The 144,179-nt window shown below is 42.3% G+C and overlaps 2 protein-coding genes and 1 long non-coding RNA gene across 6 annotated transcripts; 2 read left to right on the top strand and 1 right to left on the bottom strand.

The window, feature by feature from the left end:
* The first annotated feature begins 5,675 nt into the window (after positions 1-5,675).
* SP5 (Sp5 transcription factor) lies at positions 5,676-13,553 on the top strand. Of its 2 annotated transcripts, none has more exons than XM_089690535.1 (2): positions 5,676-6,027; positions 10,432-13,553. In XM_089690535.1, exons 1-2 carry the CDS (start codon positions 5,977-5,979, stop codon positions 11,503-11,505), a joined length of 1,125 nt encoding a protein of 374 aa, XP_089546661.1. In that variant the 5' UTR covers positions 5,676-5,976; the 3' UTR covers positions 11,506-13,553. The 2 variants fall into 2 exon arrangements, with proteins under 2 accessions (XP_089546661.1, XP_089546662.1); XM_089690536.1 differs by lacking the exon at positions 5,676-6,027 and adding an exon at positions 9,065-9,274.
* Positions 13,554-63,467: 49,914 nt separating this feature from the next.
* LOC149451643 (uncharacterized) lies at positions 63,468-67,172 on the bottom strand. Its single transcript, XR_016315003.1, has 2 exons — positions 67,055-67,172; positions 63,468-63,645 (listed from the first exon to the last, which is right to left on the bottom strand). It is a non-coding gene; the product is annotated as an uncharacterized LOC149451643 (long non-coding RNA).
* A 3,050-nt stretch (positions 67,173-70,222) lies between these two features.
* Positions 70,223-127,974, top strand: ERICH2 (glutamate rich 2). Of its 3 annotated transcripts, XM_089690534.1 has the most exons (15): positions 70,254-70,348; positions 76,081-76,123; positions 77,183-77,216; positions 77,873-77,900; positions 78,100-78,139; positions 85,586-85,637; positions 91,458-91,494; positions 112,330-112,428; positions 113,197-113,283; positions 116,892-116,990; positions 118,256-118,350; positions 120,427-120,566; positions 122,667-122,724; positions 124,330-124,401; positions 126,195-127,974. In XM_089690534.1, the coding sequence occupies exons 1-15, from the start codon at positions 70,341-70,343 to the stop codon at positions 126,326-126,328; spliced, it is 1,026 nt and encodes a 341-aa protein (XP_089546660.1). In that variant the 5' UTR covers positions 70,254-70,340; the 3' UTR covers positions 126,329-127,974. The 3 variants fall into 3 exon arrangements, with proteins under 3 accessions (XP_089546659.1, XP_089546658.1, XP_089546660.1); XM_089690533.1 differs by lacking the exon at positions 76,081-76,123 and having other exon boundaries at positions 70,223-70,348; positions 85,589-85,637; XM_089690532.1 differs by lacking the exon at positions 76,081-76,123 and having other exon boundaries at positions 70,223-70,348.
* The last annotated feature ends 16,205 nt before the right edge of the window (positions 127,975-144,179 follow it).

Below are 144,179 nucleotides of genomic sequence, written 5' to 3'. Positions count from 1 at the left end.
ACACAGATATAGCCATAATTTTACAGAGTCAGTATAACCAACTTGCATACAGCTGATTTAAGCTTCTGAGCCCTCATCATTGCAAAAAAAATATGGCTTTATTAGCTCTAATCTAACGTAGCCATTCCCAACAAGGGCATTTTGGAACACTAAGGTTCTTCCAGAGGTTTCTAGGTTCCTGGAGCAATTGCTTAGTGCCCGCTCACCTGACAGTATCTGTATAATGCTGGGTTTAACTCCACTTGGCAGAGTCAACAGCGTGATACTTATAACCTTTTAACAATCTGTAAGGTTTGCCTTCTGATCAGCACTGAAAGGGGAGCTTTTATCCCACCAACCACCATTGTAAGGGACATTCTTCCCATTGACCCTGATAATTCATTTTATCCAGGTTGCCCTGAGTACTGAAAATTATTTCAAGAGATCCCATTGAGTAAAAAGGTTAAACAGATTGGTGTAGGTGTAGGGCTTGTGAGCTGAGGGGAATAGTACAGCCATTAAGGTCACAGTGTGACAGTGCAAAGGGAACTGAAAAGCCCAAAGAAGCTTTCTCCCCACTGACCTGGATTCATTAACTTTAGCCAGGGTACCCCTAGACCTGGACATTATTTCAAGGGTTCCTTTGGGGTAAAAAGGTTGAGAAAGGCTGGTGTAGGACTTGTGAATCCAGAGGAACAGTATGGTAAGGTGGTACAAAAGGGACCAAATGCCAACCTCTAAAGTACTAAGAGATACAGCATTTCCTTCCTATAACACAGTGGTTTCCAATCTCCAGCCCTTTGCCTTTGTCCAGCCCTTGGGACACCATTCCTCTCACTGACACTAGCAATGGGGCAATAATTTCTCCCACTGACACCAACAAAGGGGCACTATTCCTCCCACTGACACCTACAATGGGGCACTATTCCTCCCACTGACACTAATGATGGAGCACCATTCCTCCAACTGACACCAATGATGGCGCACTATTCCTCCCACTGACAACAACAATGGGGCACTATTCTTCCCACTGACACCAATGATGGGGCACTATTCCTCCCACTGAAACCTACGATGGGGCACTATTCCTCAAACTGATACCAAGAATAGGGCACTATTCCTCCCACTGATACATACAATGGGGCACTATTCCTCCCACTGATACATACAATGGGGCACTATTCCTCCCACTGAAAACAACAATGGGGCACTATTCTTCCCACTGACACCAATGATGGGGCACTATTCCTCCCACTGACACCTACGATGGGGCACTATTCCTCAAACTGATACCAAGAATAGGGCACTATTTCTCCCACTGACACATACAATGGGGAACTATTCCTCCCACTGAAAACAACAATGGGGCACTATTCTTCCCACTGACACCAATGATGAGGCACTAGTCCTCCCACTAACACCTACAATGGGGCACTATACCTCCCACTGACACCAGAAATAGGACACTATTCCTCCCACTGACACCAATGATGGGGCACTACTCTTTCCACTGATACCAATGATGTGGCACTAATAATTTCCCTCATACCAAAGATGGAACATTGTTTACTCCCACTGATGCCAGGACATTTTCTACTCCCACTGGCCATGATCCAGCCCCCTAAAAGTCTGAAGTATTGTAAACTGGCCCTTTGTTTAGAAAGTCCAGACCCCCTGCATTAACAGAAAGTATTTACACGTCCTCAAAAAAAAAAAAAAAACAGGAATCTCAGTTCTGTGCATAGGTAGGTGGCAGAGTCATGCAAATTACTAATTTTTTACCTTTTAGCCTTCGTTACATCCAGACCTTTTGTTGTATAGCATGGATATAGCCATACTTTTTACTGAGCCAGTATTGCAAACTCACATAAAACTTTTTCAGACTTCATAGCCCCCATCAGTGCAACATATAGCTTTATAGCTATAGCTTTACTGGCTTTTTTGTGTAGGGCAGCCTTTTTTCAAGGGGTTCCTTGAGCAATGAGCAATTTCTGCCTCTTAGATAAGTAACCACTGACACCAGTGATCGGTAAGGGGGGATTCTTCCAACTGAGCACAAATATAAGAAGCATACTTCCTATTGACCATCACAAATATACCGTGAGCTATAGATATGGTAAATGTTAGCTGGGGTTCCCAGAGACATGAAATTTGATGGGGTACTATTCCTTCTACTGACACCAACAATGGTGCACTATTTCTTCCACTGATACCAATGATGGGTTACTATTCCTTCCACTAATACCAGTGATGGGGCAATACTCTTCCTTTTACTGACCACCAACCCTGAGGCCGTGTTTATTCTCACTGATGTTGGGCCCGGAACATTTTCTACCCCTGCTGACAACAATCCGGCCCCCCTAAAGTCTGAGGTACAATAAACTGGCCCTTTGAATGAAAAGTTTGGAGACCCTTGCTCTAGAGGTTACTGGGGGTTCCTTGAGCAACCAGCAATTTTTGCCTCTCAGATAACTTTCCACTGACATGTGATCTGTAAGGGGGGATTCTTTCCATTAACCACATATCTAAGAAGCAATCTTCCTATTGATCATCATACTAATATACTGTGAGCTGTAGATATGAAAATTATCAGGGGTTCCCTGAGACCAGAAAATTATTTTAAGGGTTCCTCTGAGTTTAAAAGGTTAAAGCCCTGTACACACGATGAGAATATCGGACAAATGACTGGAAAAGAATAAAAATTCTGATGTGATGTACAGGCGTACCTCGGTTTACAAATTGAATGTGTTCTGCGGGACGTTTTGGATTGTGAAAAATTCATAATCCGAAATGTGGTTTCCCATAGGAATGCACTGAAAACCAATGAATCCGTTCCAGAGGTCAGAAAAAAGTTTAAATAAAAGTCTTTTATCTGTTCAAAACTCTTTATAAAGTGCACTTTAAAGGCATAAATACTGTACAGGGACATCATTAAAAATTTCCAGAATGGCTGCACAAACTGCTCCAGCATCTCCACACTCGAATCCACGTGCTACCCACAGACTCCAGCATGCACAGGGCCAGCTCTGTAAACCTCCCAGGTGCAAATCATCCTGGGGAAACTTGCTTCGTATTGCAAAAAAAATTTGTATATGCATTGAAAACCAATTAATCAGTTCCGGGGGTCAAAAAAAGTAAAAAAAAGTCTTATCTGTTCAAAACTCTTTATAGAGTGCACTTTAAAAGCATAAATACTGTACAGGGTCATGATTAAAAATTTATTACAGAATGGCTGCAAAAACCGCTCCAACACCTCCACACTCGAAGCCATGTGCTACCCACAGACTCCAGCATGCACAGGGCTGGCACTATAAACCTCCCAGGCGAAATTCATCCTGGGCAAACTTACTTCGTATTGCGAAAAATAATCGTAAATGCATTGAAAACCAATTAATCCATTCCGAAGGTCAGAAAAAAAGTAAAAAAGTCTTATCTGTTCAAAACTCTTTATCAAGTGCACTTTAAAGGCATAAATACTGTACAGGGACATGATTCAAAATTTCCAGAATGGCTGCAAAAACCACTCCAACACCTCCACGCTCAAAGCCACATGCTACCCACAGACTCCAGCATGCACGGGGCCGGCGCTATAAACCTCCCAAGTGCAATACATCTTGGGGAAACTTGCTTTGTATTGTGAAAAAAATTTGTAAACCGAGGCATTATTTTCAACGGATTTTCATTCGTAAACCAAAAATTACGTTAACCTAGGCATTTGTAAACTGAGGTACGCCTGTATATATATTTGTATTGTATTCTCGGATGAAAACTTTACTGATTAAACAAAAATGTTATGATCTGGTATCGTAGGAGAAAAAGTTTTATGCTTGTCCCTTCTAATAATTTCAAACGAAAGCTGTGTACTAACGAACAAATTATCGTACGGTTGGTTTGAAAGCGGTATTTTTCGGACGATTTTCTGATTGTGTGTACTAGGCTTAAGAAAGACTGGTGTAGGGCTTGTAGATGCAGAACAATACGACCATTAAAGTTTGATGGTACAACGCCCTCCTCTAAAGTATTGTGAGATAAAGCTTTGCCTACTTATCTCCACTTCCAACCAACAAGGCTTAAGAAAGACTGATGTAGGGCTTGTAGATGCAGAACAATACGACCATTAAGGTTTGATGGTACAGCGCCCTCCTCTAAAGTATTGTGAGATATAGCTTTCCCTACTTATCTCCACTTCCAACCAACTAGGCTTAAGAAAGACTGGTGTAGGGCTTGTAGATGCAGAACAATACGACCATTAAGGTTTGATGGTACAACGCCCTCCTCAAAAGTAATGTGAAATATGCTTTGCCTACTTAAAGTATTGAAAGATATAGCTTTGCCTACTTATCTCCACTTCCAACCAACTAGGCTTAAGAAAGACTAGTGTAGGGCTTGTAGATGCAGAACAATACGACCATTAAGGTTTGATGGTACAACACCCTCCTCTAAAGTATTGTGAGATATAGCTTTGCCTACTTAAAGTATTGAGAGATATAGCTTTGCCTACTTATCTCCACTTCCAACCAACTAGGCTTAAGAAAGACTGGTGTAGGGCTTGTAGATGCAGAACAATACGACCATTAAAGTATGATGGTACAACGCCCTCCTCTAAAGTATTGTGAGATAAAGCTTTGCCTACTTATCTCCACTTCCAACCAACAAGGCTTAAGAAAGACTGGTGTAGGGCTTGTAGATGCAGAACAATACGACCATTAAGGTTTGATGACACAACGCCATCATCTAAAGTATTGTGAGATATAGCTTTGCCTACTTATCTCCACTTCCAACCAACCAGGCTTAAGAAAGACTGGTGTAGGGCTTGTAGATGCAGAACAATACGACCATTAAGGTTTGATGGTACAGCGCCCTCCTCTAAAGTATTGTGAGATATAGCTTTGCCTACTTATCTCCACTTCCAACCAACTAGGCTTAAGAAAGACTGGTGTAGGGCTTGTAGATGCAGAACAATACGACCATTAAGGTTTGATGGTACAACGCCCTCCTCAAAAGTAATGTGAAATAGGCTTTGCCTACTTAAAGTATTGAAAGATATAGCTTTGCCTACTTATCTCCACTTCCAACCAACTAGGCTTAAGAAAGACTGGTGTGGGGCTTGTAGATGCAGAACAATACGACCATTAAGGTTTGATGGTACAACTCCCTCCTCTAAAGTATTGTGAGATATAGCTTTGCCTACTTGTCTCCACTTCCAACCCAAAACCCAAACACCAGGAGCTTTGTCTCTGCCTAAACTAGAATGTCTGCTGGATAGATGGGACTGGAGATGGCCAATATTCAGGTCAACTTTCCGCAGTTTTTCGGGAATACATGGCAGAACAGTCGGGGCATTCCATCATCCACAAATAAAACTTCATCTTACTTTATCATCCAGGAAGAGTGTGAAGCTGATAAAAGGGAACTGCCTATCCCAGTAACAAAAGGAGATTGTCCCTTCGCTCCAAATCCTTAATTACAATAAAAAGCACAGAGGAGGGGGATCCGATGTTCTGCCCGGCACAGTGAGGGTCTCCAGGAGCTGAAGGGTCCCTTTGATCAAGAAAATCCAATTATTTGTGTATATACATTTCCCACATAGTGATTACTTCATTAATTGTCCCGCCTTTATCACCTCCCTTTCCACCCCCTGTAATAATCACTTCTTTTATCCACACCAACAAACACTCCGTAGGAGCTTTTGTAGATTCAAAGGATTTGCTCCAGCTTGTGAAAGAGCTGCTGTGCTTTGATGATTGGGCAGCTGGGAACTTCAAAGGGACAGCGGCGGCCTGTGACTGGCTGGCGGCCCAGCAAAGTCCTTATCACATTCTTGGAGGTGCTCCCGCCGCCGTCAGTCAAGGAGGGGAGCCGGGAGGGGGCGCAACCTGCCCGCTGACAAACAGCCCTGGCACACGGGACCCTGTGGGTGGGAGGACACTGACAATACTCCATGTGTCTGCAGCCCGGCGCTGCCCACCCCGAGCACACCGACACAGGAGCCCCACCATGGCGGCCGTGGCTGTACTCAGGAACGACTCTCTGCAGGCATTCCTACAGGTCAGTGCCCAAAACTTCTGCCTGGGAGGAAGGAAACTTTACACTGGATGGGACAGGCGGACGGAGGATGGAGGGATGATAGATGGAGGATGGGGGGAGGATAGAGGGACGATGGAGGGATGATAGAGGATAGAGGGAGGATTGATGGAGGGATGATAGAGTGAGGATGATGATGGAGGATAGATGGAGGGATGGTGGAGGGAGGATAGATGATAGAGGGAGGATAGATGGAGGGATGATAGAGTGAGGATGGAGGGAGGGATGATAGAGTGAGGATAGATGGAGGGCTGATGGGAGGATGATGATAGAGGATGGAGGAATGGTGCAGGGAGGATGGAGGGATGATAGATGGAGGGATGGTGCAGGGAGGATGGAGGGAGAATGGAGAGATGATAGATGGAGGAATGGTGGAGGGATAACAGAGGGAGGATGGAGAGATGATAGAGGGAGGATGGAGGGAGAATGGAGAGATGGTAGAGAGATGATAGAGAAGGGATGGAGGGATGGTGGAAGGAGGCTAGAGAGAGGATGGAGGGATGAGCACCCTGCACAGCCCTAGGGAAGGAGGTCCATCACTTCTAGGATGACAGGTGTGATCACAGGTACTCAGCGAAAGGGAGCAACACAAGTACCGGGGATCAGGAGGAAGAGGAGCTTGAAGATCTACACCTACAATAAGTGCTCAGAGGAGGGAGCAATAAAAGTACTAGGGATCAGATAGAAGAGTAATTCCAGGGTCTACAATAATAGTCACAGGTATAGATAGGATGACAGGTGCGATCACAGGTACTAACAGATAGGGAGCAATAAAAGTACTATGGATCATTTTGAAGAGAAGCTAGATGATGTACACCTCTAGTAATAAGTACTCAGTGACAAGGAGCAATAAAAGTACTATGGATCATCTAGTAGAGAAGTTAGAGGATGTACACCTCAAATAATAAGTACTCAGTGACAAGGAGCAATAAAAGTACTAGGGATCAGGTAGAAGAGTAATTCCAGGATCTATAATAATAGTCACAGGTATGGATAGGACGATCACAGGTACTAACAGATAGAGAGTAATAAAAGTACTATGGATCAGGAAGAAGAGGAGCTATAAGATGTACACCTATAATATTAAGTACTCAGAGATAGGGAGCTATGAAAGTACTAGGGATCAGGTAGAAGAATAATTCCAGGGTGTATAATGATAGTCACAGGTATGGATAGGATGACAGGTGTGATCACAGGTACTAAGAGATACGGAGCAATAAAAGTACTATGGATCAGGAAGATGAGGAGCTATAAGATGTAAAACTATACTAATAATAATAAGTATTCAGAGCTAACAAGAAACAAAAGTGCTTTGGATCAAATAGAAGAGGAGTTCCAGGATGGTGCACCTGTAGTAATAAGTACTTGGCAGTTAAAAATATAAATATATAAAGCTTGGCAACAAAAGTACTATGGATCAGGAGAGAAGCTGTAGGATGTACACCTATAATAGTATGTACTCAGAGCTAGGGAGCAACAAAAGTATTATGGATCAGGTAGAAGAGTAATTCCAGGATGTACAATAATAGTCATAGATACTCAGAGGTGGGGAGTAATAAATGTACTATGGTTCAGGTAGTAGAGAAGCTATGGGATGTACACCTATAATAATACATGCTCAGAGCTATAAAAGTACTATGGTTCCAGTAGAATGAGTAATTTCAGGATGTGCACCAATAGCCAAGGTCTTCAGAGCCAGGAAGCAACAAAAGTACTATGGATCAGGTAGAAGAGAAGCTATATGATGTACACCTTGGATAATAACAATAAATATTCAGAACTAGGGAGGAACAAAAGTACTTTGATCAGGTTGAAGAGCAGTTCCAGGTTGGTGCAGCTGTAGTAATAGGTACTCAGATCTATGGAACAATAAAAGTCTAATGGTTCATGTAGTAAAGAAGCTATAGGATGTACACCTGTAAAAATAAATACTCAGGTTTTGGCAATAATCAAGCAGAGAAAAGCTATAGGGTGTGCAACCTTAATAATAAGTACTCAGATCTAGGGAGAAACAAAATTAATATGGACCAGGTAGAATAGAAGGTACAGGATGTGAACTCCTAATAATAAGTACTCAAACGGCAATAAAAGTATGGACCAGGCAGAAGAGTAGTTCCAGGATGTGCACCAATAGCCACAGTTACTTAGCGATAAGGAGCAATAAAACTACTGTGGATCAGGTAGAAGAAAAGCTCCAGGATTTGTACCTATAGCTCCAGGTACTCAGAGCTAAGGAGTGATAGTACCCTGGGACAGGTAGAGGAGAAGCTTAAGGAGGTGCACCAATAGTCACAGTTCATCAGAGTTAAAGAGTTCTAGTACTATAGGACAAGTAGAAGAGGAGCTTGGGTGTACCAATAGTCACAGTTATTCGGAGTTACTACGTAATAAGTATACTGTGGGACAAGAAGAACAGAAGCTCCAGGAGGTACAACAGTAGTCACAGGTACTCATAGCTGGTGATTAATACCAGTACTATGGGACAGGTAGAAGAATAGCTCCAGGATGTGCACAGTTAGTCACAGTAACTCATAGTTGGTGATTATTAAGGTTTATTGGGACAAGTAGAGAAGTAGCTTCAGGGTGTGAACTAATAGTCAAAGGTGCTCAGAGCTAGGAGGAAACAAGGGCTGTGGACCATGTAGACGTTTAGCTAGAGGGTGCAGCAATTGTCACAGGTACTTAGCACTAGGGAGTAACACAATACAATGTAACAAGTAGAATAAAGGATTCAGGCTGTGCACAAGATGTAAAATACCAGCGGAATAGGTAGTTTAGTAATTCCGGGATGTGCACTGAAAATCACAGTAAAAGCACTATGGGACAGTTAGATCAGTAAACCCAGGTGGAAGATCGTTAGCAATCAAAGTACTATGGGACTGTAGGATAGTGCATTCTGCATCTGCAACATAAATCACAGGTGGTTTTAGTAGGCGAGTAGTGCAAATATTTTGAAGCATTATTATTTATTATTAAAAATTGAGTATTGCAATGTCAGAATATTCCTAAACATTACGGAAGTCTGTTTTGCCATCCTAGCATGGACTAATATCACAGTAATGCTTCAGATGAAGTGTTGTTGAACAGGTAGCACAAAGATGTGCACATTACACCTTCAAGGTGACAGTTGCTAATGGGACTTCAAGAGAGGGAGAAGAAGGTAAAGGTACTACAGTGCATTACATGCAATGCTAGCTATTGAGAAATGGAGGTATGTTTTGTCATTTTCAGTATGGACCCAAACATTACAGATAAGATTTTATTGCTGCTTCACTGTCTGCAAGTATTGTAAGAAATGCTCTTAGCTGGATAGTGATGTGGTTCAATGACACAGGTTGTCTTTCATCTTCTGAATGCACAATAGACATACCAGGTGATGCGGAAGTTAGAACACAGTATTTCCACAAAATGCTCCTCATTCTAATCAACGTGCTATAAACAATTTTGTATTTCTTTATTTATTTGTTGAGATAACTTTATTTATTTGTAAGATACCTTTTAAAATAAATAAGCTGTGCTTATTTTAAATGGGAAAATGCCAATATTTTAATGTATTGTTTAGCTGTATGTATAAATTGCCCTATTTTGAGAGCCCGATTTTTTAATTCTTTTATAGGAAACAATTTCTGCAATATTAGCATAAAAAACAATACTTTTTGCTTTCATAACTTGAAATATATATTGAAGGGCTGGGCAAAGCTGAAGCTAAAAATATCTGTACTGTGAATTACTCACTACCACATTGATGATTTCAAATGGCGATTTAAAAAAAGACAATTGTTTTTAATTTACCTTTCTAATTATTATGAATTTGTTGAATCTGTTAATATGTCAGAAATATAGTAAAGAAAAAAGTATAAAAATATAGTGCTAGACAAAACGCTTTAAAATGTTTTTAAACAATTTCATTTTTCTTACTAAATTGTCTATTATGAACGGAAGCTTAGTGAACTTATTTTAACTTCAAACACTCCAGATAAAGATGAATAAAGATAATTCTTTTAAACTTTAGTTGAACACAGAGTGGCTGAACTGACTGTAAAATGAAAAATCACATTATCTATAGTGCTCCACTTTTAGCTTGTGTCCTTAAATGATGGTGTCATGCTGATCTGGGATGCAAAAATTAACTTTTTATATTTGTAGACCTTAAAGATGATTTTAAGTTCATTATATCTGTCAGTTTGAGAACCACAAATGGTTTCTGCAGTTTCAGTTGAGAATCCTAAATAACAAGTATTTACTTTGGTTCCAGTAAATTATCCTTTGTATAATTCAGAAGATAATAATACTTTGAATATGTATCTAATGATATAAAAAAATGTAATATATTCAGAGTAAACTGATTTCTATTGTGTTTAATTACAGGACAGAACGCCCAGTGCCTCCCCTGATGTGGGTAAACATTCCCCTTTGGCTCTTCTGGCAGCTACGTGTAGTCGCATTGGTCAGCCAGGTGGTGGTCATGAGTTTCTCCAGGTTCCTTATGATCCAGCCATTGCTTCTCCATCCAGGATTTTCCATCCATGGACTAATGACATCTCTACACACTCTCCAAGTGGAATTTCGGCACACAGCAGTATTGGACTCGGTAGCCCAAAAAATCAGCTCTCCTCTCACATCCAGACTTCATTCGTAACTCACGAACTGCCCTTGACTCCCCCAGCTGACCCCTCTTACCCTTATGAATTTTCTCCGGTGAAGATGTTATCGTCTCCCATGGCGGCTTTTCAGTCTTCTAACTGCCAGTCAGCCTATGTACCTACTGTTCCGTACTCTCCTGCTGCTCCCATTGCTTCTGCAATTCACGGCTTTGTTCCGAGTCACTCCAACTTGCTTCACCAGCAGCCAAGACAACTGTCCCCTAATCCAGCAGAAGACATCCCTTGGTGGAGCATTCAGCAGTCTGCCCCAGTCCCTCACCCATCCCCAATTCCTCATCCTCATCACCGCTTTCCTCTTCAGAGAAGTATAGTACTTGGACACACAGACTTTGCACAGTACCAGACTCAAATTGCAGCTCTTCTGCAGACCAAATCTCCTTTGGCCACAGCCAGGAGATGCAGAAGGTGCAGATGTCCGAACTGTCAATCTTCAAGTGGTCCAGATGAGCCTGGGAAGAAAAAACAACATATCTGCCACATCCCGGGTTGTGGGAAAGTTTATGGCAAAACCTCACACTTAAAGGCTCATTTAAGATGGCATTCTGGGGAAAGACCTTTTATCTGTAACTGGTTGTTCTGTGGCAAAAGTTTCACCAGATCCGATGAGTTACAAAGGCACTTACGGACCCACACTGGTGAGAAACGCTTTGTCTGCTCCGAATGTGGAAAAAGGTTCATGAGAAGTGATCACTTGGCCAAACACGTGAAAACACATCAGAACAAGAAGATAAAAGGGATTGAGAGGACAGTGAAACAAGAGCACAACCGAGATCACTAAGGGAAGACCTGATGGCTTTTACTATAGTGCAATGTATACTTGAATATGGACTCCTCTGGACACTGATCAAACTTTTATATATATAAATATTAAAGCACAATACTTGTCAGAAACAGAGACAAGGGATTCTTCAGTTTTGCTTTCTACATTTGGATCTTTACAGTGGTCCTGTGGATTTGTATGTTTCTGTTATTCTGTAATCAAACATAAATGTGTTAGGACTGATATGTGACTCGGAAGCATATTTTTCCCTCAAAGCTACGGTACTTCCAGCAGACTCTTTTATATGTTTATTAAACTTTTGCATATTCCCCTTCCATTCCAGCATGCATTATTGATTCTGTAAATGGGACATAAAACACTTTCAATAAACAATAACCTCTTTTTTTCTGTTGGATTTGAGCCAAATTGGCTTTGTCTGAACTCTTTAGTTTAACTGTGATGTGCCTAATTTTATGAAAGCAGTCTTTTTTACTGCTTTCTGAAACACACTTTTCATTCATCCACATTTTGAACTCCATTGTGTTTCAACGTTTTCAAATATCCCAGTTCTAGATATCTGACCTACTATATATCTTTGCAGATACTGTGCAAGTGTCAAAGTGTTTGGCTATGTTCTTAAAGGGTGATTAAGCAAAAAAAGTAATCTTTATGCAGCCCAATGTAAGTTTTCTTTAACTACTTAATCAGGTTAATGGAAATTTCTATTTTTGTGCAGCTTGATGACTTAAAGCGATCTTCAACCCTAAAAAGAAAATCTATAACATTGCAGTTTACCATTTTTTAGATGTGGCGGCTACATTCGTTTCTTTATTTTTTAGGTTTTTTTGCTTTTATTTTCACCTGGTGATGCAATCACTAAGTCTTTTATTTTTCAACTTCTTTTAACAGTGCAAACTGTCCAGCAAAAGTGGAAGTTAGAGGGTTGGGACAAATCATTTACCACTTACAGGGATGCTTACAATATTCAGTTTTTATTCATTTATGTAAAACCTTTATCCTAAAATCAGAAAACTGCTCTTGTAACTGCTTAAAAAGTGTTTTCAGGAGTTTGGTTTTAATTTGTTAGTTAAATCCATCTAAATCTACTATCCTAAGGAAATCCATAGATGATTTGAAATCATTCGATTCCCCCATCAACACAGTCACTGTTGGTGTGGGAATCCCTCCCGCTGAGGTTTTTTTTTTGTGGACAAGGAGCCTTCCCAGCTGGCAAAACACAATGATTACTGGTAGCCACTGGTAGTAATTGCATCTGATAAATCCAACAGGCCGGTTGTACTGAAGTCGACCGATGGATCGACTTCAGTACAACCAGCTTGCCTATAGATGGATTGAATTTCGACCGGTCCCTGCTGAACCGGCCGAGATTCAATCCATCTATGGCCAGCTTAAGACTACCCTCTCCCCAGATTGACAATGCTGCTGTCCAAAGGTGTTTCTGTTGCTCCTCCATCCAGAGTAGAGACACCCTAAGCTGGAACTATGTCACTGTCTTAATTAACAGGTGAAATTAAAGGGAAAAAAAGCCTAAAAAAAAATGTAGCCAGCATATTTAAGGACTGGCCAGCTGAAATACATAACATTTTTGCTTCTGGATATAATACTTTTTTAAAGGTTTGTAGTGTAACATTGCAGAGCTGGTGTCCATGGTTCAAAATCCACTTGGGATACTAGGGGTAGATTTACTAAAACTGGAGCATGCAAAATCTGATGCAGCTCTGCATAGAAACCAATCAGCTTCCAGTTTTGTTTTGTTTTTTGTCAAAGCTTAATTGAACAAGCTGAAACTAGAAGCTGATTGGCTGCCATGAACATCTTCACCAGATTTTGAGTGCTCCAGTTTTAATAAATCTACCCCATGGATACATGTGTGGCTTTATTCCAACAATTCAAAAACACACTAGAGAACTAACTGACATCCACCCTCAATTGGCCCAGTATGATGGCATTAGAGACATTAGATTTATGGTGTAGATACTGATGTGGTTCGATGTTCTCTGTAAATACTCCATTACTGTTTAAGTTAATAAAATTTGTTTTTGTAATTCTGTTAATCTGGTTAAGTGGTAGATATGAACTAAGGTTTACAGGGTCCGAGTAAAAATGGCAAAATCTGCCTAATTGTTTTGTGTTGTTTTTACAGCTGTGCATATACACATTTGCGGAAATTTGCCCCGTGTTTGTTTACTGAATATATCTAGATTTCTTGATACAGAACATGATTAGATGGCTTGCTTCATCTTGCCTTCACACCTTGACTAAAATAGAAAGGGAATGTTATTTTATTAATAGCTACTTTATGTTGGCCATCTTTTAAGCTCCGTTCATACCATCAAACGCACATGCGTGGTTCCCTGCCTTGCTTGTAGGGCAGCCCAGTAATTTCAATGGGTTGGCCAACGCATGTGAAATGGCATATCTGACCCTTTTGACAAATCGTGCCGTACCAAAACGCATTGTGCTGGGAAACCCCGCGCGTTTGCTGATGCGCAAGGTGCCGCTAAGTATTAATGGCATCGCTCTACATCTGCAAAAGAGCAGCGTGTTTCTGCAGATTGCGGAAAAGTGTGCAATTTTGCGCTCATTCCCACAATGCACATGTGAATGTAATCTTTAGAGTTGATCCTTTTTGGTTATGTAGTGACATCACAGGCTTTTGAAGTCCCCATTGTGTCTAATGAAAAATGTTTCACTTGTTGCCATTTTGGTCTGACTTTATAGCTGTATATAGCTGGACACATTTTATGACATACTTGCATGGGCACATCATTTCATGTGTCTATAATTCTAACAAGACAACAAGCACAATTAGAACATTTCCTGTTGGACGCAGTCTACATTTTATGAACTTGTACTTGCATAAGAGAACAAGATAAATGCCATTTCTAAAACATGTTGCCTTTCATTGGTCCTTACAATGCCTTTTCAGTAACAGAGGTGTGCTATTGGGAAGTAGGCATGTGGGACAGAGGCAAGGCAAAAAGATCAAGGCCCTGATGCTAGCCTACAACCAGGGCCACTCAATGACCTGCTATGGTCCTGTGAAACTGTTCAAAATTCATAAAAAGGGGTCTTTTTTGTTAAATAAAGTGAAACTAATCTCTAGTTTAAAAAGAAAAGAAAATAGTACTCAAGTATGTATTTCTAACTCAAAAAAAAATTCTACTGTTCTCAGCCTCTTCCAGATCTCCAAATTTCTTTTTTCCTTTTGTGATCTGACTTCCTGTTAGAGGATAGCTACTTTCATTCTCCATGGCCCTACTGTGTGAAGGAACATATCCACCCTCTCTTGCTCATTCCCGAGATGGACTAGGAACTATGGCATCTGCACTGTGCAAAGAACAGGGCAACTAACCGCAACTAACATGCACTGCTTGTTCCAAACAAACAGAAGTGAGGAGGAAAATGAGAGGTTCAGAAGCTTATACAGTAGAGGACATTACAAAGAGGCAGAAAAACACAGTAAAACAGCCCACAAATTATGCAGGTTTCTTTCCTTCCACCACGGGTAGAAGGAAAGAAATTTGCTCGATTCCCCCATCAACACAGTCAGTGTTCATGGGGGAATCTCCCCCAATGCTATTGTTCTCTGCCAGCAGGGAGCACTTTCCATATAGCTACCAACAGTGATTGTATGAAAAAAGCTACTTGCACTGGAGTCAATTAACAAATCATTTTCAATTCAATCAGCGGGGTTGATTTTCTAAAACTGGAGAGTGCAAGATCTGGTGCAGCTCTGCCCAGAAACCAATCAGCTTCCAGGTTTTATTGTCAAAGCTTAATTGAACAAACTGATGTTAGAAGTTCATTGGCTACCATGCACAGCTGCACCAGATTTTGCACTCTCAGGTTTTAGTAAATCAATCCCAACCTGATTAAGGATGGATCAAAAATCTTGGACAGTTCCTGCTGAAATGGCCGAGATTAGATCGATCTATGGCCAGCTTATAAAATAATGTATATAGATATAGAAGCTGTGGATGTGTATGGATGAGAATAAAGATATTGCTTAGTGTCATTTTAAAGGGCCTTTTTACACGGCATTGTAATGAATGCATTCTGACACACTAAAAGTCCTTATATAAATAAAGATGGATTTCGATATTTTTATATAAACATTGATGTAATGATTCCCCTAAGGTATCTCTATCACAATTGGAGATAAATCAAGCTATTAAGATTTTAGCAGGCTTGGTCAATGGTAGTTACCCCTCCACTCCAATTTAAAATTGTATGTCAACACACGCAGCTAACTACGTTGATGTTTGAAAAAGCACCTGTATAAAGTTGCAAAAAAAGTGCCTCTATGCACATGCATAGGTCTAAATGCTCGCAAAATGTATGCCCAGCTAAAACCCTTGGGCTTTGAGTTAGTGGTGAAGGTAGTTAATAGCAATAAGTCCAAACCTACGTCCCTAATAACAGAGTTTACCAATGAAAAACGTCTGTGACTTTAAAGGTGCATTTAACCAACACATACTAAATTTAAAAAAATGCAAAATGTATTGAATTCCATAACTAAAAAGTTGCATATTAAAAAAAAAGCTACAATTTCTGGGGAAATTGTGTGAAGTGTTCTTGCCTCCACCAGTAGTCTACAACTGGAGTGGGCGAAGTAACTGGGTGGAGTGGCTTGAGTAACTATTGTGTGGTTGGAGTGGCTGGAGTAACTGTGAAAAGTTTGGACTGGGCAGAGTAACTTTATGGAGTGGGCAGAGTAACTTTATGGAGTGGGCAGAGTAACTGTGTGGAGTGTTTGGAGTTAGTAAAGATAGTAAAAATGACACTAACCAACTGATTGATCAAATTTAAAAAGTGCACATGGCAAGCTTGACAGAGTGAGAAATGCATTTCAACTTTTAATTATTTATATAGCACATTTAATTGCAATGTTGTTGCCCAAAGTGCTTCCCAGTTACATTAAAACATACATGTATAAACACATTAGCAGCATTATCACCTCAAATACTCTCTACTGTAGAAAACTTATTTCTAAACCTTTAACCAGAAGCCGGCCAAACTGTCACGAATTCAAAATTAGATTTCAAATAGGGCAGAGAAGAGGAGTTAAAAACAAACTGCTCCAAATTGCTCACTTCACTGGCGTCTTCAAATGGCCTTAGTTTTAAGACACAAGACCCAGACCTACATTTTGATGCATAGTATGTCTCTGAAATATTAAAAATGAAGGCACAGTCGCAGTTTAGAAATTGCCCTTCAAATTTGAGGTGTCTAGAGTGGAGTTTCAATGAATGTCAATGGGCGGCGTGAGTTGCAAACAAATGGTCATATTGTGAAAACTTATCAGGACTATGGCTTAGTCATGGACATTTTTAGTGGCAGCAGGGATAGCTGAACGTTTATATATATTTATATATTATATATTAATATATATATAGGGTCTGGGATTAAAAGTACAATTTCAGTCTTTGCAGATGTCTCCAACTTATGAATTGACCTCATTGCTCTGTTTAATTGGGCAACTATGTGGAAAATGAGGTTTAATGTTGATAAATGTAAAGTTATGCACTTGGGTTTAAGAACATGCATGCATCATACATACTAGGGGGAGTACAACTGGGGAAATCAATTGTGGGGTGTTCTGGTTGCTCATTAGCTTAATAATGGAAAATGTTATCAAATACTTACTGTACTTTTCCTTTCCTGATGCATACATGTGATAAATAATGAGCTAAACATGGAGGGCTAAACGCTATAATCAGACTTTATTACAATGGACATGAACCACCATTCTGTTGAAGTCCGTTACTGTACAAGCCCTTGGATCTTCGCTGTACCGCCCGAGGCAGGTGCACTGTGGCAACCAGCCTGTTGATTTGCAAAAGTCTCCATAGACACCTTGTATGTGCTTCGCCAAACATAGAGATGGACCTGACCAAATGATCCTCTTCTGGAGGCTTCTGCCTAGCCGCATTGTTCACGATGACCTTGCCACTCCAAGATGACAAGGTTTGATGTAGCTTTCTCCTCCAAGTTTTCCTATTGAAAAACCCGAACAGCCTCCTGGAGGAGAGGGGATGTTGCTCTCAGTCAAACATTTATAGATTTAGACAGGTCCTGTTGGTGGATATAGGGGTGAAGCTATATCATATCCATGCTGCTATGTTGGTGTCATGAAAATAGCATGCAATGCCAAGCTGTGGTTTCCAAAGTGAGCAAAACCCTTCCTTCTATTAAAAGAGGTATGGAGTACAGAGAGAGAGACATTATTTTGCCCCTGTACAAATTATTAGTATTAGTGGGCGGAGCTAATTGTGTCACTTCCTGTTTGTCTGAGTCTGGATGTGGAGCACATCGGTGTTCCGTAACACATTGATTTTTAAAATGCCCATATATGGTATACTTGTAAGTGCAATTTGATGTGTTTTTAACTGCCTCCCGCCCACCATATAAGGAAATGACGGACACAAAGTGGTTCTTTCGTTCTGGGAGGTCATCATATGATGTCCTCCCACTCTAACCGCGTGTGCGCGACCCCAGGGGCGCACAGCGAGGCGATCGGTGGTGCTCTGTGTTCCTGGGACGCAGCGGATCACCGATCAGCAGAAAGAGCCGAAGTCTTCAGCTCTGTTATGTGATCAGCTGTGTCCAATCACAGCTGATCGCATGTAAATAAGGAAATGCTGGTTATCGGCATTTCTCTCCTCACCAGATGTCACGCTGACAGCTCATCAGCAGAGGAGAGCCGGTAATTGGCATTACTCAGAGGGAACATCTACAGTGATCATCAGTGCCCTGATGATCAGTGTAGCCCCATCAGTGCCACCTGTCAGTGTCCATCAATGTCACCTCTCATTGCCCATCTATGCAGCCTGTCAGTGCACATCAATGCCACATATCAGTGCCTACCAGTGCACATCAATGCCACATATCAGTGCCCATCTGAGCTGCCTTTCAGTGCCAACTGTCAGTGTAAGTCAGTGCCACCTATAAGTGCCAGTCAGTGGCACCTATGAGTGCTGCCAATCAATGCCACCTATCATTGCCAGTCAGTGCCACCTATCAGTGCCAGTCAGTGACACATATCAGTGTCCATCAGTGCCGCCTATCAGTGCCTGTCAGTGCCACCTAACAGTTCCAGTTAGTGCCACCTAACAGTGCCAGACAGTGCCGCCTATCAGTGCCAGTCAGTGCTGCCTATCAGTGCCATATATGAGTACTGCCTTTCAGTGCCCATCAGTGATGTCTGTGAATGCTCACCAGTGATGCCTGTCAATGCCCATCAGTGCCACCTACCAGTGCCTCCTCATCAGTGCCCATCAGTGCCACCTGTCAGTGCTCATCAGTGCAGCCTATCAGTGCCCATCACTGCAGCCTTGTTAGTGCACATCAGAGAAGGAGAAAAATTACTCATGTACAAAATTTTATAACAGAAACTAAGAAAAAAACTTTTGTTTTTCAAAATTTTCAGTTTTTGGTTTATTAATCAAAAAATAAAAAACCCAGTGGTGATTAAATACCACCAAAAGAAAGCTCTGTCTCAAAAAAGTGATAAAAATTTCATATGGGTACAGTGTTACATGACCGCACAATTGTTATTTAAAGTGTGACAGAGCTGAGAGCTGACAATTGGCCTGGGCAGGAAGGGGGTGAAAGTTCCCTGTAGGCAAGGGGTTCATTACAAATAAACAGTGTAATGCTATGGAAGCCTCCCTTTGATTATTCCCATTGCATATCTGAGGTGGAGGTGGAGAAGTGGACCTTTTTTCATTGGGAGGAATCCATCATATTGGGAGGAACAGGAGGATCTTACCTAACTGAGCGCTTCCGACCTACCTATTCTTAGGGGGTCAACATATTGCGGTGAGTGCGGTTCTGGAGGGGAAGCATGAGTGTTAGCACGGATCACCAGTCATATACAGTGTATTGGCACCATTTTTATCACTAAATCACTAATTGTTTTTGTAGGATGTGGAAGGTGTCTCATAGTACAAGGACATTGTTTACCCCATAAGGAATGAACTGGTTTAAACATTGGACATTGTTTTTATACATGGACATTTGTGCACGTTGTGATAAGGGGAGGTGCATTGTAGTACCTATCACAAATATTAATTAATTCAACTTCATATTCAAGCTTATTCATTTTATAGTTGACGTGTTATTTGGTATATTGATTGGTTTACCTAACACATACATTAACAGGTGGGAGGTGTATTATAGCACACCCACTATGATTTATGGTTCATTTATCACAGTTGCATATAGGTAGAGTTGTTCACCTAAACACTTCCTCAGCAATAGGGAGGCATTTATAACACATTCACAATATTACTTCACTGTGGTTTTTATAAAGGAGCGGGATTGGCAGCGCAGCATTTATTTAATTTCATTATCACACTCATTCGTGTCAGGTGCTAGCAGCAGCCTTCAGATCCTTATACACCATCCGCTGCGCAGGTCTTCTTAATCTAAATCATTAGGAAGACCTCATCTGGAATATGCAATTCAGTTTTGGCCACCAATTCACAAAAAGAACATTGGGGAACTGGAGAAAGTACAGAGAAGGGCAACCAAACTGATACGAGGCATGGAGGAGCTCAACTATGAGGAAAGATTAGAGGAACTGAATTTATTCTCTCTTGAGAAGAGGAGATTACGAGGGGGGATATGATCAATATGTATAAATACATCAGTGGTTCATATAGTGAACTTGGTGTAGAGTTATTCATCCTGAGGTCATCACAGTACAGAGAAGGGCAACCAAACTGATAAGAGGCATGGAGGAGATCAGCTATGAGGAAAACTTAGAGGAACTGAATTTATTCTCTCTTGAAAAAAGGTGATGAAGGTGGAATATGATCAAAATGTAGAGTTATTCACTTTCAGGTCATCACAGAGGACAATGGGGCACTCTATGTCTGGAGGAAAAGAGATTTAACCTCCAAAAAAGAAAAAGCTTCTTCACAGAAAGAGCTGTGAAAATGTGGAATAGACTCCCTCAAAAACTAGCTCTGGCTATCTCAGTAGATTGTTTAAAAAAAGGTAAAGCTGATCCAGGTAATGTCTAATTGCTTCTTGGGGGATCATGAAGGAATCAACCGCTTGAGCAAATTGGATCATGCTTCACTGGGTTTTTGTTTGCCTTCCTCTGGATCAACTGTGGGCACAGGATTGTGTATATGGGGTGTTCTATTTGTGTGTGTGTTTTTTTCTCTGTGGGTTGAACTGGATGGACTAGAAATGCTAGGAGGCTGTTTTTCATAGTGAATAAAGCATTGAGCCATGGATGGATGAGTGAGTTTGTATATTATAAATGAATTAAATAGCATTTTCGGTTTGTGGTGCTCAGATACAGTTAAGTCTGCTTTAAGGATACTCAAGACCTCCCACTATAAAGTTTCACTGTCTTTGACCCTAGGTTCACATCTGTGCGGGTGGTGCCGCTGCGGATCCACACGAAAATCCACACCCGCATAGAGAAATGGATAGAGAAATGCGGAATCGTGGGCGGGTGCCATTAGTTCTAATGGTATGCCGCCCGCACTGGAAAATGCAACCGTACTAGGAACCGAGGTTCACGTGCGGGCTGTGATTTCAGAAGAAGTGCAGGGACTTCTTCCCTGCGTGTTATGGGCACGGGAGTCAATTCAAATGAATGGGTTCTCGTGACCGTGCACAACGCGGCCACATATATGTAAACGGGGGGTAAATTACACAGCACTGGCCTTAATAAACTATGTATACAGCATACTAAGGCACTACAATAGTCAGAAATCATCTTTCTTCAAGTTTAAGTGGACATTCTGAGTTCTGATTGGTTGCTGTGAGTTATAACCCACCAGTTATCTTTGCGGTAAAGGTACCAAAGGAATCTGGGAGGAGGAGAAGAGCACCTGGACAAGAGTAGGCTCACATAATGGATTACACTGTTCAACAAGTAAAAAGTTTTGGGCATAAAATTAGCTAATCTTACATAATTTTGGGGTGCTGAAAACGAAAATGACCCTAAAAAATGTTGATTGGCTCTAGTTTCCATGATATATTCACCCATCTAATGACGTAAGCCATTCAAAATTATGATGCAACTTCAGCTGCATATTGCGCAATTGATACTGGTGACCAATAGAAAATTGCATGTATACTGAGATGATGCAATATTAGCCTTTAATTGCATCACTTCACTGCATAAAAGCTGCAGTATCTGTAGCTGATTGTAGTTCCACAGCGTCTTTACATTTCGTTTTATGCTTATATAGGCTACTCAGTAATGCCTCGAACTTGTGTGAATAAAGCAGATAATTTCTGCTATATCTGCGGTGAAATAACTTTTATCTCACAAAAAAGGAGGATAACAGGAATGATTAAGAAAGCCTACAACTTGTATTTTGGCTGCAATATAGGAGACCAGGACAAGAGCTGGGCACCACATATATGCTGCAATTCTTGTGGGACAGCACTGGAGCAATGGTTGAATGGAAAAAAGGCATCTATGCCTTTCGCTGTGCCAATGATTTGGAGAGAGCCAACAGATCATGTTAGTAATTGTTACTTTTGTATGGTGCCTCCAACAAAAGGGCTAAATAAGAAGAAAAAGTTATCTGTGCACTATCCAAATATTCCATCGGCAATACGTCCAGTTCCTCATGGAGAGGGGCTACCAATTCCTAAAGCACCAGAATCCTTCGTGGTTGAGTCAAGTGAGGAAGAACCTGAAGCGTGTAGTCATGTGCAGTTGTAAGAGATAGCCCTTTCCTCGAATACAAGAGAAAAGCCAAGAGAAGCAAAACCGACACAAACTGAAGACAAAACTAGTGAGAATCCTAAGTATTAAAATGATTCAACTTAGCTTATGGCTATAATTTTTCTTGGTAATCCTATGCAATATATTATGCCATTTAGGCTTTGTTATGTAGTCAATATCACTTGCTTTATATTTGTGGAAAGACATCTATCTATATAATTATTGTGCATTATTTAGTCATTACGCCTATAGTAGAAAACTTTCCGTTTACAGAAAAACTAGAGCCAATTGACAAATTTCATTGTTATATTTGAACTCAGAATGTGAAATTCATTAAGAAATGGATCCTTTTGTTTCCAAAACTGGCAAAAAATAAAAATTTGTTGAACAGTGATTATACAGGATTTATATACAGGATTTATACAGCGCCAACAGTTTGCGCAGCGCTTTACAATATGGATACAGAAATACTTCACCAAATGTGTCATAGTTTGGATGTCTGTTTCAATGCAATACTACATTGATTAATAGACTGAGATGCTGGCTAAGGGACCACATAATCTTGAAAATGATGGTGCCTAGTAAGTAATGAGCTTGGGTTCGGCTCCAAGATTTGTCACAACCCAACTAAGCCCTCATGCACACTGGACATTTTAATAACACTGGTCATGTTAGCTGTGTAAATTCACATTAAAAACACTTTTTTTCAGCTGTTTTTAGTGTTTTTGTATTAGCGTTTAGCAGCGTTTTGCTGCGATTAGCGGCGTTTTCCCGCTTTTGCGGTTTTTAGCATTTTTCAGCATTAGAGTGTTTTTACAGCTAAAAAACTCTTCTAGAAACCCACTAGTCCTGGGATTTTTTTTCCAGCCAAAAAACGTTGATTACACTCTATGTGTGCATGGACACAAAGGATAACATGCTGGGGGGTTTACTGGCTGTAGAAAAAAACATCAAAAGACAAAAACAACAGTTGTAAAAAGGACTAATGCCCCATACACACTATAACAAAATCGTATGAAAATTTTCGCATGAGGACCGATCCTCTGATAATCGGGTTGTTAGTACAAAGCTTTCGAGAGCCGATCACGACAATTTGTACGAAAATATCCGAAGGGACAATCGCAAAAATGTTTCTCATACAATACCAGATCGTACGATTTTCGTTTAATCAGTACAGTAGTCGTCTAAAAATACAATACAATACATGACATCACTTTCAAAATTCTTTTCTTTCTTAGGAGAATTTTTGTATCTTTAGTAACCTTTTCACTTTCAACGTGAGACTAGCAGGCGAAAAAAAACGGGCGATCGTTCGTCCGATATTCTCATCGTGTGCACGGGGCTTTAGAAGGTAGCTATCAGTGCTGGGCTAATGAGCTACAGGTGGGGGATTTTCTGCCCTTCAGCTGCACATTGAGCTAATATAGGCATTTACCATACCAAGTGAATTTTTTAGTTAACTTGTTGGGGACATTGGACATGCTACACATACCCCCAAAAAAGTAATCAAAGTGTATAGGGCACATGTAGCACGTCCAGTCCCTCTGCCATGTCCCAGGAGCTCTAAAATGAAACCAGGAGTTGCTGCGTACATGAACACAGCTCTAGCAGCTGCTGTCAAGAAAGAACTATTTGTTTATCAACTACGCAGACAGGAAATGGAGAGATACAAAGTAACATTGTTACTTTTGTATGTGCTCTGTGTCAATCATCTATAGACCCAAGGGAAAAGCTTCCATCTGCAGATGCTGTCAGCTAAAGTATATGCAAACCCTCTCCTTGTAAAACAACCCATTCAGTATAAAATAGAATAGAAGGGCAAAACATTTGCGTATACATATAGAAAAAAATGATATTTATAATATATTTATTTATGACCTTATATTATAGTTATACTAATATATATATATATATATATATATATATATTCATGGGTGTATTTGCCACGAAGCAAACAAGGCACTTGCCTAGGGCGGCACTCTTCGGGGGGGGGGCGCCGCGCCTCGGAAAAAGGGACATCCGTGATATCACTACAACAGAGGAATCCAGTGAGGAGTGGGAGTATCGGGCCTCCCCTGGACACTGCCGTCCTCCAGGATCATCTCTCAGTCCTGGCTCCCCACCACCATACACTGCGGGGAGCTCCAACTCTCAGACCAGCCTACAGCCTGGCCAGGTGCACTGCATGTTGGGAGTTGTAGTTCTTCCCCGCCTCCGACCTGCCGCCTCCACAGGAGCGAACTACAATCCTGGCAGGGTGTGCGGGGGAAGGACTACAACTCCCAGCATTCAGTGCACCCTGCCAGGATGTAGGCTGCTCTGAGGGGCGGAGCTTTCCGCAGTGGATGGTGGTGGGGAGCCAGGGCTGAGTGATGATCCCGGAGGACGGCAGTGTCCAGCGGAGGCAGAGAGGGGAGGGAAATGCAGCTGTGAGGAGGATACATACCGGCAGTACATGGCTCCCCCCCTTGGTGTCCGCCCCTTTGCCAAGCCTGGTGAGTGATCTCCATCCTACTACTCTTTATACCATGTATACTATTGTTGGGGGGGCGAAGAGCTGACCAGAGAGAGACTGCCAAGTGACTGACTCATACCATTAAATGACACCACCTCGCCGCTCATACCACTAACTGACACCACCTCGCCGCTCATACCACTAACTGACACCTTATCGCCGCTCATACCACTAACTGACACCTTCTTGCTGCTCATACCACTAACGACACCTTATCGCCGCTCATACCACTAACTGACACCTTATCGCCGCTCACACCACTAACTGACACCTTATCGCCGCTCATACCACTAACTGACACCACCTCGCCGCTCATACCACTAACTGACACCTTCTCACTGCTCATACCACTAACGACGCCTTCAGAGAAAGATGTGGCCGACAATTAAGTTGCCTAGGGCAGCACAAAACATAAATACACCACGGTATATAGATGTATAGATGTCAGTGTATAGATGTCAGTGTTATATATAGGGAATAGCAGTCAGTGTGCAGATGTCAGTGTTATATGTAGGGAATAGCAGTCTGTGTACAGATTTCAGTGTTATATATAGGGAATAGCAGTCAGTATATAGATGTCAGTGTTATATATAGGGAATAGCAGTCAGTGTACAGATGTCAGTGTTATATATAGGGAATAGCAGTCAGTGTACAGATGTCAGTGTTATATATAGGGAATAGCAGTCAATGTGTAGATGTCAGTGTTATATATAGGGAATAGCAGTCAGTGTACAGGTGTCAGTGTTATATATAGGGAATAGCAGTCAGTATATAGATGTCAGTGTTATATATAGGGAATAGAAGTCAGTGTACAGATGTCAGTGTTATATATAGGGAATAGCAGTCAGTGTACAGATGTCAGTGTTATACATAGGGAATAGCAGTCAATGTGTAGATGTCAGTGTTATATATAGGGAATAGCAGTCAGTGCATAGATGTCAGTGTTATATATAGGGAATAGCAGTCAGTGTACAGATGTCAGTGTTATATATAGGGAATAGCAGTCAGTATATAGATGTCAATGTTATATGTAGGGAACAGCAGTCATTATATAGATGTCAGTGTTATATGTAGGGAATAGCAGTCAGTGCATAGATGTCAGTGTTATATATAGGGAAAAGCAGTCAGTGCATAGATGTCAGTGTTATATATAGGGAATAGCAGTCAGTGTATAGATGTCAGTGTTATATTTAGGTTATAGCAGTCAGTGCATAGATGTCAGTGTTATATATAGGGAATAGAAGGCAGTGTACAGATATTAGAGGTAAATACTGGGCATTTTCTCCTGTCCATAAATGTCTGTGACAGGAGAAGAGTGCCATTTAAAATATTCCTGTACCACCAGCTCAATACTGCGCATGCGCAGTTCCGGAGCTGGCCGAATGCTACTGCTGGGCCTGAAGTCTGGGGTGTACAGCAGCCTACAGCCCTGTGACTGTCTTCTACTGCTGTTTGTCTTGCCCAGTGGTGTGGTGCTCACTGTCAAGAAGAGGTCCAGACTCTACCAGATCCACGGTTAGCTCTGTGTGTGGTGGCAATTACAGCAGTCTCTCCTCCTCGTCTTACTGTCGTCCCTTCGGTCTGTCTGCTGGGCGTGGGGCACTCCGTCTAGCTTTGCAGCCTCTCTGGGAGAAATTATGTGGCACAAACTCTAAGGCTAGGTTCACACCTATGCAGTTTGCGTTTGATTTGTTTCTGCAGTGCTTCTTGCGGTGCATTTTATGTTTTTGCACATGCGTTTTTGACATGTTTTTGATGCGTTTTGTGTTTTTTTTCTTGTTGCAAGGCAGATTAAAATGCAAAATGCATCAAGAACATGTCAAAAGCACAGCAATAACAAACTACATGCATTTCTGCAGCATCTCCATTGAAGTCTATAGAACCAAAAATGCAATGTTTTGCCTTTAAAAAAGTCCCTTTCCAGAAAATGCACCGGGTGTAAACACGGAGATGTGAACGTGTCCCATAGGAAATCATGTTAAATGGACTGCTGTGCGTTTCCACAAAACGCTGTGGAAAATGCATAGGTGTGAACCTAGACTAAGAGAATGCTGCTGCCACAAAGAGACGGCAAATTGCCCTCACGGAGAGAGACTGTCTCTCTCAGTTGGGGCAATTAGCAATCTCTCTGTGGGGGCACTCATAGTTACATAGTTAGTCTGGCTAAAAAAAGACAAAAGTCCATCCAGTTCAACCATAAAAAAAAAATATAATCCTACACCCACAATTGATCCAGAGGAAGGCAAAAAAAACCCAGCAAAGCATGATCTAATTTGCTCCTGCAGGAAGAAAATCCTTCCTGATCCCCCGAGAGACAATCAGATATTCCCTGGACCAGCTTTACCAATAAATGTTAGTATCCAGTTATGTTACGTGTATCTAGGAAATAATCCAGGACTTTTTAAAGCAATCCACTGAGCTGACCAGAACCAACTTTTGAGGGAGTCTATTCCACATTTTCACAGCTCTTACTGTGAAGAAACCTTTCTGTGTTTGGAAATGTAATCTTTTTTCCTCCAGATGTAAAGAGTGCCCCCTTGTCCACTGTTGATCATATTGCCCCTATTCTCCTCTTCTCACTCACGTGGAGCCCTCTCTCTCTCTCTCTGGGGGCACTCATACGGCGCAGTCTCTCTCTCTGTGGGGGCACTCATACGGCACAGTCTCTCTCTCTCTCTCTCTGGGGGCACTCATACGGCGCAGTCTCTCTCTCTCTCTCTCTCTTTGTGGGGGCATTCATATGGAGCAATCTCTCTCTGTGGGGGCATTCATATGGAGCAATCTCTCTCTCCCTGTGGGGGAACTCATATGGAGCAGTCTCTCTCTTTCTTTCTCTCTCTCTCTCTCTCTTTGTAGGGGCATTCATATGGAGCAGTCTTCCTCTCTGTGGAGGCACTCATATGGCGTAGTCTCTCTCTCTCTCTCTCTCTGTGGGGGCACTCATATGGAGCAGTCTCTCTCTTTCTCTCTCTCTCTCTCTTTGTAGGGGCATTCATATGGAGCAGTCTTCCTCTCTGTGGAGGCACTCATATGGCGTAGTCTCTCTCTTTCTCTCTGTGGGGGCACTCATATGGAGCAGACTCTCTCTCTGTGGGGGCATTTATATGGAGCAGTCTTCCTCTCTCTGTGGAGGCACTCATACAGCGTAGTCTCTCTCTCTCTCGGCATTCATATGGAGCAGTCTTTCTCTCTCTGTGGGGGCATTTATATGGAGCAGTCTCTCTCTTTCTCTCTCTCTCTCTCTCTTTGTAGGGGCATTCATATGGAGCAGTCTTCCTCTCTGTGGAGGCACTCATATGGCATAGTCTCTCTCTCTCTCTCTCTCTGTGGGGGCACTCACATGGAGCAGTCTCTCTCTTTCTCTCTCTCTCTCTCTCTTTGTAGGAGCATTCATATGGAGCAGTCTTCCTCTCTGTGGAGGCACTCATATGGCGTAGTCTCTCTCTCTCTCTCTCTCTCTCTCTCTCTCTCTCTCTCTGTGGGGGCACTCATATGGAGCAGACTCTCTCTCTGTGGGGGCATTTATATGGAACAGTCTTCCTCTCTCTGTGGAGGCACTCATACAGCGTAGTCTCTCTCTCTCTCGGCATTCATATGGAGCAGTCTTTCTCTCTCTGTGGGGGCATTTATATGGAGCAGAGTCTCTCTCTCTCTCTCTCTCTCTCTCTCGGGCATTCATATGGAGCAGCCCCCCCTCTCTCTCTGGACATTTATTTGGAGCAGTCTCTCTCTCTCTTTCTCTCTGTGGGGGCATTCATATGGAGCAGTCTCTCTCTGTGGGGGCATTCATATGGAGCAGTCTCTCTCTGTGGGGGCATTTATATGGAGCAGTCTCTCTCTCTCCCTCTCCCTCTCTCTCTCTCTGCGGGGGCATTTATATGGAGCAGGCTCTCTCTCTCTCTCTGGGGGAACTCATATGGAGCAGTCTCTCTCTTTCTCTCTCTCTCTCTCTCTCTTTGTGGGGGCATTCATATGGAGCAATCTTCCTCTCTGTGGAGACACTCATACAGCGTAGTCTCTCTCTCTCTGTGGGGGCACTCATATGGAGCAGACTCTCTCTCTGTGGGGGCATTCATATGGAGCAGTCTTCCTCTCCTCTCTCTGTGGAGGCACTCATACAGCATAGTCTCTCTCTCTCTCTCTCTCTCTCTCTCTCTCTCTGGGCATTCATATGGAGCAGTCTTTCTCTCTCTGTGGGGGCATTTATATGGAGCAGTCTCTCTCTCTCTCTCTGGGGGGCATTCATGTGGAGCAGTCTCTCTCTCTCTCTCTGCATTCATTTGGAGCAGTCTCTCTCTCTCTCTCTCTGTGGGGGCATTCATATGGAGCAGTCTCTCTCTGTGGGGGCATTTATATGGAGCAGTCTCTCTCTCTCTGTGGGGGCATTCATATGGAGCAGAGTCTCCCTCTGTGGGGGCATTCATATGGAGCAGTCTCTCTCTTTCTCTCTCTCTTTGTGGGGGCATTCATATGGAGCTGCCTTCCTCTCTCTGTGGAGGCACTCATACGGCGTAGTCTCTCTCTCTCTCACTGTGGGGGCACTCATATGGCGTAGTCTCTCTCTCTCTCACTGTGGGGGCACTCATATGGCGCAGACTCTCTCTCTGTGGGGGCATTTATAAGGAGCAGTCTCTCTCTCTCTCTCTCTCTCTCTGTGGAGGCCCTCATACGACGTAGTCTCTCTCTCTTTCTCTCTCTCTCTCTCTCTCTCTCTCTCTCTCTCTCTCTGTGGGGACATTCATATGGAGCAGTCTCACTCTCTCTCTGTGGAGGCACTCATAGGGAGCTAGCTGCCCTCTGCCCTCTGCCCTCACCCTGCCAACCAGCATCTATGTGTTTGCACCTTCTATGGAATGTGTCCCCGCATCTGTGTCCTGCATTGATACTTATGGTAGCCCTAGCCGCCCTTCAGAAAAGCTATCCACAGTGGATTGCTTGTCAAAGATGTTTCATGGGTGGTGATATGTTGCCTCCTCACAGCCTGTTTTAACTCTCTAAATGCTGCACCACTGCGCTGCAACAACATGCATTTTGTGGGGCCGTTGCGGTGTGGCTTAGAAGATATATTTTTTTGGTACATTTTGGAAATATACCGTTGTTGCACTTTCTTTAATGTAAGTTTATTTTTTTTTTATTTCTTTAACCAGTTGCCCTCCAGAGGATTTACCCCCCTTCCTGACCAGGCCATTTTTTGCTGTTTGGCACTGCGCTATTTCAAGTGGTAATTGCACAGTCGTGCAATGCTGTAACCAAACAAAATGTCTGTCCTTTTTTCACACAAATAGAGCTTTCTTTTGTGGTATTTGATCACCTCTGCAGTTTTTATTTTTTGCGCTATAAACAAAAAAAAGACCGAACATTTTGAAAAAAAAGGATATTGTTCACTTTTGGTTATAAAACATATCCAATAAACTCAAAGTTAGTCATAACTTTAGGCTAAAATGTATTCTGCTACATGTCTTTGGTAAAAAAAATCTCAATACATGTATGTTAATTGGTTTGTGTAAAAGTTATAGCATCTACAAACTCCGGTATATATTTTGGAATTTACGTAGCTTTTACTTTCTGACTGGCTATCACATTTCTTAAGGTGCTAAAATGCCAGGGTAGTACAAACCCCCCCCCAAAAAGAAATTACCTCTTTTTGGAAAGTAGACACCCCAAGGATTTCACAGAGAGGTATATTGAGTCCATGGAACATTTTATTTTTTGCCACAAATTTTTGGAATATGACAATTTTTTTTTTATCTTTTTTTTTCTTACACAAAGTTGTCACTTTAATGGTATATTGCTCATGCATGCCAGCAAAGCCATACAAAGCAGTGTGCTTACAGTGTAAAGCACAAACACAGCCCGCATAATAAAATAGCACACAGTTAACCCTTTGATCGCCCTACATGTTAACCCCTTCCTGCCCAGTACCAGCGCAGTCCCGCTATAAGTCGCTACACTGCCTTTGGGGACACGAGGCCCACACTGCACTGCCTTGGGGGACACAAGGCCTGCTCTCCACCACCATGGGGGACACGAGGCCCACTCTGCACCGCCTTGGGGGACACGAGGCCCGCTCTACACTGCCTTGGGGAACACGAGGCCCGCTCTACACCGCCTTGGGGGACATGAGTAACTATTATTCCATGTTTTTTGGCATCAAAATAAGTACTTTTTCTTATGCTATACTTCTGTAAACTAAACTTACATCTTTTAAAAGAGACTTTAGTTACTAAAGTCTCTTTTTAAAGATGCAGGAGATAAACGCAAAAAAATACAAAATGTTTACTACAGGTTTAAAGCTGTAAAACGTGATACTTTGATTGCACCCTATTGCTATTAAGCTATTGCTGTTATGTTTAAATTGACATAATAAAGCTATGTTATAATTGCAGTTTTTTATATTTTGGACTCTTTATTCTAAAGAAAAATGTAATTTCATAAGCTTTAAGGAGGCGTGGTTGGGGGCAGGGCTGGGGGCGGGTTTGGGGGATGGGCCGGGGGTGGGGTTGGAGGCAGACCTGGGCAAGGTTAAGTGGGGCAACTGGTGTTTGTGCCTGGCTAGTAGGTCTAGACTTGAAATTTTAAGCCCCGTCCCAGGCGAATTGAAGCAGAAGTTGTCCCCCCCCTCCCTCCCCGTAGTCTTCTGGGACACGTGACAGGTCCCAGAAGGCTACAGGGCCATTCACAAAGTGCAGCGCTTCCCGCGCATGCGCAGTGGGCACCCGGATGTGAAGCTGCAAGCTGTCACAACCAGGTGCCCACACTGAAGATGCCGGCACCAGGGAGAGAAGACAGCCGGTGAAACCAGCGGTGGTGAGGACACCGCTGGACTGAGGGACAGGTAAGTGGCTGTAAGTCAGCAGCTACAGTTTTTGTAGCTGCTGACGTCCTTTTTATTTCAGCTGGAACTCCCCTTTAAAACTACCTCACAAACAAACAAAAAAAAAATATTTAATAAAATGTGTCTATTTAACCCCTTAATAACCGTAATCAGCCCTAATTTTCCTACTGATTTTTTCATTTACTTCTGTATTATTAACTGTTAAGGGAACAAATGCCAGAACCGCTGGCAGAAAAAGTATCATAAAAAAATGCTCAAAGTGGCTCATATTGCACAAGCGTTTATGCGCGTTTGCGGGATTTTGATTTTATAAGCTTTTTTTTTTCTAAAATATTCCCCTCTGCTAATTTTTCAATGGATACTTGGAAATGATGAATGCTAAGTGCTTTCACAACAAAATAAAACATGGAGACATGGATGGATGGGTGAGTTTGCTTTGAATACTAAAAATGAATAAAGTCGTGTTTGGGGGGTGTTGTGGTGCTCAGATGCAGTGTAGTTCTGCTTCGAACACTGCTCTCTACATCTAGTAGTCATGATAGACTAGACCTACCTCTATGATTAACTTTTTTCAGGAACTAACCAATAACTGCAGAGTTGGTCTACTTATTCATCCACAATCACACTTTTAAAAACACTTAACACTTGGGGTCAATAAACCATGGTGTCACTCCAGGTCAGTACTCACACAGATCCTTACTGGCAATTACCGACTAAACAGCTGTGTGCATGAAACATGTTAGAAGTCTCTGCTCATCTCCTGTGCTATTGATTTCATGGATCAATAAAGAAGCCACTTTGTAATATGTTGGCGGTGTTGACACACACACACACTCACTCCTTAACCACTTGCCCTCCGGAAGATTTACCCCCCTTCCTGAACAGGCCATTTTTTGCTGTTTGGCACTGTGCTATTTCAACTAATAATTGCGCGGTCATGCAACACTGCACCCAAACAAAATGTATGCCCTTTTTTCCACACAAATAGAGCTTTCTTTTGGTGGTATTTGATCGCCTCTGCGGTTTTTAACAGCTCAAGATAGTGATCTGTGATTGGCTGCAGCTGGTCACAGGGTAAAGGGTGCTGTGATTGGCCCCATGTATCATGTGACACCTGTGAGTCAATAACAGCTCACTAGGAAGAGAAGCAGAGTTGTTATGAATCAGATTGATTCATAGCAGCTTTGCTAACATTGTGATCACCAGAATCTTCTGGACAGAGCAGTTGCGGGTGGGGAGCGCTGCGTGCTCGCTTGGGCGCCCAGTGCCCCTCCTGTGTTAGTACAGCCAGAGTGATATACCCATAAGTCACTTTCCCTATAGCTGCAGCGCAGCCGCAATACATTGCAGGTGGGCGGGAAGTGGTTAAAGTGACAATAATTGATATCCTTATGCTCAAAAAACAATCCATACATATGCACTACTTAACCACTTGTCTCCCGGGCACTTATAACCCCTTCCTGCTCAGGCCAATTTTTAGCTTTCAGCGCTGTCACACTTTGGATGACAATTGCATGGTCATGCTACATTGCACCCATATGAAATTTGTATAATGTTTTTCACACAAATAGAGCTTTCTTTTGGTGGTACTTACTCGCCACTGAGTGTTTTATTTTTTGCGCTATAAACAAAAAAAAAGAAAAAAAGTTTAAAAAATAAATTGTTTTTTCTTTGTATCTATTATAAAATTTTGCAAAGAGGTAATTTTTCTCCTTCACTGATGTGCATTGATGAGGCTGCACTGATATGCAGCACTGATGGGCACGGATAGACAGCACTGATGGGCACGGATAGGCAGCACTGATGGGCACTGATGAGGTGGCATGGATAGGCAGCACTGATGCGCACTGATGGGAGGCATTGGTAGGCAGCACTGGTGAGGTGGCACTGATGATGCTGCACTGATAGGCGGCACTGCTGGGCAGCACTGATAGGTGGCACTGCTGGGAACAGGTGGGTGGCACTGCAGGAAACAGGTGGGTAGCACTGCTGAGTGGAACAGGTGGGTGTCACAGGTAGGTGGCACTGATGGGCACAGGTGGGTGGCACAGATGAGTACAGGAGGGCACCACTGCTGGGCACAGGTGGGTGGCAGAGGTGGGCGGAACTGCTGGGCACTGATCATCACGGCACTGATGCTGATATGTTTCCCCCTGTTGCCCACGCCTCCTGCGTGCCCCTTTCCCCAAAGTGCTGCTGGCTTCCCTCCTCTCCTTCCCTCTGGCAACTGAAAGCACACAATAGGGTCCTTCAGGATGGAGAGGGGGGGGGGAAGGGTCAAGTAAATATGTCACATTTACCAGCCCCTTCTTTTCCTGAATGAACACAATGCGTGATCTCCGGTACCGATCACTCACTATGTTCAGTCATAACTGAAGCATGGTAAACTGTGCTTATTTGGTGGGGGGTGAGGGCCCTGTCAGGTTGGCTGTATTGGGCCCTGTGGTTTCTAACAGCAGCCCTGGCCACAGTTCTGTGTAATGTGGTGTATTGTGTCACACCACACTGTGCTGCAAAAAAAGTACTGCATGCCATACATTTTTTTTTCAGCACATGCCAATGCAATGAGGCAGTGGGAAGTACCAGGATAGGGAGCAAGGCTTTTTTGCCTTGTCTGTGTGTTGGGACTGTCTTGGGCAAAGCTGCCCAGAGCAGCCCAAAGCATCTTGTGTGAAGGGGCACTTAGGATTATGCAATTGTTTTTCCTTCAACCAATGGTTGAAAAAATTGCTTGATTCCCTTATCAACACAATTGGGGTTATTTACTGACCGGCAAATGTCAGATTGAGATGATTGCTCGGCGGGTGGGGACGGGTCAGCAAGCATTGGGTTTTTTTTTATTTTGGCAAGTTGACATCATCATGAAAACGTTGGACGCCATAACTGACGATGGATTACAATGATGGAACCATTTATTTATGTTTTTAATAAAGGACTTGTCAAAATTGTTGTTTTGTTTTTTGTTCAATAAAGGAATTTTTCAAAAGCCTGGCGTCTTTATTTTTTACTGAATTTAACCCTTTAGTGACTGGGTAGGGGTACAAGTACCCCTTACTCATTCACAAGGGGGGGAGCATGAGGGTGCCCCCTTATTTAAAGGGATAACCAAGATGCTAATGAGCCCCTCTTACTGCAGACCCCCACAACCACTGAGTCAGGCTTGAGGGGAAGAGGCCCTTGTCCCCATTGGTATGGGGGCACCGTCTCATGCTGAGGGCACGTGGCCTGGTACACTGCAGGGAGGGGGGGAAACTTGTTCATCCCCTCCCCTTTCCTGCCCTGCCAAGCCTGTGCTTGGATCAAGGGTTTGATAGGAATTTAGGGGGGACCCTATGCTTTTTTGCTCCCATTTTTTTGGGATAGGGTTCCCCTTAAAAGTCCTACAAGGCCTAAAGGGCCTGGAATGGCTTTTAGGGGGAACCCCACACACCTTTTAAAAAGTTTTTTTTACTGTGGGGTCCCTCTTAACCTTCCTACCAGATCTGAAGGGGGGGAGTCCCACTCTGTTTTTCTTTTCTTTTTTTTTTTTTAAAATCAGTACTGCTGAAGCTGGGTCTATACATTGTACAGATGTGCAATTTTGCAGGTAGTTTAAGGGAACCCCACAGGCATGTCATTTAATGGAATTTTTCCTTTTCTTTTTTTTACTTTGAAATGAAAAATTACTGCTCCTTTAAAAATGGTACTTTTCCACTTTTTTTTTCACTGATTCATCTCCCTCAGGGCAGTACCTGAGTCCCCATACCACTTTTATGGCCAATAACTTGCATATAAGCCTTCAAAATGGGCACTTTTGAATTTACAAGTTTGAGTCCCATAGACTTGCATTGAGTTCAAAGTTGGCGGTCGAACATTCATTATGTTGAAATGTTCAACCGCTAACTGAACATGGGGGTGTTCGGCCCATCACTCTTTACTAAAACTGGAGAGTGAAAAATCCGGTGCACCTCTGCAGAGAAATCAATCATCTTCCAGATTTTATTGCTACAGCTGCACCAAATTCTGAGTGCACCAGTTTTAGTAAATCTACCCCAGTGTTGATGGGGGAACCCTCCTACTGTGCTACTGCATTGTGAGATTTCTCTGCCTTTGCTGGAGGCTATACCCACTAGCAGCGATCACACAAAAAAAACCAACAGGCTAGCTGTACAACCATCAAGCTCATAGTTTGATCAAAATTCCGCAGTTCATGCTGGATTGGCTGAATTTTGATCCATATATGGCCAAATTACGTTTAATAACCAATGCTATAATATTCAATATTCTAATGGGCAGTAATTTAAACCAATCTTGCATTAAAGCTTTTCATGAATGGGGAAAAATAACTGTTGATGGGTAACGTTTACTTTATGTATGTTTTGTTTATTTCTTTTATTTAATTTTTTTTACTTCCACAGTGGTATATGTTTTATATTACCCCCTGCCATTATACTGACACATTTTCATTTTTGTATTTGGGATATGTTATTTCCTTATCTGACCAATGTAATCTTCTGAGCTGTACTGCACATGAAACAGGAGTGGTAGATAATGATGTGAGATATTAATTACTTCTTTATTAATTATGAATTCATGTTCATTAGAGGCCAACCCAGACAGGTCTAAATTATTTACTGAATTATGTTAAGAAGCAGTGCTTGAACAGACATAAACAAAACTTGGTACTTTAAAAGATTAAACATGTTCATGATTAATGTTACCATGCTTGATTAATGTTTCTACACATGATTTCTGAAATTCTGGGGTGTTCTGTACTTGTGTTTTTCCCATTTTTTAATAGGAGTAAAAATGTATACAGTAAATACACATGACTGAGTCACCATCTGATCAGACAGTTTTGGAATCCCACACATCTCCTTATAGAGAAAGTTATTTAATTATAAAGATATGCATTAATATTGTTGACAATAATTATTGTTATAGAGTGGTATCCTTTCCCTGAGGAAGAATCTATACTAACGGATTCAAAAATAATTTTTAGATTATATAGCTCATATATTTAGCATACTTCACTGCTGTTATTGACAATATAATATCAATTATGGGGAAAAATGGAATTTATCTTGGTATCCCCTTTAATCTATGTTTCTATTAAAAGGATACATATTACTATGATCTTCATAATTTTTCACTTTACAAAGTCACATACACTTGATGCCTTGATATATATATATATATATACAGTTGCAAGAAAAAGTATGTGAACCCCTTGGGATTACGTGGAGTTTTGCATGAATTGGGCATAAAATGTGCTCTGAACATCATCTAAGTCACAACAATAGAAGAACACAGTCTGCTGAACATAATACTACACAAACATTAGATGTTGACATGGTTTAATTGCACATAACATGTAAACATTCACAGTGCAGGGAGGAAAAAGTATGTGAGGTCCTAGCCTAATGACTTCTCCCAGAGCTAATTGGAGCCAGGAGTGAGCCAACCTTGACTCCAATCAGTGTGATGATATTGGATGTGTTGCTGACAGCTGTCCTGCCCTTGAAAAACACACACCTGTTTTGGGTTTTCTGGTTTCAAGAAGCACTGTCTGATGTGAACCATGCCTTGCAGAAAAGAGCTCTCAGAAGACCTATGATCAAGAATTGTTGACTTGCATGAAGCTGGAAAGGGTTACAAAAGTATCTCCTTGAGCCTTGATGTTCATGTGTCCACGGTAAGACAGACTGTCTACAAATGGAGAAAGTTTAGCACTGTTGCTACTCTCCCTAGGCGTGGTCGTCCTGTAAAAATGACTGCAAGAGCACAGCGCAGAATGCTGCATGAGGTAAAGAAGAATCCCAGAGTGTCAGCTAAAGACCTACAGAAATCTCTGGCACATGCTAACATTTTTGTTGACACATCTACAAGAAGGAAAACATTAAACAAGAATGGAGTACATGGGAGGACACCACGGAGGAAGCCATTGCTGTCCAAAAAGAATATTGCAGCACGTTTGAAGTTTGCAAAAGAGCACCTGGATGTTCCACAGCACTACTGGCAAAATATACTGTGGACAGATGAAACCAAGATTGAGTTGTTTGGGAAGAACACACAACACTGTGTGGAGGAAAAAAGGCACAGCAAACCAACATCAAAACCTCATCCCCACTGTGAAACATGGCGGAGGGAGCATCATGGTTTGGGGCTGCTTTGCTGCCTCAGGGCCTGGACGGATTGTTGTCATTGATGGGAAAATGAATTCCAGAGTTTATCAAGACATTTTTCAGGAAAACGTACGACCATCTGTCCGCCAACTGAAGCTCCGCAGAGGATGGGTGATGCAACAGGACAATGACCCAAAGCATACAAGTCATTCAACAAAACAATGGCTGCAACAGCACAGAATACGCCTTCTGGAGTGGCCCAGTCAGAGTCCTGACCTCAACCCGATTGAAATGCTGTGGCATGACCTTAAGAGAGCGATTCACACCGGACATCCCAAGAATATTGCTACACTGAAACAGTATTGTGAGGAGGAGTGGTCCAAAATGACTCCAGATCGTTGTGCAGGTCTGATCTGCAACTACAGGAAACGTTTGGTTGAGGTTATTGCTGCCAAAGGAGGGTCAACCAGTTATTAAGTCCAAAGGTTCACATACTTTTTCCTCCCTGCACTGTGAATGTTTACATGTTATGTGAAATTAAACCATGGTAACATCTAATGTTTGTGTAGTATTATGTTCAGCAGACTGTGTTCTTCTATTGTTGTGACTTAGATGACGTTCAGAGCACATTTTATGCCCAATTCATGCAAAACTCCACGTAATCCCAAGGGGTTCACATACTTTTTCTTGCAACTGTATATATATATATATATATATATATATATATATATTCTGTTATGACAGTGTTTGTGATGTGGCACCCATGGTCCTTGCATGTCAAATGATGGCCTCAGTTATGGGAGAAACTCGTCTTCTAAACACAGCCATGGAAATGAATTAATGTTCAAGCGCTAAACGTACCTAGCATTAATGAGCAGACCCAGACTGGGACAAAAAAATAGGGCCTGGCATTTTGGACTGAGCAGCCCCAAGGGAGAGAGGGGGTAGGGAGAGAAGGGGGGGAGAGAGAGGGGGAGAGAGAGAAAGAAAGAGAGAGAGAGGGGAGGGAAGGCACAAAACTGCTGTGGAGTGTGGGCGGGGCAGACACAGGAGGAGGGGCAGAACCTGCTTTCTCTCTCCTCTCCTGTCTGTGGTGGTGGGGGAACTGTCAGCACTGGGGACAGGGAGGGGGGAACCTGGTGGCAGTACTGCAGGAGATGAGGGGGGGGGGCAGCAGGGGAGCATACAGGAGCCCAGGGCAGCAGGAGATGGATAGGAGGGGTGGCCGGGCTGCATATAGAGGTAGCTGACTGTGCATTTATCTCCTGCTGCCACTGAATGCCTGCAGGAGGGAGAGGAGGAGAAGCAGGCATTCAATGGTGGGAGGAGAGAAATGCATGGTCTAGTTCCTCTATGTGCTGCTCACTCACCCCTCCTATCCAGGCAGATTTTGCAGCAGGCAGTTTTAGTAATTCAACCCCATAGGCTAGCATGCAGGGGCATTTAGAAGCAGAAAATAAATGTGCATGAGGCCCTAAAAGTGATCCAAGTAAGGAAGCAGTGTAAGGTTGACAACACAATTTACCCAGATACAGTGCAGTGAGTGAGCATGTCATCTTAGGACACAGACTACTTCTGACAGGATCACCAGGTAAAGATAAAGGTAAAAAAACTTTAAAGCCCAACTCCACATTTAATATCCCTTTAATTAGTTTGTTTGGGCCAAGCTGGCCAAAACAAACTATTACAACAGGTGCGATTGGTGGGCACACTTTATTAAAGTGTTACTAAATCCATGACCATGCATTCACTATACCTGGTCTCCCACAGTACACACAACATGGAAATGCAATTATTTTAGTAAATATAAACGGCTAAATACCTTTTCTCATCAGCAGTTAGAGCAGTCATGTGACTTCTATCAGTGTCCAGCAGAGCACTGGTTAAAGCTTGTAGGAGGAGTTTTCATTCTCCCCTGATTGTCCTTTGAGGCTGCGTAAGCCCTGGTTACATGCACTCTCTCAGGAAAAAAAAAACTCTCTAGCAATATACACCAAACTGAGCATGTCCAAGGCTCTGTTCTATCAGGAGATGGATTGGGGATATTAGAAGAAGGGGAGGATCGGAGAAGATCGGATCAAACGTCCACAATGAGGAGGATTAACCCCTTAGGTTCCACAGTGAGTATAACAAGCATGCTTTACTGCACATACAGACTGATTTTACTGTTGTGGGTTTAGTAACACTTTAACTTTATATAAACTCAGCAATCTACATTACAATATACAATGCAGTGTTCCAGCAGTGGAACAATGACTTCCCATCCCACTCCCAGAGCAAAATAGAGTTGGACTCAGCAGTGTTCAGCCATTCACAGGAAGCTTTGTATTCTATGAATGAATACATACCTTCATCTGATTGGGGATTATGACATCATCCATAAGTATAGTCATATAATTAATTCATACTAAGGGCAGGGGCGGACTGACCATATAGCCACTTGGGCACTGCCCGAGGGCCCGGGGTTAGTATGGGGCCCCATGAGATGCCCCTGGTACCTTTCATAGGCTTTTTTGGGTGTGGTTTAATTGTGGGTGAGGACAAAGGGGCCCCATAATTTCCTGTTGCCTGGGGGCCCCATGAGTTGTCAGTCCGCCCCTGACTAAGGGAATTAATAGCTCTTTAAATATTTGGTATATTTATATTGGGCATTCTAGAACTGGTCCCCAGGGATCTTGGGGCCCCATGTGGCCACTCTGAACATCATATCACACATCACCACTCAGGTGAGAATTGCCTCCAAGACCCTAGCACTGCAAGGGAAGAGTACAAACCACTCTGTACACATTTCTTTTGCTGTCTGCTACAGAGATGGTTGATTGCTTCTCTGATTTGAAATATCATAAAAGTTGCATGTTTAGGGGAATTCATTAAGGATGCTTCATTTGATTTATTTTACCCACATGGGCTACAGATCCCTCAGATGTAGACTGCCTAGATATTTGGATAAGGAAACTAACTAACTCAATTTTGAAGATTGCTTTGTAAATCAGGCTCTGATTAGAACATTGTGATGCTCTGCGACTTCTTCAAAGAACAGATACTGCCAGATAAAAATCTGCTTTTAATGAGTTCAGCTTTATAGTCTATATTTGTCTACTGCAGATGGTATATATGTCACTGCCCCAAAATATAAATCTAATTGTAATGCATAGAAATTGCACTGATGCATACAGTACCATAGAAAACTACCATAAATTGTGAATTCATTTGTGGCCTGAGAACTTTCTAAATGTTATTTGTGGTAGAGTGAGCAGGTTGGGTTGGCAAGATCCATCTAAATGCGCTTACAGCATGTCTCTTTTGGTGGTCGAAGTTAGAAAAAGGGCATATTTTATTCCAGAATGCACAGTATATACACATAGATAAAAACACCCTATATGTACAGTATATGTGGCTACGTATGGTGTTCTTCTTTATGTACAGTATATTATACAGGAAATAAATTAGCCCAGAAATCATTCTGCCCCCATCCTTCATGGACCAAAGCAAAAGTTTACATTTCTGCTATCCGAATATTGATCCACCAATAATTTTGTCGTTACTGAAGTTAATAAATGTAATACATATGAGGCTTTCCTCTCTGATATTGTTATGCAAAAATGATTAGATTGTTAATGTAACCCATAGACAAAAATAACAAAACAAGCAAACCAGTGATTTTTTTTTTTTGTCTTTTTTGATTATGTCAATTAAAAAGCAATAGTGTTAAAGAGGAACATCATTCCCCTTTGCTTTTTTTTCTCTTTCTGTTCAACTGAGGTTGTTCCAAAAAAAACATACAGAGCCAGCAAATTCTGAATTTTCTGCTGCAACCTTCCTGTCTACCACCACTCTCCAGGTCCCGCAACGCCATCATCTGTACTGACATCATAAGGAATCAGGCCTCTCTTCTAAGTTTTTTCATCTGGTCCCCTGATGAGCGCCACTGTGCATGTGCAGGAGATTACCTGGTGCAGTGTGCCCAAGATTTCCCTGAAGCCTCCCAGGATGGATGATGTAAGTATCCCAAGAGGCTTCAGAGAGGGAGGATATCTAATTTTCACCTAGGTGTGAAAAGGCAAAAGAGCTGGCTTGGCTCCCCCAAAAGAGGCATGGGGGGGGGGGAATTAAAAAAAGGTATTTACAATTTTTGCATTGGAAAGTTTTTTTACAAATGGTATACATTTTTTTCTTCCAAATTGAAAATTTTTTTAAAATGTGGCACAAAAAAATTAGTGAACAAAACAAATAAAAACAAAAAAATATATTGATGGTTATAAAACTAGAAAGAAACTTTACTAGAAATTATCCCCTTGGCACCGGCACCTCCTGGCCCTTTAAGGGGTTTGTGATGTCACAAGGCGAGGCGGGGTTCCTGTGACCATGGTGGCTATCATGGCGGTCACATGATTGGAAAGCTCCAGACTACTAGTAGCGAACTGGCCCTTTCCGTGAGGCACCCATAAATGTGTGCGCACAGGCACACGTTCTCAGCACATCTTTTGTTTACATTGGGTATGCAAATATGCAGCCCCTCAGCGCCAAGGCCCAGCTGCTGAGAGGCCACATATGTGCGTACACTTGGCATCAAGGAGTTAAAATAAATCTTCAAGAGACAGGGGAAAAGGGGAAGAGGGAGCTAATTAGGGACTGATATGAAAAACTAGGGCCTCTTACTAATGTACTAATTGTTGAGCATCAGCATTTCTGGACGTAATTTCAGGCATTTGTTTTGCCTGTATTCATGCATTTTGTATGCGCATACATGCATAAAATACACTCCTATATGGACCAGGAACAAAGATTTTTGGATTTTTTTCTTTTTATTCAAGAATACACAGTGCTTTTTTATGCGCCTGTGTGCACAGGCACATTGTAAACAACGGGCTGAATTTTATTAAAAAAACACAGTACTGAGCTTTTTCAAACTCCACTGTGCAAGAGGATGTAGAGTTGATACGGGATTACACTGAAACAAGTTTTATTTTAAAAAAAATCTTAAAGTAGTTGCAAAGGCTGAAGGTTATTTACCATTATATATTCTATGCAGGAAGGTAAAAAGCCTTCTGTGCTCTGCTCTCCTCCAGCCCCCCTAATACTCACCCGAGTACCCTCTCCATCCAGTGATGTGCACGAGAGCCTCTGCTGTCCCGGGACTCCCCCTCCTCCATGGCTGCTCTGTGCAAAACCATTGCACAGGGCAAGTAAGCATGACATTGTTGTTATTTTTTTTTTTTTAGAAAAACCCAAACCTTTAATACCACTTTAATTGTCAGGTTGCTTATGCTATCATCATATAGATGCAGATAGAAGCTGATCTCTTTAATCTGCATATGAATGAAACAGAGTAGATACAAAAGCAACAATGTTACTTTGTATATCCACATGCCCTCTAGAGGATTTACCCCCCTTAATGACCAGGTCCCTTTTTGCTACTTGGCACTGCACTAATTCAACTGATATTGCTCGGTCATGCACAGCTGCACCCAAACAAAATGTATGTCCTTTTTTTTCACACAAATAGAGCTTTCTTTCGGTGGTATTTGATCACCTGTGCGCAGGGGCGGACTGACCATTAGGAAGCTCGGGCACTGCCCGAGGGCCCGGGGTCAGTAGGGGGCCCCATGAGATGCCCCCGGTACCTTTATCATAGACTTTTTTGAGTTTGGGTAAGGACACAGGGGCCCCATGATCCCCTATTGCCCGGGGGCCCCATGAGTTGTCAGTCGACCCCTGCCTGTGCGCTTTTTATTATTCGCGCTATAAACAAAAAAAGACCAAACATTTTGAAGAAAAACGTTATTTTTTACTTCCGGCTATAAAAAATATATAGTAAACTCAAAGTTAGTTATAAATTTAGGCCAAAATGTATTCTGCTACATGTTTTTGGTAAAAAAAATCCCAATAAGTGTATATTGATTGCTTTGTGTGAAAGTTATAGCGTCTACAAACTATGGTATAGATACTGCAATTTACACCATTTTTTTTGCTATACAGAGCTGCACTAATTTAACTGACAATTGCGGTCATCAATACAGTACATAAATTAAATGTATGTCCTTTTTTTCACACAAATAGAGCTTTCTTTTGGTGGTATTTGATCACCTGTGCACTTTTTATTTTTGGCGCTATAAATAAATATTTTTGAGAAAAAAATATTTAAAAAAATATATATTTTCTCATTTATCATAAATATCCAAAAAAACTAAAATTTCGTCATAAATTTAGGTCAAAATGTATTCTGCTACATGTTTTTGGTTAAAAAATCCCAATAAGTGTATATTGATTGGCTTGTGTGAAAGTTATAGCGTCTACAAACTATGGTATAGATAATGGAATTTACACAGCTTTTACTTTCTGACTGCCCATCACATTTCTTGAGGTGCTAACATACCAAGATAGTACAAACACCCCCAAATGACCCCTTTTTGGAAAGTAGGCACCCTAAGCTATCTGCTGAAAGGTGTATTGAGTCCATGGAAGATTTATTTTTTTCCACATGTTTCTGGAGAATAACAAAAACTTTTTTTTTGTTGTCATTTAAATGATATATTTCTCGCACAAGCCATGGGTATATGTGGAATTACACCCCAAAATACATTCTGCTTCTTCTAACGAGTATGGGGATACCAAATTTGTAAGACTTTTTTGGGAACCTAGCCACATACAGGAGCCTGAAATCCAATGACCACTTTGAAAGCCTGAAGGTGCGTAACTTTCTCATTTCGCTTCCTCTCTACCTATCACAGTTTTGGAGGCCCTGAAATGCCAGGATAACTCCAAACCCCCCAACATGACCTCTTTTTGGAAAGTAGACACCCCAAAGAGTTTAAAAAGAGGCATGGTGAGTATTTTGCAGATCTCATTTTTTTCTCACAAGGTTTTTAAATATAAAAAAAGAAAAGAAAAAATATGTTTTTGTTTTTTTTCTTCATTTTCCAAAAACTTGTGGCAACAACCAAGATCTGCAAAATACTCACCATGCTTCTTTTCAAATTCTTTGGGATGCCTACTTTCCAAAAAGTGGTCATTTGGGGGGGAGGTTGGTGCTATGCTGGCATTTCAGGGCCTCCAAAACTGTGATAGGTAGTCAGGAAGTGTAATGAGGAAACAAAGCCCTTTAAAAGCCTGAAGGTGCTTATTGGATTTTGGGGTCCTGTACTTGGCTAGACTACCAAAACGTCTCTCACATGTGGTACCCCCATACTCGGGAGAAGTACCAGAATGTATTTTGAGGAGTAATTCCACATATACCCATGGCATGTGTGAGCAATAAATCATTTAAGTGACAATTTGTGTAAAAAAAAAAAAAAAATGTTGTCATGTTCCAAAAACTTGTGGTAAAAAAATAAATTCTTCTATTGATTCAACATGATTCTCAGCAGTTTGGGGTGTCTACTTTCCAAAAAGGGGTCATTTTGGGGGGTGGCTGCATTTTATGCCCAGCATTAGAAGTTTATGCCACACATCACTCACTCTTCAAACCACCTGAAGACCAAGCCTTTTCTGACACTTTTTGTTCACATGAAAAAAATAAATTTTTTTAAAGCAGACACCCTAGTGAATAAAATGGTGGGTGCTTCAATTTTTTTATGTCACATAGTACTCGTGGAGCGATTTTTCAAACACTTTTTTTTTTTTTTAATACATTTTTTTTACTTTTAATGCACAAAAACACAATGTATTGGCCAATTATTTGGTAAATTATAAAAGATGATGGTATGCCGAGTAAATATATACCAAACATGACATGCTTTAAAAATGCGCATGCCCCGTGCAATGGTGTCAAACTGCATACGTTTTTAATATCCATAGACAACGTTTTAAAAGCCTTTACAAGCTACCATTTTAAATTTACAGAGGAGGTCTAGTGTTAGAATTACTGCCCTTGATCTGACGTTCGAGTTAATACCTCACATGCATGGTGCAATTGCTGTTTCCATACTGGCACAGAATCAACGCTCACAAACGCAGGTGCATGCATGCGCAGGAGGGGTGAGGGTACTTTTTTTTTTTAAGGTATTTTGATTTTTTTTTTATTATTTTTACACTGTCCCTTTCATTTTTTTTTAATCACTTTTAATGCTATCACAGAGAATGCAAATATCCCCTATAACTTCATTGGGCATTGTCATATATTATTTTTTGAGAAATCTGGGTTCTGTCAGACTCTAGATATCTCCTCTGCCCTTACATTATCTAATCAAACTAAGATCGGTGTGATGCTTTCCCAATTTACAAATGGCACTGTTTATATCCTGCAAAATTGAAGTGATGAAATGCTCGTAGCTTCCGATTTCTTAGGCTATAGAGATGATTGGCACCATTCTGGTCTCCAATCAGCTCTATGGTCAGCTGGCAGAAACACCAACTGCATTCTCAGGTTCCCCCGATGGCACGGGACTGCCCGGGAAGGCCGTGGAAGGCAGCGGAGGAGGGGGGCATCATCTCCAGCTGCTTGTTAAAGAAATCCTGCAGCTAATTAGCCATTAGGATTGCTTTTACATGAAAGTTGATCACCAGCTGAAAAAAATGATACTAGGATGATGCCTGCAGCTGTAGGCATCATCCTGGTATAACCATTCAAAGTCCAGTGATGTACCAGTACGTCGCTGGTCCTTGTTGGGTATATATGCTATGTTCTTTTTTTTATCCAGCCTGTGGGCTGCATACAGCCTGTGAAAAAAAGAGAAGAAATCTCTGCCAGAAAAAGTGTGTGGTATGCTCACCATTACAATATACCGCCATGCATCCACCCACTTCTAATCGTGGGCATACATTAGGTAATGCGGTGCCATATGCGCCAGTTCCAAGATTGCACCATTTCCAAGAAATGTCTATATAGTGGCACGCTTGAATAAAAATTGTCCATGTATAAGTGGTACCCCATATGGAAAAACGATGACACCAAGTCCCAAACTATCTTGCCACTACTCCACATGTAGTCTGGGCATCCGGGGGGCTCCACATGACTATCTTTTCCCTTGTAAATCCGAAACGTATAAGTCTAGCCTGTTGTCCTCTCACAGGGATTCTACATCTTGGCCCCATATCTGGCACACTTGCTGGGGAGAAATTGTTTGAATGCAAGGCGGCAGGAAAAATTAATGAGGGACTCATCAATGCAGATGTTTTGCTGGGGAGTATAGACATCTGAAATTTTTTGGTTAAGGTGATTTATGAGGGGCCGAATTTTGTGGAGCCGGTCAAATTCAGGGTCACTTCGAGGACGACAGAGTGTATTGTCGTTGAAATGCATAAAACACATTATACTCTCATATCTATGCCTGGCCATGGCAGCAGAGAACACGGGCATATGATGAATCTGATCTGTGGACCAATACAACCGCAATTCATTTTTTCTAGTAATGTCCATGTTGAGGGTTAGGTCCCAAAAATTTTTTAATTTGGAAACCATAATGAGTTTCCATGCAAATGGTCTGGCAAGATTGGAATCTGGGTTGGTGGCGATAAATTGTTGTGCATATAAAATGCTTTGATCCACAATCAATGCATACAGATCTTCCGTGAAAAACAGCTCCAAAAAATCAAGGGGAGTAGTTACATTTGTTGTTTCCACTTGAATTCAGGTTGGGCAGTGAATGGGGGAAGTACAATTGCTGCAGAATTTGTGGGCTGCCAATCGGGATTTGCAAGCACATCCAGAAGGATACTAGGGGCTCTATGGGCCTGTGTGCAAATTCCTGGTGGCTGAGAGACATTACTTGTTCTCGCCACCGCACCAGCTTGTACTGTACTTATGGGACTCTCCACGTCACCAAGTCATACTGCAGTGCTGGTATGTGAAAGACCAAGATGTACTAGGCCGCTGGTGCTCGACAGGTCACCAAAAGGTAGAGTGGCACTAGTACTGGCATTTTGCTGCTTATGAGAGTCATCAAAATTTACCGGCAAGTGCTAACAGAGATCAGGCCTGATTCTGCGAACACTGCGGTTTTGTGTGCAATGTATCAAGTGACAGTGATCTACTGACACTGCACTTGCTGGGGGAGAAGGGGGGGTAAGCATAGGGGCTAAACGCGGGTGCTGGCAGGTGTCGGGGCTGATCCCGCTAATGCTGGGTTTTTGGGGACGCCATACTAATGTGAACACTGGTATAGTGCTGATCTGATCAAAGATATTGATCCGTTCAGACACTATACTAGCAATGGAGGTTTATTGTGTATGAGCGTGTTCCTGGCAATCAAGGGGTTAAATGTGATGACTGGTGTACTGACAGCAATCTGACGCTATCTGGGAGGGGTGTGAAAACCACGGGAGCGTAAATCATGTTTATAGGGTGGTCGGGAAACGGTTACATAAGCGGTTTGTGTTATGGCACTGCTTCACTTTAACTGACAATTGCGCAGTCATGCAACGCTGCACCAAAATTAAATTTACGTCCTTTTTTCCCCACGAATTGAGCTTTCTTTTGGTGGTATTTGATTGCCTGTGCGTTTTTTATTTTTTGTGCTATAAAAAAGAAAGTTCGACAATTTTGAGAAAAAAACAATTATTTGGCTTTTTGCTATAAATCATGTCCAGTAAAAAAAATAAAAAAATCAAATTTCGTCATAAATTTAGGCCAAAATGTATTCTGTGACATGTCTTTGCTAAATAAAATCCCAATACGTGTAAATTAATTGGTTTACGTGAAAGTTATAGTGTTTACAAATGGCAGTATACAGTAGATACTGGATTTTTTTTTTATAATAATAATCAGTGACTTTTGGCAGCAATCAGTGACTTATGGCAGTGATCAGTGACTTATGGCGAGACTTCAGCGGACATTCTGACACTGGGGGGAACTGACTTGGGGTCACTGACATCCCCAGTGACACCAATACAGTGATCAGTGCAAAAAAAAAAACACTGACACTGTACTAATGGCACTGGGGAGGAAGGGGTTAACATTTGGAGGCAAAGGGTTAACTGTCTGAGGGGAGTGTTTTACTAGGGGACGGGCGGGTGTGCTTCACTATTACACTCTTTTCCGGAATGCCCAGCAATCCGAAACAGTGTGCTGAAAACTGACAGGGAGGAGAGCTCCATTAAAAACAATACAGCCTTCCTCCCCATCAGTGTTTGCCGGCAATCGCCAGGCTCCGACGATTAATCACTGGCCGGGACCCAGTGATTGACACCCGTGGCCCCGATCGGTGCTGCGGTAGGGCGGTTGCACACCTCACGCGTGCTCCCTACCCTGAAATGCAGGATCACGTTTATATACGCAATCCTGCACACAGGGGCCACCTTGTAGCAGTATATGTACTGTGGGCGGTCCCCTAGTGGATATACTATATCTATCTGGTGTCAACCAGTGCCTAAAAACACTGTGTCAGGTGATCAGTTTTTTTACGACTGTATATTTACACAGCAACTATTGGCTATCACTTTGCCAGTCCAGTATTTATACAGCAACTATTGGCTATCACTTTGCCAGTCCAGTATTTATACAGCAACTAATGGCTATTACTTTGCCAGTCCAGTATTTATACAGCAACTAATGGCTATCACTTTGCCAGTCCAGTATTTATACAGCAACTATTGGCTATCACTTTGCCAGTCCAATGTTTACACAGCAACTATTGGCTATCATTATGCCAGTCCAGTTTTAACCCTTTCCCATTCCATTCAAAAAAAAAGCAGAAAGTACACTTTAAAGTTAAACTATGGGCTCTCACTACCTTTTTACTCTACCATCAAATTCCTCCATGCATTCTCACTTTATCTTCACAGTGCCTTGGTGCTCCATTATGCAAATATTGTCCAAATAGTTTTTATAGTTGATGTCTGGCCCACCTCTTTTGTTCCTGTGCCCTCTTATTGGCCAGAAGGAAACCTCATCTCCAGGGGCGGACTGACAACTCATGGACCCCCCGGGCAATAGGGGATCATGGAGCCCCTGTGTCCTTGCCCAAACTAAAAAAAGCCTATGAAAAAGGTACCAGGGGCATCTCATGGGGCCCCCTACTGACCCCGGTCCCTCGAGCAGTGCCCAAGTTTCCAAATGGTCAGTCCGCCCCTGCTCATCTCATTTGCTGGCAAACATGGAGGCCCAGAGAGCAGGAAAAGGAAAGCCAGAGCCTCACACAGTCACGTTAATGTAAAAAGTGACAGCTGCTGTGGGGGGAGAAGCCCACACACACTGTCCCTAAATATGAATGTAACATGTTGCTAAAGCTAGTGATAGCCTTTAACTGTAGATACTCTTAAACGTGTTCTCTAAGGTGTCATTAAAACCACCTGTTCACTCTGATCCTTATTTGTTAATAGACAGAAAATAAAATCTATCTAAATGCTTAAGCCTCTTTCACATGGGACAGGCTCTGTTTGGATCAGTAGAAGATCTGTCTGCTGATCCCCTGTTGATTACTGCAGAGCAGGTGGGTGACAGGTCCATGTCCACAGTTTCTGCAGAGCGGACACGGATTGAGCCTGTTCTGCTCTATGGCCAGCTGGGTGTAAACAAACTTTACTATCTGTTTACAGACAGAACCCTCTGATGTGACCCAGCTAGATGGAGGGGTCCAAATCCCATTCTGTTTTTAGCAAAGGGGATCGGATGGAATGTAAGTGCGTGTAAACAGACACAAGTCCTTTTACACCCCCTAGTCCATAGGGGTGAATGGAGGGTCCGATTGAGACCACCTGAAATACTGACAGGCGGACCTGATCAGACCCTTCAAGTGAAAGGGGCCTAACTGGGTGATATTTAGCATGCTAATAAACTATGGGGTTGATTTATTAAAACTAGAGAGTGCAAAATCTGGTGCAGCTGTGCATAGAAACCAATCAGCTTCCAGTTTTTTCATCTCAAAGCTTTATTGAACAAGCTGAAGTTAGAAGCTGATTGGCTACCAGATTTTGCACTCTCCAGTTTTAGTAAATCATCCCCTATGTATCATACAACTGTAAAGGTGGACCGCCAGTCAAAAGGAACGACTGTCAAAAATACCAAAATAAAAATAAATAACCCATTAAAAAGGTAAAACAACACAACCAGATTTGCTGCACTATTTACCTACAATCCAGAGATTTCCATAACAATTTTTAAATGCCAGTAGATGCCTTCAGTCTAATGGCAAGCATCATTCAACCCGCTTCCTCTGAGCCCAAGGTAGCCTGGTCCTGGCGCAGCCTGTGACTGGACAGTGAAAGGAGAAGCAGCACATTGATGCACTCATCTTTCTGTTACATTCCTTTCTCCTCCTGTCACCATGAACTGATTGGGTCCTTGTACTACTTCATCTTTTCGCAATTCAGCCATGCTGAACAGGGACTGCATGTGGCTGTTGCCAGTTCAAATTCAGATATTTAAAATGCTTGCACATTTAATGATATGATAATGATTACTGCATTAATTTGTGTGCATTATACTGTATATGTCTAGAGTTCAGCTTTAACATTTAGAAAATATTGTTTTTACCTTTTTCTTGCTGCTGATATCCTGCAGACATGTTGGCTACTTCATGTCTACATGTACTCACTTCACCTTCAGCTCCTTATTATTGCTCATGGTGGGCTCCTTGTTAGTGACAATGGTGGAACATCACCTTATAATAGGCAGGGGATATCCAAGAGCCTTCGTGGCAGAATTACCAATAATTATTTTAATGAAAGCAGAAGGTTTAAAAACATTGAAAATTAGTTTTGGAATAACATTAATATATTAAAGCAGACCTTCACACATCCGAGGAGGCTTCAGAACCAAACACACTGCGCTGCTTGATCTCGCACATACGCAGTGGGGAGCCAGCTATGAATCATCAGGGACTAACAGCAGGCTCCTAAATCCAAGATGGCGGCACCAAAGATCTGCAGCCCTGAGAAAAACTGGCAGCAGAGAAGATAGCGCTGGACTCCATGGGCTAGTAAGTACTTGTTTCTTAAAAGTCATCAGCTACAGTATTTGTAGCTGCAAATTTTTTTTTTTTTATAAATACTTTATTTATAAATTCAGGTACTTGCATACAAAATATAGAGGAAAAAAAAAACATATTGTCCTGTATAAAGAACCAACTGGAATCCATAATGAAAGGGTATGTAGCGGTACCCCCATAAGGGATGCTTATTGATGATGATAAAATGTAATAAAAGTACAGTCATACTGTACTGTATTGTAAATGTTGATGATGACCAGAGTCAGAAACTGCCAGCACACATGCGATAGCGATTCCATGCACGCTGACCCAGTAACCAGTCTAAGGAATGTCCTTATTTTTGTTTTAATGCTGATAAACTTGTTACTGGGGAGCAAAGCCAGGCCAAAGAGTGGACAAGAGGGGCATCTGGCCTGGGCGCAGTGGTGATAACTGATTGCCAACCAGTGGGTCAAGGCTCAATACTTCGCACTGTGCATGTGCAACTTCCTTTTAGCTGCTAGAAATCAAGCAATATCCCAGGCGTGTGCAAAGCACACTCCATGTTAACTATGGGCAGCTGGAGCAAGGGAGCAGAGAATGGGCACAAAGTGGTACACCCATTCAGTGTTATGTATTAGCAGTGGAGGGGGGGGGGGATAGTTTCACACCCTTGCCCTGGGCACTGAGCACATATGTCCCGGTACTGCTGGGGAGCAGTATAGAGCATGGGATTTTCCAATGATTTATACCCCTGCACATTCCAAAAAGGGAGGACACTAACTTCACTATCTTGAAAGTAGCGCTTCTTGGTCCCTGAGACTAGAAGGAATAGCCAAATAAAGGACTCTGTGCCCTGTAAAGCAACACAGGCCCTTATATCCTTGCAGCACCAACATCACCCGGATCAGCAAATAGCCTTACTCACGAGGCCACCGAGCAACTGCCCAGATTTGGCTTCCTACTACCTTCTAGTGAAGTGATAGCAGGCTGGATCCTCAAGGGTAAAATCTCAGGGGTGTCTTTGCAGTTGCAGGTATGGCCCCCCAAACTCTGCCACAGCCAAGACCCTGATGAGCATCAATATAGATGAACTGCAAGGCCTTTCAAAGATGGCAGCTTTCCCAGCTGGTGAATCTCCTAGGCCAGATGTGTAGGGCTGTACACTCCGCACATGCCAGGTCCTAAACAGGCTTCTGAGCCTAGCAGCATGGATAATCCAGCAACAACTCCTCAGGCTTCAGAATGCACATGACTGCCTGAAATATTTATACCCACTTCTATCATGCCCCAGTGTCTTGAACCTCCTACTTGGATGGCTGGGGAAAGTATGAATATTAAAGCGGAGTTCTGCTCATCCTGTAAAAAAATAAAAGTCAGCAGCTACAAAAACTGTAGCTGCTGACTTTTAAAAAAACAGTCACTTACCTGTCCTTCGGTCCTGCAGTGTGTCCCCTGCAACCTGTTTCACCGGCCATCCTGTGTTCCTGGAGGCCGGCATCTTCAGTGAGTGGGTACGCACTGTGCATGCGTGAGTAGCACTGTGCTTAATGAATGGTCCTGTAGTCTTCTGGGACCTGTCACGTGTCCCAAAAGACTACAGGGAGGGAGGGAGGACACCTTCCGTTTCTGATCGCCTAGGTGATTGGACTGGAAGTAGGAGCGGGTACCTGTCAAATTCAGCTACCCGCTCCCTCCCCCCCCCACCCCAAAGGTTCCAATCCTTAATGGGGAGCGGGGGAACAGTCCTTAAAGCAGAACTTCCCCTTTTGGGTGGAGCTCCGCTTTAATAACTCAGCCTGGCAGGGAAACCCCATAAGATAGGCAGTGACACCAGTGACATCTACTGGCAACAGTAAGAGATCACAATACCACTGAGTTTAGGAAAAAAGCAAGTGTCCAACTGTACAAATCAAAACTGGGCTGACTATCACCCAGCCAAAAACTACATTTTCCTATCAAATAGCAACCTATCTAGGAGGGTGCTACACGTACTACAAAACAGATACAGATGAAAATGTCTGTAAGTTTTCTCAGGCAAGTCAGCAGATAATTAAACACAGTAGACATACTGAATTAGGTACTCAAAGACATGTCATATGGTATAAAGAGAGGAACACAGTGACATTATATATTAATTCCAAACTTACTTCGTATGCGAGACGTCGAAACCAAATGTAACTGTGTTTAGGAAATAACCAGGGAAATAGGTAGATTATATAGTTGCTAACGTTTAATGCTCCCCCTAAAGTTCACTTTTAAGGATTATATGAGATTTTAGTGATTGGGTCTACATCTACTTTAATTACACAAACAGCTTATACAGTACAACAATCCAATGGGCAAAGTGATAAGTGGAATGCAGTACCTGCATCAACCCAACATTACACTACATAAGCCCGAAGGTGTTGCTCGTTTTTTGCTCAATTCTAACATAGCAGCTGAAATTCTTGAAGAAAATCTATCTGCAAATTGCTGTAAAATGAACCGACTCCGCAGGAGGCATGGGCAGTGTTCTAAGTGCATGCAGTATATAATGTAATTAGTAACTAAACATCTCCCTTTGGCTTTACTGCCTTAAAAATTGCTCTCACTCAGATCTCGCCGTAAGTGTTAAACAAAACCGTTAAGTGAAATGGCCCAAGGCAGCAGGAAATAGATTGTGTTTTCCAAACTAATTTAATTTTAATATACAACAATACTGACTATTATAAAAGGATGAGTGCTTGTTATGATTTCCTTTCAGGACTGAGCTCACCTTCCATTATATTTTAAATGTATTCTAGGTAAGCTTTGATTTGCCTGTGTTTGGGACTGTACAGTTCCTGGGAACCATTTCACATATTCTGGTTTAATAAGAACATATATTATGTGATTTAAAGGCTTCATGGACTTGGCCATACAGGGTTCATACAGTGTGCAGAGCCTCCCTAATGACATTCACAAGACCTCCTGCTTCCACATACAGTCATTAAGATGCGTTAGAAGAAGTGACTGTATGCAGGTGGGTGCTGGGGGTTCTATAATGCACCCCCATGTGCACTGTGTTTGGCGTATTCATCAGTGAGCATGCAGGTCAGAGGTGCTGGTTGACGTTTGTGGGTCCCAATGTAAGAGCTGACCTGGGGGCCCCACACTACCACGTGCTGCTTTTGCCATGCTTCGAGATACTCCCACTGAGCACCAGAGAGTGGAAGGGGGGCCGCACCGGCCCCGTGGAGCATGGCTACACACATGGAAGAAAAATATATTTGAAATATATTTTTAAAATATTCTTCCCAAATATATTGACATATATTTGAGATACAACAATTTTGGCCATATTCAATATATTAAAAATATTTTTCAATAAATATATATATTTATTGAAAATAATATATGTAAATGCTTCCAAAAATGTAGATTTGTATTTTTAGAGACATACAGTATATTTGAAATGTATTTTTAAAAATATTATTCATATATTTTGTAATAAAAACGCATTTCAACATGCAGTATATATATATATATATATATAATTATTATTATTATACAGTATTTATATAGCGCCAAAAGTTTGCTCAGCACTGTACATTACAATGGGAGACAATACATGAGACAGTACAATAACAATACAATACACGAGGAGTTCGAGGGCCCTGTTCTTTGGAGCTTACAATCTAGGAGGGAGGGGATAGTGGTACAGGAGGAAATGGCTGTGGGGGATGGAGTGGTAGGAGGAGTGGAGGAGATCGGCAGTTAGGTGAGGGCGGGGTAGGCTTCCCTGAAGAGATGGGTTTTCAGGGTGCGCCTAAAGGTGAGGGGGGTAGGTGACAGGCTGATGGATATGGGTAGTGAGTTCCAGAGGATTGGGGAAGCCCTGGAGAAGTCCTGGAGCTGGACATGGGAGGAGGAGACCAGGGAGCTTGAGAGTAGGAGGTCTTGTGAGGAGTGAAGAGTATGTGTTGGGTGGTATTTGGATATCAGGTCGGTGATGTAGTTTGGTTCAGTATTATGGATAGCTTTGTACGTCAATGTTAGCAATTTGAATTTTATGCGTTGGGCAATCGGAAGCCAGTGGAGGGAATGGCAGAGGGGGGTGGCGGATATGGAGCGGTTGGTAAGGTGGATGAGTCTGTCCGCAGAGTTCTGGATAGACTGAAGCGGGGATAGCCTGTGACGAGGTAAGCCAGTGAGGAGGGAGTTACAGTAGTCAAGTTGTGAGATAATAAGGGAGTGAATGAGTTGCTTAGTAGTGTCTGGGGTTAGGAACGAATGTATTTTGGAGATGTTGCGGAGGTGGAGCCTGCATGAATTTGCCAATGATTGGACATGGGGTTGTAAAGACAGATTGGAGTCTAGAGTGACACCTAGAACTTTGGCTTGGGACTGATGGTGGTGTTGTTGGTCGTGATGGAGAGGTTGGGCGGGGGCACAGGCGGGGCGGGGGAAACTTTGGAAAGGTTTAATTTGAGGAAGTGGAGTGACATCCAGTCTGATATGTCGTTCAGTAGGCAACTGATTCGGGCGGAGACTGAAGGGGTGAGGCGAGGGGTAGATTTGCATGTGATCGGCGTAGAGATGGTAATTGAAGCCGTGGGAGTATATCAGCTGGCCAAGGGAGCAGGTGTAAATGGAGAAGAGAAGGGGCCTGAGGACAGAGCCTTGAGGGACCCCAACAGAGAAGGGGAGAGAGGGGGAGGTGGTAGCATTATAGGTAACACTGAAGGAGCGCTGGGATAGATAGGAAGAGAGCCAGGAGAGAGCGGAGTCTCTGAGGTCAAGAGAGTATAGTTTTTTAAGGAGGAGAGGGTGGTCAACCGTGTCGAAGGCCACAAAAAGGTCAAGGAGTAGGAGCACTGAGTAGTGGCCATAAGCTTTGGCAGTTAGCAGGTCGTTGGTGAGTTTGAGTAGGGCGGTTTCGGTGGAGTGTAGGGACAGAAGCCTGACTGTAGGGGATCAAGGAGGTTGTTGACGTTGAGGTGGGAGCTTAGGCAATTATAGACTAAGCGCTCGAGGAGTTTGGATGTAAATGGCAGCAGGGAGATGGGTCTAAGGTTTTTTCAGGTCGGTGGGGTCCAGGGAGGGCTTTTTAAGTATGGAAATGATGTGCGCATGCTTTAGAGGGGAGGGGAATGCACCTGTAGAGAGGGAGAGATTTAAGATGTGAGTGAGGGAGCGTAGGATGGAGGAGGAGGGTGACCGTAGGAGTTGTGTGGGGACAGTGTCAAGGGGGCAGGTGGTGAGGAGGGCTTCGGAGAAGACCTTAGTGACCTCTTCAGTGGTAGCAAGGTTGAAGGAGTGGAGTGTTGAAGGGGTTTTGATGTGAGGGATGTTAGGTGGGGTGGAGGTCTGGACAGTTGTGAGGTCAGAGGAGAGGATTGTTGAGGGGGTTTTCATGTGAGGGAGGCTAGGTGGAGTGGAAGTCTGAGCAGTGGCGATGTCCCTACGAATTGCGTCAATCTTGTTTTGGAAGTGGTTAGCAATCTCGTGGGCAGTGAGTGACGTACTGGGTGGGGGTGGGGGGGGGGGGAGAGTAGAGAGTTAAAAGTAGAGAAGAGCCGGGGAGGACTGGAGGAGAGGGTATTGATGAGGGTTACAAAGTAGGCTTGTTTGGCAGCGTGGAGGGAGGAGGTGTAGGTGAGGAAGGCAGATTTATATTGGTTGAACGCTTGTTGGGATCTGGTTTTGCGCCATAATCGCTCCAGCCCACAACTGAGTCATTTAAGATTTTTGGTATGGTCATTCTGCCAGGGTTGAAGCGGTCAGGGTCTAATGCTTCATGTGGTTAGGGGTGCTAAGGAGTCTAGGGCGGCTGACAGCGAGTTGTTATAAGCAGTAGTGGCCAGGGCAGGGCAGGACAGTGGAAGGATACTGTCGTAAAGTTGGTCAGCTGCAGAGTGGAGAGGGGCAGGGTTCAAGTAGCAGAGGTTTCGGCTGGTGATGGTTTGACATTTGGGGGGGTAGGTGTTTGAGGACGAGGAGACGGAGAAGGTAATGAGGTTGTGGTCAGAGAGAAAAAAAAGGGGTGTTTGTGAGGTTGTGGGGGGGGGTGCAGAGATGAGTGAAAACAAGGTCCAGGGTGTTCCCGTCGGAGTGGGTGGAGGACTGTGCACACTGAGGGAGTGAAAAAGAAGAGGTTAGGTGGAGGAGTTGGGATGTAGGTTATTGACGTTGATAGGGATGTTTTATATATATATATATATATATATATATATATATATATATATATATATGTGTGTATATATATATATATATATTTTTTTTTTTTTTTTAAACATATTGACTATGGCCAAAATTGTAGTATTTCAAATGTATGTCAATATATTTGGGAAGAATATTTTTAAAATGTATTTCAAATATATTTTTCTTCCATATGGGTAGGGTTGCCACCACCAAGTGATGCAGGTGTTTCACACAACCCCCTGCACACAACTCCAAATAGCCACCTTTCTAATGCATCTCAGTGGGCAGCTGTACACAGTGGCAGTGGTTTCTGGGCATGTTTAGTGTAGGAAGCCCACTTTGATACCTTGCTGCTTCCCACTGTGCATGTGGGAGTCACACTGTGCTTTGTAAATTGTCACACTGTCTTTTGGGTCCTGTGACTTGTCACAAGAGGTTGCAGGCAGGAAGGGAGGGGGAGAGGGAGGGGGAGAGGGAGGGATAACTTCCAGTGGATTCGCCTATGGAGCGAAAAACTAGCTACCTTCTCCCCCCCAAAAAAATAAACCTCCAATACTGTTAGAGGAGGAGGGAGGATTCTTAAAAGCCAAACTTGCCATTTAGGGTGAAATTCCATTTTAATATTTTAAAGTTTAAAGAAAAATTAAAGTGACTTGTTTATGCATACATCGGGGGGTGTATCTCTCATTCTGGGGGTTCAATGAGGCGGTTTCTGCATAAGGATACCTGCGTTAGATCTGTAAAATCCCGGCATGCAGTGTAGATGGTAACTGTCCCTTTGAATTTTTATATGCCATGCAGGCTAATAATGCCCATGGGTTACCCATAGGTACATGTGTGAAGCACAACCCCACCAACACTAAACATCAATTGTAATGATTCAATATAGCACTGTTAGCACCCCCAATATACCCATTGGGAGTATCCCCTTCTTTGCTATAGGCCCCCACACTTGGCCAAGGATTATATTACATCTAAAACACCATGCATGCGAGCGACACATATGTTTTTAAATAAAAATTATTTCTGTTTATCACATTCTCCTGAAGAAGCGGGAAACTGCAAAATATGTAGAGCACAAGGATGGTGGAACTCCCTTGTTATCTTGGATACTCGAACTGATCTTGTATAGTATATAGGGGGAGTTCTTCCTTCCATGAATAATGAGAAAAGAAATGATTGCTGGCCTTGTTTTATTTGTTTCACCTAATTGATAATCAATAAGATTTGTATATTTTAGGTTGATTGTGACCCTTGGGATGCCTATAAAGTCCATATCTATACTATATATATTTTGCTTCAATCACAGAGATTTGGCGCCCCCTATTTTTTACAATACTGGGTCTCTATATCACCACCCAGGAGAGATCCACCTTACGGTTAGGTCTGATACACTTGTGTAGCATGGATAGGGGACCTATGGCAAATCCAGAATAAGCAGCATGTCAATGTGTAGTGCTGACCTCTTGAAATGGCTAGAATAACACAATCCTGTAAACAGTAGTCATTATCATCATAAGGATTCATGGCTCCATTATAGACAATCTTTACTTCACAACTGCTAATTGGATGGAGGATAATCACATCTATGTTTAGCAAAGTACAACACTAGAGATGCACCCACACGGAAAGCCTCATCTGGTTAAAATGCTGGGTGTAACATACCATATATAGCTGATTAATTGTGTATCCATAATGTATAGGTTACAGAAAAACTGGATCCAGCAAAAGTTCATACAAATAAAACTCTAAGGGCTCATTTACACTAGAGGTTGGGGGTGGCAAAACCAAGCAGTTCAGCCTCAATTTTACCACCTCTCAACAGCTTCCCCTTTAGCAGGAAAGGCAGCTACCAGGGATGTACACACTGTATGCCACAGTTGCAGCAGGAAGTATACCTCCTGTCACATTCATTGGGCACTACCATCCGCCATTCATGCCCCATTCAAATTAATAGGGCCACACTGCAACCATCAGCAAACACATGTAATGTATGCAGTTACGGCATGGTGGTGCTCCTGTCAAATGCTCTCTGAAGAGCAATCCAAATGTAGATCGGTTTTTAGAGAGAAAAGCAAATGTAAACTAACCCAAATTGCTATGTTTCAGAAAAAACATTGCAGAACAATTTCAGAACAAACATTGCTCCCTCTCTGGAGGTAACTATTTGTTAGGCTCTATTCACACTGGCATTAGAAACAGGCATTTTAGGCATGTTTTGGCTGCTCCTCGGAGCAGCCTGCAATGAGTAATATGGAAAGCGGACAGAGCTGTTCATGTTTGAAAAAGATTTAGTCTTGCATCTTTTCGCATCGCCGTGTAGCAAAAATGAAGCTACATGTTGAGTCTGGGAAGAGTTGAAGCTTGTCAGCTCCTTCCATTCAAGTGTATGGTAATGCATCATAAATGCACTTGTAGCGTTTACAGCTCATAAGGCACATTTACCACACATTTTGACAAGCGTTAACCAAACATCAATGAGATGAAAGGTGGAATATTAGTGAGGTGAAATAAAATCACTTGGAAGGCTCCTGGGGTGTGTTTTTTCAACCACTTCTTGACTGTGCTATAGCCGAATGATGGCTACAGCGTGGTCATCCAGGTCTGGGAGGGCATCATATGATGTCCTCCCAGAATGCACCTCCCGCATGCCCACAGCAGTGCACACCCAGTGCTGTCTGTGATTTCTGTATCCTTTGGACAGTCACAGCATGAGGAAAGTACTGCCGATAACCAGCAACTGTGAAAGGATTCATCTACACTGATTATCACTGCAGCCCCACAAGTGCCCATCAGTGCCCAACAGTGCTGCCAATCTGTGCCCAGCAGTGTCCTTCAGTGCTGCCTATTAGTGTCCATCAGTGCTACATATCAGTGCAGCCTCATCAATGCCTCTTCATCAATGCCCACCAGTGCCGCCTCATCAGTGCAGCCTATCAGTGCCCATCAGTGCTGCCTATCAGTGCCTATCAGTGCAGCTTTATCAACACACATCAGTGAAAGAGACAAATTACCTGTTTGCAAAATCTTATAATAGAAACAAAGAAAAAAGTTTTTTTTTTCAAAATGTTTGGTCTTTTTTTGTTTATAGTGCAAAAAATTAAAAAAAACCCATGGTGATTAAATACCACCAAAAGAAAGCTATATTTGTGTGAAAAATATGATAAAAATTTCATATAGGTACAATTCTGCATGACTGCGCAACTGTCATTCAAAGTGCGACAGCACTGAAAACTGAAATTTAGCCTGGGCTGGAAGGGGGTAAAAGTGCCCAGTAGGCAAGTAGTTAATGCACCTTAAATGTATGTTAAACGCTTCAAAATCATTAACGCTATAGAATGAATTCTGTACTGATTAAATGACAATTGTACGATCTGGTATCGGACGAAAACAAAAACCGTGTTTGTCCCTTCTAAAAAGTTTGGACAAAAGATTAACGTGCGATCGCTTCAAAAGCTGTATTTTTTGCTTGATATGTCTGATCTTGTGTACTAGACTTTAGGGAGGGAGCATCTCCCCAACAAATGCCCAGTTATTCAAACAGAGGGGTAGGCAACCTTTTGAGGTTAATGTATCAAAAACTTATTGCAGGAAATTGAGAGTGCAAGACAGCTCCCCTCTACATCGCCTCCCTATTGTCTTCCAATATACTTTAACCCCCAACAACTACTGGCAGGAGCAGATATAACAGTCCTGCAAGTCTTCCATCTTCAGTCGTGTGGTAAGTGGCTAATGGGGAGACGCTTTCCACTCTGCCACTACACACTGTCCTATCTTGCTACATACTACTCATTAACTACCCTACCACTACACGCTGCTCACTACCCTGCCACTACATACTGCTCACTGACCAACCTATGACTACATACTGCTCAATGCTTTGCCACTGCATACTGCTTACTAACTGCCCTACCACTACATAGTGCTCTGTACTCATTGTTCTAATACTACATACTGCTCACTGACTGACTGACCATTGCATACTGCTCACTGACCTACCCCTACATACTGCCTTACCCTAGAATTGCATACTGCTCATGAGCTGCCCTGCTACTGAATACTGCTCACTGACTGCCCTACCACTACTTACTAACCACCCTGCCACTAAATGCTGCTCACTGACTGCCCTACCACTACATAGGGCTCTTTGCCCTGTTACTACATACTGCTTACTGACTGCTTTCTACCACTACATAATGCTCACTGTTCCAATACTACATACTGCTCACTGACTGACTGCCACTTACCTTATGCTCACTGCCAACTCCCTGCCAACCTCTACATACTGCCCTACCGTGGCACTGCATACTGCTTACTGGCTGCCCTGCCACTGCATATTGTCATATCTTGCCACTGCATAGTGCTCACTGACTGCCCTGCCACTGCTGCATACTATCCTACCTTGTTGCTATGCTAATTTCTGCCTTGAACTTTCCTACTGCTACCTACCATACACTCCACAGGTCTGGACTGCCACTTCTTACTGCCTGACACTGCATACTGCTCATTTCACTTTTCTATGTACAACACTGCACTGAAACCACAGTCGCACCAAGCAGGGGAAGGGATGGGGGGGCTGTTAGGGGCCACATGATTTTTGAAGGTGGCCTTGGAAACTCAAAGGTAGAAAGGAAAAATTGGTTGAAGGGATGGCAAAGAAGGGGGGGTGCTATACTCACCGGGACAGACTAGGCCTCTCGTTAGGTTGTGAAAGGGGGCAGAGTAACATGAGACTCAGGCAGGGCATCAGGACTTAGGAAATGTGGGACAGAATCCTATGAGATTCCATATGACCCAGACTTTGTGTTAAAAAGGTTGAGAAAGGTTGCTCTAGACACATTCATCAGAGGAACCCTTGAAGTATTTTTCAAGTTTTAGGGAACCCCTGCTAAAATATTACGCCTGCATTTGGTACATCACATACTGAGAAAGTTGTAGATTTAATAATATTAACAATAACGATGTCCCTGATTGGTGATCAGTGGAGGAATGTCCTTATGTGTTGGTGGTCAATGGAGGAATGTTCCTGCATGATGGTGGTCAGTGGAAACATTATGGGTTATAGGCATGTACCTTCAAGTGATTGGACACTGGCAAAGCTTTAGAGGACATGCCCCCTAGGTGCCTCCCCTATAACCCTACCCCACTCTGTGAGCCATCAGTTTTGTACTTGTGTCTGAATATGATGGGCCCTTTCTCTTAGTTTTTCTTTAACTAGTTTGTTATTTTATCTTCTGATTCTTCAGTCAACCCCTCACTGTGTTCTAATACCAGGATAGAAGTGGTTTATCTGGAAGAGTGCAACTTCTGTAAAATCTGAGGAGACTTATCTTGGCCCCATGCCATGGGGACAGCTTGTAATGCTGCTTCAGGTATGGGATCCTACAAAGACAGTCACCTTAGCACTTGGTTCAATGCGTAGTTAGCTGCAGGGTGCTATACAGGTCAAGGGCTGTGGTCCACCACTAGCATGAAGCTCCAAAACCCTCAACATCCTAAATCCCATGTATTTCAGTGATGGCTGTTCATATATATGCACTCAGATGCCTGTAGCTCAATGTCTGATGCTCCAAAAGCTACATGATCCACTTTTGAGGCAGATTTGGACATTTTGGCCCCATAGACTTCAATGGGAAGGTTTTTTGAGCTTTATATTTTCAGGCATTTTTTAGCCCATAAAAGATGGTCTCCTCCCCTTAGTTCTTCCCATTGTCTAAAACCAATATACCTAAAGTTATACAAAAGAGAGTGGTTATGGGATTGTGGAGGTCTGTAGCAATAAACCAACTGATTTTTAAACGTTTTTCACCAATTTATTGCAATAAAGTTACATTGGATACAGGCAGGTACATCAAACTTGACAATAACAGCATTCTTGACTGTTTTCTGCGGTGCATAGATGGCATAGATGGTGCTTCCCTACATGTTTCACCCATCCTGCGATTCCTCAGGGGAAGAGACAGTACAGTCTACAATTGTATCAAAGACATTAATCAATCAAACATAAATATACCATATCAAACATACCACATCAAATTGGAACATTTAAAATTATGAGCCCCCGCTTAACCTTAAAAATATGCTGCCAATATCATTCATTGAAACAGTGACAGGCAAATGCTGAAACAAAGGCCTAGGCGTCTGTGTAATTGCAGAAGGCACAAAAAGGACCAAATGTCCACCTAAACAGAATATGCACGTATGACCATCAGAAAAAAATAGAGGAGAAAACAGGTTTTGTATCCACATAAATCACTTACAAAAAAGGGGAAGAGAGGAAGATCATTAACATCAGAAGGTCACTGCTAGATGTCAGAGGTCTGCCTTATTCACCAAGACTCACACTAAGGAAGAAAAAGCCAAGAAAGAATTGCTCACAAGGAGTATAAGAAAGTCTTGGGGGTCACATCGGTAACTACTAACTCAGCAAAGTATCCCAGTATCGTCCTTACTAAAGATTAGATCCATAGAAATGTAGAGATCACACACAGTCTCAGTGTTGAGGAATCACCAATGTGGCCAAAACACCATTCCCAATCTAATCAGCCCTTATATACCTTCCACCTGGCCGACGTATGACGTCACTGGTCGGGTGCGGATGTCCAGTGTGTCACTGCACATGCGTGGATGGCATCATGGTGCATGAGCAAATATTTACAGTCCAAGACTCCCATACAACCATAAGGCTGTAGAATTGCAGGGATAGCGATATAAACAACGCCACCAATGGTCAGAAGACCAACACAGCACTCAAAAGAAATCCAACAGACTATAACCTGCTATCTAGTGGCTAAATAAGATCACAACAAGCTCTGCTATGAATTAGCAGGGATTAAGATTGAAACAACACCACCAATGGTTAGAAGGCCAGCAAAGCACATAGAAAAAATCAAACAAAATATAACGTGCCATCTAGTGGCAAAATAAGATCACAACAAACTTTGTTGTCAATACCCTAAAGGTGATGAAATCCCGACATCAGGCGCACACTGACCATTCGAGCACTCGGGCACTGCCCGAGGGCCTGGGGTCAGTAGCCCCATGAAATGCCCCTGGTACCTTTTTTATAAGCTTTTTTGAGTGTGGGCAAGGGCACAGGGGCCCCATGAGTTGTCAGTCTGCCCCTGCCCCACATGATGGTAAAAAATAGGGAATTAATAGACTCCAATCCGCTAGCAGTGCACATAATGGCACAGTGGTCAGACTGAAAGACTGCACCCTGGGCGTCTGTACAATCACACCTAGGGACGCCTGTTCAGAACCTGAGAAAAATACATAGAGAAATACTTAGAAAATTGTTTATCTATTAGTTATCGAGAAAGCTGGGGGAGAATCATTCTGGACAAATATTACAGACAGCTCAAAATCACAATTATGAAATAAAACATAAACCAATACATCCATTTTAAATTAACAATAAACATCAGGATTGCATAGGTACAAGATCAAGTATAAACCTTGTTGTATGGCTGAGAGACGTGGGGTAATACTGCAGAGCAGGGTAGTAATTATAGAAATGGTCTAAAGCTTAAGGATTCATTCAGGCCTGGATGGAAAGTGGCATTTAATTTATATATCCAATGTGTCTCAAGTTGTAGAAGTTTTTGGTCAATATTTCCTCCCTGCACATGTGGCGGGACATGAGGCTAGAAGCTGAAATGCATTATGGGGAAAAGGGGTGGGCTATATATACAGCAAGAACTAAACCAGAGGAAGGGGGGAGCAGAGACAAAATGCAAAGCACACTTAAAGGTATATGACAGTTATGTGAAACATGACAATTGTAAAGGGTCTCGATATCAATGGCAATAGACAGGTATCTTTGGGCACATGTAGCTCAATAGATCAATTGTATCTTTAACAAATGAGAACACGGATTTAACATGGGGATGTAAACACTTGTCTATCAGACAACTGGTGTTTTCGGTAAGACTATCACAACTGCATACAATCAGATGGCCAGAGGGAGTGCTTGGAGATTTGTGCACCTTGGGTTGAGCATAGAAGATGGGAATTTGGGGTTCTTTAGTGTTCAAGTACAACCATGTGTCTTTATCAATAACACTGTTCTGATAAGCTCTCAAAATCAAATTCCTAAATTCCCTAATATAATTGTCAATGACTGACTTGGAGATTGGTCTATACCACTGTTTGTTATTTAAGATTTGCATACACATTTGTTCGTACTGTGGGAGATCTTGAATTACCATGTTCCCGCCTTTGTCCGCTGGTTTAATAACTATATTTTGTGTAAGTGCCTTTCTGTGGGATAAAGACAAATTGCCTGTTTTGGTATTTTTCCAAACAACCTTCTGAATTTCCTTCGTGGTTTGTTGTACGAAGGCCCAAATATTGGGATTATTACTTAATACTGGGAATGTACCTGATTTTTTTTTTGTATCTATGGGGAGGGGGGAACAAGGGGTCACAGGGGGACACATCCACCCTCTGAGTACCATCAAGGTCCACTTGACCCTCTTCCCACAGTTCCATAAGATCTTGCATTGCTCGTAAATCAAGATTAGAGGATGCAGAATTTCCACTGGCCTGAGATCGATATCTATCATTGGGTTTGTCATAGAGAACCTTAAACATTAAACGTCTAGCAAATCAATTATATCTTTTATGATTTCAAAATGATCTACATTAGAGTCTGGGCAAAAGGTCAAGCCCAGTTGTAGTACCTGTGTTTCCTCTGGTGTAAGAAGATGAGGAGGTAGATTTATTATTTCAAAATGGGCTTGTCTTTATCAATAACGCTGTTCTGATAAGCTCTCAAAATCAAATTCCTAAATTCCCTAATATAATTGTCAATGACTGTCTTGGAGATTGGTCTATACCACTGTTTGTTATTTAAGATTTGCATACACATTTGTTCGTACTGTGGGAGATCTTGAATTACCATGTTCCCACCTTTGTCTGTTGGTTTAATGACTATATTTTGTGTAAGTGCCTTTCTGTGGGATAAAGACAAATTGCCTGTTTTCGGTATTTTTCCAAGCAACCTTCTGAATTTCCTTCATGGTTTGTTGTACGAAGGCCCAAATATTGGGATTATTACTTAATACTGGGAATGTACCTGATTTTTTTTGTATCGATGGGGAGGGGGGAACAAGGGGTCTCAGGGGGACACATCCACCCTCTGAGTACCATCAAGGTCCACTTGACCCTCTTCCCACAGTTCCATAAGATCTTGCATTGCTCGTAAATCAAGATTAGAGGATGCAGAATTGCCACTGGCCTGAGATCGATTTCTATCATTGGGTTTGTCATAGAGAACCTTAAACATTAAATGTCTAGCAAATCAATTATATCTTTTATGATTTCAAAACGATCTACATTAGAGTCTGGGCAAAAGGTCAAGCCCAGTTGTAGTACCTGTGTTTCCTCTGGTGTAAGAAGATAGATTTATTATTTCAAAATGGGCTTGTCCATTTCAACCGACACAGGGAGATTTTCCAGGATATTTTTGCATGAATCAAGAGTGTTGGTTGCTAAAAAAAAATAGGTGTAACTTTAGTGTCAACTAGTGCAGAATTGGGATTTGGTATCAAGTGGAGATCACTCACTCAATTTTTCAAATATACCTAAAGCTTTTATACACATATAAAACGCTTGAAGTGTTCTTCTACACTGCTTGTACACATGCGCAAAACCACTTAAATATAAACGCCTGAAAATCTCTTTGCTCTGGTGTGAATGTAGCCTTAGTAAGAAATCACTTCAATATTATTATTTTATTTTTTTATGCAGTTGTAAAATTGCTACTGATTTCTCGCTGGTTAGATTTATGGGTATGTAGTAATCCAGTTATTTAATATTAATTTCTATTCCATCAAAAAAAAAACGTCTCCAACAAATAGTCCTGTATGTTAGATCTATCAACATCTAAACCCAATGGACCTCCAGTTTTCTATTGATGTGTATTTGATCACAATTATTCTTTCAATCACTTCCTCACTGCTTATTTTAATCCCATAAATACCGGACAACTAAATCTCAGCCACGTGCGTTGTGGGCGGCTGCAGGTTGGTTGCTGCTCAGCCCCATTCACTTGAACAGGTCACACTCAGCATTTGGTATGCCTGACAAGGGATAGAATTGTGCACCCCTGGCTGCTGCAGCAAAATGGTGAGTGGTTGAGTTGCAGTAAAAATGAGGCTCAATTGCTGGGTTTTTATCTCCCCCCTCCCACCATCATATGTGAAAATGTTTTTTGTTTATCTTTCTTCAATACCGAACTCTAATTAAATTTTCTCTTTTTGCCCAAACTTTTTCTACCAGTAATAACTGACATTGTGAGTAGGTTTGGGTTTGAAGAAACATTCCTTCACTTCCTGTCACAATAATGCAATAGGAAAGCTCTCCAAAATTAAGGAAAATCCCCACTTGGTTGTCACTGGAACAGGTTTTCCCTCCCCTTCTATTCCAGTGACAACCATAATACTTTGGATATCCTTTCCATTTTTATCCCAGGACAAATAGAGAGGGAGAATTTCCTCAATGGGGGAAACACAGCAATAAAAACTCAACGGGAGTTCGAACTCCTCCACAGTATAAATATCTTTTTTTAAAAATGTGGCTTTAAAAAGCTTGTATGTTCATTTTTATATAGGAGTTGTACATTAACCAATAAATTTCTAACAAGAAAAAAGAAAGAAAATGAAAACTGTGTGATGTGCCGGGATGGGCACATTGGAACTCTGTCCTCCCAGCGCATAGCAGCAGCTGGGCATTCAGCACTGATGCTGGAGTGAATCAGTGTCATGAATCTCATACATCAATGAATACCCCAAACTTCCAACGCCAAACTTACCAATGTAAGAGCCAACCCTACAGTACTTGCTCTAGTACAGTTCTCATAGCTGGTCGCTAACTTTCCACCTCATTGGTCCATAACAAAAGTCTTGTATTCGTGTCACAGACTACAAGGTGTTCTGTGAACGGATTTGGGTAGAGGAGGAAGAATGTCACAATCACCACCTCATCCCTGGGCCAGATCTAGGGGGCTGCAGGAGTGTGCTTTGCCCCCCCCCTGATTTTATTGTGCACCCCCAGGTCTCTAAGAATGCATCCACAGATCCACGAGCCACTCTGATGCAGACAGTTGATGTAAGAGACACTCTTGTGGGGGAAAACTGATGTAAGGAAGGACTCTGTTGAGGACACTGATGTAGGAGGGTATTCTGATGGGGACACTGACTTAATGGAGTACTCTGATAAGGACCCTGATGTAAGGGGGCACTCTAATGGGGACAGCTGATGTAAGTGGGGACTCAATTGGGGACACTGATGTAAGGGGTCACTCTATTGGGGACACTGGTGTAGGGGGAGAATCTGATGGGGACCCTAATGTAAGGGGCACTCTGATGGGGACAGCTGATGTAAGCAGAGAGTCAATTGGGAACACTGATGTAAGGGGGCACTCTAATAGGGACAGCAGATGTAAGGGGGGACTCTGATGGGGAAAATTGATGTAAGGGGGGCTCTATTGGGGACACAATGTAAGGGGGCACTCTGATGGGGACCCTGATGTAAGAGGGCATTCTGATGGAGTCACCTAATGTAAGGGGGTATCTGATGGGGACAGCTGATGTAAGGGGACACACTGATTGGGATGCCTGATTAAAGGGGGCACTCCGATGGAGACACTGATTAAGGGGGAGTAGCCATGATGTAAAGGGGAACTCTGATGAGGACTCCTGATGAAAAAGGGGACTCTGCTAGGGACATCTGATATAAGGTGGCACATGTTCTGTTTAATCACCCTGATTTATTAACAGCCTAATACATAATAGTGTTTCCCAGGTGGCGACACTGTGTGACACACAAAATGTTGCCATTATGCCCCTTGACATTTTTTTTTCACTGCACCCCCAGATCAAATAGGTTAGATCCGGCCCTGCCTCATCCAATCAGAGAACACCTTGTATTCTGTGATAAGAATATGTCTTCTGATTGGCTGGGCGGATTGTATGGTACTCACATTGGTGTACAGGATTTGTGTCTGTGAGGGTTTTACTGAACGCAGCATCTGCCAGAGACGGGACAACAATTAATCCAAATATTTTTCTTCCTGGAGCTCAGCTTTAATGTGATATTAGAGAATTTATTTCATCAAAACCATGCTGCCAACGTACAGCAACAGCAAAAAAACATTCTGACTGGCTCCTTTTTTTTTCAATGCTGCGCACCACAATGCCAGACATGGCCTGCTGATTGGGTGTGCTCCAAAATGTTTGCATTTTTCAATCCTCAAAACATTGGATTGAATAAATGCAACCACAGATATTCTGCTGAGACCCCCAGGACCTGTTACATTTGTTGCAGGCAGTCTGTGTGAAACAATAAAATGCAGTATCTGTCTAGGATTTACATGACACCAATATTACCATTTAGGCCAATTTATTAAAAGAAAGTAACAAAATGTTAGTACTTAACACTGAGGCTAGGTATTGATGACAGGCAGCGCGCATGCGCCAGCACCAAGCTGAAAGTTATGCCGGAACTTTTCTGCGTATCTTTAGTTCCTACCCGAGACATTTCGCTGCACCCGCCATGCGTCCGTTCCCATGGCAACAGAGCTCACCTGTGTGTTGTGCCAGCTGTTGTTGTGGACCTCGCCTTGCAGTGTGTGCTGGGATGTGGCTCCGTGCATTGAACGATGAGCAGGTGAGGCGGCCAGTGTGATGTTAGCTTCATGGATTAGAATTAAAATCGAGAGCTTTTGTCCATGGCAACCAATCAAATTCCTCGTTTTACTTCCCTGGGGATAAAAGCTGATTGGTGGCTGTGAATAGCTGATCTCCCTTCATATACATTTCCTTGCTTTATTTTGTACATCATGTATGGCCATGTCTGTACCATCACTGTGTTCTGTCTGCAGGGGTTCACATCTGAGCACACATCCAGGGCTGACACCGTATAGGTCCATAGTATACTGGAGGCGGGGCTGCAAAATGTACATGTGACTGAATAGGCGCGGTGTAGTCATCACTAGAATGGGAGCTCTTTCCCCTCAAATTTTCCACCCTAGCACAAATCCTCTCCCACAAATCCCTCCCTCCTAGCACAAATCCCCCTCCCCAATCCCCTCTTTTAGCACAAATCCCACCCCCATCCCCTCTCCTAGCACAAATCCCCTCCCTAATCCCCTCTCCTAGCACAAATCCCCCCTCCAATCCTTTCTCTGTTAGCACAAATCCCACCCCCATCCCCTCTCCTAGCACAAATCCCACCCCCATCCCCTCTCCTAGCACAAATCCCCTCCCCAATCCCCTCTCCTAGCACAAATCCCCTCCCCAATCCCCTCTCCTAGCACAAATCCCCTCCCCAATCCCCTCTCCTAGCACAAATCCCCCCTCCAATCCTCTCTCTGTTAGCACAAATCCCCCCCCCAATCCCCTCTCCTAGCACAAATTCTCTCCCACAAATCCCTCCCTCCTAGCAAAAATCCCCCCCTCAATCCCCTATCCTAGCACAAATCCCCCCCCCCCCAATCCCCTCTCATAGCACAAATCCTCTCGCACACATCCCTCCTTCCTAGCACAAATCCCCCCCAATCCCCTCTCCAAGCGCAAATCCCACCCCCATCCCCTCTCCTTGCACAAATCCCACCCCCCATCCCCTCTCCTAGCACAAGTTCCCCCCCCACACATCCCCTCTCCTAGCACAAATCTCACCCCCCATCCCCTCTTCTAGCACAAATCCCCCCTCCAATCACCTCTCATAGCACAAATCCTCCACTTCCCAATCCCCTCTCCTAGCAAAAATCCTCCACCCCCTCCCCAATCCCCTCTCCTAGCACAAATCCCCCCCCCAATCCCCTCTTTTAGCACAAATCCCACCCCCCACCCCCACCCCCTCTCCTAGCACAAATCCTCCACTTCCCAATCCCCTCTCCTAGCACAAATCCTCCATCCCCTCCCCAATCCCTCCCTTCTAGCACAAATCCCCCCCCCCATCCCCTCTCTTAGCACAAATCCCCCCCTCCAATCCTCTCCTAGCACAAATACCCCCCCCCCTCCAATCCCCTCTCCTAGCACAAATGCTCTCCCACAAATCCCTCCCTCCTAGCAAAAATCCCCCCAAATTCCCTCTCCTAGCACAAATCCCCCCCCATCCCCTCTCCTAGCACAAATCCCCCCCCCAATCCCCTCTCATAGCACAAATCTTCTCCCACAAAACCCTCCCTCCTAGCTCAAATACCCCCCCCAATCCCCTCTTCTAGCACAAATCACACCCCCCATCCCCTCTCCTAGCACAGACCCCCCAATCCCCTCTCCTAGCACAAATCCCACCCACTCCCATCCCCTCTCCTAGCACAAGTTCCCCGCCACCAATCCCCTCTCCTAGCACAAATCCCCCCCCCCCCCATCCCACCTCTCCTAGCACGAATTTCCCACAAGCCGCCGCCCAGCACTAATTTTCCCCCAAATTCCCTTTCCTAGCAAAACTCCCCCAGCACAAATCCCACCCCCAATCCCCCCTAGTACAGATTCCCCCCCAAACACTCCTAACATGGATTCCCCCCTTCTGACACAAATCCCTTCCCCCCCCCAATCCTCTCTCCTAGCACATCCCCATCTCCCCTCCTAGCACAACTCTCACCCCCAGCACTAGTCACTTCCTTCAATCCCGCCACCTAGGGCAAATTCCCCCAAATCCCTCCTCTAGCTAAAACCCCTCCAAATTACCCTTCCCAACATAAAATCCGCCCACCTTACCCAAGTTCCCTCCTCCCCAAATCTTCCTCCTACTCCTAGCTGATATCTCCTTATTGCTTCTCGTATCACGCATTTCAACCCCCCCCCCCCCCCAATAATCCCTACTACCCTTTGCGGGAAAAAGTAGCCCCCATCCCTTCTCCTGCACAAACCTCTCATCTCAGCACAAATGATTGTTACCCCTCCCCCACTTTCATTGTGTACAGTTTCCCCGGCCTGTAAGCTCCCCCCCCAAACTTACAGGTGGAAAGCCAGGAGGAGGTGAAGGTTCTGCTGTGTTTGATTACCCCGCCTCCAATCTCCTCCAATGACCTCTCATCTCTCGAAAACAGGGAGCCAGGGAATGAATCAAACATTGAACATACTGATGTGAGAGCGATCTTGCATCATCTGCTTTACGGAGGATGACTCCACTAATTGGGGGAGGAAAGCACATCCTGCACCTCTGGGCTCACTCCTGTCATTTCTCCTTTGCAAGTTTCAGTGCTCCAGGCTGCCCTCCCCTTGTCCCAGCCATGGGTGCGGAGATGGGGGAAGGCACTCAGTGGCCAAGCACAGCGTCCACGGAAAGACCGGTCTGGGGGGACACCACTGAAATCTGAGATGCGTAGTCCACCCAAGCATCACCCTAGATCCGGCAATGGCGTAGAGTAGGGAAACCAACAGCCATGGCTGCACCCTAGCCGGCTTACTTGTTTGCCTAGTGGTAGCGCCAGCCCTGACCACATAACAATACAGTCCACATGACACAAATAAATTACATTCACTAAGTGGTATGAGACTCAACGTGCTGTGTGGAGAATGACACCACTTACCCTGTAAGCATTATGTGGCCCCTGGGGTAAGACAGAGAAAGGTAATAACTGCTTCAATACTGCCATAAGTATATATTTCACCTGGTAGTGAAGCGGTTTTGCCAGGATCACGGTTGAGGCTACAACCATGATTTTAGTGTTGGCGATTTACTTTTATGTAGCCGCTGGATTACTTTTACAGGTGGTGGAAGCAGCCACAACCTTTACTGGGCTCTCCCGTGGGATCGGGGAGCCCAGTAAAGATGCAACTGGCAGCTTTGGCTCGCCCGGAAGAAAATGGTGTTTCTCCTCCCCCTGTGTGTCACCAAAAACCGGAAACAACATGGATTTAGTCACTTCCGGTTTTGATTCTGTGTTTACTGGCTGGTTACCAGCTAGTGATGCAGCCCATCAGACTGATCTGTGTCTAATCAACTGAATTGGAGGCCAAAGGAGAGATCTGGCATCTAATAGACCCCAGATCTCTCCATAAAGTGGACCTGTCATGGCACATGCAATCACAAGGGATGTTGTTCATCCCTTGTGATAGTAATAAAAGTCATCACCAAAAAAGAAATAATAAAGGTACAGTGTAAAAATAAAATAAATAATACAATTTTAGAAAAAAATTAAAAGCACCCCTGATCTCCCCACTCTTCCATAAAGGCCTGATTTGTGGAGTTCATGACTAATAGTTGTCCCGTGGACAGATTCTCCCACCTGAGCTGTGGATCTCTGCAGCTCCTCCAGAGTTACCATGGGCCTCTTGGCTACTTCTCTGGCTAATGCTCTCCTTGCCCGGCCTGTCAGTTTAGGTGGATGGCTATGTCTTGGTAGGTTTGCAGTTGTGCCATACTCTCCATTTTCAGATAATGGATTGAACAGTGCTCCGTGAGATGTTCAAAGCTTGAGATTTTTTTTATAACCTAAGCCTGATTTAAATTTCCCCACAATGTTATCTTTGACCTGTCTTATGTGTTCCTTGGCCTTCATGATGCTGTTTGTTCACTAATGTTCTCTAATGAACCTCTGAGGGCTTCACAGAACAGTTATATTTATTATTTTGTATAACAGTTGTATTGTTATTAATTTTATAACCTAACCCTAATTTAAATTTCCCCACAATGTTATCCCTGACCTGTCTGGTGTGTTCCTTGGCCTTCATGATGCTGTTTGTTCACTAATGTTCTCTAATGAACCTCTGAGGGCTTCACAGAACAGTTCTATTTATTATTATTTTTATAACCTAACCCTAATTTAAATTTCCCCACAATGTTATCTTTGACCTGTCTTATGTGTTCCTTGGCCTTCATGATGCTGTTTGTTCACTAATGTTCTTTAATGAACCTCTGAGGGCTTCACAGAACAGTTGTATATATACTGAGATTAAATTACACACAGGTGGACTCTATTTACTAATTAGGTGACTTCTGAAGGCAATTGGGTCCACAAAATTTTAATTAGGGGTATCAGAGTAAAGAGAGCGAAATACAAATGCACGTCACACTTTTCAGATATTTATTTGTAAAAAAAATTCAAACCATTTATCATTTTCCTTCCACTTAACAATTATGTGCCAATTTGTGTTGGTCTATCACATACAATCCCAATAAAATACATTTATGTTTTTGGTTATAACATGTCAAAATATAGAAAACCTCAAGGGGCATGAATACTTTTTCAAGGCATTGTACTTGTATGAAAAACTATTCTGTTATCTTTGTATTGCTTCCTTTGTGTGAAATCTCTGGTGTTCCTGCCTGTCCCTCTACTTTCCTATTAAAACTGATCACACTAGGCAGGAGAGCACAGAGTGGTCAGTTCTGTAGCTATGCTAGGAACTCAGCCTGCTCTCCTCCTATGATCAGACTAGTCCTGACACACCCGCCCCCCTGCACACCCTTTCACTGGGAAGTTCAGTGCACTGCTGTTTTTTCTCCCCTTCGCTCTTTGTTCTCAGCTGCATAAGGAGCTTAGAGGGTATGTGATCACTTAGAAAAGAGGTGAAAAAAACGGTATTTACAGGGTTCTTTTTGTGTACACACAAATGTTTTGCCTTTCATTTCTGTTTTAAACTAATTGGGTTGTTTTACAAGGTGAGGGTTTACATATACTTTAAAGTATAACTAAAGGCAAAACTTTTTTTTAGTTTTGAACAGAGTGTAGAAGAATTAGAGCCCAAAGTGAAAGAAAATCCCACATTTTGGGTTGTTACCAAAACAGGAATAGAGGGGAAATCTTTTAATGGGGGCACAAAGTTCTAGTGACTCTGGTGACAGCCATGATTTCTTCTCACCAACTGTTTTGGCTATGGGACAGGAAGGGATCAAAATGTAGTTTTCCCAAGGCACATGTTCCTGCAAGTGGCTGTAAATAGCGTTTGGGTGATGTAGTGATCACAGGCTGGTAATGGTAGAGAATCCAGAAAGAAAAATACCACCAGCACACCAAGGAATCCTCAAAAGGGGTCCAGAGCTTGATTTAGTGGTCACATAATATCAACAGTGGCAAAGTTTTGGAACCACACGGGGCCCCTTCGTCAGCCAAGTGACAAAGTGCAGTGAAAACCAAAAACACATTTAACAGACAATACACCAATCAGTGAAGACAATTAGGGTAAAACTCCACCCCCTGACATCCTATAGACGTCATAAGCCCTCGAAATATACCAGTTTTAAATAATAATAATAATAATAATAAAGTGAGCATACCTGGCAATAAACAAAAAATCAAAATAGCGATCATGAAATGGAAAATATAATAGAATGGAAAATATAATAGAATTGTTCATTGTTTCCTAACATTCTGCAATACAGTGATTTAGCTTCCTTGGATTACTTTGTCTGATTTAAATAGAAAACATGATGTTTATCTGCTTTATTAGGATTGATGTTCATGGATCAGTCTCCAGGGTCCATGCGAACAAGGTAAAGAATCATTGTAATAGTTGCCAGAGAAAGGAGCGTGGGGGATCCAGAGCACCAACTGGAGAATTTCCTTTTTTTTTCATCTTTTGTTTTCTCTTTTGGAAAATTCTGTTATACACAAAACTGCTCCGGGTCTTCCTCCACATTTCTGGATAATTGTGTTTTATTTGGAAGAGTTCCATATGGCACCATTGCAGTATACCTGAGCTGCTTCAGTGTCTGTTCCTGGATATCTTTATTCATATACTGGTATGCCAACAGGTTGTTTTTTTTGCTGAATAAAATATATGGATGTCTCATTTTTTTCATCTTGTTTTCATCTCTTCATCTTGTTAAAGGGGGCTTACAGATTTTGATACCCCCCCGCCCGCAGACCCCCACAACCACTGGCCAGGGTTGTGGGAAAGAGGCCCTTTTCCCCATCAACATGGGGACAAGGTGCTTCGGGGGGCCTTCTGTCCCAAAGCACCCCCCGATGTTGAGAGCATGTGGCCTGGTGTGGTTCGGGGGGGGGGGGCGTTCGCTCATCCCCCCCTTTTCCTGACCTGCCGGGCTGCATGCTCAGATAAGGGTCTGATATGGATTTTGGGGAGGACCCCACGCCATTTAACAAAAAAAAAATTTTGGTGTGGGAGTTCCCCTCAAAATCCATACCAGGGGGGACCCCATGCCGTTTTTTAAATTTTTTTAACTGTCGGCAGTTCTTTCTTTTACATTCAACTGTCAGCCAGGAACCCCACTGACTGCTGAAACAACGCATGGTTTTCACTATTAAAATACCGCATACTTGAAAAAATAACTCGTGGCATTTTAGTAGCATTTTTTGTGAATTCAAACTTTTTTTTTTTTAAATGCTATGCGATATCCTACCGCATATTCGGATGTGGTAAGATACTGCTTAGTGAATTGTGCCTCTCACCGGGCCCCCTACTGATCTCAGGCAATGCCTGAATGCCCGAATGGTCAGTCTGCCCCTGGTCCTGGGTTTAGAAATACTTTAAGTATTGGTGTCATAATCATTCAGAAATTAAGTTTCTAAATCTGACTTGTATTTTTCAGGTGCCAGGAACCCTGCAAGTGCTTGATCCAGAAGGTGAATATAGACTAACCATATTTCTGAGCAAATTAGCACAGCCTTGCAAAACAGACCAGCTTACAATAAAAAAATATTTAAGTGGTTGTTCTGCTTTGGACCCGTTCCCAATAACATACAACACCACAATGGCTACCATGTGAGTGACAATAAACCAATTCAACACAGGAACCTCATATAATATGTTGCTCAGGAATCAGTTCAGCGTGTTAGGAAATCTCTGCATGTGATAGTTTAGACTTCCTTTAACGTTCTGTAGTTATCCTCTACTTAATCCAAGTATATAGATCCAAACCCACCCAACAAAATCTCATATAAGCCCCCCTCACTGCAAGGGTTAATTGCACTTAATTACCACTGCTATGATCAGTTATGACACCAGCCATTTGATGGACTGACAGTCCAGTTAAGAGCATAGGCAGCAGTGAAAGTTGTCATTCACTCCTTTTCTTGAATGTAACTGTTTTTGGAATTAGTTAAATTGACAGTTTTTGTTCCACTTTAGCATGTTTATGGCCTTTCAAAAGTTTTTTTATTCAATCTTTATAAATCTGGAGTTTTCACTAAAATGAAAGAAATGTAGAAAATACATTTTTAAAATACTGTTTTACTTCATGATTTGCTTTACTAAATGCTTTTTGTCATTCTTTTTTAAGATGATTCTTTAAAGAGGGCTGGAACCTGGTAAGTGGAGCCCATTTCAAATAATGCTGCATTCACATAGATTTCATCACTTAGCTTTTGCCAGCTTAAAATTCAGTTAGAAATGGGAAGCATTTGGCTTTAGAATTTAGTAATACAGTATAGTGCCAGAGTCTGCAACCTAATGCAAAAAGGGGTTAAAATGTTATCTTCTAATATTGATTCATTGTTTCTTTTTTAGTAAAACATATACTTGTGAAAATCAGGAGTTTGCAAACAAGGTAAGCAAGAGATGGTTATGTATTAGTTACATATTGCCAAGCAAATTATTTATACAATGTACAGTATAATATATTAACCTTTCTAGATATAGAGCAAACTATTCCAAATTATCATCTAGCAGTTTTACCATTCATTTTCTATAGTGCTGTGTACATTTTCGGTGCTATATAAATGCCTGTAATAAATAATACATAGCTGATATGATCCGACACATTAATTTTTGTTGCCCTTGTGCCTAGACTTACAAAGTAAAATATTTCAGAGACATGGAAATAAAAGAATGAAGTAGAAACCTGTACAGCTATTATTGATGTTTCTGTAATATAACTAATATAACCCCAGAACAAGACCCTGTCTCTTGTTTTGCCAGTACAGAGTTCAACTTTTAGAGGTGGAGGGACTTGTAAAGAGTGTGGATAAATTAGAAAGCTCTGTTTCAGGATCCATGCCTTTTTTATTTCTGTCCCATGCACTGGTCAACACAATGAGAAAGCTGTCATGCCTATGCGAAAGTGTGTGTGTATGTATGTATGTATGTATGTGTGTGTGTGTATATGTGTATATATATATATATATATATATATGTATGTGTATGTATGTATGTATGTATGTATATATATATATATATATATATATATATATATACATACACACACACACTTCGGCTCTCACACCTGTTCACCCCTTATGGACCAAAGCAATTCTTACATTTCTGATATGGGCCTGTTTATTTGGCGATAACTTTGTCATTACTTAAAGTGCTGCTAAATCCAGGACCCTGCATTCACTGTATCTGGTCTCCCACAGTACACAGAACATGGAAATGCAATTTTAGTAAATAAAAACTGTTAAATACCTTTTGTCATCAGCAGTATATATCAGTCTTGTGACTTCTATCAGTGTCCGGCTGAGCATTGATTAAAGCTTGTAGGAGGGGTTTTCATTCTCCTCGTCTGGACAGTGCTCTGATTGACCCTGTGCTGATCACATGCACCCTCTCAAAGAAAAAAAACCTCTCTAGCAATACACACCAAACTGAGCATGTGCAGAGTGTATCCTAGAGCCCTGTTCTATCAGTAGATGGATTGGGGTCAGTAGAAGAAGGGGAGGATCAGATAAGACAGGATCAAACATCCTTTTTACACAATGCTGAGGATTACCCTTTAGGTTCCACAGTGAGTATAACAAGCTTGATTTACTGCATATACAGACTGATTTTACTTTTGTGGGTTTAGTAACACTTTAAGATAAAAATGTAATGCACATATGTTTTAAGGACAAATAAAGCTTTTGTTTTGTGAATGTCTTGCAACAATGATTTTTTCACAATCCTTTAAACAATTAAATGTAACAAAACACAACAAAATACACTTTTTCTTTGTTTGAGCAGTGTTAGTTTAAAAATAGTGTTACTTAACATAAAAAAGTGCACATTTTATTCTGTAATTTGTGCTGTTTAAAATCACACTAAAATATGATTCCAGTACAAAGCATGGCAAAGTTATTTACAAATGAAATAAAGTGGGTTTTTTTTCTAATTTGCATTATTTTTCATGTGAAATTTGTAAATATATGTTAACTGCTTCCCCGCCGCCCTATAGCAGAAATACTGTTACAGGGCTTCAGGGGTGCGCAAAATCATGTATACAGTTGTGTCCAAAATTATTCAACCCCCAATGCTGTAAAGGGGTTTAGGGACTATAGTGTACATTTGGAATTGTATTCAGAATCAAATCCTACAAGGACGTTGTAACTACCCAAATGCAACTAAAATGACATCAATTGTTTATGTAATACAGTAGTAAATGGTTCTTATGTGGTTTCTTCATTGCCACAATTATTCAACCCCTTAAAGACTACCACTCTGAAGAACAGAGGTTCATACAGGTGCTTTCCATCAGGTATTGAAAACACCTGTGGATGTCACCGAGCAGCAATCAAGCATAATAAGCACCAATTAGGCAGCTTTAAAATGACTGTGATACTCAGCTCCTTCTAGACATTTACTGGTGTGGTTACAAACATGGTGAAGGCAAGAGAATGGTCCAGGAAGACAAGAGAAGAGGTGATTTCTCTTCACAGGAAGGGCAATGGCTATAAGAAGATTGCAAAGATGTTAAACATACCAAGAGACACCTTAGGAAGCATCATTCGCAAATTCAAGGCAAAGGGCACTGTTGAAACGCTACCTGGTCGTGGCAGAAAGAAGATGCTGACTTCGACTGCTGTGCGCTACCTGAAGCGTAGAGTGGAGAGAAGTCCCCGTGTGACTGCTGAGGAACTGAGAAAAGATTTGTCAGATGTGGGTACAGAAGTTTCAGCCCAGACAATAAGACGCACACTGCGTAATGAAGGCCTCCGTGCCAGAACTCCCAGGCGTACCCCCTTGCTGTCTCCAAAGAATAAGAAGAGTCGACTGCAGTATGCCAAAAGCCATGTGGACAAACCACAAAAGTTGTGGGATAGTGTTCTGTGGACTGATGAAACAAAATTAGAACTGTTTGGGCCCATGGATCAACGCTATGTTTGGAGGAGGAAGAACAAGGCCTATGATGAAAAGAACACCTTGCCTACTGTGAAGCATGGTGGAGGGTCAATCATGCTTTGGGGCTGTTTTGCTTCTGCAGGTACAGGGAAGCTTCAGCGTGTGCAAGGTACCATGAATTCTCTTCAGTACCAGGAGATATTGGATGGAAACGTGATGCAGTCCGTCACACACCTGAGGCTTGGGAGACGTTGGACCTTTCAACAGGACAATGATCCCAAGCATACCTCCAAGTCCACTAGAGCATGGTTGCAGAGGAAAGGCTGGAACATTTTGGAGTGGCCATCGCAGTCACCAGACTTAAATCCGATTGAGAACCTCTGGTGGGACTTAAAGAAAGCAGTTGCAGTGCGCAAGCCTAAGAATGTGACTGAACTGGAGGCCTTTGCCCATGAAGAATGGGCGAAGATACCCGTAGATCGCTGCAAGACACTTGTGTCAAGCTATGCTTCACGTTTAAAAGCTGTTATAACTGTAAAAGGATGCTGTACTAAGTACTAAGATTGAATGTCACTTGGGGGTTGAATAAAACTGATAATGCTGTGAGCACAGAAAAGACATTTGTGGTTATTTCATTATAACTGTTATGTTATATTTGTCTGACCTACAAGTGCCTCTTTAATGTAAATGTAAGCAAGATGACTGAATGATCAAAAGCAATGTCAAACTGGCCAAAACACTCAATTTCAGTGGGGGTTGAATAATTTTGGACACAACTGTATATATATATAAGTGATTTTGTATTTCTGGATAGAGGGGCGCACCCTACCCGTGCCACCTTTCGCGGCTGTCAGTCACCGGGTCCTGGCCGGTGATTACCTGCCGGTGCCCGATGATTACCGAAGATCTCCAGCGGGGAGGAGGGCAGCTTTGTTTACTAACAGTCCTCCTCCCCATCCAGAGCAGTGTGCTTTCAGTGAAGCACCAACACCCCCCCCCCCCAGTAAAACACTCCCAGCACACAGTTAATACTTTGATCACCCCTCATGTTAACCCCTTCCTGCCCAGTGCCATTAGTACAGTGTCAGCGCTTTTTTTTAGCACTGATCACTGTATTGGTGGCACTGGGGATGTCATTGACACCAAGTCAGTTCCCTCCAGTGTCAGAATGTCTGCCGCAGTCCCGCTATAAGTTGCTGATTGCCGCCCTTACTAGTTAAAAAAAAAAAAAAAATTCCAGTATCTATACCGCCATTTTTAAACGCTATAACTTTCACGTAAACCAATTAATTTACACGTATTAGGATTTCTTTGAAGAAAGACATATAGCAGAATACATTTTGGTGTAAATGTATGACAAAATTTGATTTTCCTAATTTTTTTTACTGGACATGTTTAATAGCAAAAAGTCAAAAATATTGTTTTTTTTCTCAAAATTGTTGGTCTTGAATAACGCACAGGTGATCAAATACCACCGAAAGAAATCTCAATGCGTGGAAAAAAAAGGATGTAAATGTCATTTGGGTTCAGCGTTGCATGACCGCGCAATTGTCAGTGAAAGTATCGCAGTACCGCAGTGCACAAAATGGTCTGGTCAGGAAGGGGGTTAAATCCTCAGGAGGTCAAGTGGTTAAAGGGGTAAAAATATTAATGAACAAAACAAACAAAAACAAATGAAAAAGTTTATAAAATATTGGTTAATAAGATAGAAACTGAAAAAAATAATTAGGAGGAAAATAATAATTGAATGGAGAAGGAGAATAAGGAGTTAATTAGGGATAGTTAGAGTAAACTAAGGGTTAATAAGGGGTTTAACAGTGGAACATTTAATAAAAAAAAACAACAGCTTTTTTTTTACTTGTTAGGTTGTTTTAAAGTGGTTGTAAATGCAAATATTACAAAAATTTACTTTTTGCCATAAATAAATACATTTTAATGTAAACATACATACAGCTTTGAGTGTACCTCAGAAAAATGCTCCCTTAGCTTGTCTCAACCCACCAAAAATAGTTGGTCTGTGGGTGTGGCTTAGAACCAGAGAATAGTAGGTGGAGATGTGATGTCACAGAATCCCTCCAGTTATACACACCCTTCAGACTCGGCTCAAGAACGTGCACATCTATCTGTCATCTCTATGCCTGCAAGAGTGTCTCCTGAGTGCATTCAGGGGAATACACAGGTGCCAGTGACTATGTCAGCTCTGCTTACAGCACAGGATCTGTGCTGATCAGGAGAAAGCTGGTAGGAAGGGGTTAATGTTAAAAAACCTAGGAATCCTGCAGCCTAAAGTGGCAATGTGGACCAGGAAACATTCTCATGTAAAACTCTATAGACAGAAATTCACAGATTAGGTGCTGTGAATAGAGCAGGACAATAATCAGCTGTCAGCAGACTTGCCTAGATAAGTACAGCATTACTGAAGTGATGCCGATCTATGTCATAAATGACTGGTGCTGAGTTCTCCATCTTGTGAATGCAGAGACCAGCAGGGAGAGGACACCCGCTCTCGCACCCTTTTGCAGTGTATTACATGGAGGCTCATGCTGGTCTCGTCTTCAGCACAGCCTGTCACTCACAGAAGGGGAGTGGCGACACCATTTTTCTGCTTTTGTCATATTTATTCTGTTCAGAAGAGTAGGGGGGATTTCTGGAGAAGGGGGTTGCTTCAAAATACCAAACTAAGCTCAATTGCTTAGTAAAGATAAAATCTATTCAGCCGTAGGATTAGATTGATTTCTGTTGTTTAGGTTTACAACCACTTTAACTGACTTCATATACAGATAAAATTAATCCCTTTTGATCTGTAGATAAATAAACAAATACAAAATGAAACATTATTTGTTGTTGATAAACATTGCCAGACTTATTTTCTTTGACAGCTCCAGCTGTCAGATATCTGTGTACTCAAATGCCACTAGCTGTACAGTATCTCACAGAAGTGAGCACACCCCTCACATTTTTTGTAAATATTTTATTCTATCTTTTCATGTGACAACACTGAAGAAATGACACTTTGCTACAATGTAAAGTAGTGAGTGTACAGCTTGTATAACAGTGTAAATTTGCTGTCCCCTCAAAATAACTCAACACACAGCCATTAATGTGTACACTGCTGGCAACAAAAGTGAGTACACCCCTAGGTGAAAATGTCCAAATTGGGCCCAGTTAGCCATTTTCTCTCCCTATTGTTATGTGACTCATTAGTGTTACACATTCTCAGGTGTGAATGGGGAGCAGGTGTGTTAAATTTGGTGTTATCTCTCTCACTCTGTCATACTGGTCACTGGAAGTTAAACATGGCACCTCATGGCTCTCTGAGGATCTGAAAAAAAGAATTGTTGCTCTACATAAAGATGGCCTAGGCTATAAGAAGATTGCCAAGACTTTGAAACTGAGCTGCAACACGCTAGCCAAGACCATACAGTGATTTAAGAGGACAGGTTCCACTCAGAACAGGCCTCGCCATGGTCGACCAAAGAAGTTGAGTGCATGTGCTCAGCGTCATATCCAGAGGTTTTATTTGGGAAATAGACGTATTAGTGCTGCCAGCATTGCTGCAGATATTGAAGGGGTGGGGGGTCAGCCTGTCAGTGCTCAGACCATATGCCACACACTGCATCAAATTGGTCTGCATGGCTGTTGTCCCAGAAGGAAGCCTCTTCTAGAGATGATGCACAAGAAAGCCTGCAAACAGTTTGCTGAAGACAAGCAGACCAAGGACATGGATTACTGGAACCATGTCCTGTGGTCTGATGAGACCAAGATAAACTTATTTGGTTCAGATGGTGTCAAGCGTGTGTGGCGGCAACCAGGTGAGGAGTAAAAAGACAAGTGTGTCTTGCCTACAGTCAAGCATGGTGGTGGGAGTGTCATGGTCTGGGGCTGCATGAGTGCTGCCGGCACTGGGGAGCTACAGTTCATTGAGGGAACCATGAATGCCAACATACTGTGACAAACTGAAGCAGAGCATGATCCCCTCCCTTCGGAGACTGTGCCACAGGACAGTATTCCAACATGATAACGACCCCAAAGTCATCACCCTGGCTCTGGAGCCGTTGCTGTCGATCTCTTCTCTTCCCTGAATCCAGGGCTGGGACCCGATCATATGATCGGACTGGAGTGCCCTCCGCATAGGTAACTATGCAGACTTTTCCTTTATCGGGTAGATCAAACAGGCTTAGAATGGGGGTGGAATACATTTAAGTATAGTTAGTGTTTGACTGAACATCCACTGTCAATGGAATATTTAACAAATCAAAAGGGAGCAAATACAAGTTAATTATTGGAGTTAACATAAATTGTAACATTTACTTTAATTAGTTACTTTTGATATGCCCATGTGAATGAGCCCTTAAAAGCTAATTTTATCAGGTTGGATAGCCAATATCAGGGGCAGATTGACCATTTGGAAACTCGGGTCAGTAGGGGGCCCCATGAGATGCCCCTGGTACCTTTTTCATAGGCTCTTTTGAGTTTGGGCAAGGACACAGGGGCCCCATGATCCCCTATTGCCCAGGGGCCCTATGAGTTGTCAGTCCGCCCCTGGCCAATATGTTTGTCCACAGAAGTGTTCTTTACTTTCACTGGTCCAGTGCAGCTCTGATGGAAGCCAAGGTATACCATCACACTGCTCAGACTGTGCTACAGTTGTCTATTGGAAGCCACCAAATAAAACTTGAATGCTTGGGAACCCTTGTTCACTAAAAATTCAATAAATTATACATTACAGTTTAACTTTCAACACATACCAAAATTCTTCATCCTGATAATATTTATAATTCAAAATAAGATTAAAACTGTCTTGACATTTTTGCTTCTAAATCATCTTTTCCATCATTCCAACACTGTATTGTAATAAAACTATTTATAGACTCTATTTTGTTGTTATGACCTGAATATCATTATTATTATGGTTATTCTTAGTGATGCTTGGGTGATGATAACATCTTCTCTATTTCAGCAGCAACCAATAAATTCACCAAATGGAAAGCTACAAGTGCTTGGACCTAAAGGTAATTACAAGACAGGCTGAACTAACAAAAGGTAAACCTGTCTTACGATGGGGTTTATTGGTACATTATTAGGAAGTGAAGTACATTTAGCCTTGTTAATAGATGGCTTATTTTACCTTTATTCAGGTCAGTCATTCACTGATTGTACAATCTGAATTATGTTATGCTGTAAAAGGGTAAAGCTGAAATCCAGGCAAATATAAAATACATAGATTAATGTATTTAATTTATGTACAAAGTTGTTAAAAAAAAAAGAAGATATTTGCAATTATCTCTTTTACAAACAATGTACGGCATAGGTATGAGGAAGGGGGAGGCAACATTTTTAACTATTTCAATCAAAAACCACCTCCAAAATAAATACTAAAACCCCACAACACAAACAACACCTTCCCCTGAAGGTGTAACAAATTATATATGTGAAAGTGTTTAACAAAATAAATTTAAACAACAACTGTAAAGTCCATCAATTAGTCCATCAACTATTACCCCTAATTACCCTAAAATGTCATAGTGAAAAATAGTTCAAACGGTTCAAAATTCTTCCAACGTCCAAGTACTCCAAATGCGATCGTTTCCCTTCTCCAAAAACGTCACTTCCCTTGACGCGTTTCGTCATCGACTTATGATTACGTCGATGACTAAACGCGTCAAGGGAAGTGACGTCAAGACGCACACAGGAACCGGAAGTTGACCGGTGGCCATTTTGGAGAAGGGAAACGGTCGCATTTGGAGTACTTGGATGTTTTTCCTGGATGGCTGTGAGGTCTGCTTGCTATAAACAAGTGATTTTAAAGGCTTTTTAATGTAAGCAGTATGAATAAAGGTCATTTTACTATATGATTGGCAGTATTACACTATTATGTCCCTCATGTTTTATCTCTGGATGGAGTGAAGCGCCTGGAGACATTGGGATCATTGAGATTAAGGAATCCAGGGAGGATTGTGGAGATTACCTATTCCTGGGAAAGCTGTTGGATCATTATAAACATGTGCTATTTGAAGTGTTGGTAAGGGTACCCTTACTTTAAGTAGAAGTGCACACTAGTTTGCAACTTTTTGTGGCACTGAAGGGTGATTCACACACACAGTGTTTTTCACTAATTAATTCACGGTTTTTTAGCGTTTTTTCATTTTTTTCTCACATTTATTCACTGTACTAAGTGCGGGGGATGAATTTAACTTATGTTGTATGAAGGATAATGCACTGTGATATTTTTCTTTTTTTGAGGTATATACATCTGGGAGATCGTTGGAAGAATTTTGAACAGTTTGAACTATTTTTCACTATGATATTTTAGGGTAATTAGGGGTAATAGTTGATGGACTAATTGATGGACTTTACAGTTGTTTAAATTTATTTTGTTAAACACTTTCACATATATAACATTTTTAACTAGACTTACAGCCTTTACTTCCACTTAAAAAAAAATAAAAGCAAGAATGAGAAGCAGCACAAGGAGCCAATCAGATGTGCTGCAGTGTAAGAAGCATGCTGATAGGAGGACAGAGCAGAGAGGTGAGCTTAGTGTGCTGCTTTTGCCTTCACTGTTCAGTCACAGAGTGAAGGTGGGCAGGAGCTTGGTAAGTGAAACTGCAACCGAGTCAGGTCCCCTGCTCTGTCGGGCAAGGATGTGCTGTTTGTCAGAGCTATGTAAATCTCAGGCCAAAATAAAAAATATCACGTGTATCCCTTATTATTATAATTACTAATAGCAGCAAGCACCTAAGCTATCACAGCCGGGTGCCCACACTGAAGATGCCGGCCTCCTGGAATAAAGGATGGCCGGTGAAACGGGCTGCAGAGGACACACCGAGGGACTGAGGGACAGGTAAGTGGCTGTTTTTTAAAAGTCAGCAGCTACAGTTTTTGTAGCTGCTGACTTTTATTTTTTGACAGCGTGAGTGGAACTCTGTTTTAAAAATACTAGTCCACCTAACCCCTATACATAAACAGCACTACTAATAATATAATGTGCTAATTTATCCATAATTAGTAATATTCTTTATCTATAGGTGGATTGTTGTTTTTAGAACTGTACTTTTCATATGCATACATCTCAGGCCTAGATGGACAAAAAATCCTTTGGGTAGATAAGACCGCATGTAATACATGTATTTCAGCTGCATATTTAGCTGTTTGCCTACAGTTCACATTTTCTTGACTTTTTGTTTTGAGGATCATTGTGTATTTGTTCATTGGCGATACACTACATGCTTACTGACAGTGGCACTCAAATGCTTATTGAACCTTGGTGGAGAATTGACTGAACCTGTTCTGGCAGATCCCACTGACATCCCACAATGCAAGACCTATGCTTTTTTATTGTCTGTTGAGGGACTATCTTTGTGTTGAGGGATTTAGGGAGCATGCTATAGGGAGCATGTTATGCTGCACTTGACTTGAGATTCAAACTGGTATTAGCATTTAGTGGCCTCCCACCTTTAAGAGACTCTGGATGCCCAGGTGCTGCTTTTAAGTATAGTATTAGAAGAAAACTTCTAACACACATAAGTATTCTAGAATGCTTCACCTACCAGCTTTCATAAAGCTCCTTTACCTCTGTTTTCTTTTTTTATTCTTCTATCACAGGTTAGAAACTAATAGAGAAAATCTGATTGGTTGTCTTGGGAAACCCATGCAGTTCTTAGCAGTATACTGATAAATAAAACTTCCTTCAGTGTTTGTCCACAGGAGGCACTGAACTGTTTGATCTGTAGATAATGCATATCTGCAGGTAAAGCATACTTCCAGGCGCACATTAAAAAGTTTGAGCCCAGTTATGTATTAAAGTGGGATAAATGTCTAAGAAGTCTAACTAGTCTTAAAAAATGCCCCCCCCCCCACACCTATCTTGTCTAACCTGTAAAAAACAGATGTGTCCTTACTTATTTTTAATCTACTCCAGTCCGGTCATGTGGTCCTGCACCTCCGGCTCAGGGAGATCTCAACAACAGCTGGGAATTCTGGGAGCTATGATGTCACCCATAGGCTTCCATGGCCCAGTCATTGTTGGTGCTCCCTCCTCTCCCCTGCAGAAGCTGCTCACCAGCACAGGGAAGCTGGAGCTGTGGGATCACATAACCAGACCAGAGCAGATTATAAATTGGTAAGTACACAGATCTTTTTTATACAGGCTAGATGGGATAGGTAATGAGGAGGAAGAAGGGAATATTTAGACACAGGTTTTTCCTCTACTTTAATATTTAAAAAATCATTACACGTATTTTTGAAAAACTACTAGTTTATTTACATTCATAGACATTGTGCTACATTATAAATCACAAACAATAAACAGGAAAGAGGTACCAACTATGCATGAGTTTTACCTGATTGCAGGCTAAAGCTGGCCATACACTATACAATCTAATTGTCCTATCCTTTATTTGTACAAACTTTACCCTAAACTATGTAACATGAGGACAAGCCTAAACAATCCATGCAATATGCATCAAACCAGGGAGGCCCTTAAGCTACATTGTTGCTTTGCACACTCTTTGACTGTGAATGCCAATCAATGCACCTGTCACTAAATAAAATAGTAAGCGTACAGCCTGTTTACATGTTGCATTTGCCTTGTTTCAAAAAGTATACCCCACATTGCTTTCTTGGTGCTTCAAAGCGTCTATAAAGCCTCCATAGAAGTCTATGACAAGACTCGCTAACAGCACCTGCAGCTTTTGAGAGGCTTTTATTCAGGTTTAGCTTTGCTTTGTTTTGGAGGTATTGCTATATGAGACATGCCAGGATGCACTGGGAAACCAATAAGCGCACCCGAAAGACATCATCAGCAGTCACTGCTGGTTCATGAGTATATATTCTGGAAGTGTCTGGTGTAGATGTCACATCTGGTGTGGAGTGAGGAGCAGCAGGAAGGTGAACAGGATCTGAACTGGAACGGAGCAACTAGCAAGATGGCACACATGGTGTGCAAAATCTAAAGGTGAGCGGGGACTGGAGAGAGAGAACTGAGCGGCAGAAGATGAGCAAAGCTAGGGGACTGGAGCAGGACAATCTAGTCACACATGGTGCACAGTTTGGGGGGAATATTTTGGGAGGTGAGTGGAGACCACTCATGGAGGAGGTTCAGCAAACCAGGGGATCAACAGAGTTGGGAGTTACTACTTAGTGGGGGAGCAGCAGAGCTGGGGGTTACTACTGAGCTGAGAGCGGCAGAGCTGGGGGTTATTACTGAGCAGGGGATCAGCAAAGCTGGGGGTACTAGTGAGTGGGTCATCAGCAGAGCTGGAGGTACTAGTGAGCAGGGGATCTGCTGAATGAAGATACTAATAAGCTGGGGATCTGCTGAATGAGGGTACCAATGAGCTTGGGATCTGCTGAACAAGGGTATCAATGAGCTGGGGTTCTACTGGACCCATTTAAAACAAACCAAAACACACACACTGGGCATTTGCCAAGCTTCATTACATCAAAACAGCATGTTGAAGCGGTAGGTGCTTTAATGTGTGTTAAAATTGAAGCAAGTGTAAATGAGCACTAAAAGAGATTGTAAAATAAGAATGGATAGTGTATGACCAGAGTACAAGTGCACAGCTAGCTGTAGCAAGCAGATTTGAGAGGACTTTACATTACATTTTACAGTGCTGTTGGTCTACTTTATTTCAGTTGCCTAGATCAGGGATCATAGGAAATCACTCACAAACACATGCAGACTCCACCTCCGCAATATCGCCAAAATACGCTCCTTCCTTACCCCAGACACCACTAAACTACTTGTGCACTCCCTGATTATCTCACGCCTTGACTACTGCAACTCCCTCCTCACCGGCCTACCCCAGTGCAGGCTCTCCCCGCTTCAGACCATCCTCAACTCAGCGGCTAGACTCATCCTCCTCACCACCCGCTCCACCTCTGCCACCCCCCTCTGCCTCTCCCTCCACTGGCTCCCTATCGCCCAACGCATCAAATTCAAACTACTCACTCTGACCTACAAAGCCATTCACAACACTGCCCCTAACTACCTCACCAACCTGATTCCCAAGTACCACCCTACCCGTACCCTTCGCTCTTCACAGGACCTCCTTCTATCTTGCTCCCTGGTCTCCTCCTCACACGCACGTCTGCAAGACTTCTCCAGGTCCTCCCCCATCCTCTGGAACTCACTACCCCAATCCATCAGACTGTCACCTTCCCTCCTCACCTTCAGGCGCTCCCTGAAAACCCACCTCTTCAGGGAAGCCTACCCCACCCTCACCTAACTGCTGCTCTCCTTCATTCCTCCTACCACTCCATCCCCCACAGCCACTTCCTCCTGTACCACTACCCCCTCCCTCCTAGATTGTAAGCTCGAAAGAGTAGGGCCCTATAACCCCTCGTGTGCTGTTTGTAGTTGCTGTAATGTTTCATGTATTGTCCCCCCCTCTATTGTACAGCGCTGAGCAAACCCTTTGGCGCTATATAAACTCAATGTAATGTAATAATGTAATAGGAAGGGCAGGATCAGGGCAGGGATCATAGGAAGGAGCAGCACAAGGGGATAACCCACCAGTGTTTGGAGGCTTCTGTATGGTCCAGTGTGTAGATAGGCTCTGTAGAGCTGTACCACACTCTGCATATACAGCGTGCCATGGGGGTTTGCGTCACACAGATATACTGAATCGGTAGGAAAAATAGTAAATTTAAGCTGTGTATTTAGATATTTAGCAAGAGTTCAATTTTAGCTTTATGCTAATGTGTTTTTACACTTAAGCTGAAATGGCAAAAACATTTTATTATATGAGTCCCTGCAAATATTTTCCTTTTTCTGTCTTATGACAGTTAAACAACTGATTAAAATGTCTTCTTTCTTAACTTCATAGAGAATGTGTTTATCCATGCTGCTGAATCTACATCACGGTAGGTACCATTTGTTGACTACTTAGACATAGACATACCCTAGTAATACATTCTTTTAGATGTTTTATGTTCCCCTCTCATACATCAGTTCTCATAATAAAAGACTCGGTTCACTTTCCAGAATTATTTTACTGGATTTGTTCATTATCACTGCAATATTCTGAAAGATATATTAATACTCGACAGAGAATAATATCTACTATGTTTACTAAATGTTTTATTTGGGTAATTTACATTACATGTTGGTGGCAACTAGACTTCTGAAGCATGCAGACACCACTCACAAATGATGAGTTTAGGTGTTTTCAGTACTGTAATGATACAACATACAATGATGTTACAGGCAATTGTCTGTTTCCAGCTTCCAGGTTCTTTTCTCTGGGGTAAAGTTCACACTGTTATGGAAAGACTGTTTTTGAGATGAGCACCATTTTCATTTTGAGAAGTAGAATTACATTGAATAATCCAATGCAGAAAACGTTTAGGCCCTGTTCACACCAGAATGCACTGTAGTTGCGATCTGCAGCAGGTGTCAATGTTAATTTAATGGAATTTCAAATACAGGGCGCAAATGCAGTGCATTTGACTGCACGGGATAACATGGTACAAAAGTACCATGTGATCTGGTTGCAGTTTGTTTCCAAAAGAAGTGCATACACTACTTTTGGTGTGGTGCAGTGCAATTTGAGCCCATTCAAAATATATGGGCTCAAATTGCACCACATTGAACCACATGTGAATCGTACAGGAATGTGCAGTACATTCCTGTGCGATTCTTAGTGTGAACCGGCCCTTATTAATGTGACAAAGTACACAAACCATTCATCTAACTGAGCTTATATGAAAGCACTTCTACTGGTGGTGTTTAGTGTTTACTATTATTTCTTTATATTAATTTATATAGCCTATAGTGGTAAGAAAGAGCAACAAGCCTCCAAATGCTCTGTCTTTTTTGTCTTCTTATTTTGAAACCTTCTTTTGGTCACATCTAGACATTTATAGCTAAAGTGGTTGTAACCTTAAAATTAGTATTTTTTTTTATAACAAACATGTTCATACTTACCTACTCCTGGCTCCTCCTCCCTGTCCAGTGCCCCCATAAGAAGTCATATTGACACAGATAGTGCCTCTTGCTCCCTTGTCACTGGCTTTGATTAACAGCAGTGAAAGCCAGTGGCTCCTGGTTCCCCAGCAAAGCCTGTGAGACCTGGAACCTAGGGGAGAGAAGAGCTGCAGATGTGCACAGCGCTGGATCGAATGAGGGTTCAGGTAAGCAATATTGGGGGTGAGAAGGGATACTGATGCCTAAACAATCTTTACCTAATAAAATGGTTATGCTTTATAACTGCTTTAACAGATAACTATAGGGGTGTCATGTGACTGGTGAGGTATATTTTCTTCCACAATTCACAATCGAGAACTGGAAGTAGAGATAAGGGCGTACAAGGGCAATAGAAGGGCACAGGAGCCTGGGTGTGAAAACTGGTAACTTGAACCTGAGAGCACTGGAACTGGATGTGCAGAAGTACAGCTGATAATACATTGAGGATGCAGCAAGTTCAGGTATGAGTTGAGTCAGGCTACAAGAGGGGTTGGTAACCGATGAGCAGTGGAGTACTAACTGTAAGAAAATTCAAGCTCAGGAACAAGTAGAGATTGGTGACAACAAGGAGGCATTGAGGTACCAAATCAATAAGCAGAATCTTAGTCTGAAGTCCAGGTCACGATTGGTAAAGGAGATGAACTCCAGGCATGAGCAAATAAGGAGAATCCAGGAGCAGGTCAGGCATAAATAGCCTGCTTACTGCCAGCCTCTAGGGTGGCACCCTACATGTGTGCAAGGTCATGCAACTACTTAGGTTTTTCAACACACCAATATGCGGAATGCTTATGTATCAGTGTTAACTCACACAGTATTCCTGATAAAGGGAAATGGTGTGCAGGGGATATTAAACTATTATTAAACCCAAAAGCACATATTTATGATATTGCAATATTCCTAGATGTGGGTGGTTGCAGTAGTTTCTTTCTTTTATTTTTACCAGATGATCCTGCCAGTAGGTCTGTTGTTTTTCAACGGCACAAGCTGTCATGTAGATGTAGCGGTTAGACTTACAATGATCAGCTTTTATTCATATATGTAAAACCTTTGTCCTAAATGGACAAAACTGTTGCTGTAGCTGCTTGTAAAGTATTAGCTGGAGTTTAGCTTCATTGTGTTAGTGTATTAAAATCTGCTAGTCCATCTAACACTACCCTCCCCCCAGACTGAAAATGCTGCTGTCCAAAAGTGTCTCTGTGCTCCTTTGTCCAGAATATAGGAATTCTAATACAGGAGGTGTATTACTGGCCAGATCACAAGGTGCAAACAGAAGGAAAAAAGAAAACAACTGCAGCCACCACATCTAATGGTTGGTAAACTGCAATATATTTTTAGTTTTGGGTATATTACTGGTTTAAATCAGAAATTTCAGTATAGCTCAGGAATTATGAAATCATCTCCCTTTTCCTTGATTGTTGCCCTGAAAGGTAGCATAAATGTATAGCAGACAGTATACTTTATTTAATAGAACATTTTAAAATTGTTTTTTTTTCTAAAATAATTGTATTAGAGACAGAAATTTCTTAAAAAATCATCATTATTCAAACATGTCTCTGGTAACATAGGGAGTTATTTATTAAAACTGAAGAGTGAAAACTATGCTGCAACTCTGCATAGAAATCAATCAGCTTTCAGGTTTTATTGCCAAAGCTTCATTGAACAAGCTGAAGTTAGAAGCTGATTGGCTACCATGCAAAGCTGCACCACATTCTGAGTGCACCAGCTTTAGTAAATCTCCCCATAGTGTTCACTGCCCTGCCAACAATGAGACAGATTGACATTTAAAGTGAACCTATGCCCAGGTGGACATTATAGACATTAAATTATTTACATATTCTTAACGCGCAGTAAAAGCTCTTAAAAATGTGATTGCACTAATCTCTGTACCCGGCAGCTACTGTGAAGTAATTCATCTTCAAAAATCATAACAGAGATTCTGAAGTTGGGATTAAGCTGGTTTCTACATTAGAAGACTGGCAGGCTACCAGGTCCATGCTGCCTGAGACAGTAGGGGAAATCAGCTGCAATTTGAGTGCCCCTTTGTAAATTTTGGGAATTAGTTTTTCCACAGACCCTGCAACTACAGAGCTCAGTAAAGGCTTGTTTTAAGTCTATTTGACTGCAATAAGGGCTTGTTTTAAGTCTATTTGACTGCAATAAGGGCTTGTTTTAAGTCTATTTGCATTTTTAAAAGTAAGTACTTACCGGTCCATAGTCTGGGCACAGTTGTCTTTTGAAGCCTATCACCAGGGAAAACCAAAACCCTCCCTTGCATTTGCCCTGCCCCTGCACTGCAAAGGTTAAATGCTTACTTACATATAGGTGATCAGCACTTTTACTTACCTGATCGCTGCACTCCAGCAGTAGACTCTCGGTGGATGTCCTCAAGTCCCGTGCAGGCTATAGGCATTGCATTGTCCATGCTGATGTCAGAGCACCTTCATCCACCAGAGTGTAGGGGAGATGTGGCTATGGGGACTAGGCTAGCAGCATGAAAGAAGCCTGCGGATTGCAGTGGGTGGGATAAGTAAATGTTCTTTTTCTGGGGCTTCAGACATAAGTGAGCATTTAATCCCTGTATTGCAGGGGCAGCCCCTCTGCAAGGGAGGATTTTTGTTTTCCTGGAATTCATCTTTAAAGTTCTTTTGAGGCAAATGGCACAGAAAAGCATCACCATTTTTCCATAACCTAGTGCTTATTTCCTCTTTAGTTTATGGTTATTCAAACAAGCCATAAACATGTATACAATGGAAACTCAGAAGCAAGTTCTACCAGCTCAGAGACAGATCATCACTTATTGTCATAAAGACAAAAAAACAGCCTTGCTTTATACATGGTGTCCTGCTTCTCAGTTTTAACTTGCAAAAAACAACTTTCTTATTCTCTGTAGGCCATACTGTAATTCCCGTATGTACTAATGAATCCGCTAGCCATACTGTATAACATAAATGGAAAACTTTTGACATGGGACAGAACCAAAGTTGTTGTCTAATGTTGCTACCCGGGATTTATCTAGCTGAAATCTGCCTACAACACCTGCATTTTTCCCTACTTAAGGCAGACTAGAGAATTCAATAAAGCATTAACAACCATTTTGTGGCAGTAGTTCTCTCTGACAATTTAAGACAAGCATTTGCGCCAGTTTTGGTAACATATCCAACACTGGCAGCAAATTCAGGTAGTTCTTTCAACTGCCACCACGGCAGTGACAGATTCTTAAACAATTTCCACCAGTTCTCAAATTAGGGACATGGTGATCAATAAAACTAGCTCTGTGCTGGCATACAGTGGAGCATATAGTGGAACATACTTGTGCTGGAAACGGCCAGGAATGCTACAACTTCCTGAACAGAGCTCTACCCCTGGACCCATTCAGCTGTCAGTTGGGAGATTTCCTGGGTGAGAGCTAAATGTTAACAAAGTAGCTGGGAATAGTGGTGATGTCATTACCCTAATGTGGCTATGCCCATGTTTAGAAAATCACGTGAGTCACAGGGAAGGCTAACCTGATGGGTAACTAATCTCCATGGCCGCAGCAGCTTTTGGGTTGGTTGACCTTGATGGGGAACTGGGAGACTGGTTCCCCATAAGGTTTTTGTTGCTTTGATTGGCAGCGGGTGGCAGTGGGCAGATTCTAAAGCTGCTATTGAAGTGAATCCTGACTATGGATCTACCCACCACCATCAACTAGTCTCTCAGTTCCCCACTGCAAAACTCCAGGGTCAAGCCCCTGTCAGTGTGATGGGTGCATTGGCTGGGGAGGGAGTGCATTGAGGAATGCATGTACAGTATGGACAACCTGGCCCTGTGCCAACCTCCGACAGATTCATGTACCTGTTTATGACAGGTACATGACCCTAGAGCAAATTCTAAGAATTTTGGTGAAGAGGCCCAATCGAATTCTAAAGGGTGTCTATGACATCTTTTATGAATTTCCACAAGAATGTTTTCACTTTTACCCTGTTGAGACTGAAAGTTGTTGTGAACCCTTACCTATACCCAGTGAAGTGACTGGCCTCAGGCGATAGAGATAAAACAAATCCTCCTACATAAGTTGTAATTGTCTATCTGCAGCCATTGGCCTGTACATCCTTGTAAAACGCAGAGATGAAAAGCGTTTTTTACAGACTTACAAAGCAGGGGGTGGAGAGCTGCAGTTACATACTGTACAAGAGCTCTGAGAGTTGATTGGAGGAAAGGGACACACCCCTATCCACACAGCACTCATGAACAAAGCTGAGGCTGTCATTCAGATGGAGATCCCTCCCCTGTCACCATTTTTCTCTTGGTGTCAGGAAAACTTGTAAGAGGTAACTCATACTAATAACAGAGTAACAAGACAGCAGAAAGAAATGACACTGGAGAGAGGCAAGTAAACACTATAAAAATATGTGCTTTGTTCAGATTTCACATCTGAGGTTTACAACTACTTGAAAAGACAACCCCCTAAGAGCAGCTAAATGCCATGTATTGCTTTTCAGCTACACAGGTTGGGTTTAAAGAAGCACATAATCCCTGGTCGGGTGCTCTGACATAAGGTGTTTACTGACAGCTGTTCTTGATTCATATAGATGGTTGAACACCTGCAGGGTGAACAAAAGCTGGAATATAAAAAAAACATCAATGAACACATTATATTGTGAAGGTTTAAAGCATTACTGAGATGTGTTCAGTTCAGGACAGAACCCCTCTTGGCTGATTGGAGATAGAGCATAAACGCACAGTGAAGACTGAGAAGTTTGTAAGGCAACCTGACCAAGCGATCTAGACATCACACCAGTACAAAATGGCATGTAATGTTTTGGCCACCAAAGCTTTGCACGTCTACTTGGGCAGATCATTCCTGTCTAGGTGGAATTATAAACTTGGCAGATCATTCTGATCAGGAGTGTGCTCTGCTATGATGCATATCCATTCCCTCGTGTCTGATCAGGAGTGTGCCCTGCTAAGATCATGATCATAATATTGTGTTTAGTGATGTCTTTTGTCTTGGCTTAGGGTGTCTGTTGAATATTATTATTATACAGTATTTATAAAGCGCCAATAGTTCTCTCAGCGCTGTACATTACAAAGGGGGACAGAACATGTGACAGAACAATACCAATACAATGCAAAACATGAGGGGATCAAGGGCCCTGCTCTTTCGAGCTTACAATCTAGGAATATACCATTAATAGCATTTGTTTGATAAGTGCGTTATGTTACATTCTTGTCTCTGGGTTTAGTTACACTTTACGTCTGCCTTTGCATTAAGCAGCATAAATGATTTTACTCATGCACTTAGGTGGCATACTTAGGGGTATATGTATCAAACATTTGTGTAGAGATTTGCCCAGTGAAAGTGTGTGTACATTCGTCCTGTACAAATGAGGCAAAAAATATATGTTATTAGACTATTTTCTGTGTGGGGGATTATTGTTTTTAATCGATTCTAAATAGAAGATATCACGTTTGGCTACTAGATGATGTGACGTATCATAGGAAATTCCTCTGATATTTACAGCCATCCAGTGGCTAAATGCAGTATTTTCTCTTTTCAAATCAATTAAAAACATTCACTCAGAGCCCCTGCTCCTTGGTAAACTTACATGTGTCCAAGTAAAACCAAGGAGTGTCATAGGTAGGGGATGGAGCTGTCCAATGTGTCCCAACTGAAGGACCTCCAAAGTGGCAGGAGGAAAAAACAGGTATGGAGTTGCCACAAGAGTCCATAGTCTTATCTATCGAAGTCCAATGTATTCAGTTGCAGGCAGAGAACACCCTCAGTTGAATAACAATGTTGGGGACTTCCCTATTGCCTTCGAGGGGTTCCTTGAACATGACTTCCCACATTACCCTACCCATCTTAGATCCCAAGATGAAGTTAAAACACTGCCCGGGTGAAGGCCTTACAGGTGTTGTCCTGGGGGACAAGGCCTTGTCGAGGTACTGCAACACTGGGAGGGTCTCACTGCAGGTACCAGTGTCTTTCCTTCAGTGGTAAGTTTACTGAGGCTGCAGAGGCTGAATTTGTTTAATTTTGGATGGTCTCTCCTCCCAAGACTTCAGGGCTGCTCCCTCAGTTTCAAACCAGATGCCAAGGATTTTGATCAAATCCGCTCTGATGCTGAAGGAAATGGACACAGAGGAAGTGTCACATGTACTTCTACCTGGATGTAGTAAGTCTGAAAGCAGATCAGGGTGTCAGGAAAGCTTGTGGATGGTCCCTCCTATATGTTGAAGCTGTTACTTTACTTAGAATGGACAATGCACAGGGTTACTTTTACTGAAGTTTTTTTATATATCCTTAGCTCAATAAGCTGTGAAGGAATCACATTTGGCAGTAAGAGAGGTAATGTACTTCACAATGCATCCCAGGCTGGTAGAAGAAATATTGCCAAGAAGACTCCAGATAGTGCTGTTTGCATAAAATTTACATGTTTGCGTCTGCTCAGCCTCCTTAATTCATCTTCATTTCTTAGTCAATGGCGCAAATCCTGTGCAGCAATTGATTTCTTTCCTAAGCAGTTTAATGGGAATGCAGGCCGCACCTTATCTCCCTCTGCCGAATACCAAATATCTAACCAGTTAAATAAATACACACACACCCAATCTTTAATGGCAAAAGTTTGGCCGTGGCACTTTATTGGTTTAAATAAATAAATAATAACAAATATAAATAATTAATAATCAAGTTTATACGTCTCTTATCAAATAACAATCAAATTTCTCAGTCGTTAAGGACTCGAGCTCAAACTGACTAAATATAATAATAGTCCCCCTTTAAATGTAAAGAGTGACAATACCACATAATGTGCCTTGCAGCAAAGGAGGGGGGGTTCATTCCCCTGACACTGACCAACTGGCAAATCCCCACTGGTGGAGCTTTTTTATATAATAAGCCCCACTGTTCTCGAATCTTCTAACTAGTCATGTGACCTTCTAGAATTTTCTCCCACGTCACGTGATACCTGTTTTTCCCGCCCGAACTCTCTTCAAAATTTAAAGGCACAGTACCCTTTTATATGTATATACAGTGCATCCAGAAAGTATTCACAGCGCTTAACTTTTTCCACATTTTGTTATGTTACAGCCTTATTCCAAATTGGATTAAATTTATTTTTTCCCTCAACATTCTGCAAACAATACCCCTTAATGACATCGTGAAAGAAGTTTGTTTTGAAATCTTTGCAATTTATTAAAAATAAAAAACAGAAACAATCACATGTACATAAGTATTCACAGCCTTTGCCATGATACTCAAAATTGAGCTCTGGTGCATCCTGTTCCCACTGTTCATCCTTGAGATGTTTCCACAACTTGATTGGAGTCCACCTGTGGGAAATTCAGTTGATTGGACATGATTAGGAAAGACATAAACCTGTCTATATAAGGCCCCACAGTTAACAGTGCATGTCAGAGCACAAACCAAGCCATGAAGTCCAAGGAATTGTCCGTAGACCTCCGAGACAGGATTGTATCAAGGCACGGATCTGGGGAAGGATACAGAAAATCCTTTTCATATATGGGTATAAATACATGGGAATGCAGGCCGCACCTTTTCTCCCTCTCCCGAATAACAAATGTCTAACCAGTTAAATAAATACACACATAATCTTTAATGGCAAAAGTTTCGCTGTGGCACTTTATCAGTTTAAATAAATAAATAACAAATACTATAAATAATTAATAATCAAGTTTATACTTCTCTTATCAGATAACAATCAAATTGCTCAGTCGTTAAGGACTCGAGCTCAAAATGAATAAATATAATAACAGCCCCCACTAGCCGGGCTTGAAGTTTCAAGACCGGCCTACCCCACACATACGGCCATCTCAATGCTATTTTGCAGTCCCACATTAAAAATGTCTAAAACTACTCCACTTAAATGAACACCATCTGATCTATATATTCCCCTAAAGCCTCCTTCTAAATCCAAGTGTCTATAGGAAAAGCCACCCAAAAGAGGCATGAACTTTTCGATAGACTTATTCAAATGATGTTTCATTTTATCCAGATTTTTTTAACTTTGGATAAATTAGCCAATTAACACGAGGCACTATCTCTGAGAAAATAATTGTGGTATTCGGGGGTGATAATTTGAAGCAATATAAGTCATGCTTCATCATAAACATTAGATCCAAAGTATTTACATTACCAACATCATTTCCCCCAAAGTGAATGATTAAAATAGCTGGAGCAGGCCACACTTCAGATAACCTAGAAAGATGACAGAAAATATTAGACAAGCTAAGACCCCGTATTCCTTTCCATAAAACTTGACATTTTTCAGGATCCAAGGACAAATTAGAAGTCTAACATCGTTGCACAGCTCTTTTATAAGCCCAATACACAAAAGAGTGTCCCAGGATCCATATATATCTTCTATCACCTGGAAATGAAACAGAAAGATTAGGTCTAACATACATCTTAAAACATTGAGACTCCCATCTGCCCATTTTTTTTATGATAGTTTCATCCAAACCCAATCTTGCGGCTTCAGTTGCTGCTCCTATTCTAAATGAGTGTGACGTGAATCTAAATTGTTGAAGCCCTAACCTATTCATGCTGGCTTTTAAAACAAAATCAAATTGGTAACTCGTAAGAGGAGAATAATCCTCAACATAAACATGAGAAAAAGACCAAGACAGGTCGGTCTAATAGATAAATATTTTTTAACCATAACTAAGGGGCAAGTTTCAGCATCCCCACATGTGTAAAGTGATATCCATGTACCTTTTCTAAACTGGCCTGTTTTTGAATGGGGAATAAACGTATCCCCGACTCCAAAAGAACTATATTGTGATACATTAAACCAGAAGATGATTTTTTATTATGAGGTAATAATTCTGAGATTCACATGGTGCCAAAGAATGCTAATATAAATGACGTATTAGACAACAACTTTTCAAATTCCGATAAACAAACGTATGAAGTAGCCTTAAAAATATTTTTTTAACAAATCAATTGTAATTGGCCTTCTGGTATCTGGGACATGATGGGTCGTCTTGTAACCTTTAAGAGCTTGCTGTACTGAAAAGAATGAATTGCACGGGGCTAAATTTTGCAGTTTAACCACTAGCCTACAGGGCACTTATACCCCCTTCCTGCCCAGGACAATTTCCAGCTTTCAGCGCTGTCACACTTTGAATGACAATTGTGCGGTCATGCAACACTGTACCCATATGAAATTTTTATCATTTTTTTGAGACAGATAGAGTTTTCTTTTGGTGGTGTTTAATCACCTCTGGGATTTTTATTTTTTCTGAAACAAACCAAAAACCACTGAAAATGTAGAGAAAAAAACATTTTTTCTTAGTTTTTATTATACAATTTTGTAAATAAGTGATTTTTCTCCTTCACTGATGTGCGCTATTGAGGCTGCACTGATGGGCACTGATAGGCTGCACTGATGGACACTGATAGGTGGCACTGATGGGCACTGATGAGGAGGCACTGGTAGGTTGCACTAATGGGCATTGACAGGCATCACTGATGGGCACTGAAAGGCAGCACTGATACATGACACTGATATATGGCACTGTTAGGCAGCAGTGACTGGCACTGATAGGCGGCACTGACTGGCACTGATAGGCAGCACTGACTGGCACTGATAGGCGGCACTGATGCACACTGATAGGCGACACTGACTGGCACTGATAGGTGGCACTGATTGGCAGGACTGATAGGTGGCACTGATTGGCATTGATAGGTGGCACTGACTGGCACTGATGGGTGGCATTGAAAGGCAGCTCAGATGGGCACTGATATGTGGCATTGATGTGCACTGGTATGCACTGATATGTGGCACTGATGGGCACTGGCACATGGCACTGATGAGCACTGACTGCTGCAACTGATGGACACTGACAGGTGGCACTTCTGGGGTCACACTGATCATCAGGGCACACTGATCATCAGTGCCCTGATGATCAGTGTACATGTCCCCTCCGCGGAAAGCCGATTACTGGCTCTCCTCTCCTCTCGAGCTGTCAGCGTGACATCTCGAGAGGAGAGAAATGCCAATAACCTGCATTTCCGTGTTTACATGTGATCAGCTGTGATTGGACACAGCTGATCACATGACTGATCCGACATCTTCGGCTCTTTCCGTGATCCGTGATCCACTGTGTCGGAGGGACACAGCGCTCCGGCGATCGCCGCGCTGCGCGCTCCCTGAGCCACGCATGCGCGGTCAGAATGGAAGGACGTCATATGACGTCCTATCAGAACGAGAGAACCACCTTGCGCCCGTCATTGTACTATATGGCGGGCGGAAGGTGGATAAAGAAAAATTAGACTTCTGCCAATATTTTTAATATATGGCTATATGAAAACTCCAAGTGCATCAAGGAGCATAGAAAGCTCAAAATTGTTGCCTCAGAAGGAGAAACAGAAAGCCAAACGCTTTGGATAATTATATCCACTGATCCCATGCAGCTGAATAATGAACCCATGTACTCTGGGCTACTAAATTTTTTTTATACATTCTGCCAAATTAGGTCCCAAAGATGTTCCAGACATGCAAAACCTTGCTTGTCCGTGTTGGGTAGCAATTGACGAAATCTTGATATCTGAAATCGAGATAGAGCATCCACAGTTTAATTCTCCTTCCCTGGTATATGTCTAGCTTTGAGCCAAATATTCAAACGTAAACATAAAAATACTGAATATCTAAGCAATTTTATAATGAAAATTGATTTGGATGGTAAGCAATTTACTGAGTAAATGACTCCTTTATTATACAAGTGTATTAAAATCCTCTGATTAGCAAAGTGCTCACCCCAAATTTTTTAATGCAGTACCAACGGGAATAATTCTAATGATACTATGTTTTTAGTCGCTTTCATGTAAATCCATTTAGCAGGCCATTCACTGCAGCACCAATGTGTTTTCCAAATGGTAGCCAATCTGCACGACCCTGCCGCATCTGTGTACAATTCTAAATTCAACAAAAAAATAAATTCACCCTGAAAAAACTATTTACCGTTGTAAATGTCGAAACATTTTTGCCATACTAACAGGTCCTCTTATAAGTCAGCAGTTAATCTAATCTGACATGAGAAAATGGTGATTTAGGACCTGACATAGCTAATGAAAGGGGTCGAGAGAATATCCTGCCAACTGGCCTAATTCTTGTTGCAAATGCCAATAGTCCCATTAAGGACTGAAGCTCTTTTAATAACACTTTTTTTCCATCTCAAAAACAAACAATATAGATTTTATTTTATCTATTTTGGACAAAGGCAATTGAAATTGTAAAAATTCCGTAACTATATCTATTCCCAAAAATTATATTTTTGTAGACGGAAAAATCGTTTTTTCTGTAGCCAAGGGTACGCCAAAGTGCTGTGTGACCATACTAAATAGTTGTAGCTTGAAAAGACAAAGAGATGATTCTGCTGGAGCTATAAAAAGGAAATCACCCAAGTAGTGTAATATACCAGCAAATCCTGCTTCAAAAGAAACAACCTACTAAAGAAAAGTAGCAAATTTCTTGACATAAGCACATGAAATACAGCATCCCATAGGAAGACACATGTCATAATAATATTCTCCTTCAAAATATATTCCCAAAGAATTAAACGAAGAAGGGGCTATTGGTAACAGGTGGAAAGCCGCCTTAATATCAGCTTTTGCAAGTAATGCTGCTTTGCCAAATTTTGATATATTGCTTCATCAAAGGTGCAATAAGAAACCAGAGGACAACTGTGAATCAGTTTCATCATTTAGAGATGATCCTCTTGGAAATGATAAATGATGTATCAGGCGGCTCTTTTTTAGGTATAATACCAAGTGGGGATGTTCTAAATTTTTTAAAAGGTGGATATCTAAATGGTCCTGCCATACAGCCTTCTAAAAGTTCTATATTTCATTTCTCCCTAACAATATGTGGAAATTGTGAAATAGACTTTAAATTGTTAGCCAAAGTACAACCAGTGCCCGAAAATACAGGTAACGGAAAACCATTTGTAAAGCGTTCAATTAAAAACTTGGCTATCTCCGTGCTTGGATATATTTCCAGCCAATGAAGTATGTTTGTAAATTTCACTAATGTGTAAACTTTTTGGAAGGGTATCTCTGGTTTTGTAATGTGACATTCCTTTTGTGCCATTTAAGTACAGTGTTGTCCTGAACAAAAGGAGCATTCATGCTTGTATTTACATGAATTTCCTCACTTACATTGGGTTTCCTTAAAAGCATAGCAGTAACCTCTTTTATATGGAGAGATGGTTGATATTGATTGTTGTTTTGCATAAGCAGGTTTTTGTGGAAGCATGAGATTAAGGCGCAATCCTACATTTTTCATTCCCCATTTTAAAGAAAGGTAAATAGATCATTTCTGTCTAAAAGACTCGTCGTAGTGATACCAGCCTAACTCGCTGAAGCTTTTATATGCTTCCAACACATGTTCCAAATGTTGGAATAAACCGCTGCAATATTCTGGGTGTTTTTCGCCTAACACACTAGAGCAATAGTCTCCAAACTGCGGCCCTAGGGCCGGATGCGGCCCTTTGCTTGCCTTTATCCGGCCCTTGAGAAATTATTCCTGCCACTGACACCAACAATAGGGCATAATTCATGCCACTGACACCAACAATGAGGCATAATTCCTTCCACTGACAACAAAAATGGGGCTCTATTCTTCCTATTCACACCAACTATTTCTCCCCCCAACACCAAAGATCAGGCATGTTTTACTCCCACTGGGCACAGGCCGGCCCCCCTAAAGTCTAAAGGGCAGTAAACTGGCTCTTTCTTTAGAAAGTTTGGAGACCCCTGCACTAGAATAAATAGTGAAAGCCTGTAACCAGTTGTTAAACGATCTCGACACTGGTCTACGTCTGTCGTTGTCAGGTTTTTTGTCTAATTTTTTTTCTGATTTATGTGTAAAATCTTTTGAAGATGGGAATAAAGACAGAATTTTTAAAAATTCTCCTTTCTTTCCAAAATATTTTCTGTTATCTGAGCTGACAGAGGATAACCTAGCGGCAAGATTTCACAAGGCAATACTTCCTTTAGACATGTCTCACGAACAGCTAAATTATTAATAGACAAATTTAGGAGTTATAAACTGTACCAAAAGAAAAACATTGCCAGCACAATTTTTGTTAATATTATTGATGGGAAAAACATTATCTCTTGAATTGGAATTATCTAACGCATTTGACCAAACAGCATCATAATTAGTATCAGCATTAACAGATGCAGGAATACTGCTAGCTATGTTATTTAAAAGAATTCAAAATATAATGCAGTAGATCTGTTAACTCACCACTAGATGTCTCTGTCTCAATGGCTTGTCCAATAGGAGCCCTGCGCTGTCCAATACTCCCCCTGCTGGTTATGGCCGGGACAACCTGCACAGGCTGTTCCACTGTGTCAGTCACCTGACCTTCCTGCCCAGAGGGACATTGAGTTGGTTGCCTAGCAACTTCTTCAGAGGCTGACGCCTCCCCAGCCACTGCACTTGAAGCCATATGTTCAGCCCGTCTACCTCGCCTTCTGAGCGGTGACGGGGACAGCACCCTCCTCTTCTTCCTCTTGCGGGGATTCACTCTGCTGTGTCCCACACTTGATGCCGCCTCTTCTTGCTGCACCGGACCGGCTTCCTGTGACCTGAAGAAGGATGCAAACTCAGCAGCGGGTCATGCTAGTCCTGACGGCAATGCTGGGGACTCCTAGCCGCTGGTTTCCCTCTGTCCAGGCGATATCCCAGTGAGTCTTCAGCCTTATCTTTTGCCATCTCTTTCACTTGCTCCCACCACTCCTCGTCCTCTTCAGTCATCTGGAGGCATCTTCTGAGCCACTCTTTTCCTCTGCTGTGCCCGCCCGCTCCAACACTCACTTATCAGTGTCTTCATGGTCAGGTCCGTGGCAACAAGCTCCAAAAGTGTTATAGCTTGCTGGAGCTCATTGCGCTAACACTGACCACTGTTCTCGAATCTTCTAACTAGTCATATGACCTTCTAGAATTTTTTCCCAGGTCACGTGATACCTGTTTTTCCCACCCAAGCTCTCTTCAAAATTTATAGGCACAGTAACCTTTTATATGTGTGTGTGTGTGTGTGTATGTATATACTGTCAGGAATGGGTTCACCACTGGTGGTGGGACTCACCTGCCGTGTGGGCTGCAGTACCAGGGCTGGCCAGCGGGTGCTCTCAGCAACCAGAAGCTCACTCCTGCAATCAGCCATCACCTGCAACAACGCAGTCCTGCTTCTAACCATTACTCTGCTCAAAGCTCTCTTCCTCCAGTTCCCACAGCACCCCCAGTGACAGCCCAGTATACCCTACTATCAACCACGTGTCAGTCCCCTGTTCCCACTCGCTGCACCTATCCTGCCCTTAACCCTGTAAAGAAGTCCTCTGTAGAAGCTGCTCCCTCCGTTTACAGACCTGCGTTTACTTACAGTGCTCCGGTAACTAAAACCAGGAAGAAGCGAAAATTCTTCCCAACAAGCACCATCCTGCCAGTATCCAAACCGGTCAGCCTGCGGCCTGAGAACCCGCCTTCTGTTATCCAGCCTGGTGCCCTGGTGCGCTCTGTTCAGCCTGATGCTCCTACCCGGCCTGATGCTCCTACCCGGCCTGATGCTCCTACTCGGCCTGATGCTCCCATCCAGCCTGATGATCCCATCCAGCCTGATGATCCCATCCCGTCTGATGATCTGGTGCCCGCTGTCCAGCCTGATGACCCGATCCAGCCTGATGACCCGATCCGGCCTGATGACCCGATCCGGCCTGATGATCCTACCCAGCCTGATGATCCTATCCAGCTTGATGACCTGGTGCCCGCTGTCGAGCTTAGTGACTCGGTGCCCGCTGTCGTGCCAGATGACTCGGTGCCCTCTGTCGAGCTTGGTGACTCGGTGCCTGCTGTCGAGCCTGGTGACTCGGTGCCCGCTGTCGAGCCAGATGACTCGGTGCCCACTGTCGTACCAGATGACTCGGTGCCCGCTGTCGTGCCAGGTGACCCGGTGCCCGCTGTTCTGCCAGGTGACTCAGTGCCCGCTGTTCTGCCAGATGACTCGGTGCCCGCTGTCGTGCCAGACGACTCGGTGCCTGCCGCCCAGCCTGACGTGCCTCTGTCCGCTGCCCAGCCTGACGTGCCTCTGTCCGCTGCCCAGCCTGAAGTGCCTCTGTCTGCTGCCCAGCCTGACGTGACTCTGTCCGCTGCCCAGCCTGACGTGCCTCTGTCCGCTGTCCAGCCTGACGTGCCTCTGTCCGCTGTCCAGCCTGACGTGCCTCTGTCCTCTGTCCAGCCTGAAGTGCCTCTGTCTGCTGCCCAGCCTGACGTGACTCTGTCCGCTGCCCAGCCTGACGTGACTCTGTCCGCTGCCCAGCCTGACGTGACTCTGTCCGCTGCCCAGCCTGACGTGCCTCTGTCCGCTGCCCAGCCTGACGTGCCTTTGCTCGCTGCCCAGCCTGACGTGCCAGCCCCTGATGTCCAGCTAAACTGTCCAATAACTGGTTCCCAGCCTGCTCCTGGAGATCCTGTGTCCAGTAACCTGCCTTCCTGGGTTCTCCTACACAAAGAGAAGTCTACCAGCAGGAAACCCAGCCAGCCAGTTGACTCCGGCAGTAGGATATTCAGCCAATTACCTGACCCGGGCGGTGGAACATTTTGCTCACTAAGGCTCCAGCTAAACTGTCCAATAACTGGTTCCCAGCCTGCTCCTGGAGATCCTGTGTCCAGTAACCTGCCTTCCTGGGTTCTCCTACACAAAGAGAAGTCTACCAGCAGGAAACCCAGCCAGCCAGTTGACTCCGGCAGTAGGATATTCAGCCAGTTACCTGACCCGGGCGGTGGAACATTTTGCTCACTAAGGACTGTTTGGAGCGTCCTGAGGCCGCTCCTTGAGGGGGGGGGGGGTACTGTCAGGAATGGGTTCACCACTGGTGGTGGGACTCACCTGCCGTGTGGGCTGCAGTACCAGGGATGGCCAGCGGGTGCCCTCAGCAACCAAAAGCTCACTCCTGCAATCATCCATCACCTGAGGCTGATTGCAGGAGGTGTATTTAAGGAATGGCCAGACCTGCAGTCAGTGCCTTGGTGTATTGTTTCCCATGAGCCCCTGTACCTGGTATCCTGTGTTCCTGTTCCTCTGCCTATCTTCTGTTGCCGACCTCTGCATTGTTGCTGACCGTCTCCTGTTTAACCCCTGGCTTGCCTGACCGTCCTTCTGCCTGACCCTCTGTACCGTGCTGCCCGTGAGTTACTGAACCCGGCTTGTGACCCTGACCATTCTCTGCCTGATCCTCTGTACCACGCTGCCCATGAGTTACTGAACCCGGCTTGTGACCCTGACCATTCTCTGCCTGCTCCTTCGGTACCTCGCTGCCCGCACGTTGCTGACCAGGCCTGCCTGACTGCGCCTTATACTACCCAGATGATCCATCCTGCACGGATCCAGCCATCCCTGCTCACACCTTCTGCCTCTTCACATCAGTATATACCTCTGGCGGATCCCTCTACCACGAGCAGGTGTACTCAGGGGTCGTGACCTGGTTCCTGTCGGCTCCAAGTCCATCCCCACCATCAGGGGCCCTGGTGAATAAGCAGCCTGGGACTTAGACTCCGCGCCATGAAATCTGTTTCTGATTGTTTGGTCAGAGACATTCACAAGAATGGCCTGCTGGAGGTCATTTTGTAGGGCTCTGGCAGTGCTCATCCTGTTCCTCCTTGCACAGATACCAGTCCTGCTGATGGGTTAAGGACCTTCTATGGCCCTGTCCAGCTCTCCTAGAGTACCTACTTGTCTCCTGGAATCTCCTCCATGCTCTTGAGACTGGGAGGCACAGCAAACCTTCTGGCAATGGCATGAATTGATTTGCCATCCTGGAGGAGTTTGACTGCCTGTGCAACCTCTGTAGGGTCCAGGTATCGCCTCATGCTACCAGTAGTGACACTGACCCTAGCCAAATGCAAAACTAGTGAAAAATAGAAAAGATAAGTAGGGAAAAAATATCAGTGGCCTCCACCTGTAAAACCATTTGTGTTTGGGGGTAATTTCCTTTTTGCTCATCTAGTGCACCTGTTGTTAATTTCATTAACACCAAAGCAGCTGAAACTGATTAACAATCCCCTCTGATACTTAACTGTCCAGATCAATATTGCAGGAGTTTAGTTGACTTGATGCTATACTCTGATTAAAAAGCGTTCCTTTAATTTTCTTGAGCAGTGTGTGTGTGTGTGTGTGTGTATATATATATATACACACAATATCTCACAGAAGTGAATACACCCCTCACATTTTTGTAAATATTTTATTATATCTTTCATGTGACAACACTGAAAAAATTATACTTTGCTACAATGTAAAGTAGTGAGTGTACAGCTTGTATAACAGTGTCAATTTTCTGTCCCCTCAAAATAACTCGGCACACAGCCATTAATGTCTAAACCACTGGCATCAAAAGTGAGTACACTACGTAAAATTGTCCACATTGGGCCCAAAGTGTCCATATTTTGTGTGGCCACCATTATTTTCCAGCGCTGCTTTAACCCTATTGGGCGTGGCGTTCATGAGAACTTCATAGGTTGCCACTGGAGTCCTCTTCCACTCCTCCATGACGGAGCTGGTGAATGTTAGAGACCTTGCGCTCCTCCACCTTCCGTTTGAGGATGCCCTACAGATGCTCAATAGGGTTTAAGTCTGGAGACATGCTTGGCCAGTCCATCACCTTTACCCTCAACTTCTTTAGCAAGGCAGTGGTCGTCTTGGAGTTGTCTTTGGGGTCGTTATCATGTTGGAATACTGCCCTGCGGCCCAGTTTTCGAAGGGAGGGGATCATGTTCTGCTTCAGTATGTCACAGTACATATTGGCATTCATGGTTCCCTCAATGAACTGTAGCTCCCCAGTGCCGGCAGCACTCATGCAGCCCCAGACCATGACACTCCCACCACCATGCTTGACTGTAGGCAAGACACACTTGTCTTTGCACTCCTCACCTGGTTGCCGCCATACACGCTTGACACCATCTGAACCAAATAAGTTTATCTTGGTCTCATCAGACCACAGGACATGGTTCCAGTAATCCATGTCCTTATTCTGCTCGTCTTCAGCAAACTGTGGGCTTTCTTGTGCATCATCTTAAGAAGAGACTTCCTTCTGGGATGCCAGCCATGCAGACCAATTTGATGCAGTGTGCGGCATATGGTCAGAGAATTGACAGGCTGACCCCCCACCCCTTCAACCTTTGCAACAATGCTGGCAGCACTAATACGTCTATTTCCCAAAGACAACCTCTGGATATCACGCTGAGCCCGTGCACTCAACTTCTTTGGTCGACCATGGCGAGGCCTGTTCTGAGTGGAACCTGTCCTGTTAAACCGCTGTATGCTCTTGGCCACCATGCTGAAGCTCAGTTTCAGGGTCTTGGCAATCTTCTTATAGCCTAGGCCATCTTTATGTAGAGCAACAATTCTTTTTTTCAGATCCTCCCAGTGACCAGTATGAGAGAGTGAGAACGATAACACCAAATTTAACACACCTGCTCCCCATTCACACCTGAGACTTTGTAATACTAACGAATCACATGACACCAGGGAGGGAAAATGGCTAATTGGGCCCAATTTGGACATTTTCACGTAGGAGTGTACTCACTTTTGTTGCCAGCGGTTTAGACATTAATGGATGTGTGTTGAGTTATTTTGAGGAGACAGAAAATTTACACTGATATACAAGCTACACTACTCACTACTTTACAGTGTAACAAAGTGTCATTTCTTCACATGTTCACATGAAAATATATAATAAAATATGTGAAAATAAAAATGTGAGGGGGTGTACTCACTTCTGTGAGATGCTGCATTTATATATATATATTTATTTTTATTTTTTTTATTAAAAGAGGGAGGGGCAGCCGCATACCCATGTTATCAGGCCCCAAGGATTGAGCCCTCTTAATACATTACTGACAGTCACAGAACATAACTATACCATGCAATTAGCCAGCTATGTATTGGCAGGACTATGCAGTATAACCCCTGGTTCACATATATGCGGCCGTCTGGCCCGCAGTTTGTGTGGGCATGAGAGCCCATTCAACGTGCAACGTGTGCAGATAAATGCAATATTAAAAAAAATGTGGTATTTCACTATATATACATCATTTGAGACATGCTTAAAAGTGTAACACAAAAATGAAAGGGATCATCTCAGAACGGAGATATAGAGGCTGTTAGTGAAGTCAGGACTCCTTTATATACTAATTCCAGGTCAGTGACACAAGTTGTGAAGCAAGGATAAAGATAACAGTTCTGTATACTGTACCTTTTAAAGCAGGTTGGCAGTGGCACATTCCATATTTCTATACTTGTTCCAGATATACAGTATACATCCTCAGTTTTGGCATACTGAGCAGGAACACTGGTTCAGATTTTTTTAATTCTTTCGTATGTGTATGACTGTTAAAGCCATTGAATCCTTATACACAGTAAATTCTTCAAAACCCTTTTCCCACAGAAAAGGTTGTTTTGTTTCTGAAACTGCATGTTATATGGTTTAGATGTCAGTACTCTTTGTTCTACTTTAATAGCTTACACTGCACTTTTTAGGATACTATCATCTTATTACACATATCTTTTAGCTTTTGCAGCATTTCCTAGTGATTAGTTGTTATTGTTGCTGTTACCTAAGGGTTCCTTTAATATATAATGCATACAGTAGTTGTATGCTGAAGCATAGCCAATGTTCTACAACACATTGTTTGTCATCTGTAAATATGAAATATTTCTTTTTTCAGGCCTGGCAGTTCTTCTTGTAGACGAGGATCAGCTGGAAGGAAATGTTCTGCATATGCTAAGCAGATCTCACTGAGTACAGTAAAGCGTATTACACCCAGGTATAGTATAGTGCTGAGTTTTCTGTCACCACTTCCTGCAGCTTAGACTAGAATTGCTGTAATACCATAGTACTATAGACGAAGATATATATATAAACAGTAATACAGTATGTCTGGTTTAGTATGTTGGTAATGTCATGCTTCATTGTTGATGGTTGTGAAAGTACGAATATTTAGCGTTTTGTCTTTATGAGATGCTTGTCTCAATGCTTATAGGCTTACACTGTGTGGCCAAGAGTTTGTGGACATCTAACCATCATACCTATATGAGCTTTTGGAGATCCCATCCAAAACCATTGGCATTAAAAAAGAGTTGCCCCCCAAAATCAGTAGGGTTGAAGTCAAAATCCTGTGCAAGCCACTCTAGTTCCTCCACATCAAACTCCTCATTCCATGTCTTTATGGAGTTGGCTTTTTGCACAAGGGCACAGCTGTGTTGGAACAGAAAAGAAACTTTCCCAGACTGTTGCGACAATGTTGAACGGGACATTTAAATAAAATTTCTTTGTATGTTGAAGTATTAACAGTACCCTTCACGGTAAAACACTTGAACTCAATAACTTGGAGTGATGTCCATATACCCTTGGCTATATACTAGGAGTGATGGTCAGCTGTCTACAAACGTTTAACCACATAGTGTATATATCAGTAACTATATTATGAACAGCTGGAGGCCTGTGTACACTACAAGTATCATTTATTGGGGTGTCTATAGAACATCATCAGTAAAACAGGTGAATATCTAACCCATGCTCACTCTGTTTATAGCAGCAACATTGGAGATTATAACGTAGCCAACCTCAAGGATTCAAAGAAGATAGATCCATCCCAAGCGAGAGGACTGCTTAGTTGCAGGTGATCTTCTATACTGGACAGCTACGATAATTTGAGTGTTTATTACTTTAAAATCACAGTTAGTTTGTAAGGATGCATTCACATTTATCCACCGTCCACCTATATTTTATGTTTGAAAATGAATAGCAGAGTAGAAACACATTCCTACATGACTATATGTTCTTAAAATATAGAACCTACTGCATTTTTGAGTTGTTTCACGTTCTAAGGTTCACTGAAATGAATGGCAAACACAAACTTGCATGTATCAAGCCTTTTTTTTTTAAGCCTAAATTTATTTATTTTTTTTTTTTAAATCAGCACAAGAGATGGTGACCCTTTTGCTGGTGGCTGCTCTCTTAGTTGAAATCTTCCTCCTGTGCCACACCTCCACCCCATATACTCGCAGAGGTAATTTTGTGGTGCTGTCGAGGGGGCAGGGGTGTATTTACCACAAGCCAAACAAGGCATTTGCCTAGGGCGGCATTTTTCAGGGGGGGGCAGCACTGCCCCTTGGAAGAAGGGACACACGTGGCATGGGGAACTGGTGGGTTCCGAGAGATGCTGTGGGTTTCATGACGGTGGATGCACAGCCCGAATTTGGTTCCTGGGGCTGTCCAGAGCTGTGAAGGTGAGTGTCTTTCTCTCTCTCGCCATGGGGGATGTTGGCTAGTGTATGGGGGGCAGTGGAAGTGGAAGGCCCGGGTGGAGGGTAGGGGTGTTCTTGTTCAATGTCAGGCTCTTTCTGCCGGGGGGGGGGGGCACCAATTTTTGTGTTTCCAAAACCTAAATACACCACTGGGGGGGGGGGTATTTTTGGCCACTGAACTGAACCTGTCATTGGCCCTCGTCGAAACTGTTAACTGTGCCCGCCCTTTTCAACCCATGTGAACTATAGCTTCCATCAATGAAAAGTGCTTTATGAATGGAGGTGAACCTTTCATTCATCCATACGTCCTCCATTCATAGAACACTTTTCATTAACAGCTTCTGTGAATGGAGCAGTTGGGCAGAAAGGGTGGACATAGTCGGCGCTCTTAAGTGCTTATGACAGGTCCATCAGCTTGCATTAATCCTCGCAGCATTGGAAGATTACCACTGCAGGGGTAGTCCTGAGGACAGAGCATTTCGAACAAGAGAGCAGCCACCAACACAAGAGACACTTCTCATTTTTTTTTATGTAACTAAACTTAGGCTTTAAGTAGCTGAGAACTGAAAAATTCCTACCATGCATGTTTCTGCCTCACATTGCACAATGAATGAGAAAAACCATATATGTATAAAATGCACGACAATTCGCTCATAAAATTTACAGAAGCACGCATAAACTTGTGCAGTTAAATGCAATATAAACAATATAGCAAATAACTATATACTGTATATATACTTATGTGAATAGTTCCTCTGAAGCATGCTCTGCCTGGGCCTGCCCCCACACGTTCATTATAATGGCTGAAAAATGAAGCACAAAAATGTAAGGGGTCATCTCAGGACAAAGATAATGGGGATGCCAGTAAGTCAGAACCTTTAAAAGCAAGTTGTCAGTGGCATCTTTCCATATTTCTATATTTGTTCTAGATTTATACATCCTCATCTTTGACATACTGAGCAGGAACACTGGCCATGCACAGGTTCTAATACATATGACTGTTAAAGCCATTAAATCTCTATAAAATGTAAATGCTTTAAAGCCCTTTTCCACAGAAAGGGTTGTTTTGTTTCTGAAGTTGCTTGTTATATGGTTTAGATACCAGTACTCTTTCTTCTACTTTAACAGCCTAGGCTGCACTTTTTAGGGTACTATCATCCTATTATACATGTCTGTAAAACAAAATATCTTTTTCCGTATGTATTGTTTCCTAATGATTGGTTACCTAAGGGTGCCTTTACAGGCTGGAAGCTAGTATATATAAAATGTATACCATATTTGTATGCTGAAGAAAAGCCAGTGTTCTACAGTTGTGTCCAAAATTATTCAACCCCCAATGCTGTAAAGGGGTTTAGGGACTATAGTGTACATTTGGAATTGTATTCAGAATCAAATCCTACAAGGACGTTGTAACTACCCAAATGCAACTAAAATGACATCAATTGTTTATGTAATACAGTAGTAAATGGTTCTTATGTGGTTTCTTCATTGCCACAATTATTCAACCCCTTAAAGACTACCACTCTGAAGAACAGAGGTTCATACAGGTGCTTTCCATCAGGTATTGAAAACACCTGTGGATGTCACCGAGCAGCAATCAAGCATAATAAGCACCAATTAGGCAGCTTTAAAATGACTGTGATACTCAGCTCCTTCTAGACATTTACTGGTGTGGTTACAAACATGGTGAAGGCAAGAGAATGGTCCAGGAAGACAAGAGAAGAGGTGATTTCTCTTCACAGGAAGGGCAATGGCTATAAGAAGATTGCAAAGATGTTAAACATACCAAGAGACACCTTAGGAAGCATCATTCGCAAATTCAAGGCAAAGGGCACTGTTGAAACGCTACCTGGTCGTGGCAGAAAGAAGATGCTGACTTCGACTGCTGTGCGCTACCTGAAGCGTAGAGTGGAGAGAAGTCCCCGTGTGACTGCTGAGGAACTGAGAAAAGATTTGTCAGATGTGGGTACAGAAGTTTCAGCCCAGACAATAAGACGCACACTGCGTAATGAAGGCCTCCGTGCCAGAACTCCCAGGCGTACCCCCTTGCTGTCTCCAAAGAATAAGAAGAGTCGACTGCAGTATGCCAAAAGCCATGTGGACAAACCACAAAAGTTGTGGGATAGTGTTCTGTGGACTGATGAAACAAAATTAGAACTGTTTGGGCCCATGGATCAACGCTATGTTTGGAGGAGGAAGAACAAGGCCTATGATGAAAAGAACACCTTGCCTACTGTGAAGCATGGTGGAGGGTCAATCATGCTTTGGGGCTGTTTTGCTTCTGCAGGTACAGGGAAGCTTCAGCGTGTGCAAGGTACCATGAATTCTCTTCAGTACCAGGAGATATTGGATGGAAACGTGATGCAGTCCGTCACACACCTGAGGCTTGGGAGACGTTGGACCTTTCAACAGGACAATGATCCCAAGCATACCTCCAAGTCCACTAGAGCATGGTTGCAGAGGAAAGGCTGGAACATTTTGGAGTGGCCATCGCAGTCACCAGACTTAAATCCGATTGAGAACCTCTGGTGGGACTTAAAGAAAGCAGTTGCAGTGCGCAAGCCTAAGAATGTGACTGAACTGGAGGCCTTTGCCCATGAAGAATGGGCGAAGATACCCGTAGATCGCTGCAAGACACTTGTGTCAAGCTATGCTTCACGTTTAAAAGCTGTTATAACTGTAAAAGGATGCTGTACTAAGTACTAAGATTGAATGTCACTTGGGGGTTGAATAAAACTGATAATGCTGTGAGCACAGAAAAGACATTTGTGGTTATTTCATTATAACTGTTATGTTATATTTGTCTGACCTACAAGTGCCTCTTTAATGTAAATGTAAGCAAGATGACTGAATGATCAAAAGCAATGTCAAACTGGCCAAAACACTCAATTTCAGTGGGGGTTGAATAATTTTGGACACAACTGTATATATACATGTCATCTGTAAATTTATGGCTCGCATAAAATATTTCTTTCTCCAGGTCTGACATTTCTGCTGATAGACATGGATCAGCTGGAAGGAAATGTTCTGCATCTACAAAGCAAATCTCACTGTGTACAGTAAAGCGTGTTACACCCAGGTATTGCATATTATAGTATTAGAGCTTTCTGTTACTACTTGCTGCCTTGCATGCTGTAGTATTAACACTATCCTTCACTGTAAAACACTTGAACTCAGTAATTTGGAGTGATGTCCACATACGTTTGGCCATTTAGTAGAAGTGATAGTCAGGTGTCGGCAAACTCTTCACCATATAGTGTGTATATTATTGACTGTGTTGTAAAGAGCTAGAGTTCTATATCCACTTGAAGACCAAGCCTTTTCTGGCATTTTTTGTTTACCAATCTATCATGTACCAATCACTATTTTTTGCTAGAAAATTTCTTAGAACCCCCAAACATTATGTATTTTTTTTAAGGCAGAGGCCCTAGAGAAAAAATTGGTGGGTGCTGCAATTTTTTATGTAACACGGTATTTGTGCAGCGGTTTTTCAAGCACAATTGTTTTGGAAAAAAACACAATACGTAACCCAATTTGTGGTCAAATATGAAAGATAATATTACGTCAAGTAAATAGATACCAAACATGTCACGCTTTAAAAAAAAAAATGTTACTATCCACAGGTGACAATTTAAAAGCCTTTACAGGTTACCACTTTAGATTTACAGATGAGGTCTGGTGCTCTAATTAATGCGCATGACCTGACCTTTCGCGATGATATCTCACATGTGTGGGACGATTGATTTAATTTTTTTTTTATCACTTTTATTGTCACAAGGAATGTAAATATCATTTGTAACAACAATAAACAAGTGACAGGTGCTCTTTATGGAGAGATCTGGGGTCAATAAGTCCCCACTTCCTCTGCCCTTAAACGCATTTGATCACTCCAAGTTCAGTGTGTTCAAATGCTTTTCATTTTTCAAAATGGCACCGTTTATATACTGGTAAACCGGAAGTGATGTAAGATCATTGCTTCTGGTTCCCTATACTCTCGCGTTCTCATTCTTCGGGTCTATGGTCAGCCACCAAAAGAGATGGCTGGTCGATCGGGTTTCCACGTGGGATGGGACAACCCGTTTAAAGCTGCAGAAGGCGGCGGGAAGGGGGATGTCCCCTCTCACTGCTTGTAATAGCAATCCAGGGGCTAGTTAGTCGCTCGGATTGCTTTAACAAGACAGCTGACTTTCTAAAAAAACAGTACCGGGATGCTGCCTGCTGCTGCGGTTATCGTTCCGGTATAACCACTTGAGATTCTCAAGTGAATATACATATTAAGTATCAATTAGTGTGATGTTTATAAAACATTATTAATAAAACAAATATTAATCACTCTGTTTATAGCAGCAACATTGCAGATTATAACGAAGCCAACCTAAAGGATTTAAAGAAGATGGACACCAATCCTATGCAAAAGGAACCTGTGCCGTCAAACACTGGTAATTATTGACTACGTTGAGGTATATACTGTAGGTGATGTATCTAACTTATAGCTGAACAAGGTTTCTTTATGCGCATTACAAATCACCATATAACAACCTCAATGTATTTTAGAAGAACAGCCCTCTCTGTTAAAAAAAAGAAAGAAAAAACTCTATTGCTAGCCATACATTGGTTTTAATGCCGCTGGTCCTAAAGGTATTTTGATCAGTGTGTGCGCTTCCCCGCTCAATAGATATCGATTATTTAATCAACTTCTGTTGTAGGGACATGTTGGAAACAATTTCATCAAGAATCAGCTGCAGAAGCTGAGCAGTGTATTCCAACAGCACCGGGTGCCACTGTCAGAGTACTTTGTCCCACAGTGGGGGATTCTTCCATCCACCTCCTTTTTGAATGATCAGAACACTGTGTATGGCCAACTTTACTACTTATTGTGTTGCGTTGGCTGTAACAGTCAAAGTATTTGTGGAACAATTATTAAAAGCATGTCAAAGCTCTCATTTGCATGGTGAGCACAAGCACAGCTCCCACTGACTACCAATGATCTTAAATCAGGCAGGGACATAAAAATTACTCTGGTTGCCTAGTTTAGAGGTTCAGCTAATTTACATATTAGAAGCAGTCTTTGCTTCAGAATATGAGACACAGCTGCTAACTGGGGAAATACAGTATAGAGATCCTAACAACTCGCAACTGGAAACTATAGTGATGTTTTTATTTAGACCAAACCCCTTTATTAAAGTGTGGCTAAAGGCAAAATTTTTCCTTTTTTTTAGTGTTGGACAGAGTGGAGATAAATTAGAACACCTGTCAGGTTTTATTGCAGACTGTTAAAGTACAAGTAAAGGCAAAACAAAGTTATTTTTAGTGTTGGATAGAGTGGAGATGGATTAGAATGTTTGTCAGTTTTTATTGTTGTCTGTGTCCCCGTCAGGGAGATTCACCCTCTCTATTTGTCCTGTTTCCCATTATTATTAAAAGTAAAAGAAACCCCAAATTTGGGTTGTCCCCAGAAAAGTAAGAGGGGATCTTTTCCATTGGGGACACTAGTTCTGATGTTCTGGGATCCCCAAGGAATTCTCTTAATTTGCAGAGATTTGCTCACTTCCTGTTTTGGCTATGGAACAGGAAGTGAAGGCAAATCTCCCCAATTGGACACAGATGGCAAAAAATAAACTGACAGTGGTTATAACCCTCCCTTACTCTATCCAAAATAAAAAGCAAAAGGTTTGCCTATAGTTTTACTTTAATTATACCTAGCCTTTTTTTTTTTCCAAAAACCTGCAAATGATTTGCTATTAATGTGCCCACAGATATGAGATGTCAGTGTCCAAAGGTGGTAGGTCAGCAGGACCATCTTATGTGTATGGGAACACCTATGGACAATCCCACCAAGCCATTGTGGCGAAAAAAAGCAAATGCTCAGTTTGTACAATCTGAGACATCCCATTTTACTGGTTAAACAAGAATGTCCATGCCACCTAAACATTCTTGTTGAGAGAAAAATCTGAGCCAAGACACACTGTGGGATGGTTAAGCAACACATTTTTAACCAACCAACCATTCTGTAGCTTAAAGTATAGCTGCATTAGTGGTTGCTGCATAATGGTTCTTTATTCAGGCTTTATTTACCTTTTATTTTTTCCTTGTGATCCTATCAGTAGCATAGGGTTACAATGCTCACCTACTATCCTGTATCTATGGAGAAACGGCATTGTCACCCTAGGATAAGACTATTAAACACACCCCCCTCTACTCATCTCTATAAAGTGTGTATGTGGGGAGGGGGGGGAGGGGTCTGTAATATATTGGGCAGTGTCATTTCTTACACTTGGAAGATTTCAGGCAGGATCAATAGGTGTTTTTGCATGTAGTGAACACATAATAAAACACTTTCAATAGTATACATTGTTTTTAACTTACGAAAATGGAGAGGATAAATGAAGTTCTTTCATAGAGTTTAATTACACTTTAATATAACGTGCTTTTTTTAGGCATAGTGGTATAGTATAAACTTTACAATTATTTTATTGTCACTGTAATAAAAATGTGTTTATTTTCTTTTATTTCAGCAACTGATGAAGAGTCCACAGAGGTCCACTCAGCACCCATTCAAAGCCCCAACTTAACAGAGCAGCCTCAGGAGTCTTCTAGTGATGATGATGAGAGTGACAATGAAAAGCCATCTGCTCCATTGGAGCTTTTAACAGAGGTGATTTAAAGCCTATCTAAACCCAAAAACAAAAAATGTGATATATTGCAGCTTACCAGTACTGTAGGTGTGGTGGCTGCATTCATTTTTTTTTTTCAAGAGTTTTTCCTTTATTTTTACATGGTGATTCTGCCACATTTAAAGACAGGACTATGGAATCCTGTCACTCTTCTGTTGTCCATAACATAGAGGAGCGTGGTTCTATAGTCCTCAGAGCACAAGCAGGGAGCACAATAGTTTTAAAGTATGACTAATGGCAAAACGTGTTTTTTTTTGTTTTATGTGGAGTTACATGGATTAGAACACCTTTCAGGTTTTTATTGCTGTCTGTGCCCCAATTAGGGAGATTCACTCTCTTTATTTGTCATGTACCTTTTTATTTCCGAGAGAGAAAGTAAAAGAAAATCCTACATTTTGGGTTGTCCCTAAAACTGTAATAGAGGGAAAATGTTCCAATAGGATCACGAGTTCTGGTGACCCTGATGACCCTACCTTTAGTCCTACTTTAGGCTGCCAAGATTTTCAATAAGATAAACCTTTTTTTTTTCTTTTTGCAGTTGTTTGATCAGATGTAAAAAAACACTTTCAATTTTATATTTAAGAGACTGAAAGGGACCTGAGAGTTCATTGTTAGATTTTACATGCACTTTAAATTTGGGTTAACCATCATGCTTAATTAATGAGTGGTAATAGTGCAGTGGGAGGTGTTGGAGGTTTGTAGCCTGTGTGCTCATGCTGAACCCCACCAGGTGCTGCAGAGGATTAATTGCCATAACCGTTTATATGGTAAACAGATTTTGCACATAAATCTTGATTACAGTTTTGAATACTATAATGTAACTTTGGTAGAGCAGTTGGTTTCAGATAATTAGTCCACACACATTCCAATTCATTTGTATCTTTTCTAAGCATATTATAGACATTGCAGTTCTTTGTACAGTTTCCTGTACATTAACCAAACCTATGCAATATGAAGACCTACTTAAACAATCCTATCAGTTTGTATTCAGTCAAGCAGGACCTTGCATTACATATTCGTTAGTAAATCTAATATTCCATACACACTAGAACACGGTGTGGGAAACCCACTTTCCGTGCCTGTTTCCCGCACTGCATTCAAATCGCACTGCGCTTACGATCTTCAGAGGGTGTCAGTGCAGTTAACGACATCCCAAACACAGTGCATTTGCCTGCGCCAGTTAGCATGGTACAAAAGTACCATACAGTCTGGTTGCTCTAAGTTTCCTAAAGTAGTGCACGCATTTTTGGTGTGGTTCAGTGTGATTTCATGAATGGGCTGAAATCGCACCACACAGAACTACATGTGAATTGCACAGGAATGCACACGTGTTTTCCTGTGCAATTCCCAGTGTCAGCCGGAACTAAAGGAAGTTCAATTATATTATGTTTAGGAGGAGGTTAGGTGTTAAGTTTTATTTTAAGGGGTTAAGTTAACTTTTAGGAAGAAGAGGAAGATTATCTGTTAGATTACCTGCTTGGTAATGGTTTTGCACAGAGCAGCCCCAATCCTCTTCTTCCTCATGTCCTCTGCCAGCGCTCCTGGCTCCTCCCTCTTGACCGAATTGCAATGGGGGCACTGGTGCATGCTTGCTCCCAAACCCTGCTCTGTGTGTCCATAAGACACATAGAGCTGTGGCTTGGCCTCACCCCCCCCCCCCCCGCTCTCTCCACATTGGCCCACTGGCTGTGATTGACAGCAGTGGGCTCCTGCTGCTGTGTTTCAGCCAATGAGGAGAGAGGGACCCGGGACAGCCAAGGCTCCCATGCACATTACTGGATCAAGAAGAGGCTCAGGTAGGTTTTAGGGGGTGTTGTAGGGGGAGCAGCATACAGAAGGATTTTTACCTTCATGTATAGAATGCATGAAGGTAAAAAAAACCTTCAGCCTTTCAACCACTTTAAGGCAAGCAGTTCAGGCATATAGTGTATTGTAAACTTTATTTTGGCACAGAAAAGCAATACCCAGAAAACCAATAAATGTTAAATTTGTGACATAAGGTGCTTGATATAAATAAATGTTATAGTGATTATATGGGTGTTTGTGTTAAAAACAAGTTTACAGTTGTGTTTATATTTCAGTTCATTAAGGCTGTAATGGATGAGGATTATAAACTGGCATGGAAGCTTTGTCAAATGAGTAAGTATTTGCATATAGCACCTACAGTAAATGCCTATTCTAATATTATATGAATATAACTGGCATCATGTAATGAAATATTTTATAGAATATGCATGCACTTTATACATATTATCTTTCTTCCCATATCTCTGTCCTCTATGTCCCTTTCTCTCTCGCTATTTCTCTGGTATTAATTAAAACCATTCACAGCTATTCTGCTTAAGAATATGAACGTAGACTTAGTGCAGAGAAGTTCATAAAAGATTTAGATTAGTCTCTTTTTTTCTATATTTCTTCATATGCACCTGTCATTTTTACCTATTCATTTCTACCCTGTCTGACCCCACATAATACATACTCAGAAGGTGGGAGACAAGTGTATGTTCAGGCAAGATGTAAGACTGTAGAATACCTCTTACTCCTGCACTCAAGCTACAGTGTCAGCAACAGGAAATGGAAATAAAGCCAAATAAGGAGGCAAAGAAACATTTTTCATAAGTAAGCCTTCACACCTTCAGAAAAGACTGTCCATTCAAGTGACCAGATACTCCCAAGATTGGTTCTCTTTAAATTCTAATTTTATTATTCTATGTTGTGTTTCTTTTAGCTGAGCTGTAGCAGATGTATGCTCCGTTAAATGGTTTAAATGTGAACAGAATATTGCAGTGTACGCTAAATCATAGCAGCCAATTGAGTACCATTAGTATTAGTTTAGAATAGTTAAAAAAACTCCATCAATCTCAAAATTCAAGTAAAGCAGCTCCTTGTAAAGAAAAATGTAAATACCTTTTTTCTACTTTTCAAGCTGCCAAAAGCCAATCCACTGAGTAGGAATTTCATACCGCAAAATCTGTTGCTAAACTGACACTTCCAATATCGGGCACCTGTGATCCTCCAAAATGCTCAATGGATCCTCCCACTGACGTTTACCCACAAAGCCCTGCAGAGGACACAGGAAATACTCCTGGAAGTGACGGCTTCCCAGCAGAATTCAAGGGACAATTGCTCTTTAACAAAACAGCTTTTGATAGTTCCGTAAGCAGGAGCAGTAACTACTTACATTCTTAAAATGTATATTATATAGGGCGCGCTTGTTGGAGCCCAACCTCTATAGCTGTAAGATAAAGGTGCCAGATGGATATCAGGGATGGATGGATGGGAGCAGTAACATTGAGGCAGCTCTTCTTAGAGTGGAAGCAAGGCTCTAATGCAGTAACAAGAAAAAGAGAGGAAGGCGCCTCTAAGTGTAGTATTGACAATTTATTTAGTAAACAATGGAAAATTTGCACTTACAAGATAAACGGTTAAAAAGACTCATCGTGTGGTAATTGGATCCAGGTGGGACATCCAGCCGTCCAGCAGCAAACTATGCCTATAGGATCAGGAAGTAGAGTCCAGGATGTGCCGTGCATCAAAAATGAATCTTGGAGAGCAGAGTCAGATGTAGCAAGTGAAGGGGGCGGTAATGCATTTTGGAGCATGCTCAATAGGCTCCTTCTTCAGACCTCAGGGTTGCTATAAAGCAGTGGAGTTGTAATGGGTGCTATGAGTTACTTTTTATATTGTATAGTTATAATTGTGCTTTCCTATTAATGTATTCAAATATTTTTTGGTAAATTTCAGTACTTATATATGAGCCAGAAAATCCAGAAGCAAAAGAATTTTCACCGCTGATTCAGAAAATGATACAGAATGGTAAATGTTTGGAATGTCTATATGTTTGCTATAAAAGTGTATGCTTTTTTTTTCTTCTTAGTGAAATCTTAGATAGTGAATGATTCTGTCTAGTTTAACTATGAAATATTTTATTCTAGGTGGTCATAGACCCTGCTTTGGCCTAATAATTGAAAGCTTAGGTGCTGTTTTACTCACCCTCCTCATCAGAATATATTATATTTAAATGCTGATCTCTTATGGTGACAGACTATGAATTTATGACCTTGGCCTGTCCAGATTGAGGCAATGTTTACATAATGTGGACATGCTTTGAATTGCCGTTGTCCATACAGTTTTTAATGGGGTGCCTTTAGGCTTGGTTCGCACCTATGCAGTTTGCTTTTGGTCCGTTTTTGCAGTGCTTTCTGTGGTGCATTTTGCATTTTTGCATGTGTTTTTGACGCTTTTTTTATGCGTTTTGCATTTTTGTGCTTTTTTTTACCAATTTGTTGTTGGGCAGATTAAAAAAAGCAAAACATGTCAAAAAATGAAATACATGCTTTTCTGCTGCGTCTCCATTCAAGTCTTTTGAACTAAAACTACATTGTTTTACATTTAAAAAAGTCCCTGACCCTTTTCAAAAATGCAGCAGCTGAGAAAAGCATAGATGTGAACGTGTCCCTTAGGAAACCATGTTAAATGGACTGTAATGCGTTTCTGCAAAAAGAACCAAGAAACACATAAGTGTGAACTAGGACTTAGAATGTTTCTGCAAATAGCCCAAATGTATGGAAAAAAAATATCAATCACGGGTAAAACGTGAAGCAATATTAGAGATATTAGCTGATATCAGTCAGCATTGCTTCATATTATACTACACATAGCAAGTTTCTGCCCCTGAAAATAGTTTATAAAACTAAGGACAATATCAGACGGGGTTTTGTGAATTGCTGTGATTATAAAGTCATATTTTAAAGTTGATACAAAGTACAATCTGCAAAGGCATGGAGCAGTGATTTCAACAGAGCCAGGAACAGATCAAATTTACTATACAATTGCCAATTGTTTCTAAAGTGAGCAAAATCCTCTCTTGTATTAAAAGAGGTATAGACTCCAGAGAGAGAGATATCATATTACCCCTGTACAAATCATTAGTAAGACCTCATCTGGAATATGCACTTCAGTTTTGGGCACCAATTCACAAAAAGAACATTGGGGAACTGGAGAAAGTACAGAGAAGGTCAACCAAATGGATAAGAGGCATGGAGGAGCTCAGCTATGAGGAAAGATTAGAGGAACTGAATTTATTCTCTCTTGAGAAGAGGAGATTAAGGGGGGATATGATCAACATGTATAAATACATCAGTGGTTCATATAGTGAACTCGGTGTAGAGCTTTTCACCCTGAGGTCATCACAGAGGACAAGGGGGTATTCGTTATGTCTGGAGGAAAATATATTTAATCTTCAAACACAGAAAAGTTTCTTCACAGTAAGAGCTGTGAAAATGTGGAATAGACTCCCTCAAGAGTTGGTTCTGGACAGCTCAGTGGATTGCTTTAAAAAAAGGCCTGGATTCTTTCCTAGTTACACAGAATATAACTGGATACTAACATTTATAGGTAAAGTTGATCCAGGGAATATCCGATTGCCTCTCGGGGGATCAGGAAGGAATGTTTTCCCTGCATGAGCAAATTGGATCATGCTTTGCTGGGTTTTTGCCTTCACTGGATCAACTGTGGGTGTAGGATTATAACTTGAACTGGATGGACTTTTGTCTTTTTTCTTAAGCCAGACTAACTATGTAACTATGTCACTGTTAAATATATTCTAGAAGAAGACCATGTCACCAATGATGAAGACAGTGAAGATACTGATGAAGATTATGATAGCAGTGATACTGACGACAGTGACAGCAACTCTACTGAGACCTCTGAGGCATCCAGTGAAGATGAAGCAGACGATTAAATAATTCTATTTACTGAAAAATCGTATGTGCCTCTATATACTACCTGTAATAGACTTGCCAACAAGGTTCAACATCTACAGTGTTTTAATTACTTACAGCTACAAATATTTATTGAAAGTAACAAGTTATTGCTTGACTCATTTTCTAGAGAATATTGAATGTCTCTCATTTTATTACAAGTGTTCTCTTTTGGCAAAGTGTATGTAAAACCTAAAGAGACCCTGTCGCTAGATCATTTCAACATTTCAGTATTATCCCTGCAGACACAGAGCTGTTGCTCAAGTGGCACTCTCTATTATTCCCTTTCGCTCCCCCAGCAGCTACATAAAGGGTTACAGTATGTAGGAATATGAACACTGGGGCCAAAGACCTTTGCCAGAACAGAAAGTAATTACACACTCCCAGAAAAGAAGAGGGCTTTGACATGTAACGAAGGGGGGGGGCTGTGCTAGGAAATTGACTAGTCAAATTTCCTCACTAATTCAAAGACAGAATGTAAGTAAATAAAAAATAATTATGCTATACTCTGTCTATTGAAAAAGCCTACAGCTAGAGACAGATGTTCCTGCTCAAATATAGTGTAATATTGAAGAACCGAGCCATTATTTAAAAAGGACCAGTAAACCTAAACATACATTTTTTTTTGCTTGGGACCTACCTGGCCAGTCTTTTTCCAGAAGCATTTTGTTGACCAGTGCAAAATACAGCTTCCCTTAATATGTATGAATGATATGTTACTTTTCTGTGTTGGGAGTCTGGCTGTCTCCTAACATTTAAACTTAAAACCATACCTAACTCTAAAATGAATGCCTAACCTATGAGCCCATAACCTAAGCCTTAAGGTGTAACTCCAGGAAATCAGCTTCTTTATAAAAAGGCACACTGTGAGTTAAGTCCAAGGAGGTGCATGCCACCTCTTGGACGTGTCTCTATTATTTTTCATATGACAGGTCTATAGAACTCCCAGAAGACAGCTCTTGCTGTAGTTTCGGGAGCCCAAAGTTGAACCTTCTGATCTTGACATCTTCAGCAGTTGCTGCAGCTGCTATGTTTACCCCTCCTCCTGTCCATTCACAGAAGACTTTGTATTAAGTGAACTCATTCACAAAATACAAAGGCTTATGTAAATAGGAAGCAGATAGGGAGAGGCGGGCATAGCTGCTCTGCGTGCTTCTCTTCTCTCACAGTCTCACAGGCCAGAGTGTATCAGCAGAGCCATTCATTTTTCAAATGTAAACAACAGAGATAAGTCCAAGAGGTGCCATGCAGCACCGTGCACTTGACGCATAGTGTGCCTCCATGTTTTGCAAAGGAGCTGAATTCCTGAAATTCAGCTTTAAAGGCAACCCTCCACCCTAACAGACATTCTATGCAAGTCTTGTGACAAAAAAAAATGGTAGTAAAATTGCATTGGCAAAACATCACGGTGTGAACTCTTCCACAGATCATCTAATGTTTGCTTGCTGAATGCAGACTGAAATCACCATCAGTAACCTAGTTTGTTCCTGATTTCCTGCCTTTACCTCCTTGGTAGTAACCCTGATGGTCCATCAAGTCCTTTGGGATAGCAGCACTTAAAGTGTTACTAAACCCACAGCAGTAAAATCAGCCTGTATATGCAATAAAGCATGCTTGTTATACTCACTGTGGAAACTCAAGTGTTAATTCTCCGTATTGTGTAAAAAGGATGTTTGATCCTGTCTTCTCTGATACTCCACTTCTTGTACTTTCCCCAATCCATCTGTTGACAGAATAGAGCCTCAGGGGCCAGCTGTACCTGCTCAGTTTGGTGTATATTGCTAGAGTTTTTTTTTCTTGGGAGAGTGCATATGAATAGGCCCACAGGGCCAATCTGTGCTGTCCAGACAGAGGGTCAGGGGTCCTGCAGCCTCGCAGGACAATCAGTGGAGAATGAAAGCTCCACCTACAAGCTTTAACCAGTGCTCTGCTGGACACTGATAGAAGTCACAAGCAGGGCTAATGCTAGACTATTTTGCACCTTAGGCAAAACCAACTACTTGCCCCCCCCCAAAAAAAATAGAAACTATTAAATTAACAAAACATTAAACTGCTAAATTTATTTTCATTTGAAAAAAATAAGTGCCTTAAGATGCCATTAGCACCAATATTAAAAACAAAATATATATTAACCAAATATAAATTAACTGTATTAAGACAGAGAAACAAAAAAAAAACACACAAAACAAAAGAGAGTTACAAAACTCCACAGTGATCATTAGCCACCAGCTGGACTAAGTCTGAGAGGAACACTGGAAGGAGCAGCAGCTCGGCTGCTACACTGGCCCCGGAAACCCGGCATCTTCCTCTGTCCTTTCTCCCCGCCGCCCCTTCCCTCAGCTCAAGGATCACTCATGACGTGGTGGTGTCCCACATGATCAATCAGCATCCGCTCCCCTCACACCAATTATTGTCTGCCCCCCTCTTTCTCCTGTCACTTCCTTGACCCGCCATCCTCTTAGGCTCACCTCTAATGGCTGCTGCTGGGGTGTGGAGTCCAGGCTGCAGCTCTCAGTGAGGACAGACGGCATCCCAGCACTACACTGCTTCCCTCTCATACACATCGGGCCCTGATCATCCTACTCACATAGGGTTAACCCTGCAACCAGAGCACACCCCTGCCTATTGTTTGGCTCCAGCTGTGTAGAAGAATGCGGAGCCAGCGCTGGACATGCCCCATTTGGTCATCAGCTGGCTCCCTGTTACAGCTGGAAGATCGTGTGTACCGGAGATGTACGGACCGATCCTTCAATCAAGGACTGCGGACTGCCCGGGGTCCTGCGCTAATGTCATCACTTCTCATCCCAGGGGGAGCCAACACTTCACTTCTACATGGAATACTGATATATGTATATGTGTACTAAATGGTAATGTGTGGAAACAGGCTATGAGACAATTGTGCAGAATAAAGATACCATCATTCCCTCATCATTTCCTGTGTATGTGGAGAGGGGGACTCTGCAGAGAAATTAAGAATTCATACAAGAGGTTCATAGGCCACACAGAGAGAGTGCTGGTCTCTTATGCGCCCAATCGACCCTAGGTGGCAGTGCGCCCTAGGTGGATGCCTAGTTTGCCTAGTGGAAGCACCCACCCTGGTCATAAGACTGCTATATACTTCTGATGAGAAAAGGTATTTAGCAGTTTATATTTACTAAAACAATTGCATTTCCATGTTGTGTGTACTGTGGGAGACCCAATATAGTGAATGCAGGGTCCTGGGTTTAGGAACACTTTAAGGTGCTTATAGGCTTACAAGAGCAGTCAGATGTCCAGGCAAAGTGTAACTTTTCACAGAAATGTTTGTTGGCTGTCTCTCATATAAAAATGTGCGCTGCTTTTGTATGAATGTGCATAACGGATACTGGAGCAGAGAGGAGGAAGGGTTGTGGGCAGAGAAAGGAGAATAGCGATTAAACAAGGTTTTCCAACCAGTTTGAGCATTTCCCATTAGAGATTGGCAGAGAATGGTTTGCTGCTGCCATAGATGTGGCTAGATTTACAGTCATGGCCGAAATTGTTGGCACCCTTGATATTTTTCCTGAAAATCAAGTATTTCACACAAAAAAGGTATTGCATTAACACATGTTTTGCTATACACATGTTTATTCCCTTTGTATGTATTGGAACAAATATAAAACAGAGGCAGAAAAGCAAATATGACATAATGTCACACAAAACCCCAAAAATGGGCTGGACAAAAGTATTGGCACCCTTAACTTAATATTTGGTTGCACACCCTTTGGAAAACATAACTGAAATCAGTCGCTTCCTATAACCATCAATAAGCTTCTGACACCTCTCACCCGGAATTTTGGACCACTCTTCCTTTGCAAACAGCTCCAGGTCTCTCTTATTGGAAGGACACCTTTTCCCAACAGCAATTTTAAGATCTCTCCACAGGTGTTCAATGGGATTTAGATCTGGGCTCATTGCTGGCCACTTCAGAACTCTCCAGCGCTTCTTTGCCATCCATTTCTGAGTGCTTTTTGACGTATGTTTGGGGTCATTGTCCTGCTGGAAGACCCAGGATCTTGGACGCAAACCCAGCTTTCTGACACTGGGCCCTACAGTGCGACCCAAAATCCTTTGGTAATCCTCAGATTTCATGATGCCTTGCACACAGTCAAGGCACCCAGTGCCAGAGGCAGCAAAACAACCCCAAAACATCATTGAACCTCCACCATATTTTACCGTAGGTACTGTGTTTTGTTCTTTGTAGGCCTCATTCCGTTTTCGGTAAACAGTAGAATGATGTGCTTTACCGAAAAGCTCTATCTTGGTCTCATCTGTCCACAAGACGTTTTCCCAGAAGGCTTTTGGCTTACTCAAGTACATTTTGGCAAACTGTAGTCTTGCTTTTTTATGTCTCTGTGTCAGCAGTGGGGTCCTCCTGGGTCTCCTGCCATAGCGTTTCATTTCATTTAAATGTCGACGGATAGTTCGCGCTGACACTGATGCTCCCTGAGCCTGCAGGACAGCTTGAATGTCTTTGGAACATGTTTGGGGCTGCTTATCCACCATCCGGACTATTCTGCGTTGCAATCTTTCATCAATTTTCCTCATCCGTCCACGACCAGGGAGATTAGCTACAGTGCCATGGGTTGCAAACTTCTTGATAATGTTGCGCACTGTGGACAAAGGCAAATCTAGTTCTCTGGAGATGGACTTGTAACCTTGAGATTGTTGATATTTTGCCACAATTTTGGTTCTCAGGTCCTCAGACAGTTCTCGTCTCCTCTTTCTGTTGTCCATGCTTAGTGTGGCACAGACAGACACACAATGCAAAGGTTAAGTGAACGTCTCTCCTTTTTATCTGCTTTCAGGTGTGATTTCTATATTGCCCACACCTGTTACTTGCCCCAGGTGAGTTTACAGGAGCATCACATGCTTGTAACATTCTTATTTATCCGCAGTTGTGAAAGGGTGCCAATACTTTTGTCCAGCCCATTTTTGGAGGTTTGTGTGACATTATGTCGAATTTGCTTTCTTTCCTCCCTTTTTTTGTTTTGTCCCAATACACACAAAGGGAATAAACATGTGTATAGCAAAACATGTGTTAATGCAATACGTTTCGTGAGAAATACATGATTTCCTGGAGAAATATCAAGGGTGCCAACAATTTCGGCCATGACTGTATATATATTTACACATTGATCAGCCATAACTTTATGATCACTGACAGGCACAGTGAATAACCTTGATTTCTCGTTACAATGGCATCTGAATGTGGGCGGGACATATTATGCAAAAAGTGAACATATCTCAATCCAAACGAGCATCTGTGGGATGTGTTGGAAAAATAAATCTGATCCATGGAGGGCCTGCAATTTACAGAAATTACAGGATCTGCTGCAGACAGATTGGATGTTAATACCAACATCCAGAAACTTGATATCTGTGTATAAACAGTGGTAAGCTCTGGAGGCCATCTTATTCTGTACGACCATCAAGGTGTAATGCTATTTCATCCAATAAGCCTACCATTGCATCTCAAAGTTTTTTTTATTTTGGTGGAGATTGGTAAACACTTCCTACGGAACTAAAAATTACCCCCATGGAAGAAAAATATATTTTAAATATATATTAAAAATATTCTTACCATATTCAATATATTTAAAATTATATTTCAATAAATATATATATATATATATATATATATATACTGTAGGTTGAAATGCGTTTTTATTACAAAATATATGAAAAATATTTTTGAAAATATATATTTTTTAAATATATTGTTCAGATTTTTTTTTAACATATAAAAAAGACATTTTAACATATATTTTTACATATATTTGTAAATGCATTCCAAAAATGTAAATTTGTATATTTAAAGACAAACAGTATATTTGAAAATGTATTTTTAGAAATATTTTTCATATATTGTGTAATAAAAACGCATTTCAACATACAGTGTATGTGTATATATATATATACAGTATATGTATACTGTGTATATATACCGTATTTTTCGCTCCATAAGACGCACTTTTTTCCCCCCAAAAAAGGGGGGAAAATGTCAGTGCGTCTTATGGAGCAAATATAAAGCTGCCGGTCCGGTATTTTTGCGGCCACCATGTCAGAATACCGGGCCGGCCGCTCAGCGCAGCTGTTGTCTCCTGCAGGGCCTTACCTGTTCTTCGCTCCAGCGCTGCACAGCCTTCCCGCGCTGGCTTCTGTGACAGCCGGGTGCCCACTGCGCATGTGCTGCGCTTTGTGAATGATCCGGTGTCTTCTGGGACACATGAAAGGTCCCAGAAGGTGCCGGGCCAATCACAAAGCGCAGCGCTTCTCTCACATGCGCAGTGGGCACCCGGCTGTCACAGAAGCCGGCCCGGGAAGAAGAGGGAAGGACAACTCCGCGGAAGTGGGAGCGGGTACCTGTCAAATTCAGGTACCCGCTCCCCCTCCCTCCCCAAAGGTCAGCAGTCTCAGGTCATTCCCTGCACTGTCTGCAGTCTCTGGTCATTCCCTGCACTGTCTGCAGTCTCTGGTCATTCCCTGCACTGTCTGCAGTCTCTGGTCATTCCCTGCACTGTCTGCAGTCTCTGGTCATTCCCTGTACTGTCCGCAGTCTCTGGTCATCTCCTGCACTGTGTCCGCAGTCTCTGGTCATCTCCTGCACTGTGTCCGCAGTCTCTGGTCATCTCCTGCACTGTGTCCGCAGTCTCTGGTCATCTCCTGCACTGTGTCCGCAGTCTCTGGTCATCTCCTGCACTGTGTCCGCAGTCTCTGGTCATCTCCTGCACTGTGTCCGCAGTCTCTGGTCATCTCCTGCACTGTGTCCGCAGTCTCTGGTCATCTCCTGCACTGTGTCCGCAGTCTCTGGTCATCTCCTGCACTGTGTCCGCAGTCTCTGGTCATCTCCTGCACTGTGTCCGCAGTCTCTGGTCATCTCCTGTACTGTGTTCGCAGTCTCTGGTCATCCCCTGTACTGTGTCTGCAGTCCATTGGTTCAGAATATTTTTTTTTTCTTGTTTTTCACCTCTAAAACCTAGGTGCGTCTTATGGTCAGGTGCGTCTTATGGAGCGAAAAATACGGTATATATATATATATATATATATATATAATTTTTTTTATTGAAATATATTTTGAAATATATTGAATTTGGCCACAATTGTAGTATTTCAAATATATGTCAATATATTTGGGAAATATCCTAATCTGAGTGTTGTGTTTCTATTGAAATTGCTATTTTTCAGAAATATTTTTGCATCTGTAGCAATGTCATCTTGTATGATATGTCCCTGAGCTGAACTGGTCACACTGTCATACACAGATGATCTCAGAATGCATGTGTCCAGGGGCTCCCAAACAGCATTCCCCAATGATGTCTTCCTTCATGTGCTACAAATGGTGTATCTTCAAGCTATTATTGTCCTTGTAACAAGCCTTTGGAGAGGCAGTCAGTTCAGTCATAGTTCTTTGGTTGCCTGTAGGACTTGTGGTCAGAAAGGTGACAATGCTTGGGGCTATACACAGAGAAGCATTCTAGAATGTTTTTATACATAAACCAAATGCAGAAACAACGATGTGCATAGATATAGCGGGAAAGGGTGCAACTATAGCCTTTTAAATTTGGTAAATAACTGCAAGGTCTCTGTCAAGGGTCCTCTACTGTAACATCCTGGCAAGGGCCAATTTTTGTTTTTACTGGCTCTCAGGTCAGTCCTACCTGTCAGGTGGAAACAGTTGGGTGTCCGATTGCTTCCACAGCCCCTGGTGACGTGACCCGGAAAATGACAGACGTGTATGACGTCACTTCTGGGTCACCGCTGTCACTGTCCTCAGCTAAAATAGCCGGGGAGACTAAAAGACCCTGCATGCCTCATTAAAGAGAATCTGTCACCTAAAATCATCACATAGAGGACTTTGTGTCCCCTATGTGATGGAAAAAAAAAGTTAAGTAAAAAAAATTATTTTTTGCTAAAAAAAAAAAGTTTTACCTAAGTACATAACACCCCCCCCCCCCCCGAAAAAATGTTGAGGCCCCCACAATTATGCACATATGAATGTAAACATCTGTCGGGGGACGCCTACACATGAAAATGTTGATTGCGATGCACATGTTATATATCGCCGCACACGCTGGAGTGAGAACAATAATTCTGGCACCAGACCTCCTCCACTAAACTGATGACCTATAGGGCTTTTGAATCTTCGCCTATAGAAAATATATGGTACTGAAATTTGTCGCTATTTCACAGGCACATACAAATTTAAGGGTTGTCATATTGGGTATCTACTCATAACAACCTCTACTTTTATATTTTACCAAAAATGGGGGTGATTTATTGAGCTTTTGCATTTGCATTTCCTAGACCTTTGCGGTAATATCCTATGACATTAAAAATTGGAACTACCACTATTTTGTTCTATATGGTGCCTGCTTTCCGAAAATATGGACTGTTTGGGGGTTTTGTGTAATCTTCAGGCCCAAAATGATTTTTATTAAATGTGTGCAGAAAAAAAATGTCTCTGGCAGCGAGAGGGTTAAAACAACCTATTAAGTTTAAAATAGAAATGAAAGTCAAAACATTTGTGTATAGATACAAAAACATTATTAATACATTTTTTTTCCCCCCTTTTTTATAAATAAACACATACCCTCTGTTCTCAGCAGCACATACAGATGAGGGAGGAGAAACCGCAGCATACTAAGCTTTGCAGTAATAGGCTGTGCAGGGGAGGGGGGTTGGCGTGTGAACAGAGGTCTGATCATTGGAGGGCAGCACATGGAGATCCCAGCACAGCTAGAGAACTGACCACGCTGTGTTCTCATGCCTAGCGTAGTTCATCTTTAATAGGAAAGCAAAAGGATAGGCAGGGATTTCACACAAAGGAAGCAATACCAAGAGAACAGGATACTTTTTCATACAAGTACATGATACATCAGGTATATATCAAGAATAGGAAATGTTGGCTTTACATATTTTTTAAACTGAAAGTTCAGCTGGGCTGTAAAGTACACCTGTACTGCACAATGATTATGCTGCTTCGCTGACCACCTTCTGAAAATGCTAGTCACATGACCCACAGTAAGCAAGTAACAGATGAAGTCAATGTAAGATCTCCCAACGTATATACTTATTCCAGGTCTTTAATACAATTACTGAAAGCCATCAAGTAAGTCAGCATTTTTACAAAAGGAGGCATCTGACCTTAAAGTGGAACTTCACTCTCTCAATCAACATGGACTATTTCTAATCCTTATGCTGTTAGCATTAGTAAATGGATAGGAAAGTATATAAAATGTACTTGTTTTAACCTTCTTTTACTTCCTGGTTTCCATGCCTAGGCAAATGATGTCATACATCCCATGAGTCTTCAGGAGGGGATGGAGGGTTCTCAGCTCAGCCAATACCTGAGCTAAGGACAGATAGAGTACAGGAAGTAGCTACTACATGAATCATCTGCCCTTACTAAAGATGGCAATCGCCAGAAATGCCAGAAGGTGTTTTTCAAACTGATTTCTCATCAAAATAAAACATGGAGACATGGATGGATGGAGGAGTTTGTTTTGAATATTATAGTATTATAAAAAATGAATTATATAGCATTTTTGGTTTGTGGTACACAGATGCAGTGCAGATCCACTTTAAGTACAGGATTTCTTTTATTATTTTCTTTTAAGTTACCAAAGAACAAGCCAAAACCACTGAGTGTGCAAACAGGGGGCCACCAACATAAGAAACTGAACACACAAAGCAGAATGTAAACCCTCCTGAAACAATTATCCACACCACAAAAATTTTGAAAATTAAGCAAATCTTTATTATGAATAAACATTCTGCATGAACACCCCTTGAATAAACCCCCATTAAAAAAACACCCTAAAATTTCAATAATTATGACACCAGTCCCACATCAACATTATTAAGTTACAGGGAATGCACGTTGAGTTGGACAGCCCTTGGTCAGTTCACAAAAATATGAGTGTCTAATATGCATTACTTAATATTTGCAATACAGCTATCGAAAAAATATAAAATTGTACTAAAAACATATATCCTAAAAGACTGCATACAGTCTGATAATGGTAACATATACAGTAACTGAAGCACATATATGGATAAGTTAGGTCTGTGCATGTAAGAGAGATGGTGGGGTTGACTTTCTAAGACAGGAGAGTGCAAAATTTGGTGCAGCTCTGCATAGAAATCAGTTTCCAGGTTTTACTGTCAAAGTTTACCTGAACACGATGAAGTTGGAAGCTGACTGGTTACCATATCCAGCTGCACCAGATTTTGCACTCGCAAGTTGTAGTAAATCAACTCAAGTGTGCCCTGGATCAGTCAATGGTGTAAAAAAGCCAAGCCAGGGGCTGGGGCCAGACATGTATTGTGGAGGTGGCTGCTTCATCAGTAACCATGTTCCACGGAGCCAGCTGGGAACCCTTACATAGTCCCCCATGCAACATGAGCATATTGTCAACTCCTGGCAGGTGCTCACCAATGACCAAGGTACTGCTGGAAATGATGTGTTCCACCATATATTTACATCAAATGCCTATGACCCAGAAGCTATGCGTTCTGCCATATGGGAGGTGAACTATCACTATGATAGAGCATTCAGTATATGATAAAGCATTAATGATGTTTTTGTTAAAAAAATTCTGGAGCTTTGAAACAATGATGTCTTTGATGTGTGACTGTCAATCAGCAAGAGAAAAGGAGGCATGGCCAAAGCCATGGGGAGGGGCTCTGACGTCACCACTGCAGTTGGCTCTTCTGGCGAGTACAGACACTGCTACCTTTTCTTCTTAACTAATTGCCGACCGCAGATAGCCGAATGACAGCTGCACTGCGGCCGGCCAATTCTGGGTGGACGTCATATGACGTCCTCCCAGAACGCGCTCTCCTGCGCGCCCCGGGGGGCGCGCACCCGGCGATCTCCGTGATCGTTGTGTCCTACGGATCTGATACAGCTGATCACGTGACGTGGTAAAAGGCCAATCACAGCGGCCTTTTACCACATGATCAGCCGTGTCCAATGACACGCTGATCACCGGGAAAATGCAAATGACGGTTCTCGGCTGCACTTTCCTCACGCTGTCAGATCGTGAGGAAAGTACTGCCGAAAACCGGCAGTTGTCAGAGCGGGGATCGGCACCGATCATCAGGGTCACTGATCACCGATCACCACTGATGATCGGTGCCCAGCAGTGCCACACACAAGTTCCGCCCACCTGTACCCAGCAGTGCACCCACCTGTGCCCAGCAATGCACCCACCTGTGCCCAGCAGTGCACCCACCTGTGCCCAGCAATGCACCGACCTGTGCCCAGCAATGCACCAACTTGTGCCCAGCAGTGCGCCCACCTGTGCCACCCAGCAGTGTCACAACCTGTTCCCAGAAGTGCCACCTACCTGTGCCCAGTAGTGCCACCCACCTGTGCCCATCAGTGCCACCCACCAGTGCCCATCAGTGCAGCCCAGCAGTGCTGCCAGTCAGTGCCACCAGTCAGTGCCCAGCGGTTGTGCCAGTCAGTGCCCAGCAGTGCCGCCAGTCAGTGCCCAGCAGTGATGTCAATCAGTGCTGCCTATCAGTGCTGTCTATCAGTACCCATTATCAGTGTCGCCTACCAGTGCCACCAATCAGTGCCGCATATCAGTGCCACCTATCCGTGACACCTCATTGGTGTTGCAGTACCGCCTATGCGTGCCACCTCATTAATGCCGCCTATCAGTGCCGCCTATCAGTGCCCTTCAGTGCTGCCTATCAGTGCCCATCAGTGACGCCTATCAGTGCTGCCTCATCAACGCACATCAGTGAAGGAGAAAAATTACCTGTTTGAAAAATTTTATAATAGAAACAAAAAAACTTTTTTTTTTTCAAAATGGTTTTGCACTTTTTTTGCATATAGCACAAAAAGTAAAGTGCCCAGCAGCGATTAAATACCACCAAAAGAAAGCTCTATTTGTGAGAAAAAAAAGATAAAAATTTCATATGAGTACAATCTTGCATGACTGCGCAATTATCAATCAAAGTGTGACAGTGCTGAAAGCTGAAAATTGGCCTGGTAAGGAAGGGGGTATAAGTGCCCGGTAGGCAAGTGGTTAAAGGCTTGTTTATTTTAGTGATAATGTGAGTGTGACAGACAGAGTTTGGCAATAAAAGGAGTTTTATAAGGATAAAGCACTATCTTCTGTTTTTCTTTGCAATTATATATGTGGAGTTTGCTGGAGTAATTCTGGAGAATTGTTCCCCTGGAGGGGAGAAGGAGGGAAGATTCATCCAACCATCCACACACCCATAGATCCATACAAGATAATGAGGAGAGGAGTGACATCAGGTTAACCAGGAAAACTGCGGTTTGGAGAGATTGTTTGAAGGTGATAAGCAGCCAAGCATACTTCATCCTTTTATAGGATAAACTGCGTGATTTAGCCTGTTGAGGCTGGAGACGGAGGTGAGCGCATGATAGAGCTGTATTTATGCTGCAAAAGTTTTTGGAACCTGGAGTGTATTCATCTAATTAGCACAGATTTCTCAAAAAGAAAGAGGACTCTTATGTATCAGTCTCTGGATATACAATGATACATTTATTTCCATAGTATAAAGGGATTGTATAAGCACAGTGGACATTTGTTTTTTTCACATTTTGTTTTTTTCACACTTTATTTATATTAGATTTTATTTTAGTTTATACACGTAATCAATGTGTCTTTGATGATAATAATAGAGGAGCGCAGCGCGATATTTATCTATATATTGGTTGACACTATTGTATGAGTTGGTGTGAAGTGTTTGCGAACCTAAAAATTTTTTTTTTTTTGATTTAATATATGTTTATTGAATATTTTTGGGTTGTGTTTGCAGAGAATTTACTGTATTGGCTCACAGGTGGACAGTTGGTTATGGCCAAAGCCTACTCCTTTCAGTGACGGTAATGTAGGCGGGTACTCAGGAGGAAGAGAGGAGCCTGATTGGCCAGTCACATGACAGTAAGTAGAGCAAAGAGGAAAAAACTGTCACAAGACAGATGTAACCTAGTCCAGAGATTTCTGAATGCCCATAGAGGCCATGAAGGGGGCACATACACTTCAGGCTGTTTGTCTTTAGAGGTAGAAACAAATTTTATACTGTGCAAAGGAAGAAAAAAAAAGATGCAAGTGCCATCTGAGTGTAGCGGTAATTAAACAAAATTTACTGCTCTAAGTAAGCAGCTCACAAGATAAAAGTGATAAAAGGCTCATCAATGTCCCGTCAAGGGAATCTGGTCTGCAGACCAGGGAATCAGTGGTGTCATGTCTGCCTACACCACTCCCCCCTGGAAGGCTTTGATCCCCAGCTGGGGCATCTCCATAGGAACCTCTGATTTTCATGTCACCACCTCTGGCAGGAGTCTGCAGACCAGATACCCTTGATGGGACATTGATGAGCCTTTTATCACTTTTATCTTGTGAGTTGTGGGACATTGATGAGTGTTTTATCACCTTTATATTAGTAGAGCAAAGGGGACCTGTCATCAGCAGAGTAAAGAAACCAGCAGCCGTGGCTGTGCTTCAGGTGGCAGTGCGCCCTAGACAGCTGCCTTGTTTGCCTAGCAGTAGCACCGGCCCTGCTTGCAGTGGGGCTCCCCCTGCATTGCCCAGGGTATTACTAAAAAGCATTTTATCAGTGACAGCCACCCCCGGTGTAGCGGTAAAATGAGTATCCCATGAAGATATGTATCCCCTGAAGCAACTGCACACGTGCCGGTTTCAGGTCGAAGAAGAAGATTGCCAAAATAGAGCTGCTACAGTTAACCCCTTACAGGCTACAAACCGCTGAAGCTGATCCCGTGGATCACTATGGGTTGCAAGATCAGTTAATCCCATATAGGTTCAACCTATACAGGGTTAACTGATCTTGCTACCCATAGTGATCCACGGGATCAGCTTCAGCGGTTTGTAGCCTGTAAGGGGTTAGCTGTGGCAGCTCTGTGCTAAAGTCGGAGATTGGCTTCTTCAGCCTGAAACCACATGCACAGTTGCTTCAGGGGATACATATCTTCACGGGATACTCATTTTACTGCTATACTGGCACCGCTCCTTCCTCTCTGGAGGGGTGACACCTCGTGTTACCACACCGAGTGACACCAACCCTAGGGACGCCTCTATCCTCACCAATGGTCCTGCATTGCATGTGACAGGAGAGTTCAACCACCAAACCGAGTGCCTAAAAAAAGCAGGTTAGTGGAACCAGATGCATGAACAGGAGGAAACCATTAAAAATGAGCATTTACGACTTGCAGCGCAGGTAAAGCTCCACTTGTAAGGATCATTTTTAAACTTTCCTGGAGTTCAGCTTTAATGCCTGCCTGGCATGGGGAACTGGCCAGGAGAAGGTTGATTTACATTGGGCTGGGTGGGAGGGGACCAGGGGCGGACTGACCATTTGGAAACTCGGGCACTGCCCGAGGGCCCGGGGTCAGTAGGGGGCCCCATGAGATGCCCCTGGTACCTTTTTCATAGGCTTTTTTTAGTTTGGGCAAGGACACAGGGGCCCCATGATCCCCTATTGCCCGGGGGCCCCATGAGTTGTCAGTCTGCCCCTGGGAGGGACTTGAGGGTACTAATAACTGGCATTATGTAACTGTACTTTGTGAATAAGAACACAGTTTCAAACTGTTCTAAGCAAACCAACGGTGGTTAATGCTTTGCCTAGGCTGTTTGTAAAAACAGGAAGTTGGTTTGTAGTAGGCATACATCAACATAAAAACCTAAAGGAGAAATATCATTGAAATATACTGTATACAGAAACAAAGACTAAATTTCAATGTAATTGAAAGTGAAGCTTTGAAATGCATGCAGGGATCGCTGTGTACCGGCTCAGAACTTGTATTTTTCACCCAGGCATTGCAGCAGTTCACCCTACTTGCTTTTGTTTGTAGCTAAGGCTCCGAGATCTCCCTTCTCACCTGTCTATAACACAAGAGAGATATTTTAAACAAACCAGCCGCAGGCTACTTGCTGTCTCACGCACACAGAAAGACTCATGTTGAAAAAAAAAAAAAGTGCACACAAAAGTTTCTTACAGCTGCCAATCAGATTCAAGCCTGCCTTAGAGGCCTGGATCCAGGAAACAGAGAATATGAAGTAGCACGGTACAAATTATGGGACATTCACTCCTGGGGGACATATGAAGAGCTCTATGAAGGCTGCGGCAGAGAATTACAACACACTCACAGGTAAAATGAATGCACTCCTGACTTTAGTACATAGGGTGTGCTTCTTAGATCTCATTAGTAATGTTGATTGCTATTCTGACCTGTAATTTTTTATTATCGAGTGTTTTTTTTATTGCAAAGTTTTTTGTACATAAAGAACAAACAGTACCAATTTTTTCCATTCCCAGTGTACAAATACATAAAAGTAATGCTATAGCGTTCCAGTACAATTCAGATTATTAAGCACCTGATTATTATTATTATATGGTTTGCTCAGCACTTTACAATATAGCGGGAGACAATACAGCAACAATACAGTTTAATACAAGAGGGATAGGAGGGCCCTGCTCCTTGGAGCTTACAATGATCATCATATAAACCGCAAGGAGTTATATTTCTAGACAGATATCTTTGGGTGGGTGTTAATTCGATAATATATAGTATAATCCTATATTTTGTATAAAAACCCACACTGTAATCTTAATGAAACATCTAGGTTGTGCAGAAGAGGTGATGCCAATATTACCCACGTTAGCCACAGAGACTACTATTTTGAATTTTATGGGGTCATCCCCTATGCTGGTAAGTCAAATTTTCCCTTTCAAGCATATACGTAAGTAACCGCATGTTTCCATTGCAGGAATGACAAAGGGGTGGGGTGGGGTGGAAGCAGGGTTCGAACTGACCATTTGGAAACTCAGGCACTGCCCGAGGGCCCGGGGTCAGTAGGGGGCCCCATGAGATGCATACAAAAAAGGAGGGTTGTGAAAAGAGATTCACAGAAAAGCGGCTACATAATGAACAGAACGTGACACTAAGGGAATAATTTCCAAAAATTATGCTTTATTACACACAAATGAATATGACATATGGGCATTCGCCCTGGTTTACCATCACCTCAGTATGAGACAATACACACAGACCTAAAACCATTTAAAATGACACAAAGACCGGTCTAAATGTATGTGTAGCAGGGAAAATGGCTACATGAGTCTAGTGTCCCTGCAACACAAACACACAGGTGAACACTTCCCTAGGGAGGTGTATCCAAAAATTATGCCATGGGCATACCATAATAGAGGATAAAAGGGATTAAACAGTAACCATAATGGCAAATGGTGAGTGGATTGTTGCAGGACATTAGATATATGGTCCTCTGTGATCTATATGACCTATATATCTTCTATAGAGTGTGAGCTCTGTCAGTGACTTCCCACATATTGTTTGTTTCACTACAGGATGGGGACATCATGGTGCTTTGTATAGGAAACAAGACATACCATATATATTTCAACAGGCAGAAGAGTCTTTGGGATGTGTCTTGTTTTTTCCTACAAAAAGTGGTGTATAGTCCACGTGTAGTGGTGAAGAAACCATTTTAAGCAGAGTGCTGCTGTGTGCATCTTTTCTTCCATCCTGGAAATAAATGGGGCATATTCCCATCCAAGAGCTCTAGGAAACAGCTATCTATATTACAGATGAATGGGCCCCAACCACTTGTGCCGGCACAGGAATGTATTGTACAATATATTTGACATTTGTGTCTTCCTTCATACAGGCCTGAGGCCTGCTACTCTCCTTTTTGACGCATATTGTGCTTGCTCCATTGCATACATGTGAGATATATATATCTACAGCATAATTTTTTGGATTTTTTGATAGGGAATTGCCATTATGGTTACTGGTTAATCCCTTTTATCCTCTATTATGGTATGCCCATGGCATAATTTTTGGATACACCTCCCTAGGGAAGTGTTCACCTGTGTGTTTGTGTTGCAGGGACACTAGACTCATGTAGCCATTTTCCCTGCTACACATACATTTAGACCGGTCTTTGTGTCATTTTAAATGGTTTTAGGTCTGTGTGTATTGTCTCATACTGAGGTGATGGTAAACCAGGGCGAATGCCCATATGTCATATTCATTTGTGTGTAATAAAGCATAATTTTTGGAAATTATTCCCTTAGTGTCACGTTCTGTTCATTATGTAGCCGCTTTTCTGTGAATCTCTTTTCACAACCCTCCTTTTTTGTATGCCTCTTTTGGCTACTGAATGGAGACCATACATTGGGTGACACGTTAATGTATTTAATAACCTCTTTAATAACTATCTTAGTATATTGGCCCCATGAGATGCCCCTGGTACCTTTTTCATAGGCTTTTTTGAGCTTGGGCAAGGACACAGGGGCCCCATGATCCCTTATTTCCTGGGGGACCCATGAGTTGTCAGTCCGCCCCTGGGTGAAAGACAACCATTTTTGAGCCAGAAGTTTATGCGCTAAAAAAAAGGAGTATTACCAAAGTTTTAAACATCTGGTTAATGAACCTTCTGGGATGATACTCAAGAGCACAATTTTAGGATTCACAGGCAAACAGATAGATCATAAACCATTAATTGTCTGAAAAAGGGGTGACCAATACCAAAATAATTCAGGACACCTCCATAGCATATGAATAAGAGTGCCATTTTCTCCCATACACAATGTTGTTTGATCCCATGAGTATCATTTTTGTGAGGTATGATAGGTTCTGTGAATTATGAACAACTGTGTGAGCTTTTGAGGAGACAGAGAAACTACGGGAACTGCTTCCATTCTGTAATTGCTCTTTAACCACTTCATGTCTGGACACTTTCACCCCCTTCCTGTCCAGGCCAATTTTCAGCTTTCAGCACT

The sequence above is a fragment of the Staurois parvus genome, unplaced genomic scaffold (assembly GCF_062004578.1).
Source record: "Staurois parvus isolate SC_StPar_1 unplaced genomic scaffold, SC_StPar_1.0 ptg000530l, whole genome shotgun sequence".
NCBI classification, from domain to species: domain Eukaryota; kingdom Metazoa; phylum Chordata; class Amphibia; order Anura; family Ranidae; genus Staurois; species Staurois parvus.
This window is presented reverse-complemented; position numbering and strand designations above follow the sequence as displayed.

Coding starts and splice junctions, on each gene's coding strand:
- SP5 (XM_089690535.1), top strand. CDS start 5,977: ATGGCGGCCGTGGCTGTACTCAGGAACGACTCTCTGCAGGCATTCCTA. Junction 6,028..10,431: donor CTCTGCAGGCATTCCTACAG/GTCAGTGCCCAA, acceptor GTTTAATTACAG/GACAGAACGCCCAGTGCCTC.
- ERICH2 (XM_089690532.1), top strand. CDS start 70,235: ATGCGTCCGTTCCCATGGCAACAGAGCTCACCTGTGTGTTGTGCCAGC. Junction 85,638..91,457: donor ACAAGTGCTTGGACCTAAAG/GTAATTACAAGA, acceptor TTAACTTCATAG/AGAATGTGTTTATCCATGCT. Junction 122,725..124,329: donor ATGGAAGCTTTGTCAAATGA/GTAAGTATTTGC, acceptor GGTAAATTTCAG/TACTTATATATGAGCCAGAA.